Source organism: Labrus bergylta, chromosome 4, assembly GCF_963930695.1.
Source record: "Labrus bergylta chromosome 4, fLabBer1.1, whole genome shotgun sequence".
In the NCBI taxonomy this organism is placed as follows: Eukaryota; Metazoa; Chordata; class Actinopteri; order Labriformes; family Labridae; genus Labrus; species Labrus bergylta.
The window spans coordinates 32,379,425-32,523,603 of record NC_089198.1 but is presented as its reverse complement, the minus strand read 5'-3'; the positions used below and the strand labels follow the sequence as shown (position 1 = coordinate 32,523,603).

The following is a 144,179-nucleotide window of genomic DNA, read 5'->3' as shown; positions in this document are numbered from 1 at the left end:
ACAGCACCCTCAGCATCCCTTTAACTGGCGACCCTTGTGAATTAAAAGTATACTTCTTACTGCTTTGCTAATATTTTCTTGTTCATATAAGTATAGTGTTCTTAGTCAGGAAAAACAATCCTGCTGTCTTTATTTCATCAATCGTGTTTTGATTTTGCAGTCAAAGATGTTTTTTTTCAGTTCTTAGGTTGCATAATCTCATGTTAGCCAAGAAAGTGATGAACAGACTTCAGCAAAACATTGGAAAACTCATCATACACTTAGCCAGACTTGATGGATGCAGACCAGTGTGTGGCATTGTGGATGCAGGATGAGAACTGACTATGTCCCAAAGAGTCCTACACACCTTTTGTACAGTCAGATATCAGATATAATATTTTAAGAAAGTGTTGTTTGCCACCCTGCTGTGTACCCACACTGTTGTTTCAGCAGGTTTAGGTCTTGACTTTACCTTCGGTCTCTTCTGAATGTAAAGCCTTAGGGGGGAAAACCAAAAGCAATTGATGGGTGTGGCATCTGTGTGCTCAAAACCTATTTTCCACACTGGTGGGCTCATGAGATATGTGTGAATGCCCCCTTCTAGCAAAAACAAAGACATACGGTTTGTTATAGTATGTGGGCCACACAGCCCTCAGGACACAAAGACATAAAACATTGCACATGTTATCGCCTTCAGCCACAAGCTGCAATATGTTGTCATGTAGACGACAAACTGGATGGTTGTTTTAACCATGGATTATCAGAAAAAAAACACTGTATATAAAATAAATAAATAGATAAGACAAATAGATTCATCACAATAAAAAGCTTAAAGATAAATCTAAGACATTGAAACAGACATTAAATATAATTTCATAAAAGCTGACAAATACAAATTAAACAAAGGCAAGTGTAAACAAATGGGTCTCCAGCTGATTGTTCAAATGTCCCATGATTTCACAGCTCTCAGTTCCCATTGGAGACAGTTCCAAAGGTTTGAAGCTTAGATTTGAGTGTGGTATGAGGAACAACCAGCAAGCCCTGATCAGAAGACTCAAGAGAGTCCTGCTGGTGCTGTAAAGCTTTGGCAGATCTTCAATATAAGCAGCCAGTGTTTGACCTTGCAATGGCAAAAACACAATCAAAAGAGTTTTAAACTGGGTTTTGAATTTAATCTGAAGCCAGAGCAAAGACATGAGGTTTACATCAGAAGCTAAGAAGCAGCATTTTGGACTGTGAGAGTTAAAGAAGTATGCTAAGACAGGTAAAGAGAGATGACTCAAACACACAAGCTATCGTCTCAAGCTCTTGACACAATTAGTTATTGCTTTTCTATACTGTAAGTATTAAGTGGTAAAAGACCAGTCAGTGTATCTTTTGGTCATTCGATTTTCCTTTCAGAAACGGGTATTAAAAAACAAAAAACGAGTGGATTTGTGATTTTCGTTTTAAAATACAAAAATTAAAGTTGAAATACAAGGCGTTTTTCTTCTTCGTGGTCAAAAAGGGATGAGCAAAATTTTAAAAAATCATTCGATTTTCATTTTCTATTTCATATAATCAAAAGCGCAGGGACCGTCTGCAAATTACAACACCAAAAAAAGATGCTACAAAAATATTTAATCCCTTCACCCAGCAGAGGTGTAGTGTCAGCAAAATCATTTTACACATTTTCATACTACATTTCTTAGATTAATACTGATATTATGTTGGTTTTGGTAAGTAAAAAAAATCATCAAAATTGAATAAAAGCAAAAATTCCCAAGCAATGTTCTGATGAGTTATTGATCCGTGAATATCTTTCTAACTTTACCAAAGTGAGACACACTCTTTTATTGTTTCAGAAAACGATGTACTGCTGCATGTCCATGTGTCACGGTAGATTACGCCCCCATAACCATAGCCTACTGTTTCTTCTACACAGCACCGTCCTCATTGTAAATGACAAGATCCGGTCTCAGAATATAAAGAAACAGGCCTTTTTTTAATTTCTGTTTTTTAGTGATTTTATTTTTTGTTAGCCTATATGAAATAGAAAATGAAAATCGAATTATTTTTTCAATTTATCTCATCCCTTTTGACCATGAAAAAGAAAAAAAGCCTTGAATTTAAATTTAAATTTGGGGATTTTAAAATGAAAATCAAATAACACTGTTTATTTGGTTTTTTAATACCCGTTTCTGAAAGGAAAGTCGGATGACCAAAAGATACACTGACTTGGTCTGCAGACATAATTTAAATGTATTTAAAATATAAAACCAGAACTGCAATCGGTAAAAAAAATGAAATTATTTTGCCCTGTTGTTCTGTTACAGCCCAGTAGATGGCGGTAATGCATCAGCTTTGGTTGCAAAAAGCAATGAAACCGAACGGAAGAAGAGGAAATTCATAGAAGAAGAAGAGGAAGCAGAAACAACACTTTGGATAAGTGGAACCTGCAGAAAGCAAATATACTTAAACCTCGGACCAAGCATGAACTTTGTGTGTGACTAAAGACCTGCGAGTTTGAACATTTCATTCTCCTCCAGCTCAAACCAAAGAGAAACACAAAGACATGAGAGGAGCAGCTGAGAGTTACTGATGGAGAAAACGTTCAGGCAGTGGAAGAAACAGTGTCTGAACAAACTGGATCACAGTAAGAAATCCAGTGTGGATGAAGATATTGAACATGTGGTGATTCTGCTGAACAGCTGTGAGGAGTACTTCACGACCAGCTCCTGCTCTGGAAGAATCATCCTCATTGATGGAGTAAGACACAGCTGTATCTTCACATTTCATTTTCCCTTTCAAAGAATACAATTTAAAAGCTATTCCCCTCATTGATATAAATTAACTTTTCTTTTGGTGTAAAGAAACACTCAAAATACTTTGTGCCTGCATTGCATGGTTTCAACACTTCTGACATAAAATGTGTCAATAAACATATATGTAAATGTTTACAAAAAATACAACAGATCTCCCCAACGTAACTTTTTATTCTGAAGACTAAAAATGTCTTCAAAAAAGGTCTGTGTCCCTTTCAAAGTCAAGACAGTAATTTAAAAATTCTTCATAAATACTATATCCTGTTAATATACTCTGATGAAACCTTGAACTGTTTTTTCAGGAGGGACATTCTGTGTGATTTGAACTCTATGGTTTCAGTTCTGTCAACATTTTAACCCTTCTTTAGATTGATATATGTAATCAGGACAACAAGAGTAACATGTGTAGATTGTATTTTGACTGAATTCATGTCATTGTTTAATTTCTAGTCTTTATAAAAATGGAATAAAGAATAATAATAATAATAATAATAATAATTAAAAAAAAACTTTATTTATATAGCACCTTTTTAAAAACACAGGTTTACAAAGTGCTTTGACAAACAGCAAAAACAAGAACAAACTAAAGCAAACACAGAAGAACATAAACAACAGCAAGAACATAAGACATGTAAAATACTAAAAAATAATTAAATACAATTCAACAGAAAAGAACCCAAAGTGCACGATACCCAACAGACATATATAACCCACTCTGAGTCGTCCTGTATAGGGTTATATATTTGGTTAAACGCTCAGCAGGGCTGTGCGTCTTCACTGGTGTCATGATTCCACTTGATTAGGATTATCCTGTCAACAATTTGATTAGAATCGTGATGCGTCCTCAATTTTCCACTGTGGCTATTTTCATTTAAAGCAGCAGGATGTAATGACGTATGATATATTAATCTTATAGTGTTCAAGTAACAGGCTCTTCATGGTTCAACTATAACATAAAATATGGGCACACTATATGACTGTCTCATTAAACTGTATCAAAGTTTATTTGAATTGAATTATTATGAGGTTGGTTACAGTGTGCATTGCAGCCATGTCCTCAAAGGCTGATTAAGAGGCTTGATAATCAAGGAGGTGGGAAGTTTTCTGTTTTCAGATTTTAAGTATCTGAGAGCTTTTCTCATCAAAATGCTGTGGGAGTTTTTCATTTGGCATGAAAAAATGATAATTAGGTGAAATGATTAAAAGATTTTAATGTTTTTTTTCTTCGTCTTCCAACATTAGTCAGGCAGATTGGCATTTGTCCGGTAATAAAAATATAAAAAAAGAACCCATCTGAATCCACTCTGTGTTGTCTTGTTCTCTCCAGGTGTCAGGGAGCAGTGATGTCCACAAACAGAATTGTGTTTGGTTGTTTGTCTCACACCAGAAATGCAAGTCTGAGGACCTGGTAAGATATGATACCACTTCTGTTATATTCATGTGATTTAACAATAAACATTTGAAATAAAAATGTGACATTATTGATGTATTTAATTTTCAGATTTCCGGCCTGGCCAGGTCCAGTGCAGACGCAGTGTTGAAGTTTGAGCCCTTTGTTCTCCATGTTCAGTGTCGGCAGCTGGAGGATGCTCAGCTGGTGGTGAGAATGAAAGTGAACGTCTCTCTGAATAATGTTGTACACATGATGTGTTGAAGTTAGATAGATCAGAGTGAAGAGGGAAACACAGAATGTCTCTCTACACCCACACCCACATCCCATTTGATTTGAGTTCAATTCCTTCCTTCTAGTGAGCCTTTCAATTCAATTCAAATTCAATTCAATTCAAAAAACTTTATTTGTCCCCGGGGGGCAATTCAAGGCACACAGAGCAGTAAATTAACAACAGTGCAGGTAGACGAAACATTTTAACCTAAATAGAAAGTGTCAATTTAAATACAACTTAAAGCTTAAACTTGACTTAAAAATACAAAATATAAAAGAGTAGATATAAGTGGACAGTGATCGGACTAACAGATGTAAACAGATGTAAACGGATGTAAACAGATGTAAACAGATGTAACCAGAACTATGTGCAGTAAACGAGAAATAAATATGTATACAGAACTATGTGCAAGTAGGCAAATACTAAATGATAAGTTATTAAGGTGCATGGTGAATAATAGAACAACAGAACTAATATATACAATATAACTGTAAAGGTAAAAATTAGTTAAATAAAGTGACCGTAGTGCAATGATGGATAAGAAACAACAGGAATAAAGTTAGCAGAACTGTATGAATACTGATATAAAAGGGATAGAATAAAGTGATGTAGTGCATGGGACCAGATAAAGCAGAGGCAGTTAAGGTGCATGTCAATATAAAGGAACAGCGAAGCCGGCGTCCTGAGGGGAGCAACTCAAACGCTGGGAAGAGAGCGTGTGAGGGGTCCTGCATGATCCGACCTGCTAGCCTGATTGTCTGTTGCTCATAAATCGATGTCAAAGTCCTTACAGGTAGTCCAATGATCTTAGAGCAGACTGTGACCATGCTCTGCAGGCGGTTTCTGTTCTGGAGGGTGGTGGAGTGGAACCAGCAGGTTATAGAAAAAGTAATAATGCTCTCAATGAAGGAGTAGTAGAAGGTCAGAAGAATGTTCTTACTGACTCCAAAGGAATTGAGCTTCCTTAGGAGGTATTTTCGCTGCTGACATTTCCTGAGAATCTCCTCGGTGTTGGAGGCGAATTTCAGCAGGCTGTCGAAGATGGTACCCAGGTACTTATACTCCTCTACTAGTTCGACAGGATTCCCATGGATTGTGGTGATTGCTGATGCAGCCAGTTCCCTCTGCTTGTTGGAGAAGGTATCAGTCCTCTCTGCAGATTCAGTTGGTTTTCCTCTTGTCGAGTGTCTTTAATACACACAACTAAATACAGCTTTTTTCTATTGAAGGCAGGCTAAAGACCATATACCAGTTATTTGAACCTTTGTCGTTAATTTCTACTGTAGATGAAGGGGTTTGAATCTTTCTCTTACAACTTGACTGGATATTGATTCTTGAATTGTGACTAATCCAAAATCAATACTTAACTCAAACCAATTCCCTGTTTGTGATGACAGGAACTCCTCCTGTCTGCTGTGCGCTCAGTAAGCTGCAGTAGGGAATCATTAACTTAACATTAAAGATTTGATAAGCTGACGGCAACAGTGTGAATACACAGAGGCAACACTGAGACTAAATGTAACATGTTTATGCTCAAACATAAAAAAAACACTTTTTGGTTATTCTAAACTTTCAGTCACATTTTAATTAAAGGTTGAAGTTATTCAAAGCAAAAGGTATTGACTGCAGTCATGACTGTCTACAATGGGTGTAACACCCGAGTCCCACTGTCTGTGATGTTTTCAGAGTTTTCAGAGTCCTATCTTCACTTTGTTTACATCGCCAGGACGGCCGGCTGACTCCTCCCCTCGTGTATAAAAGTTGTTTAATTGAGGGACTAGAGAAAAGAAGAATAACATACTGTACTCACTGCTTAACTGTGTTTCTAGATCACGCTCATTTCAGGTACATTTACATGCAGTGTGAAGATACCAGCATAATAAAGATCACTAGCATTAGCATGCTAACACAACAATGCAGCGCAAGTTGTTTTGGTTTCATGCTCAAGGGTGACATCTGCTGGATCAAAAAATCACATAAGCCTTTAAGAGAAGTAAACATGGTAGGCATTGGCCATCTGCTTCTGTTTTATGAGAAACTGATGATTTAAAAGCATACCTCTACACAAATAACACTTAAAAACTCAAAGATGCTCAACAGACCTTTGAACAAGTATGAGGTGGATTGATGTTTCAGCAGGAATATGAAGGATCTTTTCTACATACTCTGGACTTAGATTGCTCCTCTGAGCTGTCACTATATGCCCAACAGTAAAAAAACAAGTTGACTCCAGGGATGCATGAGTAGCAGACAGCAGTTGTTCAGTTTAGAGAAGTTGTTAACAGAGGTTTCAATCTGTCTCTAATGAGAGAATCTGTCAGCATTTTCACTAAAATATACCAACTGATGAATAATGTCAATAACTTGTCATCTTGTATCTTTTCCAGCACTCAGTGGCCATTAACTCAGGCTTCAGAAACTCTGGTCTTACTGTCAGCAAGACGGGAAAGATCCTCACGGTATGCTTTGTTACTGAATTTATTTTTACTTTGATTGTGGCAAAAACAGATTTACTCCCATTTCTTTGCCAGCGCTGTTTGATTTCATTAAATTGTCAATAAAGCGTTAAGCAGTCGATGCAGTCAGTCGCTGCATGAGTTGCTTGTTTGCACTATTTTAGCGGTGTGAATGTATCCTTGCTGTACTCGACCTCCTCTAGGCGGTCCGTAGCACCCACGGTCTGGAGGTTCCTCTCAGCAGTAAAGGGAAGCTCCTGGTTGACCACGACTACATCCATTTCATAACAAATATTGCAAACAAAAAGATGGAGGAGAATCTTAGACGGATACAAAGGTCAGTTTGCTAACCGGCCTCGTCTCTGTCAGTCATTATTTAAAAAGTTATTATGAAACAAAAGAAGACATTTCTCACCAATTCTACTCGTTCAATTCAAATCAAACAAGCTGCAGGCCCGCTTTGACTTTTCTTTTTTTTTGTTTTGTGATCTCAAGGTTTCATCAGAATCTCCAGTCAGCCCTGTCCAGAGATCAAATCAAAGAACTACAAACTCCTGATACTGAAATCTCACAGGAACTACAAGATCATCTTCACACAGTGGAGGCAGAGGAGGAGGGGGGAGAAAAACAAAAGGAAGAGAAGAACAAAACAACTGTTTATAAACGGAGGCGGAAGAGAGAGCAGCACTGTCAGACTGATTGTTGCCATGGTGACGGGTCTAGCAGTGCACCAGATTTGGAGGACTGTCTTGATCTGTTCACATAAACCAGCGGCTGCACAAACATGCTTCTTCCATCACTGGCAGGGTAAAAGTGTTGCTCTTTTTATCACTGATTTATTGTTAAAAAAACGGAGGCCTGTGTCAAATACAGAAAACCAAACTGCTTTGCAGGTTGAAGTCGTGTGTAAGATTAAAATAAGTTGAAAAGACATTCCACACACTACTCTTGCTCAGTATCACCAATTTAATAGCAAAATCACAACGTTTAGAATGTCCGACGTGTAGAAACAGACTCCTAAAAGAGCGTTCAGTCAGGTGAGTTTCAGCGCTCACATCACTCATGTCATGTTATAATAATAATAAAGATCATAAAAGCACAGCTTATTTACAATCTATCATGAATAAGAACATTAATTATATTGCAAAAAGTCACACATCTATTGAAAGAAAACATGATTCTTCCTGGTATGAATGGCATCTCCTTTTATTTATTATTTTGATAAATATTGTGACAATAAAACTGACATTTCACTGTAACTACACCACTGGAATTCTACATTTTATTTGACACAAAAATGCACGTAGGTAAGGACTTGTATCATTTTCAGCTATTATATCAATGTGCACCACCTCCATTCAGACATTGCTGTACCTTGATGCTGTGCAGTTGTAAAAGAGGTCTGATATTGGACAGGTGTCATTTTAATCTGTGTAAAGGTTTTATACTGTAGAGACCCCAAATGGACGGTCGCTCTGAGATCTGACAGTTTGTGGAGCAAAGGCTCATGGGAAGGTTAGTGTCCAGTTAAGAAAAGTGTGTTAATAATGTTAATGTTAAGTCATGTGGTTGTTATAATTGGTAATTGTGCATGTTTAATGTTCCACTGTGATAGAGAATGTGAAATCAGTTCATGGTCGTTAAACCATGATGTGAGAGCTGCTGCAGGTGTTAAATATTCTTCAATGTCTCTCAGGATTAATTACGTTTTTAAATAGTTAAATTAAGTATCTATCTATCTATCCTAAAGTTAATTTATTAATAAATAAGCAATGAAAGGTAAAATTATTTGTGCAGCACATTTCATACAGAGGCAATTCAAACTGCATTAAAATAGATAGAGTCAGATTGTTCAATCCCTCACAAACTGAGTCGAGCGTATGCCTTTTGCTTTCTTACTGTTTGTCACCAATGTAATGTTTGTATTCACTTTTATTATACGTCATCACTTTCCATAGAATAAGAAATGTATTTCACGTGTGTTTATAACATATTTAGTCTAATTTGACATAAAACCGCACTGAAAAAGCATGAGGTGAGGCCTCACCGCACGTCACTGCTTTACTCCCATGTGCACATCCTCCATCCTGATGCTCCTCACATTGGAGAAGGGTCTGTCTGTCTACAGGCTGCAAGAGAGGGGCGGGACACAGAGGAGGTAAACAAACGCCATAAAACGGGAAAACAAGGGCGAAACGATAGATAAGCAGAAAGGTGAAACAACGCTGTATTTACAGTCTACCAAGAAAGTTTATTTGGAAACTACAGGTACTTTAGAAATCTACTTCCAGTCTGTTAACAGAAATAAGAGAGACAGAGAGCACATTAGTCCATAAGATAAAGCTTTATTTATCCCACAACGGAGAAATACACAAAGCCTATAGTAAGAACTTTTTATAAGGGCAATGGCTGCCTGTGAGTGAGTGAAGAAAAAAGAAAAAAGATCTAATTCCACATGACATCATGCTCTCATGGTTACATAGAGTCTCAAAGTGATGTCCCATTCCTACTGAACCATTTCAAGCCCTGCAACCTCGTGCACTCAATCACTTTCCAGATGACGTCAATTAGGTCGGTAAGGGCTCAGGTCTCAGGTCTCTGGGCTCAGGTCTCAGGTCTCAGGTCTCAGGTCTCAGGTCTCTGGGCTCAGGTCTCAGGGCTCAGGTCTCAGGTCTCAGGGCTCAGGTCTCAGGGCTCAGGGCTCAGGTCTCAGGTCTCAGGTGTCAGGGTTTAGGGAGGACATCGAGATTCAGCCACGGACTCCAAAATAAACAGGCAGGAGAATAATGGATAACTCAAAACCAGATCAATGGAAAAACGAGTGTTTGGGGGAAATTCATATGCTGTCAATATCAGCATGTTACAAAAGCATCCAGCAGTTTATGTGGCACCCTGGGTATTTTAGTAGCTAAGACTATGCCTGTGATTATTGGTTATCAGTTATATTATTACATTGGTAACCCCCCCCCCCCCCCCCACACACACACACTATAATTTTTCTGGTTAAATGTCATTTAGATGATTTGTGTGACTTAAAATAGGAGGGATTCACCTGCTTAGGCTGTAAGTACCTGCAGGGCAATATTCATTGTGGCCAGTAGGTGTCAGTAGCAGCATTGATATGTCAAGAACTGGGCCTGTTCCCTGTGTATTGCAGGAAGTAAGCGCAGTTGTATCGCATCAGACAGTCAAAGCAGAACTATATGCCGATTCTCATACAAGACTGTCTTTCTGTTGTGTTTACAGTTACAAATGCTGTAAATAAAAACACCTTTCTTATGTAACCCACATTGTCATAATTCAGTGTGTGTAACATTTACAAATACATGGTCAACATGGAACATGTGTTACATCCAAACAGCAACCCCTGCAGTCTCAGATTGACCCAGCTTAAAGCCTGACTACTGGGGCAGAAGAGAAACCAGTCTGTTGTTTTCAGCCTGGGTGAGCTGGGTTGTAGAGGTGAGGGGGAAAATCGTAATATTTAACTAATCCCATACGTATTCATACGCCGCTGGCATAGCAGCGGGAGCAATTCGGGGTTGAGTGTCTCGCCCAAGCGGACATGTTGCGGCAGGAGCTGGGGGATTGAACCTTCGACTTTTGGTTGAGAGACGACGATGACTCTACCAACTGAGCCACAGCCGCCCAATATTATATAGTGTCATCATGGCACTATATTATAGTGTCAATATTTTTATTATATTAATAGCAAATATGCTTTTTAAATTTTTAATTGCTGAAGGGATTGCACAAATTCATTTAGAAAAAGTTGCATTGTTAAAAATTACTGCAATTGTACAGTCATCCATACATGTTTGTGTTCAGTTCAGCTCGATTAGACTGATATAACAGTTCAGAGTGAGAGGTGCATGCAGCCTCTTACAGGGTTTGACTTCTATCACAGTGTGGGTCAGTCTGTGGGCTCCACTCTCATTGTGTAGAAATAAATAGACTGAAGTGAGATGAATAGACTGAGAATTTTTTCTTATTCGACAAAACAGTCAACTTTCGTTTAATTTTGTGGACATAATATGCAGTTAAAAAAGTTAAATAACAATATCGCAAACTTTTTAAAATCGCAATAATATTGAATTGTGACTCGAGTATGGTGAAAGTATGGTATCGTGGGGCCTCTGGTGATTCCCACACATACTGGGTTGAGTGTGGGTGTTTTGACCAGAGGTTGCTTGAATGCAGTGGGGAAATACACCAGGTGATAGAAAGGAGTTGATAATATGCATAACTGCAGCATTAAGTGTAGAGAAAATGGTCTGTAGGCTTCAAGGCTTGAGTTCCATACAAACACACTACAGAACAGTTTCCTTTACTTAGCTTAGTGTCAGCATTGAATCAAAGTCGTCTGCCTCTCGTTCCGGTCGTCCCTGCGTCCGGTTGGCACCTGCGCTGTCCCGCTTGTTTCACTTCTGCCCTGCAGGTAGCCTGTCTTCAGTAGCCTACAAACGCCACTCTCCCGTTCTTCCCACTTCGTCCCTTTTCCATTTTTCTTCCTGTTTTCCCTCTTTCATGCACTTCATCTTCATCTTTTTGTTTAATGGCGGATGGCAACTAGCTTTTAAGGTGCATTACCGTCACCTACTATGCTAGAGTTTGTGCCAGAATACCTATTAGCCTACTATTATATATAAAAAAAAAAAATCTAAAATACTTAGAATAAATAAATTAAATTCTCTTAACAAGTCCAGTTTCTTTATATATATTCAAAGCTTTATATTACCCTTCCTCATTATTCAACTCATATTTAAGACTTATAATTCCAAACCCACATTTCCTCAGCTCCTTCGTCAGCTTTTCTCTCTCCCTTTGACATAACTGGCTATTCAAAATAACATGTCCTATACCGTTTCTTGATCTTGTTCACAATCACACAAACCTGACCGCTGTTTTCCTATTAAGTTCATTATTTTATTTAACCTGTGTGTCCTCTTTCACACACCTGTCCACAATCACTTTAACCTGCCCTGATGTGCCCAAAAACAGGAGGAATCAATAAAATAATCATGCTCTAAAAATAACTTAAAAATTGAAAAAAATCCATTTCATTTAGCTATTTAACTTAATTAATTGTAAAACTGTATAGGCCTACGTACAACTATTTGACGTAGACTACATACTGTATATGTACCTTTCTACCATATGTTGGCTACTTATTTAGTATCCAGTAGTAACAGTAAACCTTTACCAGAGAATCTTATTTTATCAGAATTTTATCAAATGCTTTATTTATTTAAATTAACAAAGGCAAAGAAAAGGCAAGAAAAAACAAAACATTTAATGTCAAATGTTGCTTTATTGACACAAGAACACTCTTACTTAAAGAGGACATATTCTCCTCCTTCTCCACCTTTTCAAACAGTCCCCTGTGGTCTATATGAAACATCTGTGCTGTGCTTTGGTCAAAATATAACATGAATCAAGCACCAGAGGAGGTTTGTGACCATGTATAAACCAACTCTCTCAGAACGCTCCGTTTTGGTGTGTGTGTCTCTTTAAATGCAATGAACCAACTCCTAGTGGAAGTCCAAACTCTAGGTATGTTTAATGACATGGCATTATGGAAAAAACGTGTTTTGTATGTATTTATCTCTCTGTTAATCATAATTCCTGGTTGTAAGGGTGTGCCATATTTGAGTAAAAACAGTAAACAACAAATAAAATGAAACTGGCTTTAGCTATACATCGTATACAATGATGAAGTAAATAGAAGATACCACAGTCTCATCAGAGAGTCAAAGCAATAGTTGCAGGAGTCAAATGTCATGCAGTAAATATGGTTTTAAAACACGCTGTTTGCCCTTTTGGCAGCTGCAGAGAGAGGAAGAGTATGAATTCATACAGAATTCAGATTGGTAAAACAAATGTCTATTCCTCTTTTTGAAATGTTTCTTTTGCTTGAATGTTAAACTCTGACTGACTTGCCTCTTGCTAACTGTGTGAATAAAAGTGCGTTGCTGTCATCAACTTCCCACCAGTGCCCACCACCGTCTTTGCATGGTCACAATGTGTGATGCTAATAAAGTTTTATATGCAGCTTTAATTTCAGCATTTGACCAATAACAATAGCTCACAGTGACCACACCCTTCCCTGTGGCTGCCCATCACACATAATGAACTGTTAGAGAGGAAGTGTGTGGAAACATGCATTAATTCAGTCATAGCAGCAGGTGAACAGGAGCACAGTGGGTGTTCTGATGTGTTTGTGAGAGCTGCAGATGGCCTGAAAGTGTGTCAACATGCTAACTTGTAACAGATGTGAGTTGCAATTTGCCACTTTTATACTTTTCAAGAGAGCCCCTGTGTAAAGCATTTTTATATAATTAAAGCAACCTTCTTTCAATATATTTGTATTGAGTTTTAGAAATAATAAAGTTAAATAAATAAACAGAAAAGGCACCAAATAAACAGAAAAGGCAGGCACATTTCACATTAAGGTGCAGAGCAATAAAAAATAAACAGAATCCTGTGGCAGTGTATGTAATAGCTGATGTAGCCCTTCCCTACCATCCACTCACCCATCATCCCACACATGTTCCCTGATAATTACCTAGGCACAAAGACTACCAGTTAACTTACCATGCAACAACCTCCACTGAGTCAGGTTTGTTTTAAAGGTCAAATCAAAAGACACTTCAAGATAATGATGTTTTGGTGTTATGGAAGTAGGATAAGAAGGGTTCCCAGGTCTTAAAAAACTTTTTCCCAGAGCCACTTACAGAAAAACACAGCAACTTCAGTTTGAGACAGGACATTACATCTCCGGGCCACTGGCCAAGTGTGGGCGAGGCAGCGCACGCTAAGAGCAAAGGCAACCATGCGGTGTTCCGCGGATGGCAGGTGTTGGTCATCTCCAACAGCAATGCCAAACAAGGCGACAATAGGGTCTGGGTCAACAGTTTTTTCTATTATTTTAGTTGGAGTATGGAAGACATCTGTCCAGAATTTTTGTATGTGAGGGCAAAGCCAGTACATGTGGATCAGAGTAGCCTCTGACCACCAGCCTTATAGACCACCTTGAATTGTAGTAGACAATGTCTTGCGCAGAGTTAAGACCTGTGTATTGATAGAAGAGAAGAGTCCCACTGGTCATCAGATATATGTCCTTAGTCTTGTTCCCAAGCTGCCCTAATCTTGTCCAGAGGTGAGCATGTCAGCATCGAGATGCTACTAAACAATCTAGACAGTGGGTTAAAAGAGAGAAAAGTATCAACAGGGTTGGTTTCAGGTTCTTAAGGGGAACAAAGTAGGTTTGAACAAATATGTTGTCTGGCCTGTAAATATCAGGAAAACTTTTTTGGTAAGTTGTATTTCTCAGATAGTTGATTAAAAGAAATAAAGCATCTATCTTGAAAAAAGTCTTTAAAACATTGAATCGAATCGAGTACATTTTGGGAGTATATTTACTTAAAAGGCAGGGTTGGTAATTTTTCTCCAGATACACTTTTTAAGATTTTGGTTGAAATTGTCTTTAGGTCCTGACAGAAATTAAAGGCTTTATATATGCGATTTTTTAATCCAGTAGATGTCGCCCTTGAGCACCAGCATGAAATCAAAGCAAACGGCTGTTTGACCACACCTCCTCCATGCTGTAGCCTCCCTCTCTACTCCAGCAACACACCTCCGAGTCAAACCCCCTCACCTCGCGTTCGCAAGGAGTCAAGCTCCAGCGGTGGATAACATTTCCCTTGTAAAGCTTTCTTACGGAAAAATGTCAAGTGACGAGGTAAGTAAGACGTTTTTTAGTAATGTCATTGTTAAAGCGTTATTTTTTATATCCCGAAGATACGCAGATGGCGAAAGTAATTTATAGCTTGCGGTTTGCACTGCTACTGCTAGTTAGCCATGTTTTACCATTAGAATAATTTCAGTGATTGTAAAATGCTAGAAACAGCAATGAATAAGTGTTTTCATTTGAATCTTTCTGAATGTTTGCCATTTCTTTACAGTCGGATGTCGGTATGGCTGCTGAAGCAGGCTGCAGCGACTAGCTACCATCGACAAGGGGCCGGTCGAGTGTCCGAGGCCATTGCTTCAGCCGTTTGGCATCATTCGCCCTTTACTGCCTTGATGCAGGTGATTTGCGGGTCCACAGGAACTTCAGGGAGGACATCACTCTACTTGGCAGGGCAAGGGAGCCAGTGCAAGACAACCGGGAGTACCGCTTTGCTGCATACAGAAGCTTTATATATTGGAAACCGGTTGGTAATTCCCAGCTGCTGTGTGTGGAGGATTAGGGGTGGCCTGATCCCTATGCTCAGTATACTGGATATATTCCTGGCCACTAGAAAAACTTATTTTACATGTGGCTACATGCACATTTGGGGCATCAAATGCCAACACCAACTTATTTGAAGTCCTTTGTATTCCGTTAGAATTATTTAATGTTGCATTTTTTTTAAATAAATCTAATTTTGTGATGTAAAAGGTCTGATCAATTGCATTTGCATATCCTCTTCATGATCTGTGAAAACCACACACATTTTCTAGTAGGAAGTAAAAGGTTTCCTCTTCTATGCATTAGCTAGTGAAAACACACAAGTAAGCCACAGTGTTCTTGCTTATAATTACATGACAGTGAGCTGTTAATATTTACAAAGCAGAAGCATGTATGCATATTTTTGACATGTCTACACAGACAAGTATAGTCATTACAGCATGTGACTATCATACTGTAATTGAGTTCGATTTTAGGGGGGACAAAGATTAAAGACATTTGAAGCAGTCTTCTAAAAATAAAAGATCATCATTTACAGACTAAATAAGCCAACAAATTTACAGAAAAAAACAATTAAAAAGCTGTTGATAAGTATTTATTTATTGAAATAATGCTCTGAACATTTAGACAAAAAATGCTAAATATGCTCGTACATCTTGAAAAGAAAAAATAGACCATGCTGATGTTATTGAACTTGCAGCCTGTGATAAAACAGCACTATTGGTGCAAAATGGATATTTGTTTGACAAACTCCATAAAGTCATAGTGCATAAAAAAATATGCGTTTGAAGTGATTGGTTCGAGGGTCGTAGCAAAAGGCACTTTTGTTTTGATGCGGGATGCTGTTCCCTGGTCAGGGGCATCCCTGCTCCTGAACAGAGCCTCCTCGACACAATCCTGGCCTGCAGGAAGCTTTTCAAATCTGAAAGAAATAACAGTGCAACATTAATCCTTACAAACAGTAAGTTTGATCTCCTCAGCCAAAACATTGTTTTAATGCATCTGTATTATAGAGAATCTCAGTAGCTACATGTAAAGTATTTATCACATGATGACAGCAAAAACAAAAGCATTGCGAAACTTAGCCTCATGTGATTTCTGCATAATGAGTGCCAAGCTGATAGTGTTATTTAGATTAGTGACCAACCGTAGTTTAGCCGAGAGCATGCCAACAGACAGCCTGAGCTTGGACGTTACTATACAAGATTTCTAACTACTGTATCTGCTACATCATAGTATATGTTATATATATGTATATATATATATATATGTTTTTGTAATAATACTGTTCATATCCGCTCATATGCAACTCGTTAGCTTCACAACTACTTCGGCTTGGCCTATTCAGATGTTGCCTAGCGCTTCGAAGCCAGTTCTGTTGTACTATAAAGCAGCAAATGAGAATAACCACATTGATCAATCAAACAATCGATGGTGTTTAAATATCTAGAAAGAATTCATGTTTTAGCTCGAGCCTGTGGCCGGCATTGTTGTGCTAGCAGGCTAATGTTAGCATATTGTAGTTAGGTCGTAGCTTTACATTGCACATTACACGGAAAGACCGTGCTTTTAAACACTTACGTACCATTCAAATAAACAGAGCGTATGATATTGTTTTTTTTCTCTAGTCAGTGAGTAAAAAATAGAAACGTTTATGCCTGGACCACTAGGAATCCATCGGGGTACTTACGCATCCAGGAGAAGCAACGCCAGCTCAGAGTCGTGTTTGAGCCCCTTCGTTGAGCGTAGGGCTCTCCATCGTGGAAAAGACAGCCCAATGTTGATTCGAGTTCTACTCTGGTCTTTATCTGCTGCTGTTCTAGCAAAAGACCGTTATTTTTTAGGTGGGGGACCAGCCGGTGGAAGGTCTTCCGTCGTACGCTTCGCACTGGAGTCCACCATTTGTAACACTTCTTCCCTTGGTGGGAAATCAGGCTAAATCATCAGGATCCTGGTGGGATAGTTCAGGGCTTCTGCCCTTTTCTATCCATAGGGTGGGGGGGGGTTCAGTTATGTCAGCTGAAGGGGCAGGAGGCAGAGGACTTAAGGTTTACAGGGCACATGCAGACCAAGGTACCAAAATGAAATGAAAAATAAATAAAAGAAAACATTCAAACAAAAAGGAAATGTGTGTTTGTGTCTATGTAAAATGTATATTGTCAATTTGTCTGGGTGTGTGCATGATGTGTGATATATGTTCAGGCAGCATCGGCTGGGAGGAAACTACTGGGTTATGGAAGGTTGAGTTGCTGGGGTTTCTTTGGTCAGTTGCAGGATAAATGACAAGGGGGTGTTGACTGTTTGTTGTGCTTCCATGATGGTTTTCTGGAGGGCAGGGTTGTTTCTGGCAGATGATACTTGAGGGCTATTGCTTGGTGTCTTTGTGTAATGGTTTGTATGCCAGATATGGAATGGATGTAGTGGTTGTTGATGTAGAGTGAAAGTCTATGGGCCAGTTTCAGTGCTTTGTTTTGTATAATCTGCAGGCGTTGGAGTTGATGGTTGGAGATGGTGATCCAGGCTGGGGCGGAGTATTCAAACAGTGGATGAATGTATGAAAGATAGACTTTGATAACTGTGGAGGGTGATGAGCCATGCTTTCTGCAGAGGGCTTTGAGATGGTTCAGTCTGCTGTTGGCTTGATGTGTTTGGTCCAGCTCATGTTGCTTTGAAATGTTATGCCAAGAAATGTTGTCAAAAGCTTTTTCAATGTCAAAGAATATTGCGATGGTAATTTGTTTTTTAGTGAAATTTAAATATATATGTCTTCTGAGAGTCTGAGGATGTTGTCTGTGGTGGTTCTGCCTTTCCTGAAGCCGGCTTGGCGTATTGCGATGAGTCCTAGTGATTCGATATGGTTGGTGAGATGGGAGGTGAGTATTCTTTTAAAGAGTTTTCCGATGTGGCTGAGGAGGCTGATGGGGCGGTAGCTTGTGGGGTTGTGAGGGTCTTTGCCAGGTTAATGGATCATTGTAACAATTGCTGTTTTCCGGGGTGAGGGAAAGGGGCGGTCTGCGGCTGCGCTTTTATACACAAGGGGCGGGCCTAAAGGAGGGGGCGGCCGGGCCAGCTAGATAAACATTGCTTCTATATCAACAAAGCCAGTGGGACTGGAGCTTCTCACTCATTGGAAACAGTCATGACTCAGACATACTTGATTTCTGATACATTTAAGTGTGAAAAATCGCATATAGCCTTTAATAACTCACATTCTCTGAAAAATGAACAAAGAAAATACATCATCTGTATCAGTTGTAAGCCTGTAAAAACTTTGACCAATGTCTGCCACGAGGTACCAATCTGATGAACCAATCACACGCCTCCCTGTCTCCCTGCTCGTTCTCTACACCCATGCGTGCATTAGCTCACACTCAAAGCATGAGCTGAGGTCCGCTTCTGGAGAAACGGCACTCGTGCATGTAAGTGAGGGGGCGTGGCTTTTGAGGGAGCACAGAGGGGAGGGGGTGCAGACGGAGCACTGAGGGAATGCTACTTTCAAAATCATGTTAGTTTTAGAAAATTACCAACCCTGCCTTTAATGGAGTTTATCTGTCAAACAATGGACAACGTGAGAGGGGACCATATTGACAACAATGTTCTGACCTTGTTTAGTAGGATGAGCAAGTTTTCTTTAAAAAGATTTTTGAATTGTCGTGGTATTGCCACTCCCGAGTGGATAAATTGCCTCTCTGTGATTTGAAATGGTATGCAGCTGTAGTCTAAATCAAACGCCTTCCTAACAGGAACAGTTCACTTGTCTGCATGTTCATCTTGTATCCAAACAGCTCAAGCAGGAAGAGTGCTACTGGCAGAAAGGTTATTGGGTCAGAACCATAAAGCAGAAGGCATGCTGCATGTAATGAGACTTACTTTGTGTTCCACGGCCTAAGGGTTCCAAGGGAAACCGTCAGGTCCTGGGGATTTCTCAGATTGGATTGATGATATGACGTGTAACCCAAGGTTCCGTTTTTGGATACTAAGCACAGATATGAATAAAGTATAAACTTCAATCAAACCTCTATACAGAGAGGAATTTCAGCTTGGACCAGCGCATCAGAAGTTAGGTTCGCTCAGGAGAAAAGGGATACCAACCAGATACAGGTGAAACAAGACACAGACGCGGGATCATTTGAAAGGTACCGGTAAGTACAATTTAGAACATTTATTCAGTTTTTTTTTCCACATTAATTGGTTTACTAGTTAGAATATTATTTTTTTTCCTTTCACAACTAGAGGTGGGCGATATGTGAAAAATATCATGTCACGATTTTTTTGGGGCAAAATCACGATCACGATTTTATCAAAAAAAATGTCAAACTGTTCTTTAGACAAATTTTTAAGTTACTGACCAGTTCAAACAAACTTATTTCCCTGTATAATATTTTTAAATGCCCAAAAACTGCTGACAAGTTTAATCTATTTGAAAAACATCTTTTTGGAGGTCTGGAGGTCTCACCCAGAACATCTTTAGCAACAGAAATGTCTTTCCCTCAATTTGATCAATATTTATGCACAATTTGAAGGTTTTCCTCGCCACTTTGAAATTATGATTTAGTTATGTGTGTTACGACCCCTAAATTAATAACTCGTTTTTTTTTACCGGGAGTCGAACATAAATCAATCAGAAATTAAATCATTTCAAAGAAAAGGTTTATTTTTACAATCAAACAACGAAACAACAAAACTATAAGCTGAAAACCTGGGGTACAAAACAAAACCAAAAAGAAAGGTCAGCCACCCAAGCCAGCCCACACAGGGCCGTCGGACCTGGCACTCACCCTCTACCACCAAAACCACAGGATCCCTTAAAACAATGAACAAAAGCCGTGATAAAGGGATAAACACTCTACCAGGTTACTCAGACGACACTGATACTGAATAGACATTCTGTAGTGATTCTCAGGAGCCAAAGAAAGAGAGACATAAGAGCCAGGCAGTTCCTGCCTTCTTATTTGTACCATCCTCAATCACCCCCAACCATACACAACCTAGGGCAAAAACAAACGCAATTAGTCGACAGGTTACAAACAGTTACACATTGCAACCAGCAGAAGGGGTCAAAACAACATACAACGTAACACCCCCACCCTGTTTTTGAACATAGTAGACTGAAAGAACCATAGCTTTTCAGGCTGCAGTGTTCAAGAACAATTAAAGACGGGACAGCGCGTCAGCTACAACATTATCCCTGCCACGGATATGTTTGATCTCTATATTGAATCCCTGCAGACGCAAACTCCAACTCATAAGACGCCTGTTCTTGTTTCGCATTCTATGCAGGAATACCAGCGGATTGTGATCGCTATACACAATTAGAGGAACAATGGATGAACCGACATACACTTCAAAATGTTCCACAGCCAAAACGAGAGCCAATGTCTCTTTTTCAACCGTGGAAGACCATTTCTGTTTCACGGTACCCTCCACCAATCATGTTCTGGAGCTTTCTAATGTCTAAGATATGGTCAGTCTATATTAAGGTACCTGTTCGTTAGCGTCTGTTTAAGGTGCCTTAGCGTTGTGTTCAGGATACCCACAGGCTGTTTTAGGTACCCGTTAGTATCTCGACAGTATCACCGATAAGGTGAAACACCACATCAATCTTCATGATGAGTCTCCTTTCAAGCAACGAGCCCGTCACACTCATCCCCAAGACATCCAAGCAGTACACATCTTCAAGAGCTGCTGGATGCAGGCATCGTCCGGGAATCTGAGTCTTCATTCTCCTCTCCCATTGTAGTAGTCCGGAAAAGAAATGGTGATGTGCAGCTCTGCATTGATTACCAGAGGTTAAATTCTCAGACAGTGAAGGATGACTGTGCCCTGCCAAACTTGGAAGAAACCTTTACAGCACTCCACGGTTCACAATGGTTCTCTGTGTTAGATCTCAAGTTGGGCTACTACCAAATAGAAATGGATGAAAAGGACAAGGCCAAAACTGCATTTGTGTGCCCTTTGGCATTCTGGGAATTCCCAACGGAATTGGAGAAGTGTATGGGCGACATGAATCTGAAGGAGGCTATTGTCTTTTTAGATGACAGCATCATATTCTTAGAGACTCTGGAGGAACACGAAACAAGGTTGCTACGGGTCCTCGACCGTCTCAGGGAGTACGGCTTGAAGCTATCATTAGACAAGTGCAAGTTCTTTCAGACATCTGTAAAATACTTGGTCGCATATTGTTTCCAGAGATGGTGTTGAAACAGATCCTGAGAAGGTCAGCGCTTTAAAGACATGGCCGAGCCCAAAGAACCTCAAAGAACTGAGGTCATTCTTGGGGTTTTTAGGATACTACCTGCGATTTATCCAAGATTGTCAAGCCATTAAATGATCTAACAGTTGGCTACCCTCCTCTGCGAACAACCAAGAGAACAAAAGAAAAGACCGGGGAGTACCATAACCCAGAAGATCCTTTCAACGACTGCTGGACTCCTGAATGCCAGCATGCATTCGAAACAGTCATTGACAAACCCACCACTGCTCCAGTATTGGGCTTTGCTAACCCCACATTACCCTACATCCTGCACACAGACGCAAGCACCACAGGCTTGGGGGCAGCGCTCTATCAGGAGCAATATGGACAAATGCGACCTATTGCATTCGCCAGCAGAGGACTGTCTCACAGCGAAGCACGCTATCCTGCACACAAGCTTGAATTTTTAGCCCTTAAGTGGAGCGTGACAGAAAAATTCAGCGATTACTTGTATGGAAACCATACTATGACGCAGTAGTTAACACAGTTGGTTGGCTTTGCGGTGTCCAGATCAAGAATGGACCTAGATCTGCATCTGCAGACCTGCCCGCTACCGGGTAGTAGAACCAGCTGACCGTTGTGATCAGCACAGTTTCTGTGCTGGATGGTGAGCCATTTCTCCCCCACAGGAAAGTGTCCGGGCATTGGGGGAGGCTTATCAAGGTCACCGCCCATCTTGGATGCTGCCTCTTCAGCAAATAGCGGGATAAGTGACTGAGCAATGTCCTTGAGAACAGCACGCTGTTTTTTCCCCGATTCCAGCCCATAAATCTTGAACGGGTTCAACCCATCGAGTCCATATTTGCGCATGGCTATCAATGAAGAGACTTGTCTAGCAACGTGGTCCAGGACCTCCGAGACAGTACCTGGCCCTACTTGCGCATAACAGCTGTATTTGTTGAAGAGATAGGATGCATTTGGGCTTATGCCTAGCGCCTCTAGCATCACTTCCCTGAGACTCAGTGAACGCGCCCTCCGCAATGCGAGTGCCTGGTAGACAGCTTGATCGGGAATCGGGGCAGGGTCAAGGTACATGCTCTGTGGCTTTAGAGCACTACCCACAAGATAAACTTCATCTGTGTATGTACCCTGTGTGGCGTCAGTGTAAGCATGAACCGTTACGAAGATCCTCACCATGATGGAACACAGTTCCCTCTACGGTGTCGAGGTGTTCGCAAACACTTTCACTATCAATAGACAATCTGTATCACAGTGACCTTGGAGCAGTGTTTGAATGTTGTTCCACACAAGCCTGATTTCTGATCCCATTGCCTCTGTCCTCGAGGTCACAGTTTATCACACCAACTTTCCTTTCCCCTAGAACCCCCAGCACTGCCCCAAGGAAGTCTGCCGTGCGAGCATCAGTTGATGCTATGGTGTTCGCGCAGACAAACTTGAACGGAGGGGGGCTCTCGGCCCTTAAGCACCAATAGGTGTAATCAGTGGGATGGTAGCTGAGGCCCCGATCATCAGGGATGTCATCAATGCTAAGCAAAGTGTTGAAGATCACCTCTGATGGCTGTAGGAGTGATGAGACCAGTGCACAAAGGGATCCGGACCCCTCGCCAATGGCTAAGTAGACCTTGCCTCTGGAGCATGTACTTGTGAGTAAATTCACAAGTGGGAATAACTTCACACAGGACGTGGAGCCTAGGCCTGATAGCCGTGTTACATAGTGGACCATGCTGTGCTCATCTGGTGGGGCCGCTACAGCATCCCCCAACATATACTCATCGCCCAGTTGTAAATCGCCCAGAAAAAGCTAACTACACTGAGGGCCCTGTCAGTGTAGGGGGTAGAGTTGGCCTGGGCCGAAAAGCTAGCCGTGGGGCTGGAACTGGGGCTGGCTTGTAATTCCTAGCTCTGATCTCGTTGAAACAGCTCTTAAGTATGTAAAGCGCAGAACATGGATAGACCTTGAGATGCACTGGCTTAAGGAGGTGAAGAGAAACCTTGCGTGCCACGATATCAGAAAGTGACCCTTCGTCCATGCTGGTATATCTGCACTCAGCTCTCGCCAATTCGTCTGCCTTGCTAGCCAGATCTCCCAGGTCCACAATGAAGTAATGCGTGGTCTCAGATAACAGCCTTTGGGAGGGAATCACAGTAGTACAGGATTGCCCATCGGATTGCTGATTTTGCCAACGGTGAGCCATGTTGGGAAAAGATACTGCGGGCGGAGAAAAGCAATCCTTGATCCATGACCGTCATCAAGGCCGAAAAGACGTCTGGGTGGGCCAGTAATGACCCGAGACCTCTGAGTGCGGCATTGTCCATGGCTGATAACAAGGAGCATATTTGGTGGCCCAATCTCCACCCACCTGGGGTAGGATGCACAAGGAAGTAGGGCAATCAGTTCCTCAATAGGCGCCCCACGAGCCCCTTTAAAACTTTGAGCTTGTTGGAAAGCTTTAATTCTGTCAGCATCCCACTAGAGATGGTGCCAAGGCCATAGGAGTCATCACTTGTCCCTGCTCCCTTAAGTTGTTGGGTTATTTTTTCCGCTAGAATTGATCCCAACACCTGAGACCCACAGATCAAGAGCTTATCATCTGACCAGAAATGGAAATGGTCATTCATAGGATAAAGTGGAAAAAGGTTTTCCTTGAGTTTTGAGATTTTTATAAAAATTTAAATCAATTTAAATCCAACTAAATTTGTTGATCTCTTCATCCACTACATGTTTCTGAACTGGACCACTGCGAGTTATTTAAATAATAAAATTAGGAACGATTTTAATCCACCACTCTAAGGGACGATGTTAAACACCTTTAACAAGGAGTCAAGCGTGCTTGGGCACCGTACAGTGCCCAAGCACGCTTGACCCCTTAAGTCCAGTTTGCTAGACTAGTGTGAGTGCTCCGTGATCAAGCTTGATACGCTTCCTTGGCCCTGGCACGCTTGGAAGAGGTGTGATCATGTGGCATGGAACAGTTCATGCACGAGCACAAGCACACGGGTACACAACGTGGACAGCCTTCATTACGGAGAAATCGCATCATCGGTATGACTTGACCGTGTGTACCTTCTACTTTTTCTTAATAGTCCACCTGTCTTGTAAATTGCGCACTCTCCATAATAACACTTCATGATCACGTAAAGCCATGCATGTGTTTTATTACGTCGTTGTGTACAAGAGGTAAGTGATCAACATTAAATGCAAAGGGGGCGTCTTACTGAGATCTGCTTTTCTTTGTCAAAACATGCAGCAACACCAGGCTGGTGAACGATATGGCTTTAAATTGGGATGGGCTTTTATTTGAAGTTTTACAGTTATTCTGACTATGAGAGAGATAATGATGTCAAACACTTTCCTGTAGTTCTTCCAAGTTTTCTACTGTAAACACAGAATTTGCCTCTATATCGATAAAGTCATTCCTGTGTATTTAATGATGTCTGAACGTTTACACACATCAGTCACTGTTAGCTGTTTAAATAATCAACAATACAATCAATATATCGACTGAGATGTTCAATCGGCAGTTTGTCGCTTTTGTCACAGTCGGGTCAACCTGCTGCAGGTTTGTAGAAAATATTCAATTCACTGTAAGATTTCTCTGAACAGGTTGGACTCAGTGCTGTGTTGAAAGTGACCGACTGTAAACCTGCAAAAACCAGAAGCTTCACTGCCGTTTGATGCAAAAACAGACAGGAAACAGATGCTTTTTATTTTGTGCTAAGATGACACAAAGTTCTGTGGATGTTGAATATGTACAGTCTGAATACTAACTCTACTCTAATTGTCTTGATTGCACTGAAAGCACATAAATCTGTTCCTCCTCGTCTCCTTCTGATTTCAGGTGTAAATCTCTTTGTCAGTTTGTTCAGATTTTTGCAATATAAGAGTAAATAATTTATTTTGAAAGGGGGCGAGGGAGGATGTAGCATAATTACAAAGATGTCGCTGTGTCTGTATTTAATGTTCTCCAGCGTAATGGAAAAAAAATAATTTACATGATTCTGATATGTAAATCTGATGTTATAAAGTTTCTGCAGAACTTCAACCTTTGTCTCAGTTTGTGTGTATGAACATGTTTTACGGGACATAGATCTGATCAGTCACAGTATGGGGACTTATATTCCTTAAAGGGACACAACACAAATCCCCTGAGCATAAATCTTCGCCTATATTGTTTTGGTGTATTTACATCAAAACAAAAACATGTCACTCAAAGAAGTGGACATGGGCAGAAGAAAAAGTTATGTTTTAGGTGTACATGTGTAAAGTTTCTTTCGATCAGTAGAAAGTATTGCTTGAGTAGTAGAGAGTTTCTGCTGCTGTGTCTCATAAGCAGGTTAAGTCCCACTCAGAAAACAGAGTGAGACTTTTAAAATCCTACCCCATTTTAAAATCGTGTAGCATTACGCACTTATGGAGAAACAGATCTTCTTTATAATCTCAAGCATGCAAACAAGCAGTGTTGCCAACTCCTCAGTAAGGAAAGTAGCTATTGGCTGTCCTAAAAGTCGCTAGAAGTCACAAAATGACGTCATCGCATAATTTGCATAATTAGCCATTTGCCAAATATGAACTCCAATTTTTTTTTCTGGTTTCATGACTTTATTGCTTGAGACCCACTTTACATGGACACATTTTGTCCTGTATTGTTAAATGTTAGAATATAAAATTTAATCAAAAGAATGTGTGAGTCAAATGCAGTGTTTTATTTTTGTGTGAAAATGAAGAAACATTTACACAAAGCTCTGTAAGCCAGCAGCGGCTTCGTTGCAGTCTGGACGCAGAGTGGTGTGGGTCTCCTCTCTGCTCTCTGACTGCAGCTGGGTCTGCTGTGCGAGCCTAGACTAACAGCCTGTGAGTGCTTTTGGAAGGGGGAGGGGCTCACAGCAGCACCCACTGCTTGTTGAGGACAGTAACTGATTTCACGTCAGTTTCTTACACCAAAAAAGTCTCCAATAACACCAGAAAAAGTCGCTAGATTTGTCACTAGTAGCTGTTGACAAAAAAAGTCGCCAAGAGGGTTTGGAAAGTCGCCAGATTTAGCAACAAAGTCGCCAAGTTGGCAACACTGCAAACAAGATATGAAAACAATGGCACATCAAGCACTACAAGATTTTATTAAGATTGTTGTGCCCAGCACACCAGCTCACGTGACCTCAAGTAAACAATGGAGCTGAGAGGAGAACATAAAAGAAGAGTTTGGGTGTTGTTTTGTGTGTTGCCTTGTTGCTCATGGTTATTGTAGTTAAGTGTGACTACCACCAGACCCTTTTCATGACATTAATGTCAAAAAAAAGGTTTTTCCGCTAGAAAATTCCCTCCTCCAAGGGCGTCTCCTACGGAATTATTATGAACAATAAGGAGATTTATTTTTAATGAGCTTTTTTTTCATCCTTGGAAAAGTTTATATACACACATCAAGGCCAATCCCATATTCTGTGTTTCTGTCTTATATTAAAGTAAAAAAACTGAAACTTTTCAGTAGTTTAGAAGAATACTGTGGTATTTTTGGCATACTTCAGATCTGGCATTTGTTCACATGGCTCAGCAATATAGTGGATCACCTCTCAACTGGAAGGTCTGGGTTTGATCCCCACCTCTTGAAGCTACTTGTCCGATGCGTTCTTGGGCAAAACACTTCTGCTGCTTCATCAGTGGAATGTGAATGTGTATGAATGGCTGAGTTAATACTGATGGACTCTTTGTGTAAATGTGTAGGTGTGACCTGCGGCATTAAAGCGCTTTGATTAGTCAGAAGACTAGAAAATACCGGCCGACAGAAGTAAAAAGCTAACGTTATGCTAAAGCGAACTACACCACGGTCGGATGGTATTGACGTCACTCTCGTTATGCTTCAGACGATCTCCAATAAACTAATCCATGTAGTTTAATAAATTGTTTATTAACCTAATATTTGCCTTAACCTAAAGATTAAACCTACAGGAGATCACAGACTAGTGAGGGAGTTCCCGGCCTCTGTGTCCGGCATGATGACGTTTAATGTCCCCGACAACCACTGTAGTCTCATTTATCCACTTGTTAGCAACCGAACGCGTAAAAATTTCAAAATTCGCAAGTGGGGGTATTACCTAACGTAGTTTATGTGGTCTAACAAAACGCCAACATCTCTTAAGCTTGTGTTAACCACAGACCTTATTTCAGGTGTCTAACCACAAACCCATTCATAATTCCCATTGACTTTTAGACGTTAGTCCCCATGGCGCTCAAATGCAAACTTACTTCGGGGTTTTAGAACTCATTCCTGTGGCGCTCTATACAGGGGTGCAAACTTGTCACCTTTCAGCGAAATTCGCCGTTTTGGATCCCAATTAGGTCATTTGTGTGATTCATTTATCATATTTACTGTTTGGTATCCATAAGTAAAGATATTGAGAGAAATGTGTGCTAGCTTGAAGATAACATCATACAGCGTTCTGGTTCATTATTATCTCAGGCAACTTTAAAATGCAAATGTGACAGTGTCAACACATGTAATAAGGTAATATAAGGTAATATATATAGTAATATATAGGGAATATAAACTTAATGAGAATCAGCAGGAGCAAAACATCAGGTTCATATATTGCTAATGTTTCAAAGTCAAAGTCAAAGTCAACTTTATTGTCAATTTCAAAATATGCCAGACATACAGTGGAATCGAAATTGCGTTTGTTTCCGTCCCGCGGTGCAATGCAACCAAAAGAAGGAGCACATGATGGATGGGGGGGCTCGTGCTCTCTTCAGCTTGCGGAGGAAGTAGAGACGCTGCTGGGACTTCTTGGCCAGTGATGTGGTGTTGGTTGTCCAGGAGAGATCCTCACTGATGTGAACCCCCAGGAACTTGGTGCTGCTCACTCTCGCCACAGCAGCACCGTCGATGGTCAGTGGGGGTTTAGGAGTGGGGACTCTCCGGAAGTCGACAACAACCTCCTTGGTCTTGTCGACGTTCAGGAAGAGGTTGTTGTCTCTGCACCATGTGGCCAGTTGGCTGACCTCCATCCTGTAGTGCGTCTCATCGTTGTTGGAGATGAGACCAACCACTGTTGTGCCGTCTGCAAACTTCACAATGTGGTTGCTGCTGAAGGATGGAGCGCAGTCGTGGGTCAGCAGCGTGAAGAGCAGGGGGCTGAGCACACAACCTTGGGGGGCCCCCGTGCTCATGACGGTGGTTTTTGATGTGCTGCCGCCGACCCGCACTGTCTGAGGCCTCTCGCTGAGGAAGTCCAGCAGCCAGTTGCACAGGGAAGTGCTGAGCCCCAGCTGGTACAGTTTGCCGATCAGCTGCTGAGGGATGATGGTGTTGAATGCTGAACTGAAGTCTATGAACAGCATTTTGACATATGAGTTTTTGGTGTCCAGGTGGGTGAGGGCTGGGTGAAGAGCAGAACAGATGGCATCCTTGGTGGATCTGTTACCTCGGTATGAAAACTGGTAGGGGTCCAGGGTGGCGAGGAGGGTGGATTTGATGTGGGCCATGACTAACCTTTCACTAAGCACTTCATGGCGATGGGGGTCAGTGCAACGGGTCAATAGTCATTGAAAGTGGATGGTGAGGGCTTCTTTGAAACAGGTATGATGGTGGTGGCTTTGAAGCACGACGGAACAACAGCCTGACTCAGAGAAGCATTGAAAATGTCTGTGAAGACATCTTTGAGCTCCTCTGCACAGTCCTTCAGCACAAGGCCAGGAATGTTGTCTGGACCTGCAGCCTTGCGGGTGTTGATCTTGGAGAAGGTTCTCTTCACGCTGGCTGCAGTCAGGCACAGGGTCTGGTCGTGGGGAGGGGGGGTGGTCTTCTGTGGGGGCGTGCTGTTGTGTGCAGCAGAGAGGTGTTGCTGTCACAGGTCTGTGGCTTTGGTTTGTAGTCCGTGATGGTCTGGATACCACGCCACAGGCTCCGCGCGTCTCTGCTGTCCATGAAGTGTCCGGTCAGGTTGGCCCTCGTTGTTCTCAGGCAGGCTGCGTCCCCAGCTCTGAAGGCGGTGTTCCTGGCCCTCAGTAGCCCGCGTACCTCTCCTGTCAGCCATGGCTTCTGGTTAGGTTTGTAGGAGGTAACAGTGTCAGAATACTCCTCAATGTCTGTGTGGTTGTTGTAGGTGGCTGCCTGCTTAAACATCTGCCAGTCTGTGGTATCAAAGCAGTCTTGTAGTGCAGCAGAGGCCCCCTCTGGCCACACACATACCTGCTTCAGAACTGGTTTGGTGACTTTAACCCTGGATCTGTAAACTCGCATTAGCATTACACTGATATGGTCAGAGTGGCCGATGTGGGGGAGGGGTGAGGCTTTGTAAGCACCTTTAACTGATGTGTAAATCATGTCCAGAATGTTACCTTCTCTTGTGGGAAAGGTCACGTGTTGGTGGAAGTGGGGTAAAACCGTCTTGAGATTTGTATGGTTAAAATCCCCAGCGATGATGAAAAATCCGTCTGGGTGGGCTGTCTGTTGCTCACTGATGGTGTTGTAAAGTTCCCAAAGTGTGTCGATTCTATCAGTGTTGTTGGTGGTGGGGGGAATATACACAGCGACCAGCAGGGTGTTATCTCTCTCGGTTGATAGAAAGGACGGCACTTTACGATCATAAACTCCGCCAGCGGTGAACAGTGTTTACATACCACAGCAGCATCTCGACACCAAGCATCACTAATGTAAACACAGACTCCACCACCTTTCTTCTTTCCTCCTTTAATAAGGATTCTGTCCAAACGGTAGCATGTGAATTGTTCAAGCTGAACGGCGGAGTCTGGGATGCGTTCGTTCAGCCATGTCTCTGTGAAAATGTATGCACAGCCGTCCCTCACGTCGCGGTGCGCAGCTCTCAGTAGCTCTATATGGTCCATTTTATTGTCCAGAGATCTTACATTTGCCAGTAGAAGAGTTGGAAGAGCGGACCTGTGTGGTATTTTAGCCAGTCTCGCTCTCATGCCTCCATGTTTACCTCGCTTTTGTTTCCGCTTGCACCGTTTACGTTTACGTCTCCTCTCCGGGGGGTAAACCGGCTCGCGAAGCAGTCCCAAAGTTTGAAGCTGTTGTCTCAGTGATTCGGGTAATAACTCCACAGAAAGGCTGTTACTGTTTAAGTCCAGTAAAAAATCGACGGCTGAAAATCGATTGTGTTTTTCCATAGTAAAACACGGAGAAAAGTCAAAAGAAAAGTTAGAAAAAGAAGAAAACAACGCTCTATCGGGAGAGAGAGGGGCCGCTGCGACTGGTCGCGCCGCCAGTCAGTCAAAGACATATTTATGATAGAAGATATTTGACAATATTGTCATACTTGATGACTGATGACTGCATTATGTTCTCTCAGACTCTGCTCTGAGAGCTACTTCATAGTGACTGCCCTTTACATCACCCCTTAGTAGAACATGGTACTGAACATCACTGAAGCTTTATCAAAAAGTTAAAACAGAACATAGATATTGACAAGCAATTGTGTTTTTTCTTATTGTTTGCACTGCTTCTTTAGTTAGTCTGATTGTTAAAATTTAGTGTAAATTCACAATTTAAAGCTGATATTTAAAAAAAAAAAATCTTCCCTGTGTCCAGGTCGTAAGAGGAAAAGCATATATGTAAATTTGCTTCTGTCTGTTTTTCAAAATTGACCAATCCTACTTAATTTACATATTTACTTTTCCTTGTACAACATGGACACAGAAATACATAAATAAATATATGAATATATTTATTTATATATTTATTTTTATATGAATTGTTGCATTTATTTATATATATATATTTATATATTTATTGATGCATTTATTTAATTATTTATTTATACATTATTGTATGCATTTCTCCCAACATTTATTTATTCATTCATTTATTTATTTATACTTTAGTCATTTTTTGTCCCTCATACTATAACAGTCAGTGTTGTGTTTTGAATGTAAACATTCCTGATTGATCAAAGGAAAGAGAACATTCTAGAATGACTTTGATATGAACAGAGTGTGTAATAGTTCAGAATTCTCAGAGTGGCTTTGATCTAAAGCTTGGTTCCATGAGAGCTGTATAAAGACACTGACATAAGGATTCAGAAGCAGGGTGTGCAGAAAACACAAGATTACCCCGTCAATAGTTAGGACATGTCCCGAAGAAGCTCTAGGCTAAAATCTACTGGATACTACGACCCAGAAGGAGAACCCCAGATTTCCTACAAGGAGGAATTATCCAGGATTTTCAGGAGACACAAAGCTCCCTGTAAAGAGAGAAGAACCTCCGATAGTGATACGCACAGTGTCGAAAGCTTCGATCTTAGCATAAAGTACAGCATAGACGTTAGCGGTAAAGCAGACGAAGGCCATCTTAGCAGCACAAACAGTGCAAGACAAAGCCCCCACAACTTAAACAGCGACAGCAGCCTGAGCAGCAACACAACCATGTACAGACACAGCAACACAGACACACTTGGAAAAAAATACAGACACAGCAACATGGACACACTTGACAAAAACGGCAGACACAGCATGGACAGAGAAAGCCAGAGCCCCACCATGTTCAACTCAAGGAATCTTGGCTTTCTCTTCTTTGTACTGAGTCTGTGTAGTGGACTTACTTTTTACTACTTTTTTGCTACTCCAAGAGACAACCTTCAGGAGTCACAACACTCACAGTTACCTGTCTCATCAACCCTGACTAATAAGGACATGAATTCAGCATATGAAGACATGGCGGAGCAGCTGAGACGTCTACAAGATGAGCTGCAGAGTCTAAGGAAAGACATAAACATCCTGCATCCTATTGGGAACACTTTACCAAACTTCGCTCTGCATTCACAAGGAGCCAGTATCATACACCACTTGACGTCTAAGACATATTTCTACTTGGAAAATGATCTAACATTCTTTGGGATATCACTTGGGATATCACGCTCTGTAAATTCAAACTGTATAATTCAGGGACGCTCAGAACTAGTTCCAGGAAACTGCTGGTCGTTCAAAGGTGGGCAGGGTCATCTAGTGATCGCCCTGTCCCACCCCACTGCCATTAGTCATGTTTCACTAGGCCACATTTCAAAGACCTTGTCCCCAACTCTTAAAATCACCAGCGCCCCAAAGGAGTTTACTGTCTATGGTATGGAAACTGAAGAAGATCCAGGAACCAAACTAGGAAGGTTTCTTTATGATGAAGATGGAGATCAGCTACAGACTTTCAACATCCCTAGTAAGGAAAACAAAATCTTCAAATACGTGAAGCTGCAGGTCGAGAATAATTGGGGGAATCCTGATTACTCCTGTCTGTACAGCTTCAAAGTCCATTGGAAGATGGTAGAATGAAACTCAGAAGAGGTTGACATGTAAGTCAAGGTGTCTGTGAAGTTGAATCATACTCCAAAAATTTGGCAATTTAAAGAGGAATAATTCAAATTATGTGGAAGAATTTGCAGCTATGAAAATATAAGTAAATGTAGCTGATGAGGCACCTGTGCAGGGTGGTCGCGGTGGGTGGGTGGGTCCTGGGGGGAAATATGGTGAACATTAGTTAGTGTAACGGCGCTTCTTGGATGATGTTGATTATCCTCGGTTGTCTTGCCGTTAACTATAATACTAAACATACTTAAAATATATATTCGGGTGTGGGTAAGTAAAAGCACGGGAACAACTTCTGCTGTGCGTCTCATACTTTTTTTTTTTTAATCTCCGTCCGTAACAAAGCATAACATATCAAGACTGCCCAACAAACAACAGCAACACCTCACTTGTCTTAAAGCAATATCACTCGTCAAACCGTAACCATGGGTAATCTTAAAGGCATAGTGCATCATATCAAACAGATACTCTTGTACAGTACAAATTGTAAATATAAATGAAATTAGCATTAAATCAAATAATGTATATTATCTCAACCTAAGAAAAATAAAGATCTATAAAATAAAACTTCACAAAAATAAATCTCATCTCCATCTTACATTAGCCTGGGTTACTCCGGGGGCTCCGGTTTTCTCCCACAATCAATAAAATGCCCATTAGGTTAATTAGAAACATAAATCAATAAAGAATTTTGACTGAATTTATTTGTCTCTGCTTGTTTTATACTGAACCTAAAATTCCTATCTGCAGTAACGGTAACTTGGTATATGAACTTATATTATTTTATGAACTTTTTCTCATGTAAGGTAACTCCACGCAGCCACCGTCACTCCGTCTCGTTCCAAAGAGAACTACTCTTGGAGATTCTGCTCAGACACAGAGAAATGTGGGCGGGTTTAATTTTAGATTGGCTAATTTAGTCAACATGACATTAAGACTGACAGGTGGTTTGACCGATCACATATGTTTATTTGCATATAATACCCAAAAACAATATTTATCAAAGCACTTTTCTTGTATTAAAGCTCTCGTTTTACTGCATAGTATAATGCAGCAGTGTCCCACCATAGGCACCGAAACAGTGCAAAAATGCTTAATAAAAGCAAGAAAATAGACGAAATAAAGAAAAAAGAGTCAGAGCTGCTGCAACAGGCTGTCGACTCTCAGCGCTCATAGGGGGAAATTAATTTTGACCATTCTTATTCACAAAAGCGCAGAGTGCAGGCGGTCCAATATAATGAGGTGTGATGATGAAGTTAAAGTGGTAAAACAGGATACTGCAGCTGCAGATAAGGACTGAGAGAACAATCCTGCAGAAAATAATTGTGTTCATTCGTACATGAATATAATGATTTTGCCACGCACTGCACCACAGTGTCTCCTGTTGATTTCTTAAGTTACAGATACTCACAGTTCAACTGTGAAACTTAAACAGTGAGACATGATTTCAGCAGTGTGTGCAGAAACTGCAGTCAGTTGGATTCTTGTGCTTCATGAGAAATATGCAGACGTAGCTTCAGTATTTGGCAAAAAAAAAAGTCAATTTAATGTACTGATTTGGTGTTGTGTGGTAATTACCCATTAAACGAATCGGATTATATAATTTTAGTTTAATTGTCTTATTAATGATAACTATTTTGTTACAACTTACATCAATTTATTACACTATTTTCAATATTTAAATAATAAAAGTGAGAGGATAACAGCACTAGTAACCCTGGGTTACCAGCAAAGGGTGTTTCCTAAGTTGGCCCGAGTCTATGGTGACATCTCCACTGTCTGTCTGTATTCTAGAGCAGAGACATCTGTAGTATTGTTAATTTCAAGAGAAGAGGCCATTTGGTCTTCTATATACTTGACAAATGTATTATCGGAAAGAAGTGTTGAGTTGAAACACCATGCAGTGCCTCGTGGGCTGCGGAGCACTTGGAAGTAGCCATGACATCACAACAGGGGCATGATCCGATATGTCAATGCTCTGTGGTCTGTACAGGAAAAGACTTGGGGAATTAATCTGTTGTCAAAAAAGATATACAGTACGGTAATCTTTTCTGGAGTATGTGTGATGGATGTTAGAAAAGAAGATGTTCTGTCTTGCGTTATGGGTGGAGGAACCTCCATAAATCCAAACTCCAGGAAGGACTGAATACATGAGGCTGACCTACTCCTTACTCCAGGTTTGCAGAAAGAGTGATCCAGAGTTGGGTCCAACCAGCAGTTATGCAAAAAGATGTATATGTGTTGCTTTCAGTGAACACAGATATTGAAAATGGTGGAGGGGATTTGTCACATTCTTAAGGTGTTTTATCCACTATAATGATCGTTCACTATGCTGACAGGGAAACATATTGAAGATATCAATATTTTGAAATAATTTTAAAGACTTAAACACACATTTTTCTTCTTTTTAATTGTCTGTTAGATTCTGCATTAAACTGGCCTCCATAGCAGCATAACTCTGTATTTTCTTTCTAATATAGCGGTTTTAACTCACTTTAAACATCAAATGAAGGTGAACTGGATTGCTGCAGTCAGAACCTGATTTAACTTTTCTACCTTTAGTTTTCAAAGTCTGTTGCCTTTTCATTTTCTATTGTGCAGAGCTTAAACACAGATGCCATGCCAGATCTTTTCTGTTTGCTGACTGTCTTCTAACTACTCAAAGCGCTTTTACACCGCAGGTCACACCAACACATTCACACACTGATGGTAGAGGCTGCTATTTAAAAGTGACCATCAGAAGTAACTAATCCCATTCATGGATACAGCGAACATGTAGCTGCAAGAGCTGGGGATCGAACCCCTGACCTTCCAGTTGAGAGACGACGACGACTCTCAACTGAGCCACAGCCACCCCTAACTAAAGCTTTGTTCTGTGGATGGATATGATGAGATGTGGTTGTAAGATGTGTGTGGTTGTGATTTTAGGTTGGATAAGAGATGTAATTTTCTGTTCTTCATTGCAGTTGTCTTTATGGAAACAGCAGACCAAAGAATGCTGCCTTGACCAGGACATTATAAAACATTTTTCATGCATGTGTTGGTATATTTTTGTCAGTTTGTGTGTACAAAACTTTTGTTCATTTAAAATACAAGATACTTCAATCGTGTTAGAAAACCATTTTTCTGGATTAGTCTCTTATGTGTCCTGATCTTTGTGAGGCATAATGTTAAAAAAAAAGTCTTTCCACATCAACCCACATTAAATGCCTCACCAGACTGGCCCTCATTTATTCCTTTATTACTTTTTTTATTTATTCCTGTAGACACTTTTTATGGCCTGAACAATTGAACATCACAAAATGTTCAAACCACATGACATCAGTTTTCAATGACTCAAACACCTCATCCCTTTTATTAACATCTTCCATGTCGACCTCAAAGTAGTTATACATGGTAAGTGGACTTGTCTTCTACAATACTGAAGCTGCTTTACACCATGTGTCACATCGACCCATTCACACCACATTCACACACTGATGGCAGAGGCTGCTATTTCATCGGTATTAACTATTCTCTTCATAATAAAGTTCTTAAATGTAATAATTTATTTATGTTGATGAATTGTTTAAAGATGTATGCTGCTCCCTCGTCTTGGAATCAGTTGCAAGATACTTTAAATCTTGGGGAGCTGGTTTCCTTGAATGTTTTTAAAGGTCTTCTTAATGATCTGGAGGCAGAAATATCTGACTGTAGATGTTTTAGATAACTCGTATTGCCCTTTTTGATCGCTTTGTTGCTGATGACTTATGACAGATTCTGATGAATGGTTCTTTTTGTGATTCCTGTATTTATGTGTTTTATGTCTGAAACCCTGTAATTGTGCTGCTGCCTGTCTTGGCCAGGATGCTCTTGTAAAATAGATTTTTAATCTCCATGAGACTTTTTCCTGATTAAATAAAGGTTAAATAAAAATGAATAAAAAGATGGGGCGCTGGTGGTGCAGCTGGCGCAGTGGTTAATGCGTGTGGCCCATGTATGGAGGCTATGGTCCTTGAAGCGGGCGGCCCAGGTTCAAATCTGGCCTGTGGCTCCTCTCCTACATGTCAATCCCCACTCTCTCTCTCTCTCTCTCTCCCTGATTTCCACTGTCCTGTCTCTCCATTAAAGGCACAAAAAGCCCCCAAAAAATAAATAAAAAAAGATGCTTTATTAAATGGATGAGAATGGATGAGCTGATCTATTTAAAAAAAAAAACTATATTCTGGTATCTATCTATTTTTTGTACATTTTTAATTTTTCTTTTTTTATTTAAACTGTGTACTGTGTTCACTTTTTTGTTTGCAATCTTTGCTCTTTGCTGCTGTAACACTGTAAATTTCCCCGTTGAGGGATAAATAAAGGATTATCTTATCTTATAGTGATAAAAATTGGAAAAACATTATAAACATAAAAAATGCGAAGCCAGTAATAAAATGTTGTTTAACAAAGAAAAAAAAATGTTGATGAAGTTACTGTCACTATGTAAGTATTATAAATGAGTTGCATTACACTCCCTGTCTCTAAACTGTGTGTGTGGGAGTTGCTGTGTAGGAAGTTTAAAAACATCTGGGCAGTTTCACTGAAGTGGTAGGTGTGTTACGAGAGTGTTTGTATGAGTAATTAAAGGTATTCTGTCTTGCTGCCTTTTTCTCTGATATAAAAGACCAGATGACTGACTGATTGAAAGTAGACTAGAGAGGGAACACACTGAGAAGGTGACTGATTCTGTTTCTGATTCTACACGAGCAAAGTCTTGATCATGAAGATGTTCCTGTGGCTTCTGTTGCTTGGCTTTGGTATGACCTATACGGCTGCTACTGGACCAGGTAAGACACATGTCCTTAACTTTATTCTACTTCATGTTTCTAGTATTGGAAATACACACATTGTATTTTAAATACCCTTTAATGCCGTTCTGATTTAGCTCACTCATAGCAATATAATAATTATAAATGCCTGGATTACTGACTAACAAACTAATCTTGTCCCATATTTTAGTGAGCCTCTGCCTTATTTAAAACGACATTATCTCTCAATAAGGTTGTGACATCATCATCTATTGTCAGATCATGTTTGCGATATCTTATAATAAATATTTGATATTCAGAGATGCATGTATACCTTGTCTAAAGGTGTGTGTTTGATTGATCATTGTTAGACATCCACAGCCCACTTCTTGCTTGTTCAAACACCTTCACTGTGTTTTTTAGACAGCTGTGTGGGTCGCTGTGGTGAGAGCTTCACCAGAGGCCAGCAGTGTACCTGTGACTTCAGCTGCCTCCAACATAATGAGTGCTGCCACGACTTTGAGGCGACTTGCTCCACCGGTAAGACCGTCACTAGAAGAGTTTTACCGATGGATAAAAACAATGTTCTAATCATGGTTATTAGAAATAGCTGTTACTTATAACATTACAAAAAAAGATTGCATTCAATACAAATATTCCATAAGAGTGTGAAATTTAATTATGCAATTATGTATTTTTTATTATTAATGTGTAAGTGTAAATATGAATCCTTCCTTCCTCATGTCATAAAAGGAGCCAAAGACAAATAGTATGTTTTTTAAAGATCTTTTAGCCTCATTTTGACTACTCTTTTCTTTCCTTGACCATCTCTCTACAATAATAATAACATAAAACAGAATCCACCAATAAATAAGACAAAAAAAAACCATACACCATAGGAAATCTGGTAAAAAAGAACAATAACATCTTCAAAAAGGAAAAAGGCAGTAGAAAAAAGTGACTCCTATAGTGATTAAAAAGAGAATAGTGAGATCTTCAGATAGGGAGTTCCACGGCCATCAGGCACGAACTGCAATGCTCGCGTCTTATGACCAGCAGAGTTTTATGAAATACTAGTTGGGTGCTAGAGGAGCAGTCAAGCTGGTCTGGCCTTTTAAGGCTTTAAAAACAAACAATAAGATCTTAAAATCATTTCCTGAAGTAAGGACAGGTGTGACATGTGTCACTTCTCTTGCCATGTTTTATAAGCTGTTTGGTTTTATTTGAATTGTAGTCTTTGCTAGTTCTGCTTGCTGGTGACAGAATGAAGTTCATTTCAGTAGTCGAGCCTGGGTGAAAAATAATGAATTAACTTTTTTAAGTCGGCAGGAGAAAGCAATGAGTTGTATTACTCTGTTCATCTGGCTTTCAAAAGAAAGCTGTGAAAGGACCTCATGGGTTGCTCTTTGCAAACATTATTAAATAGAGCACTCAGACTGAATGAGAGATTATTAATGACGCTAGTACAGGATCCAGATGGGGTAATAACAAAGACTTCAGATTGTCTAGTGTAGCTGAGTTTAAAGCGGGCATAGACTTGTGTGTCTTCAATGTAACATGTTTTCACCTAGGGTTAGCATGTAAACAGTAAATGAGAGGGGGCCTAAAGTACACCCCTGTAAGACCCCAAAAGGAGCACAGAAGGAAAGGGCATCTCTACACATTATAGAAGACCTGTTTAACATACAGAGTTTAGTGTTCCTCAAACAGCTGATCAACACATTGTGGTCCACTGTAATAGAAATGGAGTACAGCACAGAATCAGATGCAAACAGTAAATCATTGGAAACCTTGACCAGGGTTGTCTTAGTGCTGGAGCAGTACCCAGACTGAGATTTATTCATAAAATAAATCAGTTGAGTTCTTTTTTGTTTCTAATAACTTAGATGAAACGGGAGCTTGGAGTTTACAGAAAGCATCGGGATCAAGAGAGGGTTTCTTTAAAAATGTGTAAAGTGTTGGATTTTTAAAACCCCAGACGACAGAGAGCAGTTATTAATAGTTACGCTTTTTTAAAAACGAGTAGGATTGCAGACTGAAAGGCAGATGAATGTTTTATAAACAGTGCGTTCTTCGAGCTGCCAGAGAGATTTAGTGATGAGGGAGAGCACGAGTCAAAAGGCTACCTTAACAGTGTTCACATTTGGACAAATCTCTTTCATTTAGTGAGTGAGGTGGATGAGAAGTGGTCCACATTTCTCTGTTGAGGACACAACATCGGGCTAGACCAATCACAGATTTTACTGATTTAAACAGGATTCTGGGTTTATGACCATGATCAGTAAGAAGCTGTGAAAAATAAGTGTTTGTTCCTTTTTTTTGATTTTGTACTTCATATAAAGAGTTCATGAGCAGCTGTTTTTACTTTTCCCTCTTACGCTCTGTAAATCTTTATTTCCTGATTCAGTCACAGCAGAGAGAAAGCGTTTTGTATCTGACTCGGTTATCGAACCTAAAAGATAAGTGTGATACTGAAGAGTCCAAGGTGGAGCTGTTTTTACTCTTAACATGACATCTGTTGAAAGTCGTAAAAGCTTGACAAAAGCTTGGCATCAGTGCATCAGTGGTAGGGTGTTTGGGTCAGGAGAGAGGAGTGAAGCTTTGTGGTCAAAGATGCTATTTTCACATAATCCACACAGAAACCATGTGAGATCACAAGATCGGGTGTGTTCCCTTTGTCATGACTACGGAGCTTCAAATGTTGGGTCATGTAAAAAAAAAAAAAAAGTAAGAAGAAGTAAGAAGTAAGCACCGAGACTGACTGATAAAAGACCTAAAAAAATCCTGAGTAAAATGAGAAGTCATCTTAAAAATAAGACTTTTAAAACGAGGTAAATACAGAAACTGTTTTTCTATGGGGTGGGGGGGCTGAGCTGATTATTCAACAGCAGGGGCTGAAGTGATGGTTTTTACTGTGATCAGGTTATTTTGCCCGTTCCTTGGTGAGTCTTGGTGTTTGAAGGAGAAATAATACCAGCATCAGGTGGACCCCGTTGTCAGGGGGCGGGGCTAGAGAAAAGAAGGTGGGCAGGGTCTTGCAAAGGAAAAATACCACTCAAGGTTAAAAGCAATAATAATGCTATGATGACAATGCTCCGTTTGCCTGGCTGTTGTTCTCAGGTCAGTCCTGTAGGGGTCGCTGTGGCGAGGCGTTCAGGCGCGGTCAGCTGTGTGAGTGTGACCCAGAGTGCGTCCACTACAACACCTGTTGTCATGACTACCAGGGATACTGTGGTAAGCAGATACAGTATAAAATACACTATAGTTTACTATTTCAGACACCACACTGACAGACATGCAACAAACTGACAGATTATTGGCCTGTGAGTTCTCCTCATATTCCTCATGACAACAATGATAAATGTTCTTGAGCTTTATATAGTGCTGTTCTAGTGATCTGAGAGCACATTTTACACGTCATGTCACAGTCACACAATAATGGCAGAGGTATTCATCCATCAGTATTAAAGTCTTTCTATGTGATTTTTCACACTTAAATGTAATAGAAATCAAGTATATCCTCTGAAAATAACTCTGAGTCATGACTGTCTACAATGGGTGTAACACCCGAGTCCCACTGTCTGTGATGTTTTCAGAGTTTTCAGAGTCCTATCTTCACTTTGTTTACATTGCCCAGACGGCCGGTTGACTCCTCCCCTCACGTATAAAAGTAGTTTAATTGAGGGACTAGAGAAAAGAAGAATAACATACTGTACTCACTGCTTATCTGTGTTTCTAGATCACGCTCATTTCAGGTAAATTTACATGCAGTGTGAAGATACGAGCATAATAAAGATCACTAGCATTAGCATGCTAACACAACAATGCAGCGCGAGTTGTTTTGGTTTCATGCTGGTGCTCAAGGGCGACATCTGCTGGATCAAAAAATCACATATAAAGCCATTAAGTGGATAAATAATAAATACATCTTCTAGCACTTCAGGAAGAGAATGTCTTAAATAGAAAAGTTATCCTGATTTAAAAAGTTGACAGTTTTCAGACACTAAGTAAAATTCCTGTTCTGCTCTCCACAGATACAAATGTGGCATATTCACACCCGAGGACCGTCCAGGCTCTGAGGTCTGCAGTTTCAGGTAAAAGTCCCCTTTCCTTCACTACCGGTGGAGCTTTTACTTCACTGTGTTGGAACATTTCTGTCCAAACCAAAATGTAGCCTTTTCCCCCCCATCCCTTTTATTTTAAACAAGTCGCTTTTATCTGCTCTTGACACTTGTAATGAATTGAGGCTATACACATAATGATTGATTGATTGATGTGTAATCAAACCTTCCGATTGGAAGGATGTATGCTAATTTACCAAGTTTTGAGAGGAACACTGAAAATAGATTAATTTGTCTCATTTGCTTTTTAAGTAATAAATAACGATTACAAATCATTTTTGAATAAACTCAATCAGAACATTTTTAAACAATGTCACAAAGTCCTTCAGATATAATCAAAAAGTAAAATAAATTAAGTTAAAATACATCTCTCTCTGTTCATTTTCACATACTTGTATTTATTTCTTGTTCTTGTTTTTTTTTCCACCTTCTCAGAGAAACGCAAATCAAAGAGAGGCAAGAAAAGCTCCAACAGTGAGAGTGAGGAATGGTACACAGGTTAGTTGAATTATATCCAAATATCAACTTCAAGGCTTTAAAGTGGGCAACATTGTATTTTAACATGATAATGTTCATAACTTTTGGTCTGTGTCGGATACGGGCTCCTCTTTTCTTTGTGTTGATCACAGAGGTGTTTTCTGATTAATATAAATACACCTTTCTTTAGACAGTTTATACTGTCCTTGCAATGAGTTGCTTATCTTCAGAGCTAGACAGTTAGCTAACAAGTGTAAGTCCTCCAAAAAATGACAAGGCGTAACTTTTCTCGTTATTTATTGAAGAACACAGTATTTCCGTTCTTATTTACTTTCTTTCTTTCTTGTAAAACTGTAATAAAGCACAAATTGCAAAAGTACATTAGAAACTAATAAACAGAAAATAGGGCACAAGAAACAATTACATAACCGAACATGCTTAGTCATGCTGCTAGCTTACTGCTCTGCTAACTATCAATTTATTAAAATCCAATCGCCTAAAAAGAAACAACTTAAAAACGTACATTCTGCCTCTGTACACCAAAGAACACAAAATAATAAATACTTATGGACAATTAGTGCCCATGGCAACAAAGTGGAAAATCATTCTGCAGGAGGTGAAGAACCTGCTGTCTGCACTCTGCACAGCACTTAAAGGTCTCACATGCTCATACTACTCAGTTCACTTTAACAACCAGGAGGGGGCAGTGTAAAAACAAAACTTAACTCAAACAATATGAAATGTCCTTCACAGAGGGCACAACACAGTTTATCATTTTACTCAGTGTGGATTATTACAAAAAGCTGTATAGTGTGTTTACATTAAATGTTTTTGACATTTAAATGAACTGTGTAGAAAAAGACCATCTTCATGCTGATGGCCTTGTTTGTTTTTTTAAAGATCATAAAGAGGTATCACTATTAACTTCATCCTGTTTCACAACCACATAAAGACTCCTCACAGGGCATTTATAGACTTTTATAAAAAAAAAATATGTCACAGAGATACTTTAAGACCGTGTCAAATTGGGTAGGTCAGAGTTATGAAATCATAAAATACACTTTATTGTCCCACTAGGGAAATTAGTTTTGGACTCAGGAACTAAGTGTCTTTGAAGTTTTCATCATTCACACAGTGTCGCCTTCTCAGGTATTTTACTCACTGACAAATGTGTCATTTCAATATTGAATACTTAATCAAACTATTTATTTTATATTTTTAATTTGATCCAGTCTTTAACCACTGAGAACACAATACTAAAGTGAATCCTTGATGGGCTGATAAATGCTTATATTGTTGTTTTAAACATATTTCTTTGTTTAGCACGCAGTCACTGCTCACAGTACCCTGGGGCTCCATGTTCAAGGACATCAGGTGTCATTAAGCCATCCACTGCTAGCTCCTCTGGCCCGACCGCTCCCGCTAATCCATCCATTCCACTTCAACATGGTTTGTGATAATATTTTTATTTTATTTTTAAATCACTATTTTTCACTCCAAAGATGATTCAAACAACATTGTTCTCCGACAGGTGTGAGAAACATCCCTACCTTTCATGGTAGAGCTCCAGAATCACCAGCATCAGGCTCATCTCTGCCAAGCTACAACGCTCAGTCTCAGGGCAGCAACACTCCTGTCCGTCCCTCTGCTTCAGGAGCTGATGGAGGTACACTGAACGTCCATCTGTTGATACAACCTGGGGAAGTCGCTCCATCTGCACCAAGTCAAGGTAAATCAAACATTAAAAAATGACTGCTTTCATTTCAAATACAACTTTTTTTTAAATACAATAATACATAAAACATAATAATGGATTTTCTAGATATGTAGGTGCACCTAGATTTTGAAAAAGATAAATTACATGTATTATGACATCACCACTGCACAGCTCCTACATTGCACCTTTTGTACATTTTGTGTTTTTAATTTTTTATATTTTACATTTTTAAATTCTATTTTATATATTGTAATATCTTCTTATACTGTATTATTTAAGTTGTTGCTAGTTCTGCTTTATTTCCTTATTAATTGTTTAGCACCAATACACCAAGTCAAATTCCTTGTATGTGTAAAAGTACTTGGCAATAAACCCCGATTCTGATTCTGATAATGATGAAACGGAGTGTGTTTTGTTCCAAGATTACAGTGACCCTGCAGGCCCTGCAGACCCCAGACCCAGCACCCTGCAGGACGTAGCGCAGGCCTTTGTTCAGTCTTTAGTGAAGGAAGACTCTGAGGGACCAGTGACAGGTAAGACTGTAGATTTACATATCTTTACATGTACACATGTCCTTTTCTTTGTTTTAGTTATTGACAAGTGCACAGAATTCCCACATTGTAAAAAATAAATGTAAATGGCTTTCAAATTCTTGAAGTATGGGATTCATAAAGCACATATGGGTAAAAAAGTAGTAGTCAGTCAAAGTGTTGCTTTGATCAATGAACCCATTACTAATACGTGAATAAGCTTCTGGATAACTGTTTAAACACCTTCAGTGAACAATAAACTGTGTTTGTGTAAAGGAGTATTTGCTGATCAGAACCTCTGCAGTGACTCTCCCATCAATGGACTGACGGTGCTCAGCAATGGGACCATGCTGATATTTAAAGGTTAGAATTTGTGATGTTTTTTTTTTGTTCTTGTTGCACATTATTATTTCAAGTTTCTAGTGTAAGTAATGTCTAACCCAATGCCAGGAAAGAAACTATGCAGTTAATCATAAGTTTTCAACAACAGAGGGGTTTTTGCAGTTATGGGATTCTAAAGAGGGCTTCAGGAGTTCTGTTGAAGCTCTCCTTTGCGTTTGCAGGTGAGCTGTTCTGGTCAGTGAATCCTGTCAGTCGCTCAGTTGGTCGTCCAAAGAATATCCTGGATAATTTAGGCGTCCCGTCTCCCATCGATACCATCTTCACACGCTGCAACTGTAAGGGAAACACCTACATCATCAAGGTACAACTGCTGCTGTCAACACAACCACAACGTTACCTTCAGTACTAAACCTGAACCTTCTTATGGCTAACTGTTGACAAAACTAAATATTTAACTTGTTTTTTCTTATTTATTTTTTGTTGTCTCCTAGTGCCCCCCTTTTTACTGTAAAGTGTCCTTGGGTTTCTTGAAAGGCGCTATATAAATCCAAGCTATTATTAAAAAATTGAATTAGAATAGACTTTATTGTCATTGCACAAGAGTACAACGAAATGTACTGTGCCAAGCCTGAAATATAAAAAATATACATATATAGAATAACAACAAATATATACGTATACACACATGTATATATATACCTCCACAAGTACAGTAGAAAATATCCAAACACACCCATTCTATTCTAATTCTACAAAACAATTTGTTACAGGAGCACATAGAGCGTTTGTAACGTTTTAGCACATTCAGGAAAATGAGTCAAGTTATCCACCTAACATTGATTGATTCTGCACGTTTGTGTAATCTAAATATATTTTTTCCTTTCATTTTAAAATCTCAATATGTTGAATTTAAGTTCTTCCATTGTTTGTCATCCAACGAATATTTGACCATTTCTCTGTCACAAGCTGCAGAGAGAGAGATATCTTTCTATATAAGGGAAATTCCTGTTTGTTTTCACAATAAAAACTCACTTCTAAACGACCGCTACAGTATATATTGCAGTGAGTACTTTCCCTTATCATTATTCCTATCATTGCTCCAGGGAGACCAGTACTGGCTTCTGGATGAAAACATGGTGATGGAGCCGGGCTTCCCTAAACCTCTGGCCTCTGAGTTCCCAGGTCTGACAGGAAGCATCAGTGCTGCACTGGCAGCGCCTGCCACCAGGAGCAGATCTGAGACTGTGTTCTTCTTTAAGAAAGGTAATTTAAAATGACTGTTAAACAGAGAAACAGAGGTGCTACGAGGGATTCAGATACGTGATTCCAAATCTCAAGAGCTCAAGAGGTGACTACTGGCCAAAAGAACAGTGTAGAGATCAATCAATCAATCTGTATTTGTAGAGTACCAAATCACTAGACTAATATCACTAGACTGTTGTTTCAGTATATTTTTACAAAGTCCAACATGAGCAAGCACTTGCAACATTTGGCAAGAAACTTCTTTTTTTTGATTTTGAAATACTTACCTGTGGACATGCATTAGTGGAGAGATGTCAGAGTGGGGCTGCTACACAGGGAGCGGTTGGGGGTTCGATGCCTTGCTCAGGGGCACCTTGGGCTGATAATGACCGTTGTCATCGTGTAGCTGTTTTTGCAGCACGTTGACAGGTATAATAGTAACTCTTCAAAGTTATTTTTATTGAATTATTACACACATTAATACAAACAGATCCCACCCCCCCCTTGCTGTCATTCACGTCTAAAGACTCTCACTACCTCGCCATATTCTGTTGACGGCGAAGATGAAAGACTAGTTGTTGAGACACTTGGTGAAAAATAAATAAAATAAACATAAATATACACACTTAAGTATTAATAATAATATTCTGATGTATAGGTAAGGTGGAATAAAAATAAAATAATAAATAAAAAGCCAGAAGCAGCACGACCAGGTCAGAAGATAGAATGTGTCGAGGGTCAAGGCAAAGCAAATTCACTATTTAATCCTGTACATGTGTGGAGGGTTTGCCAAAGAATGTCAGGTTGATTTTCTCAAGTTTCAGGTTGATAAGTACATCCCTTATCCGATGAGAAAGTGAAGGTGGGGCAACTTAAGACTGAGAGTAATAGTTGTAGAAGTTGGAGTCAGGCAGGGCCATGGCAGCAGGCTGTCTGCAGAATCATCCAGATTCAGGGTTAGTAACACTAATGGGACAAGAAGATTTAGTATTTAGTGACATGATGTTTATAACATGAATGAATACGGGGGTGCACCTTGTTCAGGTCTCCCAGCAGCAGTCTGAGGCCTGAGTAAGCCCTAACTACAATCTTTATCTGAAAGAAAAGTGTGAAGCCTTTAGTAGGATTCGAAATAAAATCAGGATCTTGTTGTTTTCTTTTACAGCCTTCTCAGTTCTGATTGTGTTCTCGGTTTGTAATTCCACAAGACTGAAAATAAACTGAAAGAGTTTGAAATGGTCTCATGACCCAAATGCAGTTGGGTGGAATTGTTTAACCTTATCTCGAGTATCAGGTGGGTAAGAGGCTTTATTGAAAGGTATAGGTGGAACCTGAGTTAAATACTACACCCAAAAGTTAAAACTCAATCTCCAATCAGAGCTGCTTCTCGTGTTAGTGAGCACCCTGAATGTGAGCATCGCTAAGCTTTTTCGATTTTATTGAAATGTCAAATGAGAGCTATACCCTTTTTGTCCACTAGGTGACGTCATTCAGAGGTTTACCTTCCCATCAGGCAGCACTCCCTCCTGCGGCAACAGACAGAGTCGTTTCTCTCTCCAGGCTGGTGAGTAACCCGTCTCAGCAGCTTGCTCAACAAATGACAAATCACTATCAAGCATTTCAGTTTTCAATTCATATCCAATTTAAAGTAAAATGTTTGTAACAAATGTTGATATTACATTAAACATTAGAGAGTAATAACAGTTCAAATAGCTATAGAATTTGTTTCCAACTAACTAAATGTGGGAGATTTTAAATGCTGTTATTTATTTCTCTCATCCAGAAGTTCTTCTTAGTAAAGAGATCAAAATCAAATCCTCTCTGAAGGGATTCCCCATCCCGGTCACTTCTGCTCTGTCTATACCCAGTCCTCGGAGAAGTGATCCATACCAGCACTACGTCTTCTCTGGATGTAAGAACCATTCCTTCATTGTCATCAAAAATCAATGATGAACTCAATGTTCACTGAGAGAAAAGGATTAACATTTCTCCATTTTAAAGTCTTTATATGCGACTTTTTGAAACCAAAACAACTCGCGCTGCATTGTTGTGTTAGCATGCTAATGCTAGTGATCTTTATTATGCTGGTATCTTCACACTGCATGTAAATTTACCTGAAATGAGCGTGATCTAGAAACACAGTTAAGCAGTGAGTACAGTATGTTATTCTTCTTTTCTCTAGTCCCTCAATTAAACAACTTTTATACACGAGGGGAGGAGTCAGCCGGCCGTCCTAACGATGTAAACAAAGTGAAGATAGGACTCTGAAAACTCTGAAAACATCACAGACAGTGGGACTCGGGTGTTACACCCATTGTAGACAGTCATGACTCAGAGTTATTTTCAGAGGATATACTTGATTTATATTACATTTAAGTGTGAAAAATCACATATAAAGCCTTTAACTGTTTTATGTTTCTTCTCCACGTTCTTTGAAAGTGAAGCTGAATTGTGTTCCTTGTCTCTCTCTACAGCTCTTTTCTTCAACATCAAGATTTCTGGTAACCTGCCAGCTCTGGCTAAACCTGACCCAGACTCAGCCTTTGCACCTCTACCCCTTTCCAGCCCTGCTCTTGCGGCACCCAACACGGCTGCTCAGAATAGAAATCCTCCCCAACCGACCAACTCCATCAAAGTTTGGCTGCAGTGCCCATAGGAACACCCTGAAGAGGAGAAAAGAACAACTCCTGATACTTTCTGCATTTAAACTCAAATATCACAAATGTAAACTGCTTCACCCTTCATCCTGCAATAACATTGAAAATCTTTCAGCTGTAAAGAGTTTTTCTTATAAATAAAAACCTCTTTCATGAATAACTATTTTCTATTGTTGGCAGTGTTATTATTCAATCTTTAAGCTAACAAATATGTTTTTGTAATTCATTTATTTTCCACAAACATTTTTTAAAGAAAAAGTAGCCAAAAATCTAAACAATTTTCCCAGAGCCCAAGGTGATATATTTGTCCAACAAACATTCTAAAAACTACAAATAATGTAGAAGTTCTTCATTATTAATTAAAGAAAAGCAGCTATATGTTCCATTTAAGGTGCTTAAAACATAGAATTTGTTAAAATACCATATTCCAAGGTGTCTGCTTAGGTCATTTCCTGATCAATAAACTGACCAATCACAACTTAACACAGTGTCCCACGGCTATGTTACTTTTTCTTATGAAAAAAATAAAATAAAGTAGGAACCAAGTCCTAACAGCCTTTAAAACCCCAGTGGTAACCATTTTAACTGGGAGGAGTGAAACAAATCTGTTATTTGAGGTATTTTCTTATATGATAGAATTTAATAAAAATGTTGTGTTTTATGTTTATTAGGAGCCTTATCAAACAGATTTATTAAATAGTTTCCAGTGAATGTTTGGCTTCAGTTAATGGAAAAGGTGATACTGTAGTAGCCACACTAAAAAAAGGAACACCATGGCCCTTTCCGAATATCCACAGTTCAGTATGCAGTGCGTACTATTCAGTATGGAGTTTCAGTATACTGAACTTTCGTGGTCATTCAGTATGCATTTTTTGTGTCCACCTCAGTATACTGAACATTTCAGTATGGATACTAACTTCCTGGTTTCATGCAGTATGGATCGGATGTGTGCTTTCAGGAAATGAATTGTATTTTACCCACAATGCTGTGCGAAATTAAACGTAAATCGTCACGTCACGTCCGCCTCCAAATCAAAACAAACGAGCGTGGATTAATTGAATCAATTTTTAATCTAGAGTTAAAGTCCCGACTGAAATCACTACTTTTAATTAACAACAGAAAATAAAACAAATGTCTGCATTATTATAAAACCTTTCTCCCTCTATTTAAATAATGATGTCACTATTTAAATGTGTCTTTATTGGTTTATTTTATATTCTGTATATTACTGTCTTTCATCTGTACTTTCCTTTATGTACTGTATGTTATTTAGTTATTTAATCTGTCTTTTACTTGATTTACATTATGATATTGGCTTTTTTGTTTACCTGAGTGTATATGAGCATTACTCTTCTTGAATAAAGCTAAACAAAACAAAACAAAAAAAACGGGTGGATGCGGCCGGTTCAGGAAACGTAAATGACGTCACTTCCTTACTGAATGAATCAGACTAAGTAGGGACAAATATCTGCCTACTGTGTGTGCATACTGAATAGTAGGTACTAACAGTATACAGCATGGATAGTACGTACTGCATACTGCCTACTGCATACTGAAAGATTGAGTATGTACTTGGCAATTCAGATGCAGCCCGGGTTGTACACGTAGCATAGTGTGTCGAGTGTTTCCTAAATGACTGCTGCCACTTTTAGGCACTTTATTCACCCAAACATGGACATGCTGGTATTGATAACAGGGAGGGGATGTGTTGATACTCATCATATCAATCAATCTACTTAGAAAAACAAAACAAAATATCCCTATTACAGATTGTGTAACTTTATTAATAAAACAAGTGTACGACCAGTTCAAAGACACAGGAAGTGAACAAACTGTCAATAGTAAAACCAGGACAGATCTAATACACAGAAAAAGAAAACATGATTATAACATGAGATATGTGAGCATTGCAAACACAAAGGGTTTATAACCCCTCACATAGCAGGATTATTGTCTTCAACTAATCAGAAACTGTTATTTTGAAAGTCTCAACACTACGTATAAAAATTAAGGAAATAAGCAACACATTTTATAATCTTATGAAATGAGAAGCCTAAGCTGTGACTGGGGATCATCATTAGTTCATGCCCCCTCTGCCCATGGCCCCTCCCCTTCCTCCATGATACATCGTTCCTGAAAGAGAAAAACGTGTTTATGGTGAATAACTGAGATTATTAAATCTCTCTGTTCATGTTATGAATCACCCCTTGTGTTTGCTGCTCTCTGTCTGTTTCACTTAAATACTCTAATCATTACCTTTTGAATGATTAGGATTTATGAATCAGATGAAGGTCTGTAGACCTGCATCGTCTTTACTGGCACACTGAGTCGACTGGTTCAGATACTTACCTCTGCGGCTGAACCTTCCTCCTCTGCTCCCTCTGATCAGAGGTAGAGTGGTAGGCAGGCGCCGCTGAGGAACAATGATGGTGTCTATGGATACATTGAGAGATAAGACAGGGTATTACTAACAATAACAGGAATAATATGAGAATAATTTAAAAACCACAACAGGCTGCAACCCTGAGCCGAGGAATTTAAAAGGATTGTTTTTGCACATCAGAAAGGTTTTGAAGCTTCTTTCAACGTCTTAAAATGGATTGTAAATAGAGCCTAGAGGGGTTCTTTATTTTTCACCCTCTGTTCAAATAGCAGTTTCAATATTTATCCAGTACATGCACCAACTATGTGACATATAGAAGTGAGGAGGGTTGTCATTAATCCGGGAAACAGCATGATAGAATAACTGAAGTAGAATATGAATGCTTGAAGTCATACTCAATTGAAGGGCTGACTGTTGGTTGATAAAACTTGTCACTACACTAAAAATCATTTTACTGAATTTTTTTAAATGTTCACAATGTAAGATTACAGTGACTTGTTTTTAAAAGAGGAAGGAAATATAGAATTCACAATCTAGAAACGCAGCTTCTTGGGAGGAGACAGAAGAGAAGAAGGTTGTTCTGGATTATCTGACCAACTGTTAATTTCTTATATGAATGCAGTGATTTATGATTTAATTTACCCTAAACATTCAAGTTTTAATCTGATTTTGTGAACTGTGTAAAAACAGGGTCTAACATGTTTTTGAGAGGCTTTCAGGTGCAGCTAGTTAGCGCTGGTCGATACGACCTCAAATCAATACCACCATTAATTGAACATTTTACCTCGATTACGATTAATGAACGATTATTTGTTTTTGTTTTTTACCCTCATAGTTCACTGACGAGGTCTCTACTGTAAATATGCTCATCTATTGAAGCTGGGATATGTTTTCTAAGGACAGAGTGTATATCTGATGAACTATTTTGTGGTTATTTATTTAATATTTCAAACTGAAATCAAAGCATCGCTTGAAATGAAAATGTTAGGTGTAGTTCATGATGAAAATCCAGCAAAGAGAGTTTAAATTCTACTTTTTAAAGGCAATACATTAAAACACATTACCAGGTTCTTGACTAGTAGACGGTAATGATGCATCATCACTTTGCTGTCCTGTTGACTCCATGTCTGTTTGGCTCTCCAGAGATGATTCAATACCAGGACTGAACAAGAACAAGCAGTTACATTAGGCTCCATCCTCACATAAGTTACATTTCTGGAACAATGATTTTGTTGTTATCTTCTAAGAACACACACGAACATATGAGGAACGGGTGTGTCAGTACACCACAGGGGTTTTCCCTTTGTGCAGCTTTAGCTCTGTTGGTGTCAGAGAGGGTTTACATTTTGTTCACCTTTCTGTTTCATGCTCCATGAAGACCTCATCTCCATCATCTCCACCAGAAGCCATCCCGGCAGTGGCAGTTACCATGGGAACCGACTGGGATGCCATGTTGTCAGCGCTGTCTGAGGGCACAGATTCTGAGAAGACCGTCACTGACAGAGACAGAGGGGACATGTTGAAGCATTTTCAATAAAAAAAAACAGATACACATTGAATTTATTAATTACAGACTGAGTGTCTTACCTGGTGCAGCCACTTGTAAAGGTGTTGTGGGGACACTCCTTCCTCCTCCATCTTCATCATGAGCAGCCAGGAACAGAGGAGACTCGTACATTCCCAGACCTACACACACACACACACACACACACTCTTTAGTGTAACAAGTGAACGATAATGGAACAATCTGCGCCTGGCTCAGCTGCATGTGCTCATGGATGTTCATACCTCCTTGGGAGGCCAACTGTCCCAGGTCAGAGTGGGAGCCTGATGTCTGACTCAGCAGGTCTTCTGGAGGTCCAAACCTGAACCTGGTCGACAAACCTGCGACCTGAGGAGAACTGAAGAGATGGAAGTGGAAACGTGAGAGGGTTTAAACGGCTCAATATGTTTCCTTTTTTTTTTCTTTAAGTGGAGAACTACTACTACTTTATCTTTAAACATGGTAACAAGAGACATCTTCAGTGTGAGCTCTGCTTCTTCTGCAGGACTGATATTTTCTATCACATCAGCAGCTGACTTGAATGACTACTTAGATCTTACTGTATAGCCTCTGCAAAGCCATCAGTGCGGTGTGGTACGACCAGAGTGGGAGTGCTGGGAACCATTCTGTCGTCATCATCAAAGAAATGTTGCTAGAACACAAACACAGTCATCGTCACAACAGGTGCAGAATTACGTTATAAGCACCCATTTCAACTTGGACACCAAAACCAACACACACACATCCTGTCTCTTACCATACTGCCTATTCCAGGTGTTAGCTGGCGTCCCACTGATGGTCTGCGCAGCTGAGATGACTGTCTCTGCTTACAAACACATTTCACTACAGTCAGAAAGTGCTCTCTAATAAACACAATTTTAATATTCATAAAACCAAAGTCCTTCAAACATCTTGGATAATGGGTAGCAATCAATCAAACTTTATCTGTATAGCACTTTTCATACAACAAATGTATCACAAAGTGCTTTACATCAGCATTTCATTAAACAGCAACAACATGACTCCCCCCCCCCCCCACCCCTAGCCCACAATCTAAAAACTATCATTTATTCTAAATGAGGAAACACAGGAGGTTCAAAATGTAATAAAATGAGATTCAGTTAAAAGCTCGACTAAAAAGGTCTTAAGCGATAACCCATTCATCAGGAGCATGCTGTGTGTGTGTGTTGTGTGAGTACCTGTGTGTGTGGGGGTCCCAGCTCTGGAGCGGCTGGTTGAATATGGAGCCGTGGGGGGACGGAGTGTGGGGACCTGCGTTGGTGGTGCAGGCAGGGTGTGAGAGAGGAGGGGGTTGGGGGGAGGTGTAAAGTTTCTCTTTGAGGGTCGGGCTCTGATGCTGTACTGTTGCTGCCTTCACCTGGAACAGGAAAGTAAAAGTCACATGAGGCGTTTTTTTTAACATAAGGAGCGGTGAAAACAAACGTAGACTACAGGGGGGCTTACTGCTGTGTGACGGCTCAGAGGGGCGCTGGGAGCCTGAAGACGCTCCACATGTATTGGTCTCAGCCTCTGGGGCTTCCGATGGTTCCTCCTCTTCTGCATTCCCGCTCTCCTCCTTAGCGTCCTCCTGTCGCGCCATTCCGCTGTCACAAGCATCGTCGTCATCTTCATCATCGTCATATTCTTCCACATACTGATCCAAAGACAGAAATCTGGTTAATTTACTCAAAAAGGCAAAAGATCAAATCTTAAAGCATTTAGAGCAGGGGTGCCCAACCTTTTTTGAACCAAGATCTACTTTTAAAGTTACCAGTCTGCCGAGATCTACCAGTCCACATAGTGAGCCATAGCCGTTACCAACAGCCTACAAACGCATTTAATACTCACACAACAAACAGAAAATAATAAATGAGAGTTCTGTAAAAAATAATGCAATATCGACATACTTTTTTTTAAACTCTTATTTTAGGGTAGGCTACATTTTAATATTACGTTTGTATTTATATCACATATGTTTTCCCCTTAATTTAGTTTACAACAAACAACTTTAATCTGTGTGGAGATGTTCACAGACTACAGCAGGCTGCTGTGAGATGATGTTGCTTTTGTTAAATTAGCTGCAGACACGGTGAGAGTGAACGGAGTAAAGTCCAACCGACTGTTTGACCGGGTCACGTGTGTTCCTGCCTCGGTCCGTAAAGATCACGGATCAACTGTGTGCTGTAGCACTAAAAGTAAAGTAAAAAGGTTCGCGTGGTGGCTGGCGCTCCAGTGCAAGTGTGTGTGTGTGTGTGTGTGTGTGTGTGTGTGTGTGCGTGCGTGCGTGCGTGTTTGCGTTGTATGTTGGTCTGCCTTGTGCCCCGCGATGCTCACAGTCATGACAGCAGAGAGGAGCAGAGAAAAGTAGCTGCAGCTTCATAAAATGCGCTTAATACTCGTAGCATAGTTTCTATATATGACTTTTTGGTAAAACATTTACCCCCCCGGTTTTACCTGCACGTCCTTGCACATGCCTGCACACTCTCTTGCGCGCGCGCTCTCTCTCTCTCTCTCTCTCTCTATCTATCTCCGCCGCTCGCTCTCTCATGCACACAGCAAATTCATGAATAAATGAAAAATGAAATACAAACAGGTCGGAAGTATACTTGGGCTCCCAACACAGGTATCGTGTGTGGGAAACAGTGCAATGAGATGAAATTGAAATAACTTTTCTATTTTACAATTGTATTTTATATTGACAAAACATCTCGCGATCAACTGAGAATGAGTCAGCGATCTACCTGTCGATCGCGATCGACTGTTTGGGCACCCCTGATTTAGAGACATTTCAAAACAAAACAGCACCTCATCTACTTCTTCCTCGTCGTCGTCCTCCTCCTCCTCATCTTCCTCTTCCCCGTCGTCCTCCTCCTGCTTCTCCTCCCCTTCTCTGCTCTCATGGCTTTCACTGTCTGTGTCAATCACCATGACAGACACGACCTGAGAGGACATCTGATGAGAGGCGTCCATTTGGGACACAACTTCTTCCTCGGTGTCTTCATCGACTCCAGGAAATCCCTGTTCAGGAAGCGCCTGCATCGCAAAAATATACCCATTATCAAATGTTTTACCCAACAGAAGGTGCTTTTATTACTTAGCAATACAATCACATTTCACAAAAAATATCTTGTGTTTTCCTGGCAATGGAAACTACTCAAAAAACAGATTTTAGTCTGTGTAGATGAAGATAGATCTTTTCATCAGAGGCTACACACCAATTTATTCTAGAGCAGCCTTTCCCAAACTAAAGACTGCTGCGGCACACTTTGAAAAACAAAATAACTCCAGGGCCCATTATAAAAAAATGCTATGACTACAGCTATAACTTTCAGTAGGGGTAAATTATTGAACATTACAACATGATCGTAGATAGACACCAAAGTTTACTCAACATTATGTCCATGAATAGTCATGACACACCTTACTAATCACTTAAAGGGTTGACTCATGGAAAATCATCATTATTGTGATATTTCTTTTATTTTAAATTGGTGGAGGGCTTTTCGCGGCCCACCTGCAGTACCCACACGGCCCATTAGGGGGTCGCGGCCCACACTTTGGCAAGCACTGTTCTCGAGGAAACATATTTTGCTTGCCTTAACATATTTTTCAAGTTATTACAAGATTCCTTCAAAAACAGTGATGAAATACAGAGTGAATAGTCCTCGATCCATTTCAACTATATTTCTAATCTGAGGCCAATATGAAGCTTCAGATACAAAAAAAACAATAATTATATGTAAAGTTACAGTTACAATGTTAAATTTACCTTTGACTAAATGTGATTCTTTCAGATCTTAAACATGATCTATGGCTGTACTCCGAAGAGAGGGAACCTTGGATGGTAGAGAATTTGGGAGATCTCCAACTGATTCAAATTAACCTCTGATATTTATGTACAGAAGGATAAGGTTTGATGAGCTTCAATCCAACAAGAATGTTTTTACTGTTGTGGATTGCAATACAAAAAAGCAATCCATTAACTGACACTTAGGGCACAGTCACACTGGCCATCCGTACAGTGCCCAAGCACGCTTCAACCGTGCTTCAACGTAAAGTTCGTTTGGCCAGTGTGACCGCTCCGTGCTGTGCTCAGGCATGGTACACTTCCTTGGCTTTGGTACACTTCAAGCATGAGCACGTGGGTACACAACGCAGACAGCCTTCATTATGGAGAAATAAGTTATGCCAGAGTTTAATGGCATAACTCTCTCTCTCGCTCTCTGAGACGCTGAAACTGAACACGCTTCATAATAATGTGTTGTTGTTTTTGTTTTATAAGATATATTTTTGGGCTTTCGTGCCTTTAATGCAGAGAGATAGGACAGTGGATAGAGTCGGAAACCAGGGAGAGAGAGTGGGGAACGACATGCGGAAAGAGGCCACGGGAGGGATGCGAACCCGGGCCACACAAAAATAAACAAATAAGCAAAGACTGATATGTACAAGGCTAAATAGGATAATATACGATAATAGTGCAGTGGTTAGTGAAGTAAACATGAGGTAGTTTTTACACTATTTAGATTAAAAAGTGTGTATATGATCATTTAAATTAGTTAATAAATAAGTGTGAGCACTCTGAATCACATTACACTTCCTTATCCCTGGCACGCTTGGATGAGGTGTGCTTCAGCATGGTATAGTTCGTGCACAAGCACAAGCATGGGCATGAGACGTGGACAGCCTTCATTATGGAGAAATCCCTGAGTGTTCTGTCTGTATCTGACGAACATGACTCAAAATAAGCCTCAAAGTCAGTAAAGTAGCGTTCATGTTCTCTGTGTTCTTCTCTCATCTCAGATCACACCTACCCGTTTACACACAGATGGCGGCAGTGGCTGTGTAAAGTGAACATCAGTATTAAATATTCCAAAGCCCAAGACCACCACCGGACACCAGATCGACCCCCAGCCTTCTAGTTGAGAGACGACAGACTCTACCACTGAGCCACAGCCGCCCTAACCTTTCCCCATGTGTGGTGTCATAAACTTCTTGCAGCAGGACTCTGATTTTCAAGTCTGACCACCCCCCACCCCCCCACCCCCTTCCTCCTAAGTCACTGATTGGTAACCAACCTGATTGTCATCAGTTGAATCGTGTTGCTCTCCCTCTTCACTCAGCTCTCCTTCCATCTGAAATGAAACAAAGAGCAGTAATCATGTGAAGTTATAATGAATGGATTAAAAGACAAACACATAAAAATACATTCTTTAAAGTCTGGAATATAAAAGTGCATTTTATACTGGTGTATTGGTCGCACCAGTGTATCAGACACAGCCAACTTTTTACATCACAAATAGGTAAGTGGGTTACACCGGATTTTAGGGAAAAAATAAATAAAACAGTGACATAAAAACAAACTTATACAAAAGACAAAGTTTGCTAAGTACAGCAGCTTCTGGGAGCAACAATGTAATGTTGGCCCTCTTATTCAGGAAACATTCACCTCATTATACCATGCTTAGTTACACTTTTGAATTGTAATACATGAAATACAGGCAGAAATACAGGCAGACAACAAATCAGTCATTAAATGCAGAGTCCCTTTTACTAGACTTGTCCAACTGCACTTCTGAACATTAAAGGAGCAATATGTAAAATATCTACTGAAATAAATAATGATTACATTATAACCATAATTATACATTATACCTGTTCTTTATACTTTTACTCAAATGCTTCACATCAGATTATAACTACTCTCCCAAAACCAGTAGGACATGAATGCTGTCAGAATGTCAAGCTTGGGGAAGAAAAATCAAGGGGAGCAATTTTGAGACATTCAGTTTCCAATGATCATAAGAGAGAGTGAAAAGCTGTGAACATGAAGCTCCAACTGATTGTAAAAGTTATTTCTTCATTGATGCCTATTACTTTCCTTCCCAAGATGATGAACATGAAGGCTAAAGAAACTTGTACCTCAGTGATTGTCAGGTTGTTGTTTCTGGTTTTAAAGATGGAAATAAATACTAGTACCTCTGCACTGTCTCTCAAGTAAGGTTTTAAACCACATGCCTATAACAAAAACAATAAGCTGATGTGCTGCGACAAAAAGTCCAAAATGCCTGCACAGCTCTCAAGAGTGATTATTTTGACAGGGGGTCTCTCCCTTTGGCCTATCTCTCTCCCTCAGGGAAGCATGTAGGCATGGACTCGCTGTCCCACAGAACATCAAATCAGTCATTCATTAGAGCCTAACTTTGCATACAATAACACATCCTGGTTTTAAATGAACAGTGTTATGCTCAAAAATAAATATTGATATTATTAATATTGATCATATTGAACAGAAGTGAGAGGGTTTCAGCTAAGTCAGCACAGAGAGAGCGCAGCGCTGTGTGTGTGTGTGTCTATGTGGAGCTCCTGCAACATTAAATGTGAATGTGAATTTACAGACTGGGACACCATTACAACACCGTGGCAGAATCTATATGAATGTACACAGACACAAGTTACAACACTTTAGTGAAAAAAGGCAGTCTGAAAGGGGCTTTAGACATCTTTCCCAAAAAAAGGGAGGGTGCCTTCATGAACAGAAGTATATGTATTACAGATCTAAGTTAAAATGAATTAAATTACTGATGGTTCTAAGATTAAAAAGGCAATTAAATTAAATTATATCTATATATTGAAGAAAATTTTGGGCAAAGGTGCGGCTGGGGCTCAGTTGGTAAAATAGAATCGGCCAAAAAAATAAAAGGCCGACGGAGCCGGACACACCGCAAAAACTAGAGCGACGACCGCTCACCGATTGTCCAACTACTGTAGGACCAACGGCCAACGATCTCCTCGGTGTGTCAGGGCCTTAAAAGCACTTTGAGTAGTCAGAAGACTAGAAAAGCTTTAAATAAAGCTCAAGTCTGTTTAGCATCTTTGTTAAGGTTTACCATTGTTGGTTTCAGTCGTAGTCTTTTATTGAATGGATGCGTGTGTGAACTCTCTGGTCTTCTATTCTCCTCCTCTTCCTCCTCCTCCTCTCTCTCTCGCTTTGATCCAACTTAAAAAAATCAGAGGATAAAAAGAATACCAGGATATCAGTGAACATGATTAAACAGTTGGTGGTATGCAGGTTTTCAGTAAGGCATCAACAGTGAATCAGAACGTTGTGATCTTGGCTGCATAGGTTTGTAAAAGTAACATGTAGAAAAGTTTTACATATTTCTGTTGAGAGAAATCTGATATTTGAGGAAACATAAAAAGGTCACATATTTTTGTGTTCTTTTGATTTTGAACACTTCTCTGAACTTGCACCATAAATTTGTCCAATGGTGAAGTGTTCAATCACTTCAGAGAGAAGATCTTCAAACATTCAAATAGCATGAGACACATTTTAGGATTGAACGACCAAAAAACAATCATGTGAAAGTTAACAATGTTAATAAGGACAATGATCTGTTAAAACACACTGCGCTGGACTGTGATAACCCTACAGTAATGCACAGTGAATTATTAATGATTGACATTCTTCATTGAACAATTTCATACATTTTAAATATTAGGGGGGATATAGAACAATTTCTACGGCCAACTTGTGGGCGCTGCCATCACTTCACCTCAAACCCTGCTATGTGCCCCCGCTGATGAAGCAACGGGAGCAATTAGAGGTCTTGCCCAAGGACACATCGGACATGTTAGCTGAGGATCAAACCCCCAACCTTCCGGTTGAGAGACGACTGACTGTACCACTGAGCCACAGCGGGTGGGTTTAGGACAACGTTCTGCTCACCTGTTCCAATCTGAGACGAGGAAGTCGATGGTAGCTCAGCCTCCATACTGGTTCCTGCATCCTGGTTGGCTGCCTGCTGCTGGGTGGGCTGTACAAAAGCTGTGGCCTGGGTGCTGGTTGGCTGAGTTAGTGATACAGGTGTGTTCACTGAAATGGAGCCAGTAGAGTGTACAGAGGGTCCTGAACTTATCTGCGCTGTAGAGAGACACAAACCAAGACTTGACAATCAGCATTTAAACACTAACTGTCCATCAGCTGCATGCTGTGCAATTTACACCTGGACCTTCACTGTTGTCCTAATGCAACCAAACCCCACGGTTACCTCATTATGAGGTCACAGCTATCACCTGATCGTATTCATAATGACACTGTAACCTTGACAAGTTAAATAACATGATGTAACACGTGGCTAAACACATGAGGCCTACAAATACACTGACCACAGATACATAAAAATACATATAAAACCAATAAACCATACATACAGCGCACCCGGACAGTTTCCACATTTTGTTATGTTACAGCGTTATTCCAAAATGTATTGAGCAAATGCTGCGAATACGTATGTATATGTTATATATTCGTTCTTTATTCTTTTATTTTTTCACTTTGTCATTATGGGGTATTTTGTGAAGAATATGCAATCATGGGACATTTACCCCAAGAGACTAAGGAGAGCCAGTATGTACTATAGATTTGTGTCTCTGCAAGCTAAAAGAGCAATTGCTATAGGATGGAAAATGTGAGCAAACCAAGCATGAACAAATGCTTGAAAAACTAAAATACATTAAAAAAGGAAAGTTCTGAAAGCCTAACGGAGCTTCTTAAATTACATTTTGGTGATATCACAAAAATATGACTGTGTTGGGACTTCTGTAAAAATAGAAATCCACTTATTTGTCAAATCAATTATGAATTTTTTTTTTTACCAACAGTGTTTAGGCAAGAAGAGAAGGCCAACAGCAATATATTGACATTCAATGAAATAATAATCTATCTACTTGTTCTAATTCTTAGTTTGATGTCTCTCTCTCTTGCTCTCACCTTCCTGGCTGTCGGTCTGGGTCGTTGGCATGACAGTGGCGGTAGGTGTTGGGACAGGGACTGTTGCCGGGGTAACCATGGGCCGGATACTTGCACGAGGTGTAGCCTTACTACCCGGGGAGGGACTTGGCTTGTTGCTAGGAGATGGAGTGCTCGGGGTGGGGCGGATATTGGCTGTTGGAGGGTCAGACGAGCTGGAGCTGCCAAAGAAAGCATGAAGACATTTTAAAGTTACTTACGTTAATATACTTTAATGTTTTTGTGATCTGATTGGTTATGACTGACAGAGTTTCCAGGGGTTGACTTTATGCGTCTGTTTTCATCCATTACCTTCCCCTGTCTTGGGCAGGACTCTTCAACGATATGGGTCTCTGGTCTGAAGATCTGGGCTGGTCCCCAACCTAAAAGAAGATACTGGTTTGTTATATTGCAATGAGAAGACAAAACACTGCTACTCAGAGAGTAAGTCATGCAGCACAGTAAGATATTTGTTTTTAAGCCCCGTTTCCACCAGTCAGTACCGTTCAGTACGGTTCAGTTAGGTACCCATTTATTGATGTTTCCACCGTCAGAAGTTGGGAATGGTACCAAAATAAGGGACCCGTCCTACGTTTTTGGTACCCTTCACAGAATCAGAATCAGATTTATTGTCCAGGTATGCTTACACACACAAGGAATTTAACTTGGGTGAACTGTGCTCTCTTATGAACAGGTACAACATTAAACATCAACAATAAACATAAGAAAAGACTAATATTTACATGACTAAATAAGAAACAGTGCAGTGGTGAATAGTGCAAAAGATGCTGAAGTAACATGATAAGTAAAATGCAGTGATAAGTAAAATGTGACAAATGGGTCAATTAAGATGTCAATTACAGTATTTACGTAAATAAGTGTGTGTATATTGATCATTTAAATTAAATAATATATATATACATGTATATTCACAGTGATGGTTCTGTTAGGGTTCCAAAGGTACCAATCAGACCCTAAAAGGTCATTTTGTTTACCTGTTCTTCTTCTTTGTTGAACTTAATTAACAGCTGGCTACTCTGTGAGACATCATAGCAGCCCAACACAATTACATAGCTGACGCAGCTTACACACCGCTTAACAAGTAAGAGTACGGTTGGCTGTGGAAACGCAAGCAAGTTCAGCGTTTACCGTACCAAAATGACCCAAACCGGACTGCTCGGTGGAAAACGGGGCGTTAAGAGACTTTTGTTACATTATTTAGAAAAAAGTTAAATGTAGTTATAGTTAAACAATAAAGTTAAAAAAAATTAAAGAATAATGTCAAACCTTTCTTAAAAGGTCATAACATTTCAAGAGGGTGGAAATGTTTTTTGGAAAAACAAACAATAAAATAAAATAAACAAAGCAATCAAAAACAGATGTAATGTATGACACATGCATGTTCTTGTAGAGGACCGGTGTTAAGATTTGATATCTACAGAGAAAGGATTAAAACACAATAGTCAGATTCTGGTTGTGCTTTCTATTCTTTATCATGTCCGCAGGTAAGATGAGCGTGTACCTTGGCTCCGCTGGTGTCCTGTAGCTCCTCTTTGGGCTCAGAGTGAACTTGTGTCTCTCTCAGTTCCCTTAACTCTCTGTCCATCCGTTGAAATCGTCCTTCATACTGAGACTTGAGAGCATTCATTCTAACCTCCATTTCCTCCTTACTTTGTTTCAGTTCTTCCATCTCCTTACTCTGCTGCTCATTGGAACCTAGAAGATATGGATGTCTTAGTTGCTTTGTTTGCTGTGTTTTGGTAGCATGTCTGTGTATTATAGTGAATCTTACTTATAAGCTGATTGAGTTTTGCCTTGGCACCCATCATGGCCTTCTTAGTCTTCTCCTTTTGTTCAGCTATCTGCTGTCCGAGCTGCTCCTCTCTGTTCTTGCCCTCGGACAGCTGTAGGGAAACGACACAGCACTATATCAGCTATAGGGAATGATATTTAAGGACTAGAGACAGAAAAAAACAAACAAACAGAAAGATGAAACCGTGCCAGTGAGAGTGAGCTTTGCATCGATTAGAGTGAGGCTTTTGAACAGTTGACCGTTAATTATTATACATTAAAAGAAGAAAATGCGATTTTTTGATCCAGCAGATGTCGCCCTTGATCACCAGCATGAAACCAAAACAACTTGTGCTGCATTGTTGTGTTAGCATGCTAATGCTAGCGATCTTTATTATGCTCGTATCTTCACACTGCATGTAAATTTACCTGAAATGAGCGTGATCTAGAAACACAGTTAAGCAGTGAGTACAGTATGTTATTCTTCTTTTCTCTAGTCCCTCAATTAAACAACTTTTATACAAGAGGGGAGGAGTCAGCCGGCCGTCCTGGCGATGTAAACAAAGTGAAGATAGGACTCTGAAAACTCTGAAAACATCACAGACAGTGGGACTCGGGTGTTACACCCATTGTAGACAGTCATGACTCACAGAGTTATTTTCAGAGGATATACTTGATTTGTATTACATTTAAGTGCGAAAAACACATAGAAAGACTTTAAACTATTTAAGAAAATACTAAAAGGATCTTTGCCTCAATCATAAAAAGTGTAAAGAGTATTTTAGTGTTTTTAGTTTTATTATTCTGAGGCTGGTTAGTCTCAAAGACAGCCTCAAAGGCTGACTTAGCTGCAACTAAACCTGAGATGAAAGATAATCCATTTATTGTTTTAAAATGAGCCTTTATGAGATTAAATATTAGATGTTTTAGTCACTGTTTGTTTACCTATTAGCTACTGAAGCTTCTAAGTATTTATTTTCACACATCTGAGATGTGTTAAGTTGCAGCAGCTTATAACACCCAACTTCCTCATACATCTGCTTCAAAATAAAAGCACATCAGAGAGATGGCAATTACGGACTTTTATTGTGAAAAACTTTCCGTAACTAAATGTGTTCATCGCTTTTTTTTTTTCATCAGTAACGGATGTGATTTAAAATGTAGCTAATTACAATACTTAACAGAAAACCTACTTAAGTAAAAGTAAAAGTACAGATTTTAAAAACGACTTAAAAAGTAGTAAGTACAGCAAAAAACTACTCAATTACAATAACGCGAGTAAATGTAATTCTTTACTTTACACCTCTGTTCAGAGGGTATACTTGTACTTGATTTCGGATATATTTATGTCTAAAATGTTGCACATTCTGCCTTTAATGTAGTATTTATACATTGAATAAGAACCTTGATAGTTCTGGCTGGAAAATGGTTGACAAACTACTCAACTAGAATTCATTGCATCCAGTTGGCCACTTGTCACTAATGTAAAAACAAAAACAGAATGTGTTGATTTTCAAAAAAATCAAAACCCCATATTAATGAAAAATACAAAGACAACATATGTTAAGAACACCTAGCGGAATGTTTCACTATCAATAAGGTGAACTGTGTAACAGGTTAGTAACATGACGGGATGAAAAGAACATCTCAGTCTTTTTAAAGTTCAGATTGGCGTCACCATCCTGTGAAAGACTGCCCAGACAATCAACACATATGGACAACAGTATGTGCACAAACATTCTGTAAGTTAATATAGAAACTATTATTTAAATTCACTGACTTGTGTAATCGTGTACAAAACTGATCTTTCCTTTCTGGATAATAAAGTTTTACATTAGCATTTGACTTTACATTTACTAGTTTAACAATTTTTTAAAGCTGCCTGCCCGGCTGGGTCTTGATCTTGAAACTGATCTGTCACTATAACAAAATGAAACATTTGATTTTGACAGCTGGACTTGGAAATACCTCTTGTCTGAGTTTTGTCAGTTCCTCCTGTAGCTCCTTGTTAGCCTCACTAGCAACGTTAGCATTGTTGGCCTGGATGGATTGGGAGCTCTGGCTCTGGTTGGCCTGTGTAGCTTGAATAGTTTGATTAGCCTGGTTAGCTTCTGTTAGCTGCTCCTGCAGACACTTAATGTCTGCGTCACGGTCACCAATGACCTTAAAAAGCAGAAATAGAAAAAACAAAAAAAGTTATTTACTGTTACCTGAGAAATTTAGGGAGAAAGAAGGCATTGTGCATGAATGAATAGAAGAATTAGGGTAAGGATAGAAGAAGAATAGAAGAGTCAGGTAGGATTGGGAACATTTATTTAGGGAGAGATATTTGTAGAGTTACACAATCTGCAGTGTTCAATCAAGTATCCATGATAATTCAAAATCAAACCATGTGAATGCCTTTCCTCAGAAAATCTCCAAATTAAATATCAGAATTTATGCAGATTAAGCTTAACCCATAGTAGCTAGTTCCTTCAATCATGCATTATGTAAATAAAGTATGTTATATAGGAAGCATTACAATGATCCTTAAGAAAACATACAACACAATACAACAGGTATGAAGATAACTTAAAAAGATATTCAGTCTGAAGCTTTTCCAAACCTTCTGCACGCTGTCCAGAGTGCCTTGAAGCTCAGACACCTAAAAGGAGAACAATGGTGCACTGATTAGCAAACAGCAGTATTACACAAGTATTACACAGAGGTTTAAATATCAGCAAGCGAAGTATCATAAGTATATAGATGCACTTAGGGTGTGCAGTATGGTCTAGATCTGGGGTTTTTTAAACTATGGATTTGTATTATTATTGTTTCAAAGTGTTTTATAGTCTCTGACTGTTAAACATGTGAGGCCCTTCTTTTAACCATTAGGTTATTTCTTTATTTTTTTATTCAATGTGCCTCGTATTCTGCCTCAGTGGCGCTGCGAGCAAAAACTCCTTTCCAGTCTTACCGGGAGGCAATCTGTTAGAAATGTGTAAACAGAAAAGTCATATTTAGAGACATTTATTTTTTTAAATAATTCTTCTTGGGGGTGTCTGTGTTTTATAGACAGATTTTAAGGGGGGTGGGGGGGTCTGCGGGCAAAAATGGCTCTTTTGATGGAGAAGGTTGCCATCCCTTGGTTTAGATATTTTTTCTTTAAAGACAGTCGAAAAACTTGTTGAAAGTGAAAGAAAGAAATGCAAATATGGGCAGAACATTAGTTAGAAAAACAAATATATGGAAGAACATACCTTTGGGAAATTTTTAAAAATAAGATACATTGTAACTGCCAATTAAGTAGTCTGTAATTTAATCTTTTACATTTTATGATTAATTTGTTTATAGATCAAATTGGAAATTGGACAGGAAGCTGCATTCAGCCCTTGCAAACTTATATGATCTCTAAATTGAATAATGTTTTAAAGTAATAATAGGATAGTACTTTATTGATCCCCAGAGGGGAAATTCGGGCATTGGAATAAGTATTGAATTAAAGTAAATAAATAGAGTAAACACCTTGTTCTCTGCTTGAGAAAGGGCCCTCTTGAGGTTGCTGACTTCTTGGTTGTGGCTCTGTTGACTGCTTTGGTGGGTCTGCTGTAGCTCCTTCTGATTAGCAAGGTTCTTCTGAAGAGCTTCTTTAGCCTGCTGGAGCTCCCTCTGGAGCTGCTGGATCTGGTTCAGGCGGGTTTGAGCTAGAGACTGAGTTGATTTTAACTGGTTCTGTACCTTTAAATGTAGAAGGTGTTTAGTCAGTGGTCGGTTGATAGTTCTGAAATGACTGTGACACTTGATCCAATGGTAATAAACATTTTAAGTTCCTAAGATGATAACAATTGATTTCAACTCAAGTAATGAACATCTTTATCAGGTGTTGTAGTTGTGGCACTACTTCTTACCTGTTGGCTGCTGGTCTTGTTTTGCTGAAGCTCCTTCTGACTCTGGGTCAGCTGGTTCTGATTCTGTTGAAGTTGAGTCTTGGTCTGGGACAACTGGGACTGAACCTTGAAGAGAAAATATGTGAAAAAAAATGTTCAACCATTTTTTGGCACAGTACAGAATAAAGAAATAGCAGTAAAACACACATACATTATTTATTTTTTATTGCATTAGCTCCATCTCTTATTGAATTTGGGTTTTTGAAGCCTCACTGAGCGTGTTATTTGTTCCATTTCATACACATCCCACAATGTCTGTATCCGTAAGTCATAGGTAGGGGGTTGGGCTTCAGCCAATTCAGCGTAATACATTTCGCTGCTGCTGTAAACAGAATTTGAAGTAAATAATTTTGGCTTCTTTCCCTCTATAAAGATGTGAAAATTGATCAATTATGTTTTTCCGCTTATTTTTAAATCTCCATTTCCAGTTTTTTTCTGGCTGAATCTATTGACATCTAAGACTTTAACATCAAGAGCTCTATAAAATAAATAACAGCAATTGTGGGCTGACTGACTTGTAATGCTCGACGAACTGACATTTTTTTTTAATTTTTCTGCCTTTTGTCTTTTTATCTGTTGTGTTTTTTGTCCACTGCTGTAAATCAAATTCCCCTTCCAGGGACGATAAAGGTCTGAAGTGAACTGGACTGAACTGGTGTCAGAGTACCTCTGTCAGCTGGTTCTGGTTCTGTGATAATTGGTTTTGAATCTCCTGGAACTTTTCTTTGGCTTGCTGGTTTTCCTTCTTGGCCTGCTCCAGCTCCTTCTGGGATTTTTGGACCTGTGTGAAAAAACAACAACAACCTTTATAAGTTGAACATCCTGTTAGAAAGATATGATTACTTCAAAACAAGAACATTGCACACACAGAGATGTATTTAATACAATCTTGGTTGAAAAATACTGTATTTGATATTTCAGATGCAAATGTTGTGCGATGACTGAAATCATTATTAAGTACATAAAAATAAAAAACAAGCATTGGCCATAAATATTATAAATATTCATTCAATAACAAAAAGCAACAAGATAGGAGTTTCTATTGTGAAAATCTATCAACATCGCTCTACAGTGTGAACTAACAGGCAATATTTCAGAAAATGAAATGCAAACCAGTAAGCGGGGGTGATGTTGATTACATAATGAACCATCTTGGGAAAGTTGTAAGCATCAAATTACAATATAACTCAGTTTAAATATGTACTATAAACCCCCCCTTATCTGATAAAGTTGTTTGTTTTTATTCTGGTGTCCGAGATATTCATAAAATGTTGTAGGCGGGGCTAATACGTCTTCCAGTTCTCCTGCTCACCTCCTCGTCTTTATTTTGAACCTCGTTTTTCAATGTATTGAGCTCCTCTCTGGCCTTGTTGAGTTCCTCCTGGGTTTTAGTCACTTCCTGAAAAAAAAAAAAAACACACAAAAAATGTAATTTTTTCCATACTTAATCCGACTGGCTCCAGAAGCCGTTAACTTAGACCAATGTATAAATCAGTCCCACCGTGTCATGCTGAACTTTGAGCTCTTCATACTGGGTCTTGTAGCGTCGTCCAATCTTCTTGACCTGGTTGATAGTCTTGATCTTCTCCAGAATATCACCGTTTTTGGTTTCCACGTCTTTCTTTAGCGAGTCGCGCTCTGACGTCAGACGGGCGACAGAGTCTCTGAAGGCTTGCAGCTGGGACTGAGCAGAGTTACTGCTCACATTGGCTCTAATGCACAGATACAAAAATCTCACTGAGTTTATTTGAATCGATCAATCTGCCTTGAAACAAAACAGCCGTCTGTAATTGCTCCTCTGATTAATTAATGGTTTAAGGTCAGGCACAAACCAAAGGATAATTATAGTCAGTCTGGATTAATTTAATGTGCTTATGTTTTTTTGTGTTTTGATCAAATCTGGGCATGTCAGTGTCATGTTATGTTTTTGCTTTAAACCTGAGCTCATGTGCGTCTGAGTAGGTGCTCTACCTTGTCAGTTCAATCTTTAGCTTGGCTGTTTCCTCAGCGAGCTGTGCGATACGTCTCTGCTGAGCTTCTCTCTCAGAGGCAAATTTCTGTCTCTCCTCATCATTGCCATCTTTTTGCTGACTGATCAGTTGCTGCACGGGGACAAGTTTAAATGAAACACACAACAAAAATACAACTGTGAAAAAGAGGATAACCTGAAATATTTGAATACTATTCAAATAGAAAGTAAGATTTTTTTCTTTAAAGTGCATCTGTAGTACAATTGAGAAAGAAAATTCATAAACCAGGTATACAAAAGGCAGGTTTGTGAGTTTATACAAACAGTGAAAGTACCTGTGCTTTGGCTTTCCAACGCTTTAGGTCGTCCTCTAGTATCTTCTTATCAGCACACAGAGAGCCATTTTTTTCTGACAGCTGAGACATAGAGTGGTGTAGAGGACCAATGTCTGACTGCAGCTTCATAACCTGACGGAGGCCGAAGAAAACAGAAGAGGAGGCATGTTGTGAGCTTAACAGAAGATTAAGAACATTGAAGGGAAATGTCCTCTTCTACTGACTTTATTCTATGTTTTGGTCCGATCTGCTCTATTTATATTTATTGGTGAAACAGCAACGCTCTTTTCAATCCCCAAAAATCATGAGAACGCACAAAATGTAAAGTACCGGTGCATCGGAGCAGTAAAACTCATTGGGTAGCCATTACCTGATGCATCAAAGAGTTTTTAAAAATCAAAACAGACGGTCAAATAAACATTTCTCTTTAGCTGTATTTAAGGAACTCTGCCTGAGGATCAGACCCTGTGTGAGGGATCATGGTGAAAATGGAACTGAAGTTCCTTAAGTGTAAACACCAGGCATAAAATAAGACCTCAAATCTTTATAAAAGTTTGAAAAACAACAGTTATTAAAGCCTATTTTTTACATTTATCTTAATAAAACCTACAAATAGATAACACAAATTGTAAGTTACATGCTTTAAAAGTAAAACTTATATGGACAGATATTAGTCCTCCTTGAAAAAACGTTATCCTGAATGAGCTTCAGCCACTTCATGAAAGCAATAAGCATGGATTGATCAAGTGACTGAACCCTCAGACATACTGTAGCGACACTTAAAACCAGTAAGAGGAACAAGAGGACAAACATTCAAATGTAAAACTTGGAGTTTACTTTAGCCTGAAATTGCTTCAGCTCTTGTTCCAGTTTATCTCTGTCCATTTTCAGCAGCCTGTTGGTTTCTTGGAGGGCACCTATCGTCTGCATCTTCTTCAGCTGTTCCTCCTGCTGCGCCAGCATCTTTGCTGTAGCCTGAGCCGAAGAAAAGACGTTTAAACAGACAGCAATTATCAAATAGAGCTTTTTTTTTGCAAATTGCTCGTGGCTACCAATCAGTAAACTGTCCAAATCCCCTGAATTTCATTGCCCATCCTTACTTATGTCACTTTTTTCCATACCTGCATTTTCTCCCTCTCAGCGTTCAGAGCTTCCTTAAGCTCCTTCACTTCTCTGTCCTGGTGTTCCACTCGCTGTTTGAGACGAAGAGCTTCTCCCTCTGTTGCCTCAAATTGAGCGATGGCGATGTCTTTCTCCCGTCGCACAAACCTATAACACATAAATATGCAGAGCCACAGCATATCCAATTACAATACGTTGGGATACAGAGTGCATATATGGAAAATGTAGTTTAAAAAAATATATAATAAATATATATATAAAATAAAAATATAATTAAAAAAATAGTTTTCATCCATTTCTACAAAACGGTGCGTTTCTGTGTGAAGGGAAAAGACAAAGACATTACCTGAGTATTTCAAGTATCTGTTCAGTGGTCTTCCCTTCCTCGTTGAATGACAGGTCAAGCTGCTGTGATTGCGGTTGTTGTTGCGTCTGACGACTCCTGGTGGACACTTCCTCCATCTGCTGGTGCAGGAGCGCATTCTGCTTTCTTAGGTCTTCACAGACACGACTCTTGTTGGCGAGATCCACCTGAAGGAGAGCCGTCCCGTTATGACCAATCAGAGAGGCAAGACATTTTCAAGAGCAGGGTTCTCCCAAATGACTGTACAAACGTACCAGGGACCTGGCTGCTGAGCACAGAGCTGTCAATCAGACTGGAGAGCCAGTGTTTGTACTGGGAGATTTTAACAGGTGTGGCATAACCCCACATCTGCCCAATATGTAGCAATATGTCACAACCACCACCAGAATATCTAGTCGAGAAAAAAATGTATTTTCTTACAAGGAGACAAGCTCAGGGTGAAGGAATTAGAGAAAGAGTTCAGAAGGATGGCTAGGCTGGCTAAGATCATCTACAGAAACAAGTAGGAGCACAAATTAACCTGTGGAAATGCAAGGGAGGCATGGCAGGGTTTAAAAATCATGATGGGCAGAGCCCCTAAACCTGCCTACTTTGCAGAGCAGCTCAACACCTTCACCCGGTCTAACAGCAGCAGCACACCAACCAACTGGATCTGCTCCACCCACAAAGCCCTCCCTGTTGATGAAAAGCTGGGCCCTTTTTCAAACCGGCCACTACCCCTACCCACTACTCCTCCGTTTGCGCGTCCTCGCGGAGGGTCCGTCTTATTAAGTCCGTCCCAAACCAACTAGCGAGGAGTGGTAGTGGGTTATAAAACCCTCCACCAGCGAGTGTGCACCGATGCCGACTTTAGGATCACGTGCAACGCCTATTGTGTCCGGTCGTCATGGAGACAGCAACATGTGAGTTCAAGTGTCAATAAACACTGCTCCAACTAAGATAGACATTTAATATCCTCATACAGACGTTAACAACTTCACATGTGTTTTGAGGATCAAATTTATGTTTATTTATTGTAAAGTGTTTTATATTTACAGGGACTGTCGCACTATTTATTCTTTATTTTTCTACATTTGATGTCTTTGTGAAATCTTAATTCAACAACAAAAAATACACTTTTTGCTGCTCTGATGTTCAACAATAATATCCTTGTCTTTGCATTAATTTAGGACACCCTGTTCTAAAAATTACAATAAATTAACTTAAATGATAAATTACAATAAACAATGTAGGAAAAAAAATTTGCTGCAAAAAAAAAAAAGCCGTTCCCGCAAGATACTGCTGAGTAACCATGGTAACACACAGTTCCTGTTTCCACCTGAGAGAGGGCAGTTTGTCCCAAAGCCTGCCACCTGTTGGATTCTGGGTGTGTCCCCAACCAGTGGAAGGAAGCCTCCATAATCCCTATCCCCAAAAAGACACATGCTAAGGACCTTAAGGACTACAGACCAGTGCCCCTGAACTATGTGTTGTGTAAATGTAACCTAATGTAAAAATCTAAGAATGACACAAGTCTATTTGTAACGTTTGTATGTTTCAGGGACCCACACTGATCTCTTCATATATTCTGAGAGTACTCACATCAGCCAGCAGTCGCTCTCACTCTACAATATTATTAATCAAAAGTCTGCACTCTGACTAATTATGAGGATATATAGGCCGTAGTCGTCCTACCTTCATCTGTCTCTCCACTGTGTTCCAGGTTGCACTTTTCTCCAGCAGTAGACCCGACGACTTGTTCAGTTGATCTTCTAACTCCCTCTTCCGCACTGCTTCTTGTTGGAAACCGTTCTTCAGCTCTTGCAAAGCTTCAACGTCAGCAGCGTGAAGCATCAGCTCCCGCTCATACTTAGCCTGTGCTTCTCCAGCTAGCTTTGTCTGGGTGGTAGACAGAGGGGGGGAATAGTTAAGGCAAATATGTTTATGCTGCTGCTTGCAGATAGGAGTATGATGCTCTGAATGATATGCATGCTTACTGGGGATAAACACAATTATAAGGGTTTTAGTGTATATGAATGAACCTGCAGCAGGCTGTCCTGTATGGCTTTTTGCTCCAGTGTGACAGCAGCAGCAGCTCTCTCCAGTGCCTCCTGCTGCTCTGCCTGGCTGGCTTTCAGAATGCGCTGCAGCTCCAACACCTGGAGAAGATGGCAGGGAAAATAAGTTCAGACACTGGGTTCTCAATACTGTGTAGGCTGAAAGGCTGGTGCAAGGGTGCACTGATGTTTAAGTGCTGAAGTAGCTGGTTAACAATCATATCACAGAGCGTGGAGAAACAGCTAGGCTGCTATCTGCATAGTTTGCACAGTTAACATTTGCACATTGGACGGCGACAAACAGAACCCTTTTAACAAGCATCTCAAATTGAGGCTCGACTGTTGTGATAACGGAATCGAGAATGAAATGAGGTTATGTAACGGCGGGAGGCGATGATATCAGTGAGGTCCAGACCTCGGTTGTTTAAACAATTTTTGTTTGTAAAGTCATCACAGATGTTGTCTGTTTACAAAAAGCAGGTAAAAAACCTTACTCGTTGCTTTATTAAAAAGGTTAATTGCTAATTGATTCCTATTAATTTTAATTTAACTTACAGTTGCTTTAAGTTATTTAAGGTCCTAAATTATATTGTAAAAACTGATTGTATTTGTGTCCCTCCACCTCAAAACCTTCATAATGAAAGACGCAACAACTGTTTAAACAATGGACCCATTTCTGCTGCAAATGTTTCATTGTAAAAAAGTGTGCAACGGGCTTACTCGTTTTTCAACCACATCGACAGCTTGTCTGCTCTCTTCTTGCGCCTGTTGCTTCATTTTCTCAGCTTCTGAAATCCTCTCCTCCAGCTGCTGCTGCACCTCCTCATACTCCTTCAGACGGATCTCCAGAGGTAAGCGAGACTAAACAACAGGGAATGATCACTTGACACGTGTGGATGGGTGTGCATGAATTGAAAAAAAGAGTGGATTGTAGGAGAGTAAAACAGATATGAGGGGGGGACTCTGATCCTCCTTACTTAATAACTTATATTAAAACATTTGACCTGTACCTCCTTTTCTTGCTTCAGACTGTCTTCCAAAGCCAGTACCACAGCCTTGTACTGCTGTACATAAGCAGTGGCATTCTTCAGTTGCTCTGCTAGTTCACTTTTTTGTTCCTCAGCAGTACGCAGACGACCTTTCACGTCTACAAGCTCCTTTTCTGATTGGCTGGCCTGCAGGGAGGCTGTTGGCACTGGAGAGCATACTGAGAGCATGGACATATTAAATAACATATTACATGCTTATCCAACATATCATTCATCAATATATTCTACATGTTTAGACATCTCAGGATTTCAGAGGTCTGACACTTGTTGAAGTTCTTATTATTGGTCCAAATAAAAAATAAAAAAGGTCTTGGCTCCTGTACTGCCGATTACCTTTCATTGGTGCTTTGAGGCTTGACGCTTTAGAAGCTGGAGTAGCTGTGCTGCTCGAGGTGTTAACAGCATCAGAGGGTGAAGCAGAGGACAGTTGGGCTTTCAGTCCAGCAAGCTGCTGCTCAGAGGAACGCAAAAGATCCCTGGTCTTCTGCTGCAATGTGTTCTGGGTCTCCAGCTGTTTCTTAGCTTCTAACAACTTAGCCTGGTGAGGAGGTGGAAGTTAGAGTTGGATGAGGAGAATTTATAAAACGAGATCACAAGCTGTGTCAGACAATACGAAGGACTGAACGTAATTACATAACAATGTACTCAACATACATCCATGGTGCGCCCCAGGGTGTGTCTCTCTGCGACTTCCTGGTCCAGCCTGATCTTCATTGAAGCCAGTTCTGCTTCCAGCTGCTCTATCTTGCTGTTTAATCGCTGCCGTGTGTCTGTCTCAGTACGCTCCATCGTCAACTACATCAATGTGAGAGAAAAGTCCATATCATTTATTTCCTTATAAAAGACAGACACTGCAAGTAAACAGTAGACAATAACAAGATATGGATCAACAGATACTGTTGGCTACATATTATATCTAGTGTGGAAAAAGTACCATGGTCTTAAATCTTTATCTATTAAAGAGGACATATTATCCCCCTTCTCCACCTTTTCAAACATTCCCCCTGTGGTCTATATGAAACATCTGTGCTGTGCTTTGGTCAAAATATAACCTGAATCAAGCACCAGAGGAGGTTTGTGACCCTGTATAAACCAGCTCTCTCAGAACGCTCCATTTTGGTGTGTCTGTCTCTTTAAATGCAATGACCCCCTCCCCCGAGTTTTCCCTGTACACATCACTCCTCTGTAGAGAGAATAAAAATGACATGCGCAAATGTTTTGTTCTAGGCTGGGGGTGGAGTCCATGTGGATTGGAGGGTATTTTTTTTTTTTACCAGAATCCCACTGTGACATCACAAGGAGAGCAAATTTGAAACGGAGAATTTTTCTCTGTGTTATAAGACTTATGCAGACCACAAACAAAGGACTGGATGGGTTTATTTCACATTTTGTGGGTCAGTAGACACTCAGGTTACACAGATATATGTTGAAAAACACAAAGTGGATTTTTCACAATATGTCCCCTTTACCATCCTAATACATTTATTGTTACTGCAGTATAGCAGTCAAAATTAGCTGAATAAAACAACATATTACTCTATGCATTAAATGTTACCTGAATCGTCTTGAGGTTGGTGAGCAGAAGGTTCTGGTTCCGCTGCTCTGTCAGTATGGCTTCCTTCTCTCGACCGAGGCGACTCTCGGCTTGTCTTAGCATGTCTCTCTCTTTAGTCAGATTCTCTACACGCACCTTTCACAAGAGACAACAGCGAGGTGATGTTCAGCTCAAAGTTTTAATAAATCCAACAAGTATATATGCTTCATGGAGTGGTGTAAAGGCAGCTCTAAAAGAGGTAAGAGTACAGCACATCATTCACTCTAAACTATGTCCAATAGGGGACAAACAACGACTTAAGGCTGAAATGATATTATCAAACTTAATGACCGCTGCTGTCTGCCTCCATGTCATGTCTTGTATGTGCTTTCAATGTGGCCTCTGTGATTATTCTTTTCCCTTGTTGCCTCAGTATTGTCTTTATTGCATGAACTGCTTTGATTATGCTTTGTTTGTGCCTGCTCCAATTGTGTGTGAATATTTAAAAAATGAAAGAAGATACTTTGTCCAACTTTCAGTCAATTTGTAACGTTGTCTCACAGAATTTATAAAGTTCATACCTTTCCAACATCATATGTAAATGTGAAATCTATGTCTCTTGTCCTTTTGCTTAGGCCTGTTGTAATTATAAATGTAATGTATTTTATTGTATTTTAAATCTTAATGATTGTGTTTTAGGTTGCTTACTGACAACTGGCAGGGGACTACAGCTGGAAATGAGCCGAAAAGGCTAAAGCTGCTTCCTATACTGTACAAATAAACTAAACTAATACTGTTTGTCTGTCTTCATTTCATTGTTCTCTACCAGTTGTTTTGTGTGTACAGTTTTAGCCTCAGGTTCCTTCAGTTTTAACATCCTCCTACACATAACTCACTTCTCTAATGACTTTTTCTCTTTTAAAGACTCAGTTACCATGTTGGTAGAAATCCAGCTAGATTTTTGTGTTTGGATTTTTTCTGTTGTCTGCGGAAATCCAAAGGAGACACAAAATCAATCAAGAGCCGTGACTTGTTTTCCCCTCTGGTTTTGATGGGCCTTATCTGTCCTAGAGCAATAAAGGGTTAAATGTTAAAAGGACTTGAGTTTGTATAGTGCTTTTTTCTAGTCTTCTGACACCTCAAATTGCTTTTACACTGCGGGTCACACCTACACATTCACACACTGATGGCAGAGGCTGCTGAGTAAAGAGTCCATCAGTATTAACTCATCCATTCATACACATTCACACACTGATGGTAGAGGCTGCTGAGTAAAGAGTCCATCAGTATTAACTCATCCATTCATACACATTCACACACTGATGGTAGAGGCTGCTGAGTAAAGTGACCATCAGAAGTAACTAATCTATTCATACACAGGCAAATGCCACTGACGAGGCAGAGGGAGTAACTTGGAAAAAGTATTGCATGTTGCTGAAGGAGCTGGGGATCGAACCCCCAACCTTACGATTGAGAGACAACCGACTCTACCAAGTAGCCCCAGCCGCCCCAAATGGTACACTGTTTGAAATTCCCTACCACAATGCACAACAAGAACATGTTAAAAAAATGAAAGAAAATACTTTGTCCAACTTTCAGTCAATGTGTAACGAATTTATAGAGTTGATACCTTTCCAACATCATATGTAAACGTGGAATGATATATAGCTTCCCTTCTTTCTCACCTCTTCAAGTGCGAGTTTTTCTTTAGCCTGTCCCAGGTCCTGGCTCATCGTGTGGATGATGTGCTCGTGTCGCTGGGCAGTTGCAGCCATTTTTTGATTCTTATCCTGAAGTGCAGAGATTTCTCTGCGGTAGGCAGAGACAGTCTCCTGGAGCATCTCGTGCCTGAGAATCAAAGAGACGACCAGAACAAACACAGACTTTAAAAATACATCGATCTTCAAATCCTGAAATAGGGAGCAAGAAAAAAAGCACCAGGAGTGGTGTAACTGACCTCTTATTGCTGAACTCTAGTTGAGAGTTCAGCTTGGCATGATTTATGCGAAGTCCAGACAGCTGATTCTGCAGTCTGTCATTTGTCTCATTCAACATCCTGTCATTCTCCGCCTTCTCTTTCTTATACGAAGTGAAGGCATCATTCAGCTGGGGAGGGACACACACACACACTTTTTCACTCAATTTATACGAGGATGTGAAGGCATTGACATTTAAGGGTGTTTGTAAACGCTTGCGCATACCTGTTTTAAAGCAGCTTTAGCCTGGGCAGTCTGTGCTGAGTCAGCAGCTGCAGCTCTTTGAGGAGTAGAGCGAGTAGCTGGGACCGTGGGCCTCACGCAGGCGGTGTGGGATAAAGAGTCTGGACCTGCAGATACACACAAAGGGCTCTTATTCCGTTAACATCATTGCACTGTCAAAGTAAAATAAAGTCACAGAGACGTCGGCCTCTTTGTGTCACCTTGAGGAGGCAGGCTGAAGCCGGTGCTCTGCGTCAGCAAGGCTTTGTACATGTCTCTCTGTCTGCTGTTGGAGTCAGCCAGTTGTTTCTGTTGGTTCCTCTGCTCCCTCAGCTGCTCCACCTCCTTCTGAAGCTTACTCACACATCCCTCTAAATCTGACACCCTGAAGAAAACCGAAAACATTTGTAATCATTATCAATGACACAATAGAGCTTCACCTGAGCTTATATCAATGAATTGGCTTGTTCAGTAAAAAGAGTCACAGCTTCTTCCACACGATAGTAAGTTACTCTTGTTAAGGAGAGCTATAGTAACTTTCAGTACACCAGTCGTTTTAATAAAAATAAGGATGTTAGAACTCATTTTTGTGATGACAGTAAAGTGTAAAATGTTTAAATAAAAAATTGGACTTTTAATGTTTGTAGAGCTGTTAACAGCGACACAAACACACAACTTTTGCTCTGACATCTCCCTCTAATGAGTACTATAATATTAATTATATGATTTAATAATGGGTGCATGTAAAAGATTTGTATAGTAACTTGGGTTCGCTTAAGTTGATTCATTTCCTGAAGTGAAAGGTCGCTGGTTCAAGTCCCGGTGCAGATCAAGTCTGGAAATTGGTCCGGTAGCTGGAGAGGTGCCAGTTCACCTCTTGAGCACTGCTGAGGTACCCTTGAGCAAGGCACCGTACCCCCCCAACCAGCTCTGGAGCTCTCTGTGGGCAGCCCCCTCACTCTGAAATCTCTGCATTAGTGAATGTTCACAGGATCCTGTTTGTGCATGTGTGTGTATAGCATGTTCAACAACAGAGTGTAAAATGTAATTTCCCCTCGTGGGATTAATAAAGAATATATTTATCTTAATTCTAAGATACTGACAAAGACAGTACTTCCTAAATACTAAAGACATTTGGGGTTCCCACTCTTTTCTAAAGATCATTTCCAGGACATTTTTTTGTTAAAATGTAGGTTTAGATCAATGGATCAATCCCATACACCAATATGTTCCTCTATGTGGAAGTCTGATTCAAAAACTCTTACACACTTATTAATGACGAAATGGCGGTTTAATAATGTAAATTTGTCTTTATGTTTCCTAACTCTCAAACATGTGATGGTTATACCACCATTATTTCATGAAAAACAACTCACAAATCATATTATTGCTCTCTCTTTATCCCACTGAAACTGAAAATGAATAGAAATTAATTTCTTCTTTGCACCTATCACTTGTCTTTAACCTTTGGATTTTGGACCTGGGTGTGACTTGTACAGAAACAGTCAGTTGGAAACATTACCGCTCAGATGTGTGCTGTCTCTGCTGTCGGTCCTTCTCCTCCTCCAGCTCCCTCAGCCTCCTCTGAAGGTTTTGGTTCTGACTCTGCAGCTCATTCACACTGCGGAAGGTCAGCTGGCATGAACTGATGACCTCGCTGGTGCTGGAAATGTTGGCTGAGCTGCCGTCTTCCTTTGTCACCTGATTACCTCTGGCTTCCTCCAACTCCACCAGCAGAGTACACACCTAGATACAAGAAAAATGAATGACTGGAAGCACTTGCATCCATGTTTAGGGTCCTCCTGTTATTCTCTTATTTTTTCATTATTACTAAAACATTTTAACAATCCTGTTCACCTTTTTGTTGAGTACTTTAAAGAGATAAAGATATCACTGAGAACTCCTTTTTAACTTAAGTTCCTCCTAGAAACCGATGGCTGAACTTGTTAAATAACCCACAAAGACAGAATAAAGAGTATGTATTAAATAAATTGATTTACTTAAACCCAACAGACAACCTTTCTCTGTAGATATCAATAACTTCACACAGCACACCTCAGCAACATGTGACTAATGTTGGCACATGTCGAGTTTGCCTACAAAAGCAAGCCCATGATAGGATTGTCTTCCATAAAAGCTTTGTAAAGGAAGTTGAGGATTTCTGTATCTCTTGTCATGCTGCATGTCTTCTGTCTTATACCCCTTTTGCACACACAGTTTCTCCTGAACATTCCCGGCCATCGTCTGTGTGAGCTTCTGAAAACTTGAATTAGCAATATAGTATAAAATACATGTTTGTATGTATTTGTCCATATGTTCCGTTTTGAGTAAAACATCAAATAAATGTTGCATGTTGAACTCAAAATCGATAAAATAGTGAATTTAAAGTTTGAGAATAAAATGTTTTAAAATATCAAATGGAACTTGCTTTTGTAGTTTGCAGCAAACACTTAAGGGACAGTTTATTTTGAACCTGTTACAGAGACAGTGTGTGTGTTGTGTGTGTTTTGTGTTTGTGTAGGAACCTGTGCAGATGTGTCCTCGAGCTGTCTCTCTGCCCTCAACTTGTCTCTCTCCATGGCTTCACAGCCCTGCTTGGCCTCTTCTTTGTCTTTCTGCAAACTGTAGATCTCCTAATGAGAAAAATTTAACAAAATACATTTTTTAACAACAGAACGTGCGGTTATATGAAATAAAAATAAATGTACTTGACAAAACACTAGAATGAACACTCACACTTCGAGCCAGTTCCAGTTTGTTACACAGCGAGGCCATGGATCTCTGCATGCTCTCATACTCCTCCCGCTGACGTTTGAGAACAGGAGCCTTGGACTCCACCTCCTGGACGATCTCATCCAGCACTCTGCTCACTCTCCTGACCTCCTGTTTCTCAAGCTGAAGCTGCGTCTGACACTCTGCGTATGCATTGTACAGCTAAACAACAAGACAGAGGACAAAGAATCAACACATGCTACAACAACCTAAATCAAGCAGACTACTGTTACTTTACCTTCATTATAAGTACTACACAAGCTTCAGTCAGCCAGATTCTGTTCTTAAATTAAGAATACTGGGGGTTTTTCTTTTTAACAGCTAACTGCCACTTGTTTTTTTTTTTTTTTTAAATCACTGACCATTTTCAGAGGACATCTTTCTAAATGTTTCTTCTTACTAATACTTTTTTATAACATTTTTGGGGAAATTGCTTGTGAGAACAATTGTAAACAGTGTACATCAGCCAAAAAACTATCAGTCATATTATATAATTACTAACATTGTATGTTATTTTGTGATTAATTTTGAAGCTTCTAAAGAGACAATGAGTTTCCTGTAGTTATGAAAGCCTTGTGTGATATCTGGACAATACATACATTACCATTTGTAAACACAACTGTTTGCAGGATGCATAGCAATAAGGTAAGGGATGAGTAGCTATGAGATTAACAATGTGACACAAAGGCTTAGGTTATAGATTACAGTAATGTCTGTGTGAAGCTGTATCTTAAAATGTGATTAATCATTAAAGCTATACTAACTCAGAGGAAAAGGATCAGAGACTCAACGATGCTTTATCTATTCTTGCTTGTTCATTGTCTTTTTCCAATCCAGCCCTGAACAAGCGTGTCTAGACTTCTCTAAAGAAAATCTCCTCATAATGCCTTTTAAGTGGCAATGCACTACTCTAAACAGAAGGTTTAAATACCGTAGTGTCTGTTGCTTTGGAACAGAAAACTGACAAAAAATACATCGAAGCAGATGTGGTATCAATATGAAAGCGTTAATATGCCTTAAAGGGTTAAAGTGCTGAGTTTGAGTGCTGCAGGAGGTCTTACAGCCCCAGCATTGGCGTTATGCCAAACAAAGTAAAAGAAGCCGATTACAGTTGAAGGTTTTCTAATATTAATTTGATCACTTGTTGTTATGCATGTGTGTTAACTTACATCAAAGAACTTCATGCCAGGCTTGACGATAGCAGCAATGGCAGCTGCTGTTGGACACATAGAGTTCAACTGTTCCTCAGACAGAGAGGGGACACCTAGAACCATACATGAACAAAAAGGTGTGTCCAGTCATATCTTTACACATACCAAATACACATACAGTGAGGTCAAAGTGTCTGAGACCATGACTCAAGTTTAGGGTTGCAAAATTCAGGGAATTTTCTTAGTTGAAAACTTTCCATGGGAATTAATGGGAATAAACCAGGAATTTACTCAATTGAAGGTTGGCCCTTAACAGGTAAATTAAATATAGTTGGGGAAAATATATTTTAGTATAATCTTGACTAAAACAACCAGATGTCATGCCAGTCCACTTGAATATCTCTGCTATTCCACAATCACATGCACACAGCACACTGCTTACTGCAGGGCTATTGAGGCCACGCCCCCTACATGCACTGTGCATTCCTCCATCACACGCACACATGTCATGATTTTAAATCGTAGTATTTTGCATGGATGTCTGCTCATGACAAAACTAAATGTTTAGATTTATGCTTGAATATGATACAGTTCAATTAAATTAACCTCAATTTCCCATTAATTCCAATGGAAAGTTTCCGATTTGGAATATTTACAAAATTCCCCAGCTTAACTGCCCATGGAAAGCTTCCCCCTTTTGAAACCCTAATCAAGTTACCTTTGTACTTTACTTGTTGTGTAAGACACAACATTCATTCTAAATGATAATATTAGCCCAACCACTGTAAATATAAATATTTGATAAATGCACGTTGATTTCAGAGAATCTTAGGATTCATTTGTTTCTTCAGTCTCTTCAACAAAAGTATGTAATCAAGCTGGCAACGTCTCCACTGATTTGATGAAGAGTGGCGTTATAACATGTGAAAAACTGGCTAATTAAACTAAGATTTTCCTGATCAACCTTTGCATAATAGATTATCACCTCTCGTTCTCATGTCACTTCCTTTTTTCAGTATACTTAATTATATTTTGACCAGGATATTTTCAGTCTTTTTGATCCAACTTTACGTGAACACACACACTTTACAAATATGAGAATACATTGTGCTGAAATCACAGGACAGTTGTGTGTGTGTGTGTGTGTGTGTGTGTGTGTGTGTGTGTGTGTGTGTGTGTGTGTGTGTGTGTGTGTGTGTGTGTGTGTGTGTGTGTGTGTGTGTGTTGTTTGTTCTTACAGCATTGTTTGCTAGCCGCCTTCATCATGGAATTTTCCAGTTCTTTCTCCATTTTCTTGATTTTTTCTCTTAGCTCTGCCTCAAGTCGCACTTTGAGTTCTTCTCCCTCTGACACCTTCTTCTCAAGAGCCTTGTTAGCTATAAAGACAGATCACTCAAACAGGTCAACACTTATTGGATGGAAACATACACAGAATATGATTTTAAAAATAAAAAAGACAGTTTATAATGTAAAGGGGGAGTACAGTTTTATCAGAATCCTCATTGGACAGGTGGTTTTGTGATGGAAGCTGAGAGGGGCGAGCATGAGGCCAGTGAAAAGGGAGGCAGGACACTGCTCTCTGATGATGTCAGTGGAGTTGGTTAAACAATATTTAACCAGAAGGTGTTAACTTTGTAAAACAACCTGCTCTGATGCCATGTGAGACACCCGGGGGGTTCTGGGTTTATATCTGAATAAAAGCAGCATGCATCATTTTACTTTCCCCGACCTGTTACATCACAACATGGATGATGTAACAGGTTTAACATCAGATACGTGTAAGTGTGTGGCAGGGCTGGACCAGATAAATGTCAATAGGCCCAAACTTAATCCTTTTGAACAAATGTGAAATCATCCAAGGACAAAACATTGAGAGGGAGCAATCAGCCATGATATTTAAAAGCTGCATCAACATGTGGCATGTGTGAAGGAGGATGATGATGATATTACCTTCCCCTGTGTTTTTAACCAGTTTGCTGAGCTCCTCCACAGCTCTGCTCAGTTCTTGGTTCTTTGTCTCCATTTCTGTCGCTGACCCCTTCAGGAAGAATAAAGATGTTACATACAGTCTACCTGCTGGGCTGCAACATGACAGGACAATGGCTGAGTTTAACTCTTACCTTGTAGAGCGACGATAACTTGACATGAGCATTGAGCTCATTGCGGTATTTCTCCTCCATGGCACTGTGCTCATCTTTAGCCTACAAAGACATCATGTGCATATAATGTGCAAATATTTACAAAAAATATGAACAAACTAAAAAGTGAAAAGTAAATTTCTAAAGCAACTGTTGGGGTTCTTATATCTTCAATAACTTAGTGAACCCGAGGCTTAAATGTAGGTTGTTTAGAAGTCTCCGACTACTGTAAATTCAAACTTTATTATTATCTTAGAGTTTAGGGTCTTCACAGTGGTCGGAGAATCCTCAGCTCTATTTTAGAGACGTCGACAATAATCATTTACACATGGCTGCAAACATCACGTGTGTGTTTTATTACCTGTTTCAGTTTATTGTTGAGGTCTGCTGCTCTTTTGTTTTGATTTTCACTGGTATCCTTCAGAGAAGTCAGCTGACTTTCAAGTCTTGTCACCTGAAAGAGTGAAGTTATTCAAACGCTAGTAGAACTAAAGATTTAGATATAGATTCATCCAATTCTTCATAAAATATGGATACATTGTTTCCCACTGTGTCGTTGAGACATGTTACACGCACGCACAATGTTATATACATGAACAGTTGTTAGAGTGAAGGTCACTTTTTGGACCAATGGTTGTCCTGTGTACAGCAGCGAGAGTAATTCAGCACACAGCAGGATTGTTCAGACTGACTACATTGGAATGCATAAAAACTCAAATGTTTTCAATGCTTTTTACACTCATTCAACTTTGAAGTGGTGTTCCCTGGATTGCTCTTATCTTAAAGGGATACTCTAGTTGAGGCTGTTGGAGGAACAGGCAGCGGCTGTGCATTCTGGAAGTTGTTGTCTCTCATCCACATGAGCCAAAAAGACACTTTCTGCCTTTTCTCGGTCAAGAAGGATATTTACATTTCTATTTCATGACCCAATTACAATACAGATTCATGTTTCAACTGGTAAAGTATCCCTTTAATGTTTTTGCTTTTAATAAGTTTTTTCAGTCAAATCAGAGTAGAACGATCTAGAACAGTGAAAGCTGAAACTGGTCAACATTTGATGTAGTCTGTGACAGACCTGATTGGACTAAACAGTTCTTGTAAAGGTAAATCATAGATCTGGTCCGGCTGACAGACAGACAGTGTGAAGCCCAAATTACATTTTGTTCACATGGAGGAGAAGAACACACAAAGTGCCACAATTGATTTGATGTAACTGATTGAAACATGAATACTCAATGTGTGCATATTGTTTGAGTCTCACCTGCTCCTTGCTGTTCTTCAGATTACCCTTTAGCTCCAGTATCTCTTTGCCTTTCTCTCTATTACTGTTCAACAATTCCTCCGTTTTTTTCTTCAGCTCTGAAGTTAACCACTCGATCTTCTTCTCCAGCAGCTCTTTCTCCTGCTCCATGCGCTTCTCTCGGTGCTACAACATACAGAGGCAGGACATGGAACCAAAAAAGCACATTAGCAACTTAGCGTACTGAGGTTCTGTGCCAACTGGATCAGTCAAGAACCAAACACAGATTCCGAATTTTTTGACCCTGCTTTAGTAAATAATTTGGTGGCCGATGTAATAAACATGCAGTTTTCACATGAATATGTTAAAAGTTGAAACACTGGAAGAATACCATTGAAAGCAAACATACTGAAATATTAGCCAAGAATTTGTAATCATACGTGCCATCATTGGAGAAGCAGGAAAAGGCTATAAAGAATGCATACTGCGGTGGAAATACACAAACATTACCTGCACAGACGCCTCAGATGACTGTATATCATCCAGTTTTAACTGCAGCTCCAACTTGACTTTGCTGGTTTCTGTCAGCTTCTCATTCAGACGCTTCACGTCCTCTGTAAACAAATCACATACAGGAAGTTTAGAAAAAACATTAGAAATCATAATCTGATTAATGTATATATATGTAAAGCCACCTAAGGACAATTATGATCATTTATAAATTATAATTGTCTCAACTTTTTGGTTTTGCACTAATTAGGATACTGAAACAAACTAGGAAAATGTATGTTTTAATCCAAACAGATCCAATGTCCATGGCCTCATTCAGAAAAATCTTAATAAGAGTTAAGGCAAGTATCTCAACATCATCAATGTTCTCTAATGTGGGATTTGTTGTTGCATGTAAACAGAATCCATACACACAGTATTTCAAGTGTTTACTTGGGCACACTTTTTGCATCTAATCAAATTGAATTCTGGTTTTGAATTTGATTGAATTCTGCAGTTGTGTTTAAAGAAATGTTATCTTGATGATGTTAATTAAATCATTTAATTAATCTCAAGAAATAAATTCCTGACTAAGGAAAATAAAAAGTCTCTAACAAGTTTAGCTTAATTTTTTTTAAATGTTATTGTATTCATTTCAAGTATCTCAAAGATTGTGGCCAGAGATCATGCTGTCTGTAGGAGCGTTTGGCTGTTCTTGATCTTCCAGGCTGTCTTCAGATATCTGACCTGCAGCAGTGTAACAGATCCACCACTCTATTTGGCCTTAAACTGGAGATAAAACAAACCCCTGTTTTTACTGCTTCAGGATATTCTTTGGGATGGCTTAATCATTGTTTACAGATTATACAAAAAAATCAATTATTTCTACATGCAGGCCATAGGTTTTCTATGTTTGTAGTCCAAGTAGTATAAACAAATCATGAATCTTAAGGCTAACTTAAGACGGGAACCCTTCAAGTCATTTTTCTTACAGGCAAGACTCTACTGACCAAAAAACAAATATTGGAATGTTTATTTATTTTATTCTCCTCCTCTTATTTCGCTTGCTCCTTAAGTTGTGACGTTAAGAAAGGAAGATTCTGAAAACAGCAAAAGATGAACTTTAAGATGATAACGTGTGATGTAACAAAGAGTTGTGTGTGTGTGTGTGTGTGTGTGTGTGTGTGTGTGTGTGTGTGTGTGTGTGTGTGTGTGTGTGTGTGTGTGTGTGTGTGTGTGTGTGTGTGTGTGTGTGTGTGTGTGTGTGTGTGTGTCTTATATCTTACCAGAAAGGTTTTCCACTTCTTGGGTTCTCTTCTCCAGCAGCCGATCCAGCTCCCTCTTCTCCGCCTCAATCTCATACTTGGTCTTGGTCTGCTATACTCACACACACAAACCACAAAAATACAGTAAATAAAACAACAAACATCAGTTCATGAACACTATTTTTTTTCAGCTTCTAGAAAGTACTCGTAAAAAGGATTTAAATTAACAATCAGTCAATAAAAAGGGGTCTGTTAATTTTTTTGTTGTTGTTAAAAATAGAAACAACATTAGATCACTTTCAATTCAAATGCTTATTTCTCAAACTATGCACACACAGCTCATTATGACTTCAGAGAAATAGGATTTTATGGTATATATGTTCTAGATCCAAGATGTGCTGTGACGCATCAGAGTGTGATCCTTGACTGAGCGGGACAAAGCCTCTCAGTACTAAAGTTATTTCTTTGATCTTTCTAAAACATGTTTAGATAAAGTGTCTACAATGTCTGAATCAGGCAGTATCCCTTTCTTAAACCTTTAGTGACAGCAGCCCAATCATATCAACAAGATAATAATACATGTACTTTGTACAACAGATCAACATCTACATTCCTTCATCATGAAGTGCATTGGGTCCATTTACCTGTTGTGGGAGTTTATCTTCAGGAGTCTCCGCCTCTATTCCCTTCAGAGTGCTCAGCTCTTCATCTGTACAGACAGAAATGTTACAACTCTGAGGAGAGAGCTACAGCATTCTTCCATCAGTAGGTATGTTACTGTGAGCTCGTCCTAACATGAACTGTGTGGGATGAGGGTCCAAAAGTATTGACCTTTATCATTAAATTGCAAATAAACAATATGGACTTCTTTTACTTTTAAATGTGAAATAATGGAATTTTAAACATGCTAATAATAACGATTAACTTATCAAATTTAGGGACTAATCTATATGCTGTCTGCTTGTCCTCAACAAAGGAGATTTAAAATGAGCTACACCAGCTGTTAGCACACTAAAGCTGTAGTTATAACTTTGGATAAAAGCATCTGCTAAGTGAACTTCATTGAACAACGCTGATGGAACAGATACTGTACTATTAACCTTGTCCTGTGTTCATATGGACTTGAAACTTGCAGCATGAGAACATCTGCTGTAGCAAAATATTGTAAAAGAGTCTACATATCGAAGACATTTCATTGATTTTAAATTGTACATTTAAATAAACAAAGTGTGACTAGTGTAAATGTGCCACAGTTGCCCACTTTATCATTATAAGTGTTAACTTGGGTTTTTTTTAATGGCATATTGCACCCACAAGTAAGAGACACATTTCTGCCATTGTATTCAAAAACAGACAATAATGTATTTTGTATTCTTAAGCCATGAGTGCTGTTGAACACTACACTGAAACAGCTTAGAGGATGGAAACAGAGAGCATAAGGCAACCATACAAATAATAATGCTGCTTAGGGTTCATTAAGAAGTATAAGAGGGGTACTTGAAGGTTATTAGGTGTGTTTATAACTTACTTAGTTTTGCATTTGTATCCTTGAGTGCCTGCAGGTCTCTGGTGGCAGACAGAATCTGTTCCTGACTCTCCACCAGCCTCTTTTCAATTTCAAAGTACTGCTGTTCTGTAGTGAGAGAAAGTATTCAACAATGAAACAAAATGACACTGTACAGTAATAGATTTAGAAATTGAAGACACACCACCGTCTTTTAAATCAGAGGTGTGGAAGCATTTTGGCTTTCCAAAGACAGAATATAAAAGAGGAGAGAAGATAACAGAAACCGGTTAGCAGCCCCTAAAGGAATCTGTTTCAGTCATACTTCGTCTTCAGTCTGATTTTGTAAAATAAATCGGGAGAGAATTGTATCGTGAACCCAGTATCGGGAATCGTATGCAGTGTTTCCCCTAGGTTTACAGCATTGGGGACATGCCGACATGCCGACATGCCGACACAAACACTTGAAGGAATCTTGGTGTTCATGTGTTACTTTTAATGACAGCTGTCCTGTTCTATCAGAAAAGGTATCCTTAAATGACTTCTTTCCCTGATTTCTGACTCTATCCACTATCCTATCTCTACAATAAAGTCACAAAAAGCCCAAAAATAAATCTTTAAAATATATATATATATATTTAATTTTATTATTATTATTATTATTTATTTTACTCGACCTTCAATTGGGGCGGGCATAGTAACCCTGATATAATGGTAGGGGAAACACATCCCTATTTATTACTGATGAATATCCACACACAAAAATATTCATAAAAGATTTCATACAAGGAGATAGCAGCAGGCCTTAAACATTGAAATATTTCTCAATGGAAACAACGTGGAAACTAAAATTCTGGATTTCTTCAGCTGATGGTAAACAACCACAGAAGTAAAGATGTGTTTCGTCGCTCAATTTCAAGAATATAGTCTAGTGCTTTCAATTCAACACACCATACAGAAACTCTTTAAAGCATCTCCAGCTTTAACCACGTTAGCTTGTTATCTTAAAGCTAGCCTCCGTGACGTCACAGCTAACGTTAGCCTGTAGTTTACGCATTGTGGATCCACACGTTTACTTTTTAGTTTATTACTTTATCAAATTCGCATGAAGGCATTAAAACTAGTATAATGTGACTCGAGGTGTCTGTCATATAGCTCACATGTTGACCTGCTGATTGTAAAGTTAGTAACATACCGCTGTCAGCTTTGAATCTCTCATGCTGCGTCTTTAGCTCCTCGTTAGCTTCCTGCAGCTCCGTCACAAACTTCTCTAACTTGTTCTGGACGCTTTTCGATAGTTTATTCAACTCCGTCCGCTCCAGAATCTGCAGCAGGACGGCCGCCATCTCCACCAATCCACCCGAAAATGTACACTAAACTCAAGTTATTCTTCTCTGGGATTAAACTTAAGTTATAATAACGTTTTCCGACCTCCTACTATGATACATCAAGCCGGTGTCAAACCTGTGGCAGGAAGTAGTACGCCGACCACAACCCTTCAGAATAAAAGACAAGTACAGAACAACACATCGAGGATGCCTTGAACTGAATGAACTACTTTAATAGAAATTATTTTATCATGTTAAACGTGATTATTATATAGTCGACCATTACACTTTGAAAAGAGGATGTTCTGGGTAACGATGTTTGCTTTTATTCAGGGCGCAATCCTCCAAACGTCCATTACTGCAGCGTGCAGTTCGGGGTTGAGCGCTCCTCATTTGTGTTTTAACTTGGTAATTTATTATCTTACTTACTTTGTCTATTTATGTTTTATATGTAAATATACTTTTTATTTTTATTAATACTATTGTTTTTTTTGTTTTGTTTTTTATCATTTATTCACTTGTTTCTATTTCTTTTCCTATAAGAAGGTAATTCTTATTGCTGTTATCTTTTTATTTGCTTTTAGCTCTTTTCGTTTCTTACATCTTTTTTAATCTTTGCTCCTCTTGGTCTCAGCTCGTGTTGTTGGGTTCTTGTTTTGTCTGGGTTCTTGTGATGGTTCTTGTGATGGTTCTTATGATGGTTCTTATGATGGTTCTTGTGTTGTCTGGGTTCTTGTGATGGTTCTTATGATGGTTCTTATGATGGTTCTTGTGATGGTTCTTGTGATGGTTCTTGTGATGGTTCTTATGATGGTTCTTGTGATGGTTCTTGTGATGGTTCTTATGATGGTTCTTATGATGGTTCTTGTGATGGTTCTTGTGATGGTTCTTGTGATGGTTCTTGTGATGGTTCTTATGATGGTTCTTGTGTTGCCTGGGTTCTTGTGATGGTTCTTGTGATGGTTCTTATGATGGTTCTTGTGTTGTCTGGGTTCTTGTGATGGTTCTTATGATGGTTCTTATGATGGTTCTTGTGTTGCCTGGGTTCTTGTGATGGTTCTTGTGATGGTTCTTGTGATGGTTCTTCTGATGGTTCTTGTGATGGTTCTTATGATGGTTCTTGTGTTGCCTGGATTCTTGTGATGGTTCTTGTGATGGTTCTTATGATGGTTCTTGTGATGGTTCTTATGATGGTTCTTGTGTTGTCTGGGTTCTTGTGATGGTTCTTATGATGGTTCTTATGATGGTTCTTATGATGGTTCTTGTGTTGCCTGGGTTCTTGTGATGGTTCTTATGATGGTTCTTATGATGGTTCTTATGATGGTTCTTGTGATGGTTCTTGTGATGGTTCTTATGATGGTTCTTGTGATGGTTCTTGTGATGGTTCTTATGATGGTTCTTGTGATGGTTCTTACGATGGTTCTTATGATGGTTCTTATGATGGTTCTTATGATGGTTCTTGCGATGGTTCTTATGATGGTTCTTGTGATGGTTCTTATGATGGTTCTTATGATGGTTCTTGTGTTGCCTGGGTTCTTGTGATGGTTCTTATGATGGTTCTTATGATGGTTCTTATGATGGTTCTTGTGTTGCCTGGGTTCTTGTGATGGTTCTTGTGATGGTTCTTATGATGGTTCTTATGATGGTTCTTATGATGGTTCTTGTGTTGTCTGGGTTCTTATTATGGTTCTTGTGATGGTTCTTATGATGGTTCTTATGATGGTTCTTATGATGGTTCTTGTGATGGTTCTTGTGATGGTTCTTGTGATGGTTCTTATGATGGTTCTTATGATGATTCTTATGATGGTTCTTATGATGGTTCTTGTGTTGGTTCTTATGATGGTTCTTGTGATGGTTCTTGTGATGGTTCTTATGATGGTTCTTGTGATGGTTCTTACGATGGTTCTTATGATGGTTCTTATGATGGTTCTTATGATGGTTCTTGTGATGGTTCTTGTGATGGTTCTTATGATGGTTCTTATGATGATTCTTATGATGGTTCTTATGATGGTTCTTGTGTTGGTTCTTATGATGGTTCTTGTGATGGTTCTTCTGATGGTTCTTGTGATGGTTCTTGTGATGGTTCTTGTGATGTTCTTGTGATGGTTCTTGTGATGGTTCTTGTGATGGTTCTTATGATGGTTCTTATGATGGTTCTTGTGATGGTTCTTGTGATGTTCTTGTGATGGTTCTTGTGATGTTCTTGTGATGGTTGATGGTTCTTGTGATGGTCTGGTTCTATATGTCTGTTGTGTATCGTGCACTTTGGGTTCTTTTCTGTTGAATTGTATTGAATTATTTTTAGTATTTTACATTTGTTATGTTCTTGCTGTTGTTTATGTTCTTCTGTGTTTGGTTTAGTTTGTTCTTGTTTTTGCTGTTTGTCAAAGCACTTTGTAAACCTGTGTTTTTAAAAGGTGCTCTAGAAATAAAGTTATTATTATTATTATTATCATTATTATTTGGTAAGTGTTTTTAAACTGTGCCTCAAATATTGCTATCAGGCAGAGGAGCAAACGAGGTGTCTGAAAAGATTGCAGTTGCTGTTTGTCAAATTATAATCTGAAGAGAATTGACAATGTTCTGTTTGTTGTTTGCCTGTATCGCTCTAACTTGACCATTTGGCGCCTCGACGTCAGAGGCATGCGACGGAAGTTTGTCACCCTAGAAAGCACCGTTGTTTTTATTTCCTCTGCTGACTGACCAAACAGCAAGCGGTCTGTTTTCTTATTTGCATTACTATATTGCTGCTGTCAGATATTTTCCGTGGTGATTCTGGAGCTGAAGTGCAGTTCTGTAAAAGTGCAAGTTGCACTTTCTCTCGCTGCTTTACATAAAGTCATATTATCTGATTAAAACTATAGTTAATGCTACAATTAGTCATACAACTTCCTGTTAAGCCTACGTGTTACTTGATTTGACAGCTAATTGCTCTTAACACTGTAAACTGCATTTTTGACGCTAACTTAAGACCTGAAGCATTTCTTTTTAGTTAGACCCTACAGCCTACAGATGAAGAAACATTGTGTTGTTTAATTTAGTATCTCTCCTCCTCTTCTTTCAGGTCGGGACATTATGGGTCGTGGCTACATAGTAGACGACACTGTAGAGGTTTATCTGTCTAAACTATGTGAACAGCGTGCATGTCCAGTCACCGGACTGCTTATTGGACAGGTAAGGAAACCCCTAAACCCTAAACCCTAAACCCTGTCCTCTTGTTAGGTTGTCATAACGTTGAGCGGATGGGTCAGTTTTTCATAATCTCATAACAGCTGCTCATTTACTAGCAATGAAAAGGCCATACATTTTTTTTACCCAGCTAACTTTTGCTTCTTAACAAATAACTTTATATTTTAATAAACCTATAATGCATGTTTTTATATTATACTTATTTTTCACAATATAATTATTTATGCTTTTTTGTATTACTTTGTTTTTACATTTCTCTTATATTTATCATTATTCAATGCTTTTTTGTGTTACTTGTATTTTGAATGTAATCTGCAGCACTTTGGCCCTCTGTGGGATTCATTAATCATACTGTGTTTTGAGACTGCACACATGCTATGATCTTGACACATTTTAGAGCTCTGCCCAAAGGGATTTTGTCATCATGGCGACCCGGACACCTCAACGTGAGGAGTCAACTGCAGCATCTAGAAACTGTCTGGACAAGGAGTGGGTGACTGAGCATGCTCGACAGGTTAGCAAAGAAGGACAAAACTCAAACCCTACACTGACACATGTGCTCCTGAGCTTTAAAGGGTTTCCAAAGGGCTCCTGCATGACAAACTCAGTGTTTTAAGGGGTTTTAGAACACACTTGGAAGTAGTTTGTGAAGGCTTTAAGACTCCTACAGGTGACATTTGCCGTTGTTTTGATCTGTTTTCAGGTGTCCAGAATGTTGCCTGGAGGATTGTCTGTTTTAGGAGTCTTCATCATTGATGATAGCGATGCCAAGGACACACTCATGACGCTTCAACAGGTGGGATTCATGAAAACACACCGTCTGTGTATGATGATCTGTGATGATCTGTGGGGGGTTGCCCATCTACTGATCTTTAGATTTCATGGACCTGTACAGCCCATCAAGTCTTTCTTTCTTTTGGATACATCTTGTATAGTTTCTGTAGGTCACCTCTCCTAACTTAAGTTTAGGTGGATGTTGTTTCCATGTGCTTTTTATCAGCTTCATGGCCGTCACTCGCAAAATATTAAAAAGAGAAATATCAGCAACATTTATCACCTCAAGTAAGTTGAAAATAAATAAAATAAATTCTACCTCTAAATGTGTATTTAACTCAAAAATGAACATAAAAACTTTCTTCCAAAAATGATAATAAAACTGGACATTTCAAGAAAATATGTGCACAGTTTGCCTCTCCACACCGTCTCCAACAGTTTGAACCTGCAAGGGGGAGATATATATGCATACTTTTGCAATATTTTATATATAAATTTGAATGCTTTCTTTAGCTTTTTTTTTATTTTGGAACAACTGCTGCTTAAATTCATTTGTTAATGTATCCTCCTGTATATGTTTGAAAGATAACTTCTCACTTGTAGATAATCATCTATCATCAGCTATCATTTAAAATGAATCTTTTGTATTTCTTGATACAAATTAATTGATTAATTGTGAGTATGTTGTTAGTCCCTTAATCTCCCAGCTGTTTGGTATATTATCCGTCCTATTAGGACTCAAATCAGGGTCACACACCATTTCTCTAAAATAAACGCATTCATTATTTACTTTGAACAACTTGCTGTATGTTTCCAGTTCTTAACAGTGTTTAAAATACAGTAGCTCTGCCCTGTATGTGTTTTCCATGTTCCCTTTCCTAGGAAAGGTTTGACTAATTATTAAGTACATCTATTAATGTAGCACCTTGTAGAGCAGTATACAAAAAAGATATACATCCAAATTTAGAGACAAAATATTACTTTTAAAGACACAAATCAATGAACACGTTACACTGCCTCATGTCCTAACATGTGGGTCTTTTTCTGTTTTTTAAATGTGTCCATAAAGTCGAGAAGAAAAGAGGTTTACATTATAGAGCTATCAAGATGGGTGATACATGAGGCTATTCATGAGGTCCTTGACAAAATTTAAGCAGCAGCATTGTGGACCACAAATTAATGATCAGTGATTACAGTTGAAGAATAAGTCAATATAAGATGAAGTCAAAAAGTGAACAATCATGTCAACTAAAGACACGATACGCCTGAAGTTAACAATGTGTCTCAGCTGGAAAGAAAACTGGAATTAATTAAAAAAGTTAAATGGTCATGTTTCCCTCTGGACTTTGTTTGTTTCAGAGAAAAGGGAAGACCGTTGACACCTTCCAAACCATTGGGATGAGTTGGATAGAAAAGAACAAAGGCCAGTTTTAAATAAGGATATGATAACATTTAAATAAATATTAGGGAGTCGGCTCTGTTTTGACACCTGGAGATGACTTCAAATCATTTATAGAAGGTGATAGAGAAGTCAAACATCATACTCTGGACTTTCCTGACTGTTTATTTAGCTTTGAGTTGTTTGGGGGAATACTCTGATTAAATAGCTCTGAAATTAACACCAACAGCTCGGTTACACAGGGCAATGGGAAGTTCCTGTCTGAACAACCTGAGCCATTCAGATCATGAATTCAACTTTCCTAATAGGCAAGACACTGTCCTTTTAGTCACAGAAAGTATGTGTAAGGAACTGCATTCAAATATTACAGCTGTTATATTGGAGCAGCTGTGGCTCTGTCGGTCATTTCTCAACCGGAAGGACGAGGGTTCGACTTTACACAGCAGCCTCTACCATCAGTGTGTGAATGTGTAGGTGTGACCTGCTGTGTGAAAGAGCTTTGAGTAATCAGAAGACTAGAAAAGAAATATACAAGTTCATGTCCATTTACCATAAATAATGTAAGTACTCATTCAAAAAGAAAATGTTATTAATTGAATGTAACTAAGAACATTTCTGTTTACAGATTTCTTATTGAAAGATTTTTCTTTTACTTATTTTGTCAGAGTGCAGATGCTTTAGCCGGTAGGTAGCCCTCCATGTACTCCAGGAAGGCGGGCCAGGTTCAAGACCGACCTGTGCCTCCTTTCCAGCATGTCATTCCCCGCTCTCTCTCAGTCTCCTCCTCTATCCACTGTTCTAGCAATGAAAAGGCGAAAAGCCCCAAAATAAATCTTAACATTATGTCATTAAAAAAGACTCTTCTGAATCACAGATATTATCCATTTAGACTAATAGGACCGAGCAGTAACAGCTGAGTTGTGTTTATTAATCACGTGGAAAAAACCCCGTCTAAAAATAGTTTCAAGTCTTTTCATCTTTTTTTGAAGCATTCATAAAACTACTGAAACTCACAACATCAACCTTGCTGAATCTATTCATGTCATTCACACTGTTACCATTTCTTTAATTGTTGTATCTACTTTGTACAGTGATTTTCTATAATGTGTTTTAACCAACCTGTGAAGCTCGAGTCATTTAAACTTCCACATTTGTGTGCCGTAAAGATGCTACTTATTATTGTTTTGATATTATACAATGATTTGAATACATTTATATTTTTGTAAGTGAGCTCTGGATGAACTTGGCACACATCACATTTGCTCCCAGTTGGGCTTGCTTGAGTTGCTCTTTGTCTATGTGCATGTATCTGTGAGTTCTGGTCCTCTAACCCTTCTGTGTGTGGGTTCTCTGTGTGCAGCTGGTTTTTGCAGTGGAGAATCTGATCTCCTCTGAGTATCTGTGGTCTCCTGCAGACGATGACGTCACAGACCGTATCACACTGCACATCAACCCTAAAACCAGGAAGTATCCTTTTGCACAGCCTTTTCCATTGGATTAGATTTCTAGCTGTAAGAGTGAGCAGATATTCTTTAACCCCACGTACCAGAACTGTCTGCAGAACCTTAGACATCAAAGATCCAAAGGTAGGATCTTTAATTTTTCACAAAGCTACAGCTTCAGTTTGAAGTTATCAGATCAAGTCTTTTGCAATTAATGTCAACATCTCAAGAAACTTCATTTCTTTAGCATTTGTTTTAAATTCCCCTTAGTACTCCATTCAAATATTTTTTTATTCACATTTGTGATTATTTTAAGATTGACTGATGCAGAATGTAATCATGTGATGTCATGTTGTGGGCGGTTCCAGAGTCCGGCCAAGCCTGCAGACTGGAGGTACCAGTCAGCTGTGTGTTCCTCCTGGTGCACGGTGTCCTGCTGTTTAAACGTTGACATGTTGGTCCCTCTACCAGACGATAGAACGACTTCAGTGAGCATGATGAAACATCTAAAGGTAAAGTGTATACACTGTGACAGTTTGACTTTGAGATGTGATGATCCTTTAATATTTTGTTTTAGGGGGGGCCAGCCAGGTCTCTCACCTGGCTTTTAAGATAAGTCATTTGTTTTTTGTCATTTAAAGTTTTAGTTGAGTTTTTTGTTTGGATTATTTGAACCAAAACGTCACACAAAAAGTCTACACCCTTACATTCAATGACAAAACCCCACAAATAAAAACTCCACAACCAATGTCATTCAAAGCAAAATAGTCTTATATTAATGAACCACAATATAAACTCAAACACTCAACCTACACTCAAAAAATAACAAATACTCAATATCCCACAATCCCTCAGTCCTCACAAAGTAAAAAAAAGAAAGAGTTCAACTCAAAATTCCACTTTGGGTTTTTTACTCAGTTCCAACAAAAAGTGAGGAAAAGATCTTCAGTTCAGTTTCTGAAAAGGAGGCAGACCCGTTACAAAGTTTTGAAGTGACTTCAGTGGAACTTGTTCTCACGTCACACTCTCTCTGATTCAGGAGGGACTGAAGCTGTGGGTCCACCACATCGAGACTGGAGACTGTTTGATAGGCGGACGGAAGCTGCCAGAGGACAGTGAGCTCACAACCGGACAGGTTGGATAAATCCAGTCCCCACTGAGTGCACAGTTAAAGAATTTACACTTTATGTATGTTTATATACTGACGGGAGTTTATTAATAAAAACAGTTTGTTTTCTCTACAGAAGAGGAATGTTGCTCAGACATTCACGGCTCAGCTGCTTGTCACACCGGTAAGACAAAAATGCACACACTCTTCCAAGATTTTAATTGAAATTGAAATTGAAATTCTAATGCCTATATCTACTTAGTTAAATCTGCTTTAGGATTTTTGCAAAAAATCTGGAGACTCATGCTGTGATGTACTGTTGATGTTCATAAAGAGGACGATGATTTCTCTGGTATTAGGACGAGAGGTTCACAGACGAGATGCAGTCATGTGGAGGTAGTCTGTCTGTCAGAGGAGCCGTTCACAGCACAGCTTACATACACAACAACAAACCAAAGGCTAAACTTGCTGAAAAGGTAATTCTTTCATTGAGTGGGAAATGTCAAACTATATCAAAATAATTATTTATGAATTAGTCATGAAATCTTTTTTCCAACAGCTGCTGAAGAGGGATGTGGTTTCTACGGTGGCCACAAGGGTTCAGATGCTGCTGGAGGAGCTGCTTATATCAGAGGAGGAGAGCAGAGGAGGTGGCAAAAAGGAAACGGGTACGCTCACACACACACACACACACACACACACACACACACACACACACACACACACACACACACACACTCGAAGAAGAAGAACTCCCCCATCATACGCCTAAAGATAATTATTGTTTTCTACTAATAGAAAATACTAAGGCTAAGCAATGACTATAAGGTTAAGCAGTGAGAATTTTGTAACAATAAAGAGTTAGTTCACTACATTTGTCACATTTTTGTTTTATAACAATTCATAAATAAGTACTAACAATTCAACTTATCCTCTCACATTAATTCTGTCCCTTTATGTTTTTCTCTTTCAGAGCGGTTCTGCCTGCCTTGTCGTATCTACTGTCCAGTCAGCAGGCCTGTGAGTGTGTCTGACTATTGGTTCAGTGATGAGGGTTTGTCTGAAGTGACAGACAGGCTGAAGGAGATGCTGGACATCGACGTGGCTGAGGGAGACTTAGATACCAGGCAGGAAACGCCTGCTCAATTCATAGAAGGAGTTGTTGCAGAAGGTAGGAACAAAGTCTCCACACTTTCTCCCTAAAAATCTGTTGTTTCTTCATAGCACATTGGCATAAAACTACCAGTTGTCTCTCCTCTTTTCTTTTATGGCATCATAGTCATACATACTGAAACTATATTTAGGTCATAAAAAAATCCCCAAAATGAAATGTGTGAATCTCATGTAGTTACAAAAGTTACAATTTCTCCTAAACAATATTTGTGTACACGTGTTACCTGTAGGACAAGTGAAGTAACCTAAAACCAGATTGAATTGGTTTAAAAAAGTGATTTATAACAAATGTACTGTTGTGTCTTCAGAGCCAGCTCTGGAAACTGTGGATGAACTGAAGCCCAAAAGGAGCAGTTTCATTGGTAATGGAATAATCCTCTAACAATCACTTCGACTTTAGAAAGATTCTCATGACATTACAGCCAAAAATAGAAAATATTTCCTATTCGATATTGAATTCCTGCCCCCTCTCAAAAGACTGCAAAGTTTATATTTGCATAATTTGTGTTTCAGCCCAGTTATCAGCCTTAAAGAAATGGTGCAGGGAAATGCTTTAGCGATAGTATTTTTCAAGTCAAGATTGTGTTGGAGCTTAAAGTCAGGGTTGGTCATTTCCTCCAGATCCACTTTTTAAGATTTTGGTTGAAATTGTCTTTAGGTCCTGACAGAATAATAAGTCATGTTCTCTGAAAAAGGAACAAAGAAAATCCATCATCTGTATCAGTTTGTAAGTCTGTAAAAACTTTGACCAATGTCTGCCATGAGATACCAATCTGATGAACCAATCACACACCTCCCTGTCTGCCTGATAGTTCTCTACCACATGTGTTCACTAGTCCACACTCAAAGCATGAGTTGAGGTCAGTTTCTGGACCAATGGGGCTTGTGCATATAAGTGAGGGGGCGTGGCTTTAGAGGGAGCACAGAGGGGAGGGGGGGTGCAGACGCAGCACTGAGGGAATGCTACTTTCAAAATCATGCTAGTTTTAGAAAATTACCAACCCTGACTTTAAAGGCCTTCTCTGTCAAGAAGTTCCTGACTCATTATAACCATACAACTATAATATACCAGAGGCACGTTTCAATATATTTTATATAAAAAATTAAATTTAAATTAACTAATTTTCAACCTGAAAACATGATGCATGTGCATTTAAAAAAAACAACCTTTCCTGATTCTCTTCTGTTTTTTTTTTAGGAATCGTCATGGCTACTGCTGTCGCCCTTCTCGCTTCTGCTGCCTCGATGCTCTATCTCAGTGATGTTTGACACACATATACACACACTGAATAAAGTTTCTACAAAATGTCTGCTGGTTAAATTATAAATTGCAGTTTTGCTAAAATGCTGTCATGAATTGTGTCAGAAAAATATTCTTGTATAATCTTATCAATACTTTAATATTAAGTGTGTACGGTGGCCGGTAGGAGTCAATCGCTCAGCAACTGATGAAACGACATACATTTAGAAAAACATGCAGCATATATAGAAACGCTGCACATTCAAATGCAAATGCAAACTACCACAACAAATGCAAAGACTGAAATGCACTGCAAAGACACAAACGCGCTGCAAATATGCAAAACAACTGCAGAAGCATCAAACGCGCTGCAAGTACAGAAATGAAACTTAAGTCAAAAAAATAATGATGTAATAAATGCATACAAGTATGCAACCTGGACCTGCAGAGAGTTACTATCTAAGCAAATGTTTAGAAGTGATTTTTGAGAAGAAACAAAAATGGGCTTGTGGAGAGCGATCAAAAGAGCAGGGCATTAGAGAGAGACAGAGAGATCAGAATATTAGAAAAAGAAAACATTGAGATGAAGAAGAAATGAATTTGATTTGACAAACCCAATAAGATAAAAGAGGGAAGACTTATCAGCATTCTATCTAGACCTTAAAGACATATTTTCCGAATTAAAAGACCAAAAATGGTTTGCAATATGAAACTTCTGACTGGCTGTGTAAGGCCTGTTTCCTGAGGAGAGTGAAGGGCTCACCATGAGTAGCAGTAAATATAAAGAGTCTTTGAGGCAGGAAGTAGTTAAAACAGATCTGTGTGTTTGCATGGCCTCACTCCCCCACCCCCCCTCCTCATTAGGTGGAGTTTGAACCCTCAAAGTTTAAAGTTATTGTTTAATTTGTCCAGAGTTCAAGTGCAATGCACCCAGAAACATGTCCACTACCCAGCTCCTCTTGAACTTCAACCCCGGAGAGACTCACTCTGCTCTTATCAATAGATTAAGTTGAGGGGGAAAAAAACGTGTTTTTAAGCAGTTATCCTGTTAACCAACTGCTAGTAAGAAAAGCAGGAGTGATAAGGACGGTCAGCTCTCTGATAACTCCACTTGGAAGAAGAGCATCCCCGTCAGAGTTTCGGACCTCTAATTCAGAAAAACATTCTCTGGCAGATCTTCAGAAAGCACTCGAAAGCTTTTACCCAGGAGAAGCATCATGTTGAGTAAAGATCTTCCAGACATTGAGGTAAACTGCTCTTTGTTTATTTCATTTAGTTTTTAGCACTTTTTATGTTTTTTTGTAAATAGCTTGTGTACTATCAACAAGGTGGCATATACATTCATGTGTTAGCTCTACCTCAGATTTAACAATATTCATCTGAAAAACAGATCATTACAGTTTCAAGCTGTTGTAATATAGGCACAAAGTTATACACTTTCTAAATATTTAGCCTTATTCAATGATTCCTCTTGTTAATCACTGACTGAAGCGGGTTTAATGTTGTTTTATTAAGATGTATATCTGTACTCTTGTGTCAGGATTTTACTGTTAAATAGCATTTTAAAGGATGTCCCAATTGTTGGTCCAAATATGATTGTTAAATTCTAGTCCCCAACTCTTTACATTAATCTCAGTCCCACATATGTGTTTGTATACTGAGTTGCATTAAGGAGTGGATTTGACACTAAAATTTTGCAGACAGCTGATAGAGACCAATATATATTTATACAAATATTGTTAACCTTTCTTTATTCAGGTTAGCCCTAATGACATCAGAGATCTCTGTTTCAAGGAAGACCTGGCAAAGAATAGCAGCAATACACAGTTTCAACAACAAAAACACTCAAACACATACAGTACACATTTCATAATCATCAGTTAAAAGAGCTGCATACAGAAAGTTTAACCATTCAGGGTAACTAAGTTGTTCAAAGCACAAATAAGTTGCACAAAGTCCAACATATGAATAATTAAAAAGAGAGGAAAAGGTAGTCCGGTCGTTCCTAGGATAGCTTTGTAAATGAAGATATTCAAATGCCCGAGTAAAGCAGTCCAGTTGACCTTATGAAGAACAATACAGTTCATAATATACACAGCAGAGTACGCAAACCCTTTTCTTTCTTCAACAACACTTACTTCCACCATATTGCCGTAGTAGGGATTATAAGAAATCAAATCCATGTTATGTAGTCCTAATACAGATTTATGGTGTTGTGCAACAAAGCATGTGATTTGTTGTACAACCTGTAGATAAGTGACGCATGGTCCAAGTGAAGGTATGATTCTGCACATGTAGAGACGGAGCAATAGATCAGAGAACTCTGTACTGAACTCTCTTATATGTTGTGATTCTGTAAATAAGGGATTGGAAGTGTCTAAAAATGTCAATTCTGGTTGGCCTTTTTTGTTTTGGATTTTGAAAATTTCAAAAAATCTGAGAATCGAAAAAGACCAAGTACTTTGATTTTTCTGTTGTATCTTTCATCACAAGAAGTACACTGACTTACACAAGTCTTCATAATGTAACTTTAGAATAACCTACACACTACAGATATTTTTGACTGGTAGGGTAATTAGGAAGGCCTCGAGGTTGACTGGGTTGGGTTGCAACATCTAAAAACTGATTTTTATGATGTTTTAATCCAAATAATACATTTTTTATTATTATTTGAATATGGTTTGATATGTGTTTTAGGTTTTACTCTGTTCAGCACTTTGGCCAGCCTCGGTTGTTTTAGTTGTCCTAATAATGTTGACTTGACTTATTACCAGGACCTAGATACCGCTATCATTAATACCCTAAAGTGCGTCAGTAAATATGGCTTGATCCATTCAGGACAGAGAAGAGGGTGGTGGAATGAACTTCCAAACTCCATTGGGTCTTCAGAGTCCCTCTGCACCTTTAAGAAAAAGCTAAAGACCCAGCTCTTTCATGAATACCTACTAACTTAATGATGATGGTCTCCATATTATTGATGATGATGATGGTAATGACGATGACTTATAAGATGGTTTCTATACTGATTAGAGCTCTCAAGAACTGCCCTCAATGTTGTGCTTTGCCTCTGGTCACTTCCTGTCAGCACCTGTGTGTCCAATCAGATTCAAAGCTGATCGTTTGCTCTTACTGACATTGTTCCCTTTTTTCTAGATCCTTGCTTGTGTTGTACTTACTCTCTGATGTACGTCGCTTTGAATAAAAGGGTCTGATAAGTGAATTGTAGAATTCAGTGGACTTTTTCATGAATACACAACTTGCTCTTTTAATGGATATTTTCATGCAGCTATGCAGCAGGTCACATAACCTTAGTGCAATGACCATTATCTCACCATTATCTTATCACCTTGACCCCGACCTTCCAAACAAGCAGATTTCCCAGAATGTTCCATAGCTTCAATGTTTTTGGCAGCAGGTGTGTGTGTGTGTGTGTTCTGGGACACATGTAGTTTCCAAGCTGAATGAAACACAAGCAAGAATTTCTATTTATACTTTCTTAAGACAAAAAAATGCAATTAATAAAACTTTAAATAGATAGTTTTTTAATCCTGACATTCCTAGAGCCTGCTTAATCATTTATTAAGATTTTTTGGTTTTCAAAAAGGCAGTGTCTGAATAACTTTGTGGCATTCTTAAAATCTGCTTTCAGGAGCAGCTAACTCGTTGTAACTTAACAATGTGTTTCAATGTGTTGACCCATTTTATTTTATTGCATACAGAGCATCCTGGCTCTGAATCCCAGGGTGAAGACACATGCTCAGATCATGTCCACAGAAAACAAGAAGAGAGAAAAGAAACACTGGAAGAGAAACCCTGAGCGGGGCTGTGATGTAAGATAATCAACACTCTCAAACCAGCACATCTTGGCTAAATGTCGGCAGCATTTATTTTGCCAAAAGCACTCATTTGAATGTGTCATCCTCTTTGTCTGTCACCCACCAAGTTTTGTTTTCATGTGTCCTTGTTTCCTTTCGTTTTTTGTCATTAATGTTTTTCTTTCTTTCTTCCTTTTTTTAAAATTTCAGTCTTGTGTTAAATTAGAGAACAACTTTGATGATATCAAACATACCACCCTGAGCGAGCGTGGAGCTCTACGAGAAGCACTGAGGTGAGTCAATATTTTTAATGAATCATTTTTGTAAGTATAAATGTCACTCATAACATATTTTCAACTCCAATCTCACAAGCTCACTTTCTCATATTAAGGATAAAGGTCATCAGCATAGAGAACTCCTATTATTAGCAGATCAAATATGATAAATTGCACCAACAGGAAGGATTAGTAAAAGTAGATCTGCATATGAGGATACATTGAATTTGCCATGGATTAAAGTCATACAAGCAGCTGGTTAAAAGAAGCATGGCTATACATATCACACCTCCATTTTGGTTAAGAGTAAAGAGGCAGCATTTGTTCAACTGTCATTACATTTTGCACAGACGTTTATAATTCCCAGATTATCTGAATCATCTCTCTAGAATCCTCTCAATATTTATTTAGGGTTTTCCTAGAGGTTAGTTTTAGTAAGATACATTCAAAAGTACTATTTGAATTTCCATGTGAGCTTAGGACTGGCGATATGACCTCAAATCAATATCACGATTAATGGAACATTTGACCTCGATTACGATTAATGAACAATTATTTTGTTTTTGGTTTCTGCCCTCATAGTTTACTGACGAGGTCTCTGCTGTAAACATACTGAACTATTAAAGCTGGGATATGTTTTCTAAGGACAGAGTGCATATCAGATGAACTATTTTGTGGTTATTTACTGAATATTTCAAACTGAAATCAAAGCATCGCTTGAAATGAAAACGACACATTTTAGTTTAAAGTAGAAATTAACTTCTCTGAAACAGAAGAAAATAAATAACTTGCATTTCTTGCAACTAGTTTTTCCTCAGTGTTTACATTTGACTTCTTTTTGTTCGGTGTCGTCTTCCCTAAAGACAAAATGTGTCCAAAAGACGGACATTGCTTCCATGTCGAGGATTAGACGTGTTGTCACTTGAATCTGAAAATAATTAACATGGGCAAGATTACATTGATTAGAAGTTTTGAATGTCAGTTTCGATTAATTTTCGATGAATTTCCCAGCCCTAACTGGCACTCACACTCAAAATGATTTGTGATTCGTTGCTGTTCATGGCCATTCTATGTTTTGGATCTATAATGTTCATATTTCACTTCGGTCACCGCTTGATTACAAACCAAAAACAACTAAACTAATGACATCACCCTTTGCCTTAGCTGCACTTATTTCAAATGCTAACGAGCAAATATTGGTATATAATACATTCAGACTAAAACGGGGATCATTATAAACTAAAGTCTGTATCTGCTGTCATTGAGTCAAAGCAACAAGAGAGACAGTGTGTGCCAATACTGCTGTATTGTTTTTGAACATGTTTGATTTGAATGTCTTCAAATGATGTTTGCTGCTGTTTTGGACCAGAAAAGATTTTCTTTCTTTTTTTAAAGTTTTTCACATTTTGGCTAAACCCTCAAATGAAAGTCAAATCTGTGTTTAGGTGTCTTAAATGTGCGGATGCTCCTTGTCAGAAGAGTTGCCCTACTAACCTGGACATTAAGTCATTTATCACAAGCATCTCTAATAAGGTATTGTAAAAAATATATATACATACAAACGCATTTATGCAAACATTCTTGAATGCTGGTTCAATGATTTTAGGGAATAGCTCAGAGGAAGTTAGAAAACAAACAATGAATGAAGAGTAGTCAAATATGAAGAAAGGTGTAAGTGCTATTTCATCATTCATGTTTGTGTATCTGTGTGTGTACTAGAACTACTATGGAGCAGCGCGGGCTATCCTCTCCGACAACCCCTTGGGCTTGACTTGTGGAATGGTTTGTCCCACATCAGAGCTGTGTGTGGGGGGCTGCAACTTATACGCTTCAGAGGAGGGACCTATTAACATCGGAGGGTTACAGCAGTTTGCTACCGAGGTAAAACATTTACAGCTGCCGAGCTATTCTGAATGAAACATTTAATAAGCTGTCTCACTTGTGTCTTTTATCTACATAATTGTCATATAACAATAAAATTAACCATTCAATGGCTCTAAAATTGTGAAGCCTTTACAGGTGAGTTCTGGCTTAAAACTTGATGAATCATTCGGTTTTTATTAAGGTGAATGTTAATGTGAAACTGTCATTATTAAAGGCTTTATATGTGATTTTTCACACTTAAATATAATATAAATCAAGTATATCCTCTGAAAATAACTCTGTGAGTCATGACTGTCTACAATGGGTGTAACACCCGAGTCCCACTGTCTGTGATGTTTTCAGAGTTTTCAGAGTCCTATCTTCACTTTGTTTACATCGCCCGGACGGCGGCTGACTCCTCCTCTCGTGTATAAAAGTTGTTTAATTGAGGGACTAGAGAAAAGAAGAATAACATACTGTACTCACTGCTTAACTGTGTTTCTAGATCACGCTCATTTCAGGTAAATTTACATGCAGTGTGAAGATACGAGCATAATAAAGATCGCTAGCATTAGCATGCTAACACAACAATGCAGCTCGAGTTGTTTGGGTTTCATGCTGGTGCTCAAGGGCGACATCTGCTGGATCAAAAAAATCACATATAAAGCCATTAAGGAAATAAAACATTGACCAAATCCTTTTGATTTAAGGTATGTATTTAATGTTTTTCATGTATGTTGTCTGAGTCTATAGGTCTGTGTTTTCTAGATTTTTTATTGTTTTCACCTGAAGTAAACTAAATATTTTGTGTGTGTTTTGTCTTCTTAGGTGTTTAGTAAGATGGGCATCCCTCAAGTCAGAAATCCTGAACTCCCACCAGCCAATGAAATGCCAGAATCTTACCACTCATCGATAGCTCTGATTGGTTGTGGTCCAGCGTCAGTCAGCTGTGCCTCCTTCCTGGCTCGTCTTGGATACGATAATATCACTGTATTTGAGAAGCAGAAGTACATCGGAGGACTAAGGTATCAGCATCCAACTGTAAATAAAATCATACCAGAGAATGTGAACTGGCTCCAGGTTTCTGCGGTGAATCTGACCCCTTACCTTAGACCTTGTTCTGAGCTGAGCTCTTAAAGATTATACATTATAACAGTTTGTTCAGTGTCCTCTTCTCTGCCACCACTGTGAATGAGACAACGAGGCAATGCACTGGGCGTTTAGATGCAAAGTTTTTAAAACTCTTTTTCTTTTATTTATGATCTTGATAGTCATCATCAGCAACAACATCAAAGAGAATATCAGTATTATCTGTTACAATACCGCTTCAAGGTTTGTTTATTTTCTACTAAAAATCTCCATGACAAACGATAACAGGGAGATCAGGGATGCCGTCATCCTCTTTGCACTCTTTTTTTTCACCCTCATCAACCGCAGCTTCCCAGCTGTTTTCTGTTTGTTTAATCATATCCATTAACTCACACTGACACCAACTAGCCTCATCCAGGCAGAACAAAAAAATAAAACATGACCTTAAGTAACATGACGGATCGTTTCATATCATCATAACCAACGTTACCAACAGCAACAATATCACTGAATGAAGAGGTGTTTATAATGACCTGGGTCTTTAGCTTATACTTAAAGGTGGAAAGGGACTTTGCAGATCAAATTGAGTTCAGTAACTCATTCTAACAGAGGTGCTATAGAGGAGGATAGCCCAGTTAGCGACTAAGGGCCTTATTGTGATTGGAGTACCAGGCGCATTTTATTGACAGAGTGACAGTAGTGGGTGGGAGGTAGTGTGTACCTGTGGTTGTGGTTGAAGACCAGTCCCACAGCTGTGTTCTGGATCTTCTGCAGAGGTTTGGATGTGCATGCAGGCCTGCCAGTAGAGATATTGTCATGAATGGTAACTCCTCAAGAAGGAGCAGCAAGTCTTAGCTGCAAGTTTAACACTTTCTTTATTATCTAGCCCACATGTAGCTGTTATGTTGCTAACTCCGATACAACACTGATGACGTCACAGTTGCCTCTATGGTGGCCTAAGGGCATCAAATCATGACAGATGTAGTTTAGTATCTTCGTGGAATTAGCCCTTTACGTTACCCGAAACCCACAAGGGAGCAGTCATATCCCAAAACTTCAACAGAAAGCAAAACAATGCAGAATCTAATTAAAATAAAGCATGTTAAATCATTGATGCCATATTGTTTGCATAGCAGAGGTATGAGAAAACATGGGAGTGGATCATTGCACCAAGTGAAGAGGTGTTTATTGAAAAGAGAAGGGGACTGAGCACTAAACCTTGAGGCACCCCTGTGAATAAGTTGTAGGTTTTGGACACTTCTCTTTACTCTGAAAGATATCCGTGACAAGTATGACATGAACCAGTGGGGGGGTCGATCCTGAGACACCAAGCTCAGAGAGAGTGAAGTGAGGATTTGGAGGTTCACTGTGTCAAAGGCAAAGAAAAGATCTAGCAGTAATAGTAACTGTCTGTTACTGATAGTACTGCAGTATCGGTAGAGTCAAGGGGTATAGGTAAAACTTGTCTGTAGGCTTCAACCTTGGTTGGGTTGAGGGGCGGGGTGACCTGAGCTTGCTTGATAACATTGGACACAGCGAAGAGTTGTTGATGCAAGTGGCTTTTGGGTTAAGTGTATGGAAAATGGTCTGTGAAGATGTTTGATGGAATTGGTTCCAGCAGACTAGTAGTTGGCTAAGAGTCCAGTAGAAGCTTGAAGACTTTGTCCTTTATTAGATGTGACTATAAAATGCCTTCTCAAAAATGAAACAAGTTGGTTCGGTAGGAAATCAAGGCGGTAGGAGGCAAGATATAAGAAACTGTATCCCTTTTGAGATTGCAATTCTGCAACAGCGCAGTAACATAGCTCCGCCTTCATAATGCTTTTGTACTACATAGATTCCTCTATGGGGTAATATTCCAGTGTGTGGTTGTACATGAAGTGGCATGAAGTTACAGGGACTGCCTTGAACGGGCAATAATTAAAGTGCTATTTCTACACAAATATACACTTGTACAAAAAAGGAAAATTCAACATTAAAAATTCATTTTCCCTCCTGCAGCACAGCAGAAATCCCTCAGTTCCGGCTTCCCTATGAGGTTGTCCAGTTTGAAATAGACCTGATGAAGGACTTGGGGGTCAAGGTAAGGCCCCAAAGGTTTTTTTTAAAGTGCATTAAGTGTTCATGCTGCAAAATGCTGAAATTAATTTTTCCAAAATAAAAGTTAAGTCATGAGGTTTACTCTTGGTTGTTAGAATTTAATTATGATAAGATATATGTTAAATGTATCATAAGTACCATTTTTGAAAGAAAGCTAGCAAAGACAAATTATTATAGTTTCATCATGGTGTTGAATATATACATGATAATGTGATGTTTTTAGAGCATCCTGAACATGCCATAATGATCTTATGAAATGTGTTTCTTTGTGGATATTCCAGGTTCAATGCGAGAAGGGTCTAGGTATCAGTGGGATGACCTTGACCTCCCTGAAGGAGGAAGGATTTAAGGCTGTTTTCCTTGGGATTGGTGAGCTTGAATAATGCTATAAATACACAGTCCATGTGTTTCTCCTTTCAATTCAATTCAATCAATCAATACATTTTATTTATATAGTGTCAACTCATAACAAGTGTTATCTCGAAAAAAGAAAAAACTGTCTTATTAAAAGGCAGAAATCTTCGGCCGGATCCCCGGCTCATGATGAAACAGCCTTCACAGGCCTAGACTGCGCCGGGCTTGGAAAGGGATAGGGGGAGAGATGGGATAAGATGCAGGAAGAGGGATAGGGAGCAAGGGGGTGGGGGAGGCAAGCCTTTGAACTCTAAGGCACTTTATTTCTGTAAACATGTGAGAAACGTTGTTTTAAAGTTTCTAAAAATGTTTTGCATTTGTGTGTCTCCAGGTCTCCCTCAGGCCAACAGGGCCAAGATCTTTGATGGTTTAACCATGGATCAAGGTTTCTTCACCTCCAAAGACTTTCTGCCCATGGTGGCCTTAGCCAGCAAGAAAGGTACTGATGTGAACGAACACAAACAAGCTAAACAAATGTTAAACACACATACTCTCACCCCATGCATGGTAAGAAAGGGAAAATTGTTTTTTTTTTCTTTTGTGTTGTTTTTTTTTAATGGGGTTTTACTAATAAATTACTATTAATAGTAAGTTTACTATGTACAATATATAAGTCAGTACTGACCCTGTTTGGAAAGGGTGGAATGGCCAGAGTTTCTACACAGAGCTAAGCTATGTGTCGCTGGCCCCGGTCAAAGTCCAGATTACACTGAGCTAAAATGACATCAACACTATGCAAGTCACGAAGACCCCATTTCAAGTCTTCAATGAGCATTTTTCTGAAGAGGATTGTGTAAAACCCACAGCAAATAATGAAGCTGGACTCTTGGTAATAGCACTACAGACACTACTTTATAAGTATACTGTTGTAACATGAGTATGATAAATAACTAGGTTTTGAGTTTGAGTATGGGTTTTCCTATTTTCTGGTTGCACTTGAACGCCACTCGTTTTACCCTTGATTGCAGCACGTTGCTGTCTCGTTTACATTCTGCTACCATTCTATATAAAGAGTGAATATATGGACATAAAGTTGTCGACTGGTTCTTCTTAGGAGTAGAAGTTACAACATATACCATACAACCTAACTTCATAAAACCCAAAATGTTAGGCTACTATAATTCAGTAAATCTAAAGGGGAGTAGTGGGCTCAGTGGGTTTAGAGCTAAATATGTTTAAGTATACAGTATAAGGTTTGTAAGATCATCATGTCAGAGACAATCTCTCAGACCGAGTCTCTCCATCTCACTCTGTTTAGGTATGTGTCAGTGTCGCTCTTCCCTCCCAGAGATGAGAGGCGTGGTGATCGTTCTTGGGGCCGGGGACACTGCGTTTGACTGTGCCACCTCAGCTCTTCGCTGTGGAGCCAAAAGAGTCTATGTGTGTTTCAGGAAGGGATTCACCAACATCAGGGCTGTTCCTGAGGAGGTACAGCTAAGGGTTTTAATTGACAGATACTGTATAAAGATAAATGCATATATAGAGTGCTTAAAAACATGGGCTTTATTCTGTCAGATGGAGTTGGCCAAGGAGGAAAAGTGCGAGTTCCTGCCATTCCTTTCTCCTCGCGAGGTCATCATGAAAAATGGTCGTGTTGCAGGATTACAGTTTTGTCGCACTGAGCAGACTGAGGGAGGTGACTGGTTGGAGGATGAGGACCAAGTAGTCAGGCTGAAGGCTGATTACATCATTAGTGCCTTTGGGTCAATACTCAACGAGCCGCAAGGTGATTCACAAACTATCTGTTGAGTAAATGAGCAACAGTGTCTGCAGTTGTTTGTTTTCATACTGTAGTGTATTTGTATGTATTTATGCATGTAGGTATGGATAGATGTATGGATGGATGGATTGATTTATGGATGGATGGATGATTGATGGATGGATGTATGGATGGATGGATGATGTATGTATGTATGTATGTATGGATGGTTGGATGGATGGATGGATGGATGGATGGTTGAATGGATGGATGGATGGATGTATGGATTTATGTATGGATATATGTATGGATGTATGTATGTATGGATGGTTGGATGGATGGTTGGATGTATGTATGGTTGGATGTATGTATGGTTGGATGTCTGTATGGATGTATGTATGTATGTATGGTTGGATGTATGTATGGTTGGATGTCTGTATGGATGTATGTATGTATGTATGGTTGGATGTATGTATGGTTGGATGTCTGTATGGATGTATGTATGTATGGATGGTTGGATGTATGGATGGATGGATGGATGGTTGGCTGTATGTATGGATGGATGGATATATGTATGTATGGATGGTTGGGTAATGCCTGCTTCAGATGAACTATTTATTTATGTTTTTCTACATTGATTTTTTTTTAGCTTCAGTTCATGAAACCAGGAGAACTATCATATACTGTGTATAATTCAAATGACATTGACCTCTAGTTTTTGCTGAAAACACAAGTGGTCCAAATGTAACAAACACGTGTACTCATGCAAATTAAAATTCATATCTTAGTGACTGAGGCCATGGCTCCTGTCAAGCTGAACCGCTGGGGTACTCCAGAGGTGAACACAGACACAATGCAGACCAGTGAGCCCTGGGTGTTTGCAGGAGGAGACATTGCTGGTTTGGCAAACACCACAGTGGAATCAGTGAATGATGGCAAGCAGGCCTCTTGGCATCTTCACAGATACATACAGGTACAATCATCTCTACTTAGATCTACTTCATAGCTCATCCTGTAGCATATACAAGTTCTGTTTTATGTTTAATAAAAGGCAAACTTGTACATTCACAAGATTGGACCAAGGTAGGTCGAAGTTAAACATTTCTGTGACAGATCCTTAAAGCAAAGGCAAATAAACCATTTATTTACTTTTGGAAATGCCTGGTCTTTTACTCATAGAGAAAAAAAAGAGTCCAATTTTGCTTTGGAGAAGAGCTAGATATTACACATAGGAGGGTTAATCACAATGCTATTAAGGTCTGATTAAGGTCAGCATCTTCCTGCAACCGCAGTGATGGGAAAAAAGCGACATAACTGTGTGTTTGAATGGATCATTTCACTTTTAAAAACAGCTCAGTTGACAAGTCAAAAGTTATATGCAACTTGTGTCAAACAGAGGTAAAATATCACCAAAGTACTTTGAGCCTATAAGCTTAGCATACAGGCTAGCAAATTAGACTGATTCCAGCAGTCAACAACATCTACAAAGCCAGATGAGCACTTTTTGGACCTGTTGATTAAACTAAATCAAATAATTTAATGACAGCGCTTGCTAAATGGGTGGCAACTTACTGCAGGCCCTCCATGTTAGATAAAAAATGGATGCTTCAGTCAACGTCTAAGACAGGGACCCTTTGGGACACAGAGTGTTTACCAGATTAGTGAGGAGGAAATACTTTTATGATCCTATTATTTGATTCCATGATATCGTCAGTCTTTGGGATGTAAGTCACCAAAAGCCATCGTCAGTCAGCACATTTTTGTCTAGTTTTGAGGATGCTTTTTTTTATATATATATATATATATTCTGCAGCTAGCTGATCCATAGAGAGGAGTTAGTGTAGTTTCTTCTCGTATGTACAGGTTTTTGTTGTTAGCAGAGGGTTACAATGATAAAGTCCCCACTTGTAGCTGCATGTGTAAATGGCGTTTAAATGTTATTTACTTGTTTTCCACTTTGGAATTGCTGATTTTGCACAAAACTGCGTATATCTGTCTGAATTAATTGTGTTTAAAATCTAAGGACAAAGTGTCTTGACATTGGTTTTAACACAGTTTAAGTACACCCACAGGTCTGAGTAATGAGCCAAAGAGTCGGATTGAAAAATACAAAACTTACTTATTTTGAGAAAATGTTTTATAAGTGATGTCATTTAAATGATGGACTTTTCTCTTCTCTTACTGTAGTCCCTGCATGGACAGACAGTGGACCCGGTTCCTAAGCTGCCGTTGTTCTACAGCGCTATAGATCAGGTGGACATCAGCGTTGAAGTTTGTGGAATAAAGTTTCCAAACCCATTTGGCCTGGCATCTGCCCCACCCACCACCAGTACAGCTATGATCAGGAGAGCTTTTGAACAAGGCTGGGGCTTCGCTCTGACCAAAACATTTGGGCTGGATAAGGTATAGTTCACACAAACATACATAGATGCACCAAGCCTGCACAAAGAGTAGTCACAACAGGAACAAACAACAAATTAGGAGATGAACCAATCCAAATACTGTAGGTAATGAGACATTGAAAGAACAGCATGAGATATTTAATTTCATCTTGCCAAAATAAAGCAAATATTGCCCCTAGTTGGTTAAAGTTGTTTGTGTGGATGTGGGCAACAAGAAGCAAATCTTACAGGGTTTTTTTTTAGTGTAAGGTATACTTAGCATCCAGGAAAGATGTTGAGAATGCCTTAATAATTGTTTTGAGTTTTATGAACATGTTTACTTCAAAATCAAATTAATAAGGCAATAAACTGTGCAGACAAACATCTCTTAGATGTTCTGCGAGACAGCTGTGAAGCAGACGACATGAACAAAAACTAAAACTATGGCAAACAACCAAAGGACAAACTTTACAACAAATAAATAAAAGCTACCATAAAGACAAACTTTGCAGGCTGAGCAATTATTTTATTGCAGGCTGTACAATTTTAATCAACCAAAGATCTGCAGTAACTGCCAAGCCGCCGAGGCCACTAGCGCTGGCTGCCGCTAGCCGCCGGGGCTGCTAGCGCTGTTAGCCAGTTTAGCTAAAGAATGTCAAACACAATGTTGTAAAGCCAAATAATTAGATTTATTTGTCCAGCAAAAAGTCCAATCCCGCACTTTCCAATTCCTCTATTTATTGAGAATTTACAAGATTAATGTTGTGAGGTAATTTCAGCTGAAATACATTTGTTTCAGCTGAAGGGAACCTCATTTACTCACTCTATGAGTAAGATGCCTAAGCATGCCTGCTGATATGAATGAAATAGAGCTGGATTCTGATTCCGTCTAGCCAAAAAAGATTCAAGATATTTGTTTGTCACATGCTCATACATTGGGGCAGTGACATGCAATGTCTGTTCCTCAAGGCCATCAAGTATAACTCTGAGATACAGACATGTAGAAATATAATAATGTGTATCTGTGTGCATCATGTATCTGGTACAGTCACTATACCATATTGTGTTATCTTGATGAGGTACCATTCGAGTAAAGAGACACTTGATTGCTAAGCTCTTCCATTTTTTAAAAACCACTTATGTCAATCTAAGTAATCTGTCTCTGCAGGACCTGGTGACCAATGTGTCCCCTCGTATTGTGCGTGGAACCACCTCAGGTCATGTGTTTGGACCAGGCCAAGGCTCCTTCCTCAACATTGAGCTCATCAGTGAGAAGACAGCAGCCTACTGGTGTCAGTCAGTAGAAGAGCTAAAGAAAGACTTCCCCAATAATGTGAGTAACTTTTACCATCAACCTATTTGTTTCTCAGTGGACATGGTTCTCCATTTACAAAGAACATGAAAAGCAGGAGTTTGTCAAATATGTTCATGTTACCTCAAAAGGCTGCAGGTGTTTCTAAATCCCTTTCAAATGGCCGGAAAATGACTTTTCAATGTCTGGGTGGACCGCATGTGAGAAAGCAAAGTCAAATCTGTTCACCCTGACTTTTCTCCCAGCAACCCCTGGAAGTGGTGGAGTATTTTGAGTTGTGAGAGTGCGTTCAGATCCGACAATCTCACGCTTCAATGTACTTTTGTGAAAGGCAATCCTTGAACATTTCAAGACGAGGATATCCCGATATTATCCTGAAAATGTGAGGAGTTAGATCTGCCTATGGTAGTGGTTACCAATGAGCAGTGACACTCAGCATTGTTTCTTCAAACATCCAAGTGAGATGCCCCCATAGCTTTTGTCAAAGTCATGTTAGATGGATGAAGGGAAAGACCAATATATGTTTTTGACACTCTCTTATATCTCCAAGAAATCTGAAAACTAGCTCTGCCTTGTCTCTCTGTCAGGTGGTGATCTCCAGTATAATGTGCAGTTACAACAAGGAAGACTGGACAGTACTGGCCAAGATGGCGGAGGTGAGTGAAATGTCTAATCCTCACAGAAACTCTCAACATAATTTACAGAATATAACAATTAGGTAATTATTATTAGAACATACAGAGATTTAAACTGTGGTTTGGGAACATGTCAAATCCAATCATTTGTGTGTTTAGAAATCAGGAGCAGATGCACTGGAGCTGAACCTGTCATGTCCTCATGGGATGGGCGAGAGAGGAATGGGATTGGCTTGTGGACAGGTAGATACACACACACACACACACACACACACACACACACAGAAGAGAGGCATATTATATACATCATCATACTCTATATTAATTATAGTACTGCATGATTTACCCCCTGATGTGGTACATTATAGAGGCCACCATCTAGTGAAGCTTTCCAAAATTGCTAAATGCTGTTTATGTTTCTTAATCGTTAGGACCCTGTGTTGGTGCGTAACATCTGTCGCTGGGTGCGTGAAGCCATTTCCATTCCGTTTTTTGCCAAACTGACACCAAACGTTACCAATATTGTTGACATTGCAAAGGCTGCTCATGAAGGTAATTTTTTTAATTCCATTATTAAAAAACTGTTTTTTTGACATTGTAATTACCTGATTTATTTTTAGAACACGTGTGGGTTGTTGTTATAGTTAAGTTTGTTTTGCAGGTGGAGCAGACGGTGTAACAGCCACCAACACAGTCTCAGGTATGATGGGACTGAAGGCCGATGGCTCCCCCTGGCCTGGTGTTGGAAAGGGCAAACGCACCACGTATGGAGGGGTGTCTGGTGAGGACACACACTAACACATAGACAATCCCTTGTACCTTAACTATTGCACTTGTGCAACTTTATTAAGATTTACCTTAAGAGACTCTCAGTCTGGTGAATACCTACACCTCTTGTTTCTTAGTCAGACTTTCTTTTGATGATGATGTATAAACTCCAAGCAAAATCTGAGACAATCCTTATAAACTAAACCTTAAAACCCTCCAATCAGAGGCACAAACTACGGACAGGATAAATGCATTTTCAAAGGCTAAATGGTACAAGTCAGGATGTGTAAATTTATTAAAGTCTGACAAAGAAATAAGACATACTGTCAGTGTTGACAGATGTACGATATTTTCTGTACTTGTACCATAATGTTGCCCTCTGTACGAACAATAATTGCAGAAAAGGCTAAATGTATGCTAAAAGCTGCAGTACGATATTGCTGTATTTTCCATCTGGCAAGACTGCATACTGTTCACAGAAATCCTTACACAGATTCAACCGGGATATGAAATGCACAATTATAAAAGAGTTTTACAAAAAGCTGTTTATTCGATGGTTAACCAGTATTTATGTTTTCAAATTGTATTGGACTACAACTACAGCCTGAAATGTTGGAGACCTAGTGAGACTTTTGGTGTCAGATTTGTTGGTACATGAGAAGACACTCTATCATCCTTAAATAAAAAATTGAAGTTACTAATAAATTACACTTTAAACAGATTCTAGTGAGATGCTACACTAAAAAGCTTACTCTGACCATGTGTGCAGGTAACGCCATCAGACCTATCGCTCTCAGAGCAGTATCGGCCATCGGCAGAGCTATTCCTGGTTTCCCAGTTTTGGCCACAGGAGGTATCGACTCAGCTGAGAGTGGACTACAGTTTCTTCATGCCGGGGCCTCAGTGTTACAGGTAACTTTGTAACTTTGTAACAGCATGGTGAGGCTGATGTGATGTGTTGAGTAGCATATCATTAATTGATGAATACATTTTGTTTGAAAATGAGACTTTAATCTTAATTAAGTTTCAGCAGTAGGTATAAACAGAAGGTTTTTAAAATGGGAAGTTCTGAGAGCTCCTCTCTCTCAGGTTCATACAAACCACTGTTACTCAAAAAGTAAGTGCATGCAGTATTACAAAAGACACTAATGTGGGTTTCATCCCAGAGCAGATTGAGGATAGAAGCAGTGAGAATCTAAGGTCTTTAATACAAATAGACCAATAATATATATTATGATCAGAGATCTATTATTATTAATATAAGGATTGAAAGCTATATACTTCATCAGAAAACAAGCAAACACAAACTTGGTTTAATAATGTGTTTTTATATCTGTTGATTTCCTTGTGTCTGATTACCAAAGGTGTGCAGTGCAGTACAGAATCAGGACTTCACAGTGATTGAGGATTACTGTGTGGGTAAGTAACTGACTTTCTCCTCTATTGTGACACCAGTACCCTGATATCCTCCTCATATACCTTTATATCCATAGCCTAAAGAGTCAAATATCAACTGTTCATGCTCTCAGCCCTCCAGATGCATCTCTACTTTAGATAGAAGATATTGAGACTATATAACGATACCATTTGGATGAACATGTGTGTTCAGGTCTGAAGACCTTGTTGTACCTGAAGAGTCTGGAGCTGAAGGACTGGGATGGTCAATCTCCTCCAACAGTGAAACATCAAAAAGGAAAACCAGTGCCAAGAATTGAAGATCTCATTGGAAAGGTACACAGAACAATTAGTTTTTTATTGACCAGTACAGCTTCTTTGTACAGGTAGACCACTTGGGATTAGAGAAGGAGACACTGGATCAGACCTGAGAAAACCTGTGTCAAATGATGAAGACATACTTTATTTATTACCTTTAAAGGCTATAAGTTATACCTGATAGTTGGATGTGCAAACAACTCCTTTAAAACATTATTCTCTGAAGTTAAATTCAATTTCCTATTAGACCAAAGACCTGTAATGTTTTCTTTCTCATAATAATTATTAAACTCTGGTGCTGGTGGCCCAGGTTCAAATTCGACCTGTGACTTCTTTCCCGCATGTCATTCCCCTCTCTCTCTCTCCCTGATTTATGACTCTATCCACTGTCCCATCTCTCGAATAAAGGCACAAAAAGCCAAAACTTACATCTTTAAAAAAAAAATAAAAAAAATAAACAAATTATTTGTATCTGCATAGTCATACCAAAATTATGTGTGTGTGTGTGTGTGTGTGTGTGTGTGTGTGTGTGCTTGTGTTTACATAGAGCCTCCCTAGCTTTGGTCCATACCTTCTAGAGAAGAAGGAGGCCGTTGCAGAGTACAAGAAGCAGCTCAGAGATGCTGATCAAACTGATGAGGCTGAAGACACCATCAGCAGAGTCAGCACTCAGCGTCCCAAAAAACCTGTTCCTGCTGTCAAGGTATGAAACACACAAAGACACGCACAACGTCCTCTTCTGTGAATCAAGTATTAAATCAGAAAAGTGTCTTATTTCTTTACGTATACCACGTTTGTTTGTGTGTGTGTGTGTGTGTGTGTGTGTGTGTGTGTGTGTGTGTGTGTGTGTGTGTGTGTGTGTGTGTGTGTGTGTGTGTGTGTGTGTGTGTGTGTGTGTGTGTGTGTGTGTGTGTGTGTGTGTGTGTGTGTGTGTGTGTGTTTGCTAATGTTTATGTTTCTACTGTAGGACGTCATTGCCAGAGCGCTGCGCTACATTGGAGCATACCAGGAACTTGACAACATAGAGCAGGTACCCATTTGTCTCTTTTTTGTATAGCCATTTCATAATTTAATATACAATATAAATATACTGTTTATTAAGTCAGGTTAGGTGTATGAGGCAAAACTTGTTTTAAATGGAGATTGATAGTTGGTCATTGCCTGGCTTTGTTTGGGCTGAGCACTTACAGTAAGTTTCCCTTCTGAGCATCAGTAGGAGACGTCAGCTGATGACTGCCTGCTGAAATTCAAGCAAGGCAGGTTCAGGCTTGTAAAAATAAGAAAAAGCCGTTTCAGTTGTGGTTCTCGGGTACATAGGTCCATAAGATGCACTGCAGCTCTCACTGTGTTAAGACCGAATTGGTTAAAGACCAGCGAGTCAACTGAGCCTGGACATCTGTTACTACTGCCCTCGCCTTCATTTCCTCTTGTCACCTGGAACAAATGTCATTATTTCCAAAACCTGGAAATTCAATAAGTTTTCCCATTGAGCAACAACCCCCTCATGCAATCATGGTTACTGCTCCTAAAGATTTTATGTATATGATAGATGCCCACAGACGGCATAATGCAAGACATGATCAACGCAATGGTGTTTTTTGTTTACTCACTGTTTGATGATCTACTCTGGTCCTAGTTGTCTTGACAGATTATTAAAGACTGTCGCGGTTTACTTTTAACTGGTAAGACTGACTTTTGCATAGACAAAATCAAAAACCCCCCAAACAAAGAATTTCCTAAACAAATAGGCTTTTACAAAGAAATCAAACCAGTGGGTAAGTGGAGAAAATGACTAACCCTGCCTTTAAGCTGGGCCAAACTTCTCTACCGTCGCTATGTTTGGCTAGAGCTGCGGGTCATTTCTCAATTGTATTGCTGATTCAATTCAATTCAATTTATTTTGTATAGCGTCAACTCATGACAAGTGTTATCTCAAGACACTTTACAAAAAAGCAGGTAAAATACCTTACTCTTTGTCTGTTAACATTACAAAAGAGCAGGTAAAAAGACCTTACTCATTGTTATGTTACAAAAAGCAGGTAAAAGACCTTACTTATTGCTATATATCCTATCCATGGCCTATCCATCATGAGCACTTTAGCAAAGCAGCAAAATTTACAGTGGTAAAGAAAAAACTGCTTTATTAAAAGGCAGAAATCTTCGGCCGGATTTTTGCAGCCTTCACAGGCCTAGACTGCACCGGGGTTGGAAAGGGATAGGGGGAGAGATGGGATAAGATGCAGGAAGAGGGATAGGGAGCATACCTGTCACCTACCTTTAACACAGTTACCATCAAATCCTCCTATCTACGCTCTGTGAACTTCACAGGATCTGCCCTCTGCTGCTTCATGTCCTACATCTTAGGGAAATCTTTTGGCAGAGTGTCTTGAAAGGGCACAGTTTATCCCCAGGGGTACCTCAAGGGTCAGTGCTCGGTCCCCTTCTCTTCTCCATAGACACCACCTCACTTGGTTTATCATTCCACTGCTGTGCTGACGATACCCACCATTCCTGCCAGATGACATTACAGTCTCAGCTTTCGTAAAGTCTTGCTGTTATGACTAAATGTATGAATGCCCCATTCAACTCAACCTCTCAAAGTTTGCTCTAAAGGGACCCATGTCCCTTGCGAGACTCCGCTCCTCTGTCGCCCCCTGGTGGTGGATTGAGTACCAAACTCGATTCGATCTGCAAAGGTCCTTTGCACCTTTAAGAAATAGACCAAGCTCTGTCATTAACAACAACACACTTGATGATCTTGTTGATGTTGGTAATGACCATGATGATATTTAGGATGGTTTGATGCTGATTAGAAATCTCAAGAGCGATGTTGTTGATGACGATATATTAACTTTGATTGTTTAAAAAAGTGCTGTGCCTCTGTGCACTGCCTCACAGACCCTCTGTCTGTGTCCTCGGACTTAAAGCTGTTTCTTTGCACCTACTGACGTTGTTTCCTCCTCTCTAGATATTCATATATTATATGTTATTTATTATATTCGATATTCAGCCACAAATTTGCACAGCTCTGGAGAACCCCCTATATTGTTATTACATATTTACCACTGTCATCACTGTTTTTGCAAACTTACATCTCTTACCTCCAGCAAGTATTTTGACATTCAGTTGACAAGCCTGAATAAATGTTGTATTTCATTTTTCATTTTTTTAAACCAGTAGGAATGTTAAGTTAAATCCTTGATGTATAAATCTCTTCTTATTCTTATTTTGTTTATACTTTAAGTGCTTATTCACTATTTATCTATTCTTATATTGTTTTATTTGCTCTGATAACATGCTGCTGTAACATCACAATTTCCCAGTTTGGGATCAATAAAGTAATTCTATTCTATTCTATTCTATATATTAACTTTGATTATTTTAAAAAGTGCTTCTCTAGTCCCTCAATTAAACAACTTTTATACGTGAGGGGAGGAGTCAGCCGCCGTCCGGGCGATGTAAACAAAGTGAAGATAGGACTCTTTAAACTCTGAAAACATCACAGACAGTGGGACTCGGGTGTTACACCCATTGTAGACAGTCGTGACTCAGAGTTATTTTCAGAGGATATACTTGATTTATATTACATTCAAGTGTGAAAAATCACATATAAAGACACATATAAAGAGACACATCTTAATTCAGCAGACTAAATGCAGCCTCTCCTTAAGACAGCTTTTACCATCTATAAGGTCACAGTATGAATAAGTATATAAAGCACTAACCTTTTACTTTCATACATAAGCAAACAGACCTTTAGAAATATCTTACCAAGAAAAAGAGTGTAAAAAACATTTATTTTGTCAAATAAGGAAATGGAAATGTACAAAGAATGATTCTCTCTAAGCTTGTAAAAATAACGGCCCCCCTCCTCCCTGTGTCCCCAGGTCCAGGCTCTGATAGATGAAGAAATGTGCATCAACTGTGGTAAATGTTACATGACCTGCAATGACTCTGGATACCAGGTATGTCTGTCTGTTAGATAAAGACATTTCTCTCTGTATTTATTCGTCTCACCATTTACAAGATGTAACTGGTGTCATATTGTGTTTTTCCAGGCTATAGAGTTCGACCCAGAAACCCACTTTCCCATTGTGACTGACAGCTGTACGGGCTGCACTCTGTGCCTCAGTGTTTGCCCGATCATAGACTGCATCAAAATGGTTACCAGGACAACGCCTTATACACCTAAGAGGGGTGTGCCAATAAGTCCTGTCTACTAAAGGAAACACCAAAATGTAATCACCACATTTGTGTTTGTGGAGATCAAATATTAGATTTGATGTAATGAAAAGTGAATCTTCCTAATGATCTTTGAGTCATAAGAAAAATGGCTGTAAACATTATAAACATGCATTTAAATTATTATTGATTGTGTAAAATATGTGAAAGAGATTGGACAATGACATCCACTATTTTTATCTACCTGCTAGAGAAGGAAGGTAACTGATATGTGTTGACTTTGGTAAACTGTAAATTGACTGCACTGATCCACCCATCTGGATCAAACAAACCTCATTTACTGTCAGTCTCACACACACACACACGCACACACACACACACACACACACACACACACACACACACACACACACACACACACACACACACACACACACACACACACACACACACGTTAATGGCTATGCCTTTATGGGAAATTTGACTTTGACTTGTAAACTGCCAGAGATTTGGAATTGAACAGTTTTACAGACAACACTACATATAGCACTGAGAAATGAAATGGGTTAATTGCCTTTTTTATGAATCTGTGAATCTGTTGTTGATTGATAAATAAATCTAACAGAAAGGGCTTTATAACTTGCTGGTTTTGGCATTGTTGTTATCCCTGTATAAACACTTTTTGTTTAATGTAATGATGGACACTTGTTTCAATTAAATGTGCATTTAATTGTATTATATAGAGGGAAATGTATCTTTGATTGATCTATGATTCAAATAAAGTTTTGATATTCAGAAAAAAAACATCTTTACACTGGAGCACAAACTAAATCATACTTGGAGGGAACAGTACAAACAGGAGGTCACTGGAAGGTCATGTCCTGTCACATCTCAGACATTGTGGATTATGCTGAGATGAAATTGATGGAGTTTAATTTTATAAATTGTTCTGACCTTCTAATATAAAGGGTTTGTCTTACTTATGGACAATAGTGGTGGAAGTATTCAGATCTTTAATTGAAATTTATGAATACCTTAAGTGTACATAGAAACGTGTGTATAGACAAATGTGTTTAACCCGGGTTAATTTTATTATTGGGTACTTCAGTAAACAGAGCAGTGCTTTATGTCCGCAGTTACTCTACACTTTACAGAACACCATCATTCTATTAATAGCATTCATTTTGCTTTTGCTGATGAAATTACAAAAAAAATTCTGCTGTTAAATTTCTGGCTCCAGTTATTTGAAAGCGCTTTTTGTTCAGATTTTTCCCAAGGATTCATTGAACTCTCCATTTATACTCCACTTATTCCTCAACACATTAACATGCCTGTCATATGACGGAGGATTAGGGCCATGTTCATTTTTATTTTATTTTTAATTTCGAGATTGAACTCGTAAATTTACGAGAATAAAGTCGTAAATTTACGAGACTAAAGTTGTAAATTTACGAGAATAAAGTCGTAAATTTGCAAGATTAAACTCGTAAATTAAGAAGCTCGAGACCAGCCTGCGCAAAATAGATATAGACCAAAATAACGACTTTATTCTTTTATTCTTTGAAGACATTAAGGGTTCTACTTCAATCATTTTCGCACGGGCTGGTCTTGAACTCGTTAATTTACAAGATTAAACTAGTCAATTAACGAGTTCGAGACCAGCCTGTGCAAAATAGATATAGACTAAAATAACAACTTTATTATTTTATTCTTTAAAGACTTCTTCTTTAAAGAGTTCTATTTTAATCATTTTCGCGCAGGCAGGTTTCAAACTCGTTCATTAACGAGTTTATTCTCGTAAATGTACGACTTTATTCTCGTAAATGTACGACTTTATTCTCGTAAATGTACGACCTTATTCTCGTTAATTTACGACTTTAATCTCGTAAATTAACGACTTTAATCTCGTTAATTTACGACTTTAATTTACATACTTTAATGCACATAAATTAATCTTTCAAAAGAATGCATACAGACGATTTAAATTACGTTTTAAATCGTATTTAACTAGACCATAAATAAGATCCATTACTTTGAAGTTAATAACATGATTACTAACACTGCGTTAACCTCCTCAACAGGAGGTGGTGGTAATGCACACACTGGTACTGTTAGGTGTCAAAGGCCATGAAAAGAAGAAGAACGCCCATTTTGCTTTCACAGCCTGGCCACCGACGTGATTTGGAAATAGTATAATCAGATAGAAGAGGACAAAGAGTTGCAATGGACGGGTAAGTGTGTTTCTCTCTTTCAGGGTGCACCTTGCATTTCGGTGAATGTGAACATGATTAGTCTTTCTCTTGGTATTCTTTGTGTTAGCGCAACTGCGAACCTTGATACTGAATATTGAAGATAACATGACGTTAGGAAGCTAACACCCAGCCCCACGGAAGAAATGGTTTATTATTGTCTGGCATATATGGAAACGTGTGCATGCATTTATGACAGAACATGACACAAGAGCTATTTTCGGTAAACTCAACAAGCTCATAGGTAGAGATAACATGTACACGTTGATTAAGAGCTGCACCGCCTCGCCTGTTTTATAGGATACAATGTGATTTTTTTTTTTTTGCAACGTCAGCGTAACTACAGCAACCGGTGTAATATTTAGTTGTACGTCCGGATATGAGGAGTGAAAGAAGCTGTTAGCCCTGTTATAGCTCACACACGTCACCTGTCATTGGGGTGCGTTCCCTTTGTCTCTGTATATACTAATGCCCAAGCGACCTCTGTCTATACATCTCACATTTGACAGATAAATGGATTGACATGATGTGCAATCGTCACATGGGAAAATGACGTAACGTTTCCTAACCAATCCAACAAAAAACGTCAAATTTTGATAAGCAATAAAAGTCTTTCTTCTCACGTTTAAGTGTGCGAGCAGAAGGGCCGATCTACGTAATAACGACCCGACTTAGCTCCGCCCATTAAAACCTAGAAAATAACGGTCACAAATCGGAAATCAGTCTTTGCACATGTTTAAAGCTTTCTTCTTGCAACATATTTAGCGTGCTTGAAGACGTATTACTGATTTTACTTTACAGGGACTTTAAGTATCAATTGTGGAATTGTGTCTGAGGAAGGCTTAAACCTTCATCATAGTGTTTCATCAATGTATGAGAAGGCAGCCTTTAATGTATTATCATTTATATCAGGTGTAAGATATAAAGTAATGACGCAATTACTGTATTTTTGAATGGTTAATTTTTGGGCATCATAAATCAGTCTCCTGAATACTTGGGATTAGTATTAGGGATGTAACGACTCACGATACTGGGTTCACGATGCATGGGTGGTTCTAGGCAGGGGCCAACAGGGGCCAACAGGGGCCAGTGCCCCTGTAACTCTGAGCTCAGTCCCCCCTTTGGCCACCCCTCCTAAAGGAAGAGCCCCCCTCATAACACATACACAGTGACTCAACAACCGGACTCACAATCTAGTATTAAATACTGTTACTGAAACAATTATAAATCATGGTATTTAAAGTTGTGTTATTTAATGATGTGTGCTATTATTTGGCATGAGTGATCATCTTTGTGTATTTTTCACCAGGGTTTAATGTTCCCCTCTGACAAAACAACTGGCCCCAGTTTGGCCCGCTCGTTAAAAATGGTCTAGAACCGCCACTGTCACAATACGATTCTCTCCAGATTTATTTTACAAAATGAGACTGAAGACAAAGTATGACTGAAACAGATTCCTTTAGGATCTGCTAACCTGCTTGTCAGTGTGGTTTGGCCTTTTAATGTTTTTTTCTCTCAACAAGGGGATGTGATTGGAGCTTCTCGTTGTGGTGTGGATTAAAAGCTGCATCATGTTGGTTGTGTTATTAGTGTCATTCTCTGTCTTCTTGTAATATTTGCACACAGTTTTTATCTCGTCTGTTATCTTCTCTCCTCTTTCATATTCTGTCTTTGGGAAGCCAAAATGTTTCCACACCTCTGATTTAAAAGACGGTGGTGCGTCCTCAATTTCTAAATCTCGCTCTGCAACTGCTCACCATATTATTGAGATTCATTTTTCAGAGTACCGATGTGAACCTTGACACCTTTGAATCGATTTATCACGATTTTATGATTCATCTTTACATCCCTAATTAGTATTCCTTAATTTTCTTGATAATATAAATAACAGAATTTGTGTCTGTTTGGGTTTTTCTACCTTTCTCTCCACAGTGATGTTGCGGTTGGTGTGAAGGCAAGCAGTTTTACATTTTACTTTCACTTAGTGAGCACATTTGTATTTACTTTGTCTGTGTACTTCCTGTCCACAAGTTCTGATTAATACCTTGTTAAAACTGTCTGTGAAGTTAAAGGATGATACAAATTGTAATTTTTCACTTTAGTTTTCTTCAAATTGTTACACTGACCTATAACAGGATATCTGTTGATCCCCCCCTCCTTTACTGTCCAGTACAAAATGTTACATAGTGTGTGATAGTGTCTTATTCTACTTTTAGGAGTAATATTGATTATGATTATGATCTTTGTGTTTCTTTCTTTCTAGAGAGGCTCAGATGAGCTCAGCATGTACAGCAGCAGCCCCAACGCGATGACAGGTACGTTTACTTTCAGTTTTTAATGAAAGGGTTAACGGGGTATCATAGTTAACTGTGCTATGAGAAATGAATGGTAATTATACATATATTGTCTTATCTTTGATATTGAATTCTACTGTTGTGGATTAAAAAATAATTACTTGTACCCTTTAAAAACATAAAGGTTTAGGATTATAATCAAGGGTTTGTTCAACCAGCTGCCCATACGCTCACAGGTGATCACAAACCTGGAAAATATTAGAAGCATGTATAAAAGAGCCAAATAACATAACATGAAACCTTAAGATAATAAAAATAATATATTTATAAGACAATTTTAAATTGGAAAACAAATATTAAAATACCACAGGACAAAAATGTGTTGGAAAACAATGAGTCAGGCTAAACTAAGAATAGAAAGGATTTGAGTTATTTTTTGAAGACAAAAAAAAGGAGCAAAAACAGAGCACTTTTTAAAGTCGTAAAAGGACAGGTGTTATTTAAATATGCCTTTAAGCAGTAAGAAACCACGAGGTGACAGTGAGTCAGGCTGCATGAACAATACAAGGACTCTGAAGATTAAGCTCTATGTAGCTGCTTAAGTTTCAGTCATTTATATAACTTACTGTGTGAGTAAGTGACTTACTCTCCTTCTTTCTATTGCTGCGTGTGTGTTTTGTGTTGGTGTGTGTCCATGTTCAGCGAATGGCAGTGACAGTAAGAAACAGCGTCTGGATGAATCCCCTCCCTCAAGAGTTCTTCACATCAGGAAACTTCCCAGTGAAGTGTCAGAGACTGAAGTCATTGCTCTGGGTCTGCCTTTTGGGAAGGTGACCAATATACTGATGCTGAAGGGGAAAAACCAGGTACACTTTAATGATACACTTTACCATCAGCCAATACTTAAGGGTTAAGATCAAACAATACAGTCTTATCATTTAAATTATTTTCTTTTTAAAGGGGACATATGATGAAAAATCTTCTTCTACAGTGTTTTTGAACATTTATTTGTGTAACTGATCCACAAAATGTGAAATAAACCCATCCAGTCCTTTGTTTGTGGTCTGCATAAGTCTTACAACACAGAGAAAAATGCTCTGTTTTCAAATGTGCTCTCCTTGTGATGTCACAGTGGGATTCTGGTAAAAAAAATAAAAAAATCCCCTCCCCTCCCCTGCTATCTCCACACATAGACTCCACCCCCAGCCTAGAACAAAACTTTTGCGCAGGTCGGCCATTTTTATTCTCTCTACAGAGGAGTGATGTCTACTGGGAAAACTCAAGGGGGGGGGGGGGGGGGGGGGGGTCATTGCATTTAAAGAGACACACACACCAAAACGGAGCGTTCTGAGAGAGCTGGTTTATACAGGGTCACAAACCTCCTCTGGTGCTTGATTCAGGTTATATTTTGACCAAAGCACAGCACAGATGTTTCATTTAGACCACAGGGGACTGTTTGAAAAGGGGGAGAAGGGGGAGAATATGTCCTCTTTAAACAAAGAAAAGGACAGTGAGATGTTGTTTTTACTGCTAAAACACTTTGTAACATTTTGTTTAGGCGTTTCTGGAGTTGGGAACAGAGGAAGCTGCCATGACTATGGTGAACTACTATACAGCTGTCACACCACAGGTCTGAAAAACACCAGCATGCATTCATATTATACATCAGTCACCTTTGTTGTTGTTGTTGTTGCTAGTTTATGAAACTGTTGTTATTTCAGGTCAGAAACACTCCTGTCTTCATCCAGTACTCAAACCACAAGGAGCTGAAAACTGACTCCGCTCTAAACCAGGTGTGCAAATTCTAAATATTTGAACATCAAACCGTTCTACGGTCTAAAGTGTTTGTGGGAAACATTTAGCCCTTTCCTTATTATGTATCCATATCCCTTCTCTCCAACAGAGGGCCCAGGCAGTATTACAGGCGGTATCAGCAGTTCAGGATGGAAGCTCTCCATCCTCCGACCCTGGAGTTCTGGACCTAGCTCCGCCTCCAAGCCCTGTTCTGCGAATTATCATTGACAACATGTTTTATCCTGTAACTCTTGATGTGCTGCAACAGGTAAACACACACTAGATAAACAAATCAACCCTGAAGTCAGGTTTATTTGATGTTTTTCATATTGTTTTGACACTGTAAATTAAAAGAGGTTTTATTTAGGCTACACTGGTTGACCTCTTACTTTGACAAAAACTGTAAAGCTATGCATTTCTTACTAGCTTTAAACAAGAATGTTGAAAATGAAGTTTGATAAGCAGTCACTCAGACACATATCTTCCGACCTTCTAACTATCCTCTTATGTTGTTATGAAGCCTCTGGGAGCTCCAGATGTTTACAGGCCAACACATACATTTCCCTCCGGGTAATTGTTCAGTAACTCCAGAAGCTAGAATAGACTTTGAGAGATGATGTCTGCCACTGGATTTTATCAGAACATGAATGCAAATTTCTATTTCTATTGATTAAAAAAATAATTAATCCCCAGATGATAGCTTATTCTGGGATTTTTATTTGGCCGTTGCATTAAAGCTCTTTATTTTTCTCCATATAGTAAAAGTCAGCATGTCGAAAAGACGAAAGTATTATTTAGATCAAGCTTGGTCGTTTTCTCAATTCTCTTGTTCAATGGTTTTATTTTCCAGATCTTCAGTAAGTTTGGGACCGTGATGAAGATCATAACCTTCACTAAGAACAACCAGTTTCAGGCTCTCCTGCAGTTCAGCGACCCCGTCAATGCACAGCAAGCTAAACTGGTAGGATCACACTTCTAGCAAAGCAGTGGAACAGTTTGTAACACCAGCTGGACTTGTGTGTTTTGTTCTGAAGCATTCATTCATTAGTGTGTCCTGGCTTTAGACAGAGGAATATCTGGTTAGCTACCGTAGCCTTAACAGTAGGCTAATGATCACATCTTATATCTGATAGTGATACAAAACATTGTACTTTTTTAAAAATATGTCGGGATGTTGTGAAACTGCACCTACTCAGCACACCAATTCAACTGGACTCAAGCCACATCAAAGCCCAGTGGCTGAGATAATAATAATAATAATAATAAATTGGTTTTATATAGCGGTTTTCTGAAAACTCAAAGACGCTTTGACAAAAACATAAAACAATAAAACAAAAAACAACGAGGACAGTACAACGAAGAAGTAATGTAGGCGTTAGTGGTTGTAGGCAGTGATGAAGAGGTGAGTTTTTAGGGATTTCTTGTAGGAGGTGAGTGTGGGGAGTCTCTGATGTTATTAGGGAGTGGGGGGGGGGGCAGGAGGTTTGCATCCGCAGGCCTGAGAGTGCGGGTGGGAGTGTGTCGGTGGAGGAGTTCAGACAGGTAGGGGGGAGCCAGGTTGTGAAGGGCTTTGTAGGTGAGGATGAGGAGTTTGAAGTTGATATGCTGGGGGATGGGGAGCCAGTGGAGGTCATGAAGGATGGGGGTGATGTGGTCTCTGGAGAGGGATAAGATAGACTATTGTTGCAGATACATCAAGGGGCTTTTAGTCCAGTTGAATTGGTGTGTGTGTCTCCTCTGCAGTTTTTTCCCTTTTAAAAAAACCCATCCTTTGTTGAAAGTTGAACTTATTAATGAAGTCTGTTTGAACCGTTAGTATTCCAATAATGTCTTGACTTTTTAAGAAATGTTCAGTTTTCAGATTTAAACAGATGTTTTTCTTTTTGGACCCGACTAAAATTTCTTCATCAATAACTTGTCTTTCCTCTTCTTCTTTAGTCTTTGGATGGACAGAACATCTATAACTCATGTTGCACACTGCGGATAGACTTTAGTAAACTGGTCAACCTCAACGTCAAGTACAACAACGACAAAAGTAGAGATTACACCAGGCCTGACCTTCCTACAGGAGATGGAGAGTCAGCCAACAAGGACCATTCCTTATTGGGTAAATGTTCCTCTGTCCTTATCTGTCTGCACCACATTTATTTACATCTTCTGGGGTTTCTACTGGTTCCACACTGCCAGTTGAAGGCTGAATACTTTGTGCCCCTGTCTGCAATGTGTAATGCATGGAGGCAGAATCAGAGGTCATCAGAGGTAGAGGATGAGGTGTAATGGGGGGCTGTGTGTGTGTGTGTGTATGTCTGAGTGTGTATGTGAAGCTACCACCTTGTGTTCACACCCTTTGGTGATGTGTAACCACACACATCAACATTACAGATTCAACGTGTGAGTGTAAAGGAATGATGACAGAAGAACTTCATCATGGCGCTGAATAGTATTCTACTGTCACGCTCCTCTTTTAACCCCTGAAATAAAGAACCCCCTTTAGTATGCTCAGTCACACATTTCATTCTTCATTTATTGAACCTTTTTTTTTCTTACCGTGTGACATCAAATGAAGAGTTATACAGGATTTGTTTTCTTTACATTTCCTCGGTTATCTCAGGAAAAGAGACAGCTGGGGTTTTACTGTAGCTGGAAATATTTTCCACAGATAAAGTGCCTTTTTTTTCTCAAGGAGGATGTGGCATTAATATCTGAGTTGTTTAAAAGTCAGCTTATTGGTTTCTTGCTAGAGCTCAGGCTTTGTCTCCTTTCCTAAACATGAATAAATCTTTGTAGAACGAGGGGCTTGAACCATCTTTCAAAGATGCTTTATGTGTCTGTATTGATATATTGGAATGCTATCAACTTCATATTGTCCAATAGTGCGTCAGGAGTAAGATAATAAGATGAACTGAATTCAAGTCGTTCCTTGCTCTTAGGTCATAATATCACATTTATGGATGCTTTATATATAAGATAAATGTACCTCTGGTAAAATACTTGTACTGTTACTGCCTGATTGTTCTCTTCAGGTACATGTTGGTGATGTTTTTGTTGAGTAAATCTTGTTTTTGTTTTTTTGTAGGTACCCCATCTGGAGCGCTAGCTTCCTACTCTAGTGGAGGAGGTTACTCGTCCTCACTCTCCCTCTCACAGGGTGGAGGTACTGATATTTAAATGTTTCTTAAATTCTGTTTGTCCATCAGTCTATCTTTGCTATTTGTCTCCTGCTGCTGGCTTTTATTATGTCATGAGCTGCTTTATTTATCTAACATGATTACTCTCATGTGCCTCTGTGCTCAGTTGAGACTATACTGAACCTTTTTTTATTTTAAATACTAGATGGACTTCTATCCTTGTGTCCATGCTAGTCCTGTAAGGCTCCTTAAAATTGGCAAAACTATTAAACTATTATTTCTTTCAATCCTGAAGTAAAAAATTGTGCTTAACCAGCATGGACAACATTTGATTGTAAAAGGGAAATTTAATTTAATTTAAGAACAAGTAGTCATAGTTTAACAGGGTCATTGATGTTTGGCAGTATAATAACATGTCATGAAGCACAGTACCCTCCCTCAATTTGATTTTTTTTTTTTTCCTTTTTTCAGTGCATGTTTTTTTATGCTGCAGCCTCCCAGAGAAATTGTAAACTGTCATGTCTGGGTGTTTTATTGTTTTGTGCCTTTGTTGGATCTAGAGCCCTTTCAAACAAGCACTGCACTCCTGAAAATAGGAAAATAGCGGGAACACAAGTGCCCAAACCTTTCTGAACCTGGACAGTAAACTTGCTGTTTTTCTCTGGTTTCTTTTTTTTCAGCGTCCTGTACATTGTTTTTCATGATCGTGTTTGTATTATGAGTAACTCCTGGTACATGTTTTAGTGCTATCGACCCAGAAACAGAGGACTCCTCCCCCTGCATGCTCTACCAAGGCACTCTCCCTGACATAGACCAAAACAGACTATTTCAAGTTGTGACAACTTGTACAATTCTGGAAATCTCCTGCTGTGTAAAAGTGTCTGAAAGGAAAAGTCAGGACCTGCATTTCTGAAAATGTTGTTGGTTTATGTAATCCTTTTAAAGCCAGAATCTAGTTTAAATTGTAAATTGTTTATCTGATGTTTCTAACAGGAGCCATCAGTCCTCTGAGCGCTGCAGCAGCAGCAGCAGCAGCTGCAGGCCGCGTGGCTTTATCTGGATCTGGAGTGTCAGGAGTCCTGTTGGCATCCAATCTGAATGAAGAGGTAAAGAAACCTGAAGCATTACTCTGAACCAGTGTGTTTATTAATGCATATTTCTGAGTGTGTGTGTGTGTGTGTGTGTGTGTGTGTGTGTGTGTGTGTGTGTGTGTGTGTGTGTGTGTGTGTGTGTGTGTGTGTGTGTGTGTGTGGGGTGTGTTTGTGTGTGTGTCTGTGTGTGTGTGTGTGTGTGTGTGTGTGTGTGTGTGTGTGTGTGTGTGTGTGTGTGTGTGTGTGTGTAATCACTTGGAAACAGTTTACAGTGGGAATCATCATACCTCTTCCAACCAGACAGCCGGTCATAATGTGTAAACATGATCTCAAGTTTTAAACCTTTTAGAACGTTAAATAATCTGAAACATTGATGCTACAGTTGTTTTTTAAATTGTACACCAAAAACGTATTTTTTGATAAATGTCGAGGAAATAATGATGTTACACAAAACACATGAAAAGTATTTAGTAGCTATGACTACTACTGCTTTATCTACATTTAAATTTTGGGCTTCTAAAAAAACTAATTCTGAAGACTTCCGTCAGTGTTTATAAATGTATTTGACTCGAGGCAGTTCTTTGTACATGACATGGTTTAAAGAGAAGGATCCTTTCTTTAGCACGAGTGTGTTTTGTGTGTTTCATGCTTTGATTCTTAAGATGGATTTTTGTGCTTGGTAAACTGTGACAGGTCCTAAATTTGACAACTTTCAATAACAGAACCTTAACAATTGATCTGACTTGTTAATCCAGTTTAATGGTTTATTTTAATCAAGGACAGTGTACAAAAAAAACCATTAGTCTCAGAAGAGAAAAGATGCTTTGTACTAGATTTAGCTAACTAGCTAATTTCCATCTGTTATCCTTGGGCAGATGATGGTGACAGCATTCAGCAAGGTTCTGTTGTGTTTTTGAAGCTTTGTGGTTTTTTTTTAACTGAACACTTAAATCTTCTACTTCTTCTGTCAGTCTCTCGTTTCCTCTCTGATTGTGAATGTGTGTCTTCTGTCCTCTTTCATCCGTCTTCCTCTATCCACAGTATCTGTTAACTGGTTCTGAGTTTTCCACCTGTCAGAGTCCTGCTCTCTCTGTCTCTCATTCTTGCTTCTGGTGGAGCGGTGGTGTTCACACTTTGAGTCTTTAGTCTTTGTCAGACTGCAAAACAGTAATACTAATAATAATAATACATTTATACACCAATTACTTTCACATTGATTCAGCATAATGTTGGTGTCCCAGTGTGTTTTTTTTTATTGCGCTATGGAGATGCAGAAGCTCGACGAGCATAGCATGTAAACACACACACACACACACACACACACGTAGAGGCCCCTCTGGCTCCGCCTTCTTCCAGAGATTTTGTCACACCCCTGTAATGCCTCTGGTGCTTCCTCTGATGACTTGGTCCCAACATGTCGCCTCTTTGACCTTCATACTGAAAGCCAAACGTCACAGGGGCTTAAATAACAGTCTGGATAGTTTTTCGTGAAACTCCTGTATTCTGACTGCTCAGTAGAAGTATTCTCCCTGTTGACCAATCAACTTGTCAGCAGCAGCTCCTGCACCCTGCAGAGTTTGCGCAATACAATCCTGTGGCTCGGTAAAGGTTGAGTGTGATGTAGCCATCCTTCATGTTTTGAATTGTTTTTCAGTCAAGACTCCATTCTCACCTGAGTCATCAACAGGACAGACTAACAGCTGTACTAAGATTTGTGTTCCCTGTATTCTGGTGGCTTTGCAAAACAAACCCCAAAGTGTATCACTGTTCTATGTTCATTTAATGAAATGATTCTTTAATACCAAACCCATTCTTAAACTTGTTAAATGGAAATGAACACATGTCCTAGTTTACATTTATTCCCCTCTTGAAGATTGGTTAAGAAGACTTTTGAAAATTAAGATATAAATGATTTTTTTTCTGAGTATATTTCCACATCAGACAGAAACTATTGTTTCAGAAATGGACCGTGTCTCTCATTCAAAGCTGATAATTGTACACCTTGAGGAGAGGTTAGTTATGTCAAACTCACCCATGTTGCTTTTAGTGATGATTCTTCGTAATGTATTTGAAGATTTCCAACAAAATAATATTTTTCCACCAAACAGTTTAAAGTTAAGTTTCATTGTTTTTTATACATTTCCTTTCGACATGTCTATGCCAGTCATGGTCCGCAGTCATTATGGCGCCTGTTTCCTGCAGTCACATGCTCTAGTTGACCATCTCCTCGGTGGTACCGCCCCTTGATGTTGGTTATCTCTTTCTCTGTCATTCACTTATTTATTTTATGCTTTACATGCCTTTTAATGTCTTATTTCTTACTTCCCTCCAATCCTTTCTTCTCCTAACTGAGAAATGCATCCAGCAGAAAGTGTGTGTTTGTGTGTTTGTGTTTGTGTGTTTGTGTTTGTGTATGTGTGTTTGTGTATGTGTGTACGTGTATAGAATCAAACAACCAACCATTCAGACGCCGTTGATGTTCCGCTGATGCTCTGTTTACTGACCTCTGCTTTGGTTTTTGTCCTCTCTTCCTTTCTCCCTTTCCCAACTCCTTTCTTCCCTCCTCCATTCCTAAACACTTCATCAACCGATTGGCCGTTCATCTTAAAACCCTCTCCTTCCTCCCCATAATGCTTACCCCAACTATTCCTCACTTCCTGTCCCTCTCTTAACTAAATGGGGTCTAACCTAACTTATGATTTGCCATGTTTGACCCCCCCTCCCCCCAACCCCCATGCCCTTTAATGTTTTCTCAACCCCTGCATCGTCATGGAAACCACCACCCTCCCCCTTCTCGTCCAACGCTGGGCGGTCTGATCTCTACCTGCGTCTCTCCTCTTCCTCCTCCTCTGCTCCTCCTCTTCCTGTCCTCTGCTCTGCGGTCTCTCTCTCTAAAGATGGTCACGCCTCAAAGTCTCTTTACCCTCTTCGGTATGTTCAACCTCTTCTATTCTATCTGTAAATCTCTCTCTGTTAATCCAATTTTTGCTTCACTTTTTTCAGTGATGTCGTGGAATCGGTTTTTCCTCTGTGTCTTTCTTTATCTCTAAACCTCTCCCCTTTTTAAGATTGAACAAAACTGAGTCTGCTTTGTCGACTCTGAATGAAAAATGAGTCTGGGGGATTTGTCTGTTTGGTCAGCTGATCTGTTAACTGATGAGAACAAAAACAAAAAAAGTCTCATTGTTGTCAAACTTCCCCACAGTGTACTGGACCTTCAGTTAGATAACTTTCTCTCAGTGTGGTGCTTTTAGAAACTACTCGGGGCGTGTGATCCTGACCTGGCATGAGGGTGTTTCAACACAGCATCTACTGTCTCCACTCAGCCAAAAGACGACTTAATCATAAATCATCTAAAGTTTTGTAGAAAATTCATCCGTCATCTACTCTCCTTTGACTTTCTCTTCAAGGTTATTTTTATTGAATTTTGAATTATTACACACATTAATACAAACAGATCCCACCCCCCCTTGCTGTCATTCACGTCTAAAGACTCTCACTACCTCGCCATATTCTGTTGACGGCGAAGATGAAAGACTAGTTGTTGAGGCACTTGGTGAAAAATAAATAAAATAAACATAAATATACACACTTAAGTATTAATAATAATATTCTGATGTATAGGTAAGGTGGAATAAAAAAAATGAATAAATAAAAGCCAGAAGCAGCACGACCAGGTCAGAAGATAGAATGTGTCGAGGGTCAAGGCAAAGCAAATTCACTATTTAATCCTGTACATGTGTGGAGGGTTTGCCAAAGAATGGAAAGGAACGATTTCCAGATTTTATTGAATTTATTTTCAGAACCACGCAGTGTGCATCTGATTTTCTCAATCTTCAGGTTAATAAGTACATCCCTTATCCGATGAGAAAGTGAAGGTGGGGCTGTGTCCTTCCTCTCCTTTGACTTTAATGGAAAAAAACAAACATTTTAATTTTCAAGTTAAAAAAACATTTAGGTTTGGAAGATATCCCCTCGGAGGTTGAAATGCACAGTGCACTGAGTTTTATTTTATTGGCCAGCATGAGCAGGAGGAATGACTACAAATATGACTTGTTTAAAATCCTTGTGGGTACTTCACTATCCTGAAAGTTGTGAATGTACTATAATTTTTTTCCTTTAAATGAATGTGACCTGCAAATGTAGGACAAAATAATTTTTTTGGAAACAAAACCAACACTTCCCAGAGCTTGTACTTCATAGAGCTGTCATTGGAAAAATGTAGAGCGAGTGCATTTTGAAGGGAAGAATTGTGGAGTAGAGTTGACCCTCAGTTAAAAATGAAGTATCTGAGCTATCTGCTAAGCTGTGATGTAAGAAAAAAAAAGAAGCTATAAACGTTCAATTTCTCATTCTGTCTTTTTAGTGATTGAAGGAACAACAAAACGACAACCGCAAAATGTAGTTTCTGGTACAATATTTTGAATAATATTTATGTAGTACCCAAATGAAAAATGTATATTCTCACTGTTAAATTGATCATGACAGTCTGGTGTGCTCCTCCTGACTCATTCCACATATTACAATCTTTACACCTCGTCCTTTCTTTATGTCTGTTTGTTAAGATGTGTCATTAATCAGATACTTTCCAGTCAGAGTGAACTGCTGCTCAGGCCCTAAACTAAGAATCAGACTGCCAACCAGCCCAGATACTAATAATAAGCTACTCCAGGATATACAGAGACCTGTCAAAAAGGGGTGGGTCACTTCTCTGGATTTACTGTACATGGCATGCAGTATTCAGTGTGTGTCCTTTGAGAGGTTTTCTCTTTGTTCCCTACACTGTCCATTGCTGATTTCACCTTTTCATAACCAGTCTCCAAGCTGGTTTATGGAATCTTCTGCACACTTGCCAGTCAAAGTTCTCCTAACTCAGCCAGTTACCAGGGAAGTTTCAGGTGTCTGAATGTTGTCACTGGTTGACGTGACATGAAAAGCTCTACTTGGTTCTTCTGGATTATTTTTGATTGAATGTCTTGTGGAAGTCAAATTGGGAAGATTCCATCTTTTCTTTTAATTTGTCTTTCTTCCACTAACTTTATTCCTTTACATTCTTTACACCTCTCCTTCTTTTATCTCTGTGTGCTCCATCTCTCCTGCTCTGTCTATACTACCCTCCTCTGCTCTCTCTCTCTCTCTCTCTCTCTCTCTCTCTCTCTCTCTCTCTCTCTCTCTCTCTCTCTCTCTCTTCAACCTTCAGGAGTCTATGGTGATGTCCAGAGGGTGAAGATCCTCTACAACAAAAAGGACAGTGCACTGATTCAGTTGTCTGATGGAAACCAGGCTCAGCTGGGTGAGTTATTCTTTATGTAAGCAATATCAATCACTACACCAGTATTGGACTGCAAGAAATACATCAAGAAATAAAAGGTTTATCAATGTTATCAAAACACTTATGGCGAGTTTTAGGTGGTTATAACACAGACTGAGATAAATGACCGGAATGGAATCGGAACTATAGTGGATATGATTGATTATATTTAAAGGGGACATATTATAAAAAATACACTTTTAGTGATTTTTGAACATATATCTGGGTAACCTGAGTGTCTACACACCCGCAAAATGTGAAATAAACCCATCCAGTCCTTTGTTTGTGATCTGCATGAGTCTTACAACACAGAGAAAAATGCCTTGTGATGTCACAGTGGGATTCTAGTTAAAAAAAATCCCCTCCCCTCCCCTGGTATCTCCACCCATGGACTCCACCCCCAGCCTAGATCAAAACTTTCACACAGAGCCACCATTTTTATTCTCGCTACAGAGGAGTGATGTCTACTGGGAAAACTCGGGGGGGGGTGGTCATTGCATTTAAAGAGACACACACACCAAAACGGAGCGTTCTGAGAGAGCTGGTTTATACAGGTTCACAAACCTCCTCTGGTGCTTGATTCATGTTATATTTTGACCAAAGCACAGCACAGATGTTTCATTTAGACCACAGGGGACTGTTTGAAAAGATTAAGAAAGGGAGAGAATATGTCCTCTTTAATGATTATTAATACCTGAAAAACTGCTGCAGGGAAGGTGGCAGACTCAAGACTCTAATCAGCCATTAGATAGTAGATCCTACTTTGTCCACAGGGGGGCCAAAAGTCAACACAAACCAAAAGTTCCTCACAGTAGCTTTAATATATAAATACATATATATTTGTACTTTAAAGTCCATGTACCACTTCAGATCCAATCAGAATCTTAAGGGTTTTTTTTCTGTATGACTGCAAATGGTAATTTCCATATTTCTGTTCTTCCTTACATGTAGCAATGAGCCATCTGAATGGCCAAAAGGTGTTTGGTAAAGTGATGAGAGTGACTCTGTCAAAACACCAAACGGTGGCTCTGCCCAGAGAAGGACTGGATGATCAGTTACTCACTAAAGGTAGGAGGTTATGTGCATGCAAGAAGGACCTTTTTCAATATCTTTGAAGGATTTACTTTTACTCGTGACATTCTCTGTTGTGTTTTCAATTCAGACATTTAAAGTGTCAAAGTCAACTTTGAAGTGTCGTTACAACTTTTAAAGTGTGCGATTTACAAAAAATAATTCCCAGCAGCAATAACCTTTAAAGCTCAGAAAGCCTTCTAGGTTCCAAAACATGAAATTTGATTTTTCATTAAGTGATTCTTCAAAAACTAACTATATTGAATCAACATTGCTGAGTTTGAAAATGGTAAAAATCTAGATATGCAGTTAGACTTAAGTGACCAGAACTCATAGCTCACTCATAATCTTCTCCTGGGACTAGCTTAATAGCTAAAGGCTTCATAGCTAAAGGCTACATAGCTAAAGGCTACATTATTTATACCGAGTGTAATGAAGTCAAATCCTCGACTTTGGCCGGGGGTGGGGGGCGTTATAATATATTTTCTGAATCTGTGTTAGACTGAAGCTAGACTATTAGGTGCTGAAGTTCATGTGATAGAAAAATGAAACATTATGTGTAGCATTCACATGAAATAACTTTCACCCTGATGTTTTAACCCTGATGTCTAATTGTTGTTTTTGTTTATTTTTTATTTTTAAAGACTTTTCTGGTTCTCCGCTCCATCGTTTTAAGAAACCAGGATCCAAAAACTTCCAGAATATATTTCCTCCGTCTGCAACACTTCACCTCTCCAATGTCCGGTAGGAGTAATTTTTTTTGTATCTGCATAAAGAGGTTCATTTCTTCAGCTTTGCTTTGGATTCATTCTGCTTTAAAAAAAACAATAACAGTTTGTCTTTGTGTGCAGTGATGGTCTCGGAGAAGATGATCTACGTCTCCTGTTCTCCAACGGTGGAGGAAGCGTTAAGGCCTTCAAATTCTTCCAGTAAGTAGAACTGAAGTATATTGAGTGAGTCTTCATTCACTTGTGTATGTGTATGAATGGATGGGTGAATACTGATGGACTCTTTACTCAGCAGCCTCTACCATCAGTGTGTGTATGTGTATGAATGGATGAGTTAATACTGATGGACTCTTTACACAGCAGCCTCTACCATCAGTGTGTGTATGTGTATGAATGGATGAGTGAATACTGATGGACTCTTTACTCAACAGCCTCTACCATCAGTGTGTGAATGTGTATGAATGGATGAGTTAATACTGATGGACTCTTTACTCAGCAGCCTCTACCATCAGTGTGTGAATGTGTATGAATGGATGAGTTAATACTGATGGACTCTTTACTCAGCAGCCTCTACCATCAGTGTGTGAATGTGTATGAATGGATGAGTTAATACTGATGGACTCTTTGCACAGCAGCCTCTACCATCAGTGTGTGAATGTGTAGGTGTGACCTGCGGTGTAAAAGCACTTTGAGCAGTCAGAAGATTAGAAAAGCTCTTTACAAACTCAAGCCCGTTTACCATCTTCAAACCTCCTGTGTATATTTGTTTATAATGTTCAGTGGTAAATCTTAAGGCTGGTTCACACCGAGCTGACGACAAAGAACAACCTTCCTAATATTAAACGACTAAACTGTTTCTGCTCTTCCTTCATCAGGGACCGTAAGATGTCTTTGATCCAGATGTCATCGGTAGAGGAAGCCATACAGGCTCTAATGGAGCTTCACAACTATGACATGGGAGGGAATCACCATCTGAAAGTTTCCTTTTCAAAGTCCACCATCTAACCTACTCCTGAACACGAAGATCTATGATGAGCAAGGAAGTCCCTCACATACTTAGTCTTTTCAGTATCTTCTGTTAACCTCTTGTGCACTATTCCAAAACCTTTAAAAATAAGTAGTAGTTAAACACCAACATGTGCTTCAACCCCAAAGTTACAATTCATGAGTAGCATTTGAATAGATTTTAGTTTAAAGATTATGAAAACCCAAATCAACCTAATTCTTGACCAGTAGAAGCTGTGTAAATGTCAGTTGTATCCTAAAGAGTTAAGAAATTCCAGCTTTATGACATCTCAAATTGCAACTAAATAAATAGTGAACATCAGCTGAAGATTTGTCTTCATGTTAAATTTGCAACTCTGCAGTGATTTCTTAAAGTTCTCCAGGGTGATATAGCTCACTGTGATATTGTTGGTTTTGGTTTCAAGCTGCAGCAGAGCGCCCCTTCGACGTCACTCTACCACAGCGATCACTGATGTTGCTCAGCAGTGAAACAGACTTCAAAGATCAGAGTGTTCATCTTTACAAATACGTTCTTGTAAATTTAGAAACGAATACAGACCTTTTTAGTTTCAAGTTTACAGGAGTAGATGAGAATTGTTATCAATAATCAAAATGTGATTCATGTTCTCTCCTCCATTTTGAACAGATCACAATCTTATTTTAAGTCCAGATTTAAATGTTTTCTGCAGCATACAGGATAACTTTGCATGAAGTTTGAACACCAGATGTAATTGAAGTGGTCAGAGGTTTTCAAAAGAAATGAATTAAACCACCCTTCATACATTTTGGTACAATGTCAGACAATACAGCTTTTCTTAACTGGCATACTGTAGTTTCCCGCTCTTTTTCCCACAGGCTAACACGGTCAGAACAACCGTTTACAGGGTGTGCTTTGACCATTTTTGATGCATTGAGTCACAATGCTTATATGGAAACTGGAAAAATAATTTGAGAAGGCTGCTTGTTGAGTACATTTGGATACACCAGAAATAGATGTTCCTGTTTAAATTTGATGCTTTAATAATCTGTTGCTAACTTGGTGCGCACACAGCCACATTAGGTAGAATGAATGCTAATACTGTCTGCAAAGACAAGGTTTCAACATGTGATTCTGGTCTTGGTCTCTGATTTTGGGAGGAGACCTTTTGGACCAAAGTTCATGTGCCTTTAGCTTGTGGTCTGATTCAATCTTTCATGCCTTGATACAGTCGTTTAATTAAGATGTGAACCCAGCCCAGCTGTCCAAAAAACATGAGCAGAAGAAAACTGGGTCACTTTCCACTGAGTTTATCTTCAAACTGTGTTTCCTCATCTCTGGTTCTTATTTTAGACTACAAAGGTTTTATTTAAGGAGATAGTTGCACATTTTCTACCTGAGCTTGTTTCTTTTGTGGTAAGATTTCATAGTTTCATGTATTTTCTATCAATGAACCCAATTGAAATTACAGTATGTCTGTGTTCCAACTTACTCCAGGCCTCATGGCTCATCTATATCCTACCTGTCAATAAACTTCTCTCTCTCTGTTCACTTCTGTCAGTTGTTTTTCTTCTTTAAATTGTTTGACATTAAGAAATGCAAAGATAGTTGTTTTTTAAAGGCTTTATATGTGATTTTTTTGATCTAGCAGATGTCACCAGCATGAAACCAAAACAACTTGTGCTGCATTGTTGTGTTAGCATGCTAATGCTAGCGATCTTTATTATGCTCGTATCTTCACACTGCATGTAAATTTACCTGAAATGAGCGTGATCTAGAAACACAGTTAAGCAGTGAGTACAGTATGTTATTCTTCTTTTCTCTAGTCCCTCAATTAAACAACTTTTATACAAGAGGGGAGGAGTCAGCCGGCCGTCCTGGCGATGTAAACAAACTGAAGATAGGACTCTGAAAACTGAAAACATCACAGGCAGTGGGACTCGGGTGTTACACCCATTGTAGACAGTCATGACTCACAGAGTTAGTTTCAGCGGATATACTTGATTTATATTATATTTCAGTGTGTAAAATCACATATTAAGCCTTTAATGCTGCATGTTTCTATGATGAAGCGCACGTGCTGTTATTGAGTAATTTATTCACAGAGTAGTTGGCAGTAATGCTCCTTAACGGTGGTTGCCATTGCAATTAAATAATATTAGAAGAAGAAGAAGCACAAAGCTTGACTATGTTGACAGTTTTGCATGAGGAAACAGAATCACCACACTCGACACATCAAATATAAGTTTTCTTCTTGGGGGACCAAAAGCTCACTGTGTTGTGTGTACTGAAGTTCTGCGACATGAAAGTCTGAAGCCATCAAAACAATTACACAATTAAGATATGAAACAACATACTTATAGATACTTTTAAAATACTAATGTTCTGTTTTGTGATGATTAAATACAATGACATTTTCATACAGCCAACATTTTTAATTTAATACATTTTGGTCGCGATTTGTCACTAAAGGTGAGGAAGAGTTGAACGACCAGTTGAGAACCAATCATTTACAACAAAACTCCCATACACTCTGTGCAAGTGACCAATTCAATGAAAATGGCTCATTTTAAAGCAGACTCAGGTAAGATACCCAGAATTTAATCAAAAAGTTCCCAACAAGCCTCAGATAATCTTGATCACCAAGGAGTTTTAGTTTTAAAAGATTTTTTACAGAGCCACCAAATATGTAAAAAAACAAGAAAACAAAGGAGACAATTTGAATAGTTTTAATGGTTCTCCCCATGAAAATAAATTACAGTTCTTGTTGGGTGCCCCATTGGAGTCAGCGCCTGGCATTAGATGCAGTTCTACTGTAATCCATAAGAGGTCAGTGTAAGCCAAGTCCTGTCACCAATAAAAGGCTGAAACTAAAACTCTGATTTCTCCATCACTAAGAGAAAGCTGCTCAAAGTGGGAGATTTCCAGTGAAATGATGTGTGATGTCATCTTTCTTTAATCTGTCAGGTTTATCTCCTAAAACATTTCTTTAAGAAGGACAAACCCTGATACATGCAGTACGAGAGGAGAACAAAGGGGGATAAAGTTACAGTGAGACTGTATCCAGATCATTGGACAACTGTTGCTCCACACAGATGGAGGATGGAGCTGTAAGCAGGTGCTGCTCCACTGAACTCTAAAGAAGGCATTCAGTTGATGTCATGGACCTCCACTACGGTTGAGATCCTGTGAACTGTTACCCAAGTAAATGGTAAATGGACTTGAGCTTATATAGCGCTTTTCTAGTCTTCCGATGACTCAAAGATCTTTTACACTGCAGGTCACACCTTCACACTGATAGCAGAAGTAACTAACTTCATATGTCGCCAATGAAGCTGCAGGAGCAACTTGGGGTTAAGTGTCTTGTCCAAGGACACAACAGACATGTTGCTGCTGGAACTGGGATTGAATCCTCAACTGTCCGGATGAGAGACGAAGACTCTACCACTGATCCACAGCCGCCCACAAGTGACCTACCAGGCCTCTTCGCTGCATCCTGTCTCCAATGACATCACAATGTCACTA

The 144,179-nt window shown here is 39.2% G+C and overlaps 6 protein-coding genes and 1 long non-coding RNA gene across 8 annotated transcripts; 5 read left to right on the top strand and 2 right to left on the bottom strand.

The window, feature by feature from the left end:
- Positions 1-2,375: 2,375 nt before the first annotated feature.
- Positions 2,376-8,167, top strand: tyw3 (tRNA-yW synthesizing protein 3 homolog (S. cerevisiae)). Its single transcript, XM_020629853.3, has 6 exons — positions 2,376-2,727; positions 4,111-4,191; positions 4,285-4,383; positions 6,835-6,906; positions 7,107-7,240; positions 7,399-8,167. Exons 1-6 carry the CDS (start codon positions 2,560-2,562, stop codon positions 7,667-7,669), a joined length of 825 nt encoding a protein of 274 aa, XP_020485509.1. The 5' UTR covers positions 2,376-2,559; the 3' UTR covers positions 7,670-8,167.
- Positions 8,168-37,316: 29,149 nt separating this feature from the next.
- prg4a (proteoglycan 4a) lies at positions 37,317-48,673 on the top strand. Its single transcript, XM_020630041.3, has 14 exons — positions 37,317-37,463; positions 37,848-37,964; positions 40,545-40,658; positions 41,459-41,518; positions 41,981-42,043; positions 43,346-43,471; positions 43,554-43,751; positions 44,162-44,272; positions 44,546-44,632; positions 44,833-44,972; positions 45,715-45,874; positions 47,334-47,417; positions 47,637-47,765; positions 48,328-48,673. The coding sequence occupies exons 1-14, from the start codon at positions 37,397-37,399 to the stop codon at positions 48,507-48,509; spliced, it is 1,638 nt and encodes a 545-aa protein (XP_020485697.1). The 5' UTR covers positions 37,317-37,396; the 3' UTR covers positions 48,510-48,673.
- Positions 46,292-47,642, bottom strand: LOC136179098 (uncharacterized). The gene is made up of 2 exons (XR_010666382.1): positions 47,356-47,642; positions 46,292-46,819 (listed from the first exon to the last, which is right to left on the bottom strand). It is a non-coding gene; the product is annotated as an uncharacterized lncRNA (long non-coding RNA).
- Positions 48,674-50,649: 1,976 nt separating the features above from the next.
- On the bottom strand, positions 50,650-89,559 carry LOC109980128 (nucleoprotein TPR). Of its 2 annotated transcripts, XM_065954389.1 has the most exons (54): positions 89,303-89,557; positions 88,132-88,236; positions 87,248-87,312; positions 86,625-86,715; positions 85,360-85,463; positions 84,871-85,035; positions 83,971-84,063; positions 83,592-83,672; positions 83,422-83,509; positions 82,710-82,847; positions 81,490-81,584; positions 80,285-80,482; positions 80,074-80,181; positions 79,071-79,294; positions 77,770-77,933; positions 77,552-77,676; positions 77,308-77,456; positions 77,036-77,198; positions 75,372-75,506; positions 74,471-74,611; positions 74,150-74,354; positions 73,778-73,974; positions 73,488-73,628; positions 72,753-72,869; positions 72,406-72,609; positions 70,714-70,898; positions 70,367-70,514; positions 70,083-70,220; positions 69,246-69,377; positions 68,913-69,043; positions 68,443-68,653; positions 68,254-68,340; positions 67,609-67,722; positions 66,903-67,007; positions 66,520-66,732; positions 65,621-65,659; positions 64,984-65,178; positions 63,017-63,128; positions 62,747-62,940; positions 61,537-61,607; positions 61,207-61,406; positions 60,163-60,357; positions 59,324-59,433; positions 57,512-57,568; positions 55,242-55,469; positions 53,901-54,090; positions 53,636-53,814; positions 53,194-53,259; positions 52,997-53,088; positions 52,682-52,794; positions 52,481-52,579; positions 52,248-52,389; positions 51,958-52,055; positions 50,650-50,943 (listed from the first exon to the last, which is right to left on the bottom strand). In XM_065954389.1, the coding sequence occupies exons 1-54, from the start codon at positions 89,451-89,453 to the stop codon at positions 50,792-50,794; spliced, it is 7,443 nt and encodes a 2,480-aa protein (XP_065810461.1). In that variant the 5' UTR covers positions 89,454-89,557; the 3' UTR covers positions 50,650-50,791. The 2 variants fall into 2 exon arrangements, with proteins under 2 accessions (XP_065810461.1, XP_065810460.1); XM_065954388.1 differs by having other exon boundaries at positions 52,481-52,794; positions 89,303-89,559.
- Positions 89,560-92,063: 2,504 nt separating this feature from the next.
- On the top strand, positions 92,064-99,830 carry odr4 (odr-4 GPCR localization factor homolog). The gene is made up of 14 exons (XM_020627417.3): positions 92,064-92,152; positions 92,500-92,609; positions 93,022-93,138; positions 93,328-93,420; positions 96,158-96,264; positions 96,347-96,383; positions 96,608-96,751; positions 97,279-97,374; positions 97,484-97,531; positions 97,707-97,823; positions 97,907-98,015; positions 98,321-98,518; positions 98,829-98,882; positions 99,719-99,830. Exons 2-14 carry the CDS (start codon positions 92,511-92,513, stop codon positions 99,787-99,789), a joined length of 1,290 nt encoding a protein of 429 aa, XP_020483073.1. The 5' UTR covers positions 92,064-92,152; positions 92,500-92,510; the 3' UTR covers positions 99,790-99,830.
- Positions 99,831-100,704: 874 nt separating this feature from the next.
- On the top strand, positions 100,705-122,452 carry dpydb (dihydropyrimidine dehydrogenase b). Its single transcript, XM_020629897.3, has 25 exons — positions 100,705-101,007; positions 103,480-103,590; positions 103,786-103,868; positions 105,296-105,383; positions 105,570-105,731; positions 106,542-106,738; positions 108,804-108,885; positions 109,184-109,271; positions 109,648-109,755; positions 110,575-110,744; positions 110,832-111,042; positions 111,804-111,988; positions 113,203-113,418; positions 114,565-114,729; positions 115,296-115,364; positions 115,503-115,586; positions 115,775-115,895; positions 116,005-116,124; positions 116,881-117,023; positions 117,476-117,530; positions 117,721-117,842; positions 118,372-118,527; positions 118,792-118,854; positions 121,712-121,789; positions 121,883-122,452. The coding sequence occupies exons 1-25, from the start codon at positions 100,978-100,980 to the stop codon at positions 122,045-122,047; spliced, it is 3,072 nt and encodes a 1,023-aa protein (XP_020485553.1). The 5' UTR covers positions 100,705-100,977; the 3' UTR covers positions 122,048-122,452.
- Positions 122,453-124,115: 1,663 nt separating this feature from the next.
- LOC109980711 (polypyrimidine tract-binding protein 2) lies at positions 124,116-142,205 on the top strand. Its single transcript, XM_020629200.3, has 17 exons — positions 124,116-124,237; positions 126,188-126,209; positions 126,519-126,570; positions 127,252-127,415; positions 128,108-128,179; positions 128,271-128,342; positions 128,453-128,611; positions 129,194-129,304; positions 130,282-130,450; positions 131,420-131,497; positions 132,465-132,577; positions 135,460-135,493; positions 137,763-137,855; positions 138,825-138,941; positions 139,589-139,688; positions 139,796-139,873; positions 140,548-142,205. Exons 1-17 carry the CDS (start codon positions 124,230-124,232, stop codon positions 140,675-140,677), a joined length of 1,572 nt encoding a protein of 523 aa, XP_020484856.1. The 5' UTR covers positions 124,116-124,229; the 3' UTR covers positions 140,678-142,205.
- Positions 142,206-144,179: the final 1,974 nt, after the last annotated feature.

Excerpts from the sequence above, each read along its gene's own strand:
- LOC109980128 (XM_065954388.1), bottom strand. The coding sequence starts at position 89,453 with ATGGCGGCCGTCCTGCTGCAGATTCTGGAGCGGACGGAGTTGAATAAA. Across the intron at positions 70,899-72,405 it reads CAGTGGAGAGACAGATGAAG|GTGGATCTCGCCAACAAGAG; the intron begins GTAGGACGACTA and ends GCTCTCCTTCAG. Across the intron at positions 67,008-67,608 it reads ACCAGAACCAGCTGACAGAG|GTTCAGTCCCAGTTGTCCCA; the intron begins GTACTCTGACAC and ends TTTCTCTTCAAG.
- tyw3 (XM_020629853.3), top strand. The coding sequence starts at position 2,560 with ATGGAGAAAACGTTCAGGCAGTGGAAGAAACAGTGTCTGAACAAACTG. Across the intron at positions 4,192-4,284 it reads AATGCAAGTCTGAGGACCTG|ATTTCCGGCCTGGCCAGGTC; the intron begins GTAAGATATGAT and ends TTTAATTTTCAG. Across the intron at positions 7,241-7,398 it reads AATCTTAGACGGATACAAAG|GTTTCATCAGAATCTCCAGT; the intron begins GTCAGTTTGCTA and ends TGTGATCTCAAG.
- dpydb (XM_020629897.3), top strand. The coding sequence starts at position 100,978 with ATGTTGAGTAAAGATCTTCCAGACATTGAG. Across the intron at positions 105,732-106,541 it reads TACAGCAGTTTGCTACCGAG|GTGTTTAGTAAGATGGGCAT; the intron begins GTAAAACATTTA and ends TTGTCTTCTTAG. Across the intron at positions 115,896-116,004 it reads TGCAAAGGCTGCTCATGAAG|GTGGAGCAGACGGTGTAACA; the intron begins GTAATTTTTTTA and ends TTTGTTTTGCAG.
- prg4a (XM_020630041.3), top strand. The coding sequence starts at position 37,397 with ATGAAGATGTTCCTGTGGCTTCTGTTGCTTGGCTTTGGTATGACCTAT. Across the intron at positions 44,973-45,714 it reads GAAACACCTACATCATCAAG|GGAGACCAGTACTGGCTTCT; the intron begins GTACAACTGCTG and ends TCATTGCTCCAG. Across the intron at positions 45,875-47,333 it reads TGTGTTCTTCTTTAAGAAAG|GTGACGTCATTCAGAGGTTT; the intron begins GTAATTTAAAAT and ends TTTGTCCACTAG.
- LOC109980711 (XM_020629200.3), top strand. Across the intron at positions 129,305-130,281 it reads ATGCACAGCAAGCTAAACTG|TCTTTGGATGGACAGAACAT; the intron begins GTAGGATCACAC and ends CTTCTTCTTTAG. Across the intron at positions 139,689-139,795 it reads CTTCACCTCTCCAATGTCCG|TGATGGTCTCGGAGAAGATG; the intron begins GTAGGAGTAATT and ends CTTTGTGTGCAG.
- odr4 (XM_020627417.3), top strand. The coding sequence starts at position 92,511 with ATGGGTCGTGGCTACATAGTAGACGACACTGTAGAGGTTTATCTGTCT. Across the intron at positions 93,139-93,327 it reads TGACTGAGCATGCTCGACAG|GTGTCCAGAATGTTGCCTGG; the intron begins GTTAGCAAAGAA and ends ATCTGTTTTCAG. Across the intron at positions 93,421-96,157 it reads CACTCATGACGCTTCAACAG|CTGGTTTTTGCAGTGGAGAA; the intron begins GTGGGATTCATG and ends CTCTGTGTGCAG.